The sequence below is a fragment of the Salvia miltiorrhiza genome, chromosome 2 (assembly GCF_028751815.1).
Source record: "Salvia miltiorrhiza cultivar Shanhuang (shh) chromosome 2, IMPLAD_Smil_shh, whole genome shotgun sequence".
NCBI lineage: Eukaryota > Viridiplantae > Streptophyta > Magnoliopsida > Lamiales > Lamiaceae > Salvia > Salvia miltiorrhiza.
Window position 1 is genome coordinate 32569865 of NC_080388.1, and position 129789 is coordinate 32699653.

The 129789-nt window shown below is 36.0% G+C and overlaps 9 protein-coding genes, 4 long non-coding RNA genes, 1 other non-coding gene and 1 pseudogene across 20 annotated transcripts; 10 read left to right on the forward strand and 5 right to left on the reverse strand.

Moving 5' to 3' along the window:
- Positions 1-5463: 5463 nt before the first annotated feature.
- LOC131012028 (uncharacterized) lies at positions 5464-9705 on the forward strand. The gene is made up of 4 exons (XR_009097166.1): positions 5464-6243; positions 6324-6381; positions 8417-8479; positions 9063-9705. It is a non-coding gene; the product is annotated as an uncharacterized LOC131012028 (long non-coding RNA).
- Positions 9706-12382: 2677 nt separating this feature from the next.
- On the forward strand, positions 12383-15356 carry LOC131012029 (uncharacterized). Of its 2 annotated transcripts, XR_009097168.1 has the most exons (3): positions 12383-12442; positions 14478-14540; positions 15124-15356. It is a non-coding gene; the product is annotated as an uncharacterized LOC131012029 (long non-coding RNA). The 2 variants fall into 2 exon arrangements; XR_009097167.1 differs by having other exon boundaries at positions 12392-14540.
- Positions 15357-26564: 11208 nt separating this feature from the next.
- Positions 26565-35774, forward strand: LOC131012030 (apoptosis inhibitor 5-like protein API5). The gene is made up of 16 exons (XM_057939939.1): positions 26565-26931; positions 27046-27207; positions 27879-27978; positions 28072-28137; positions 31543-31655; positions 31745-31819; positions 31973-32122; positions 32872-32937; positions 33014-33079; positions 33584-33694; positions 34203-34289; positions 34378-34484; positions 34639-34753; positions 34859-34924; positions 35141-35247; positions 35316-35774. The coding sequence occupies exons 1-16, from the start codon at positions 26845-26847 to the stop codon at positions 35497-35499; spliced, it is 1662 nt and encodes a 553-aa protein (XP_057795922.1). The 5' UTR covers positions 26565-26844; the 3' UTR covers positions 35500-35774.
- A 669-nt stretch (positions 35775-36443) lies between these two features.
- Positions 36444-37893, reverse strand: LOC131012031 (uncharacterized). Its single transcript, XM_057939940.1, has one exon. The coding sequence runs from the start codon at positions 37715-37717 to the stop codon at positions 36518-36520; it is 1200 nt and encodes a 399-aa protein (XP_057795923.1). The 5' UTR covers positions 37718-37893; the 3' UTR covers positions 36444-36517.
- A 1337-nt stretch (positions 37894-39230) lies between these two features.
- On the forward strand, positions 39231-41659 carry LOC131012032 (uncharacterized). The gene is made up of 3 exons (XR_009097169.1): positions 39231-39328; positions 39430-39490; positions 40924-41659. It is a non-coding gene; the product is annotated as an uncharacterized LOC131012032 (long non-coding RNA).
- An 815-nt stretch (positions 41660-42474) lies between these two features.
- LOC131012034 (sodium/calcium exchanger NCL2-like) lies at positions 42475-49683 on the forward strand. The gene is made up of 5 exons (XM_057939941.1): positions 42475-43083; positions 47333-47715; positions 48055-48858; positions 48934-49221; positions 49314-49683. Exons 1-5 carry the CDS (start codon positions 42693-42695, stop codon positions 49569-49571), a joined length of 2124 nt encoding a protein of 707 aa, XP_057795924.1. The 5' UTR covers positions 42475-42692; the 3' UTR covers positions 49572-49683.
- A 9375-nt stretch (positions 49684-59058) lies between these two features.
- LOC131012035 (sodium/calcium exchanger NCL-like) lies at positions 59059-64323 on the forward strand. Its single transcript, XM_057939942.1, has 7 exons — positions 59059-59692; positions 61497-61682; positions 62239-62420; positions 63019-63164; positions 63249-63483; positions 63561-63863; positions 63945-64323. The coding sequence occupies exons 1-7, from the start codon at positions 59314-59316 to the stop codon at positions 64191-64193; spliced, it is 1680 nt and encodes a 559-aa protein (XP_057795925.1). The 5' UTR covers positions 59059-59313; the 3' UTR covers positions 64194-64323.
- A 656-nt stretch (positions 64324-64979) lies between these two features.
- LOC131012036 (arginine--tRNA ligase, cytoplasmic-like) lies at positions 64980-69749 on the reverse strand (annotated as a pseudogene).
- LOC131012038 (uncharacterized) lies at positions 66044-70083 on the forward strand. The gene is made up of 2 exons (XR_009097170.1): positions 66044-66296; positions 69743-70083. It is a non-coding gene; the product is annotated as an uncharacterized LOC131012038 (long non-coding RNA).
- Positions 70084-70473: 390 nt separating this feature from the next.
- Positions 70474-72719, reverse strand: LOC131012037 (30S ribosomal protein S6 alpha, chloroplastic-like). 2 transcript variants are annotated; one of them, XM_057939945.1, is made up of 3 exons: positions 72244-72719; positions 70897-71155; positions 70474-70813 (listed from the first exon to the last, which is right to left on the reverse strand). In XM_057939945.1, the coding sequence occupies exons 1-2, from the start codon at positions 72607-72609 to the stop codon at positions 70916-70918; spliced, it is 606 nt and encodes a 201-aa protein (XP_057795928.1). In that variant the 5' UTR covers positions 72610-72719; the 3' UTR covers positions 70474-70813; positions 70897-70915. The 2 variants fall into 2 exon arrangements, with proteins under 2 accessions (XP_057795928.1, XP_057795927.1); XM_057939944.1 differs by having other exon boundaries at positions 70891-71155.
- An 11151-nt stretch (positions 72720-83870) lies between these two features.
- Positions 83871-86121, reverse strand: LOC131012039 (uncharacterized). Of its 4 annotated transcripts, none has more exons than XM_057939949.1 (6): positions 85857-86121; positions 84811-85383; positions 84629-84736; positions 84381-84517; positions 84182-84278; positions 83871-84087 (listed from the first exon to the last, which is right to left on the reverse strand). In XM_057939949.1, exons 2-6 carry the CDS (start codon positions 85372-85374, stop codon positions 83968-83970), a joined length of 1026 nt encoding a protein of 341 aa, XP_057795932.1. In that variant the 5' UTR covers positions 85375-85383; positions 85857-86121; the 3' UTR covers positions 83871-83967. The 4 variants fall into 4 exon arrangements, with proteins under 4 accessions (XP_057795932.1, XP_057795931.1, XP_057795929.1 ...); XM_057939948.1 differs by having other exon boundaries at positions 84811-85494; XM_057939946.1 differs by having other exon boundaries at positions 83871-84090; positions 85857-86119.
- A 3275-nt stretch (positions 86122-89396) lies between these two features.
- On the forward strand, positions 89397-89470 carry TRNAI-UAU (transfer RNA isoleucine (anticodon UAU)). The gene has a single exon. It is a non-coding gene; the product is annotated as a tRNA-Ile (tRNA).
- Positions 89471-89638: 168 nt separating this feature from the next.
- LOC131012041 (protein IQ-DOMAIN 10-like) lies at positions 89639-91561 on the forward strand. Its single transcript, XM_057939951.1, has 6 exons — positions 89639-89790; positions 90099-90174; positions 90256-90396; positions 90469-90699; positions 90846-90959; positions 91039-91561. Exons 2-6 carry the CDS (start codon positions 90103-90105, stop codon positions 91279-91281), a joined length of 801 nt encoding a protein of 266 aa, XP_057795934.1. The 5' UTR covers positions 89639-89790; positions 90099-90102; the 3' UTR covers positions 91282-91561.
- Positions 91562-92657: 1096 nt separating this feature from the next.
- Positions 92658-95245, reverse strand: LOC131012040 (transcription factor TCP4-like). Its single transcript, XM_057939950.1, has 2 exons — positions 92947-95245; positions 92658-92876 (listed from the first exon to the last, which is right to left on the reverse strand). Exon 1 carries the CDS (start codon positions 93987-93989, stop codon positions 92964-92966), a length of 1026 nt encoding a protein of 341 aa, XP_057795933.1. The 5' UTR covers positions 93990-95245; the 3' UTR covers positions 92658-92876; positions 92947-92963.
- Positions 95246-110301: 15056 nt separating this feature from the next.
- LOC131012043 (uncharacterized) lies at positions 110302-112450 on the forward strand. Of its 2 annotated transcripts, none has more exons than XM_057939952.1 (3): positions 110302-111619; positions 111713-111875; positions 111937-112450. In XM_057939952.1, exons 1-3 carry the CDS (start codon positions 110867-110869, stop codon positions 112353-112355), a joined length of 1335 nt encoding a protein of 444 aa, XP_057795935.1. In that variant the 5' UTR covers positions 110302-110866; the 3' UTR covers positions 112356-112450. The 2 variants fall into 2 exon arrangements, with proteins under 2 accessions (XP_057795935.1, XP_057795936.1); XM_057939953.1 differs by having other exon boundaries at positions 112188-112450.
- Positions 112451-129789: the final 17339 nt, after the last annotated feature.

A 129789-nucleotide genomic window follows, 5' to 3' on the forward strand; every position in this document is an offset into this window, starting at 1 on the left:
ATATATATATATATACATACATATATATATATATATGTATATTCATAAAATTGAGCTCTAATATTTGATGTGTTCGTTAATCGTGTTTTATAGCTTAAGGTAGGATGTTTCACCCGTGGTGTGATGATCGTTGATAGTTTTAAGCAAAACCGTAAAGAAAGAGAGAAAATACTTTGTATTCCGTGTTCCATGACCTTACAATGAGAGATGAGATTACTATTTATAGAGAGATACAAGAGGGGTAAAGAAGTCATTCTAGATTCTTGTATGATTACTAGGTTAGTTAGAGAGAGAGAGCCTCGCATAGATAGCCGGATGTGTTAGTAGTTTGTTGGCTTTTGTTTGTTGTGCAGCCCTAATATACTCCAGCACAGTCAGGTCCGGCAACACTGCCCGCTCACTTAGTAGAAACACCATTGAAAGGCTATAGATGCCTTCACGGGACGACAACTCTTCAGGAAATGCTAATTGAGGCGATTCTCTTCTGCTCGGCTCCAGCTCTGCTCCTTGACCTCTGCTGCATTCCGGATGCATGCATACTTTACTCCTCATCAATATTTATTTTCTTCATCTTGTTAGGAGGATGAAGAACCTTTCTATGTCATGTTGAACACCACTTAAGTTACAAGCTTGGTGGAAGATTGGATGCTTGACATTTGTTCTAGTATCATGTTATTTTGATGAATTTGAAATTTTCGTAATGTATGTTCTAGATGGATATTGTGTATTTTACAAACTTTTGAATTTATGGCTTATATTGAGGATTCAAACAATGAAATCATCACTTGACCGTTTATTATTGTCCATTTATTGTTGTGTGTTTATTAGGTAAATATTTTCAATATATACATATATTATTTAACATTTTTTTCCGTCAGAATTTCGAATCGAATATTTTCGAATCGAATAACATAGAATACTAGTCGAATACTCGAACTGAATACTCAAATCGAATATTCATAAAAAAAAATTAATGTACTTTCATAAAACGAATCAAATACTCTAATTGAATCGAATAATTCAAAAATAGCAATGAATCGAATATCGAATCGAATTTAATATTTGAATTCGAATCGAATCACAAAGCGAATATTAATATCATTTCACGAATACGAATCGAATATGGTGATATTCGCTTCTATTCGATTCGATTACAACCCTATTTCAACGGTCCTTATATATTGTAGGCTGGCCCGACCCGGCCCAAAAATATGTATTTGTCCCGCTGGGTAGGGTCGAGCTGGCCCGGCCCGGAGGTTTTGACAGCCCTAATTAAACCTCATGACTTTTTGTTTTTGAATCTGGCGGTGCTATACATGTTATTTCTATAACTTTTATATGTGTTTGTGCGTGTTTAATTTGTTTTCGTTTTGCTGACTCTAGAGAACAACGTAAATAACCCACTCTTGAAATTTCGAATTCATTTTTATTTCTTTAAGGAGCATGTTTACTTAGGAGGATTAGCCTTGGTAGATAAAACAGTAAGGCTAATCTCTTGTTTATTTCGATGGATTGAAACTTTGGGATATTCCAAGGCCCTTGATTATTTATCATTTAAACTAATTTTGATATTTTCTTATCCCATTGTGTTGGGAACTTTATTGAAATATCCTAATCCTTGGTTTGATGATACCAAAGTCCATATGACCTTATTGTAATAGACTAGAACCTTTTGAACTCAAGTGTTAGAGTTCGTTTCTAGTTTAGTTAGCAGTTCCTGAAGACTGAAGGACGAAGGATTGAAGACTGAAGATACCAACTGAAGTATCAGTTGAAGAATCAGTTCGGAACTGATAACTTAATGTGTGCCGCGTGGATTCAGCGGACTGATACTAAAGTCAAGTATCAGTTAAACATTCTTCCTCGGACTGAACCTCCAACGTTCAAAGGAAGCCACTATTCAAAAAGCACAGCCGCATTAAATGCAGAGATCTCAGGATCATCCCTCTCTGCAGAGGTCATTCCTATTTGGTGGCTACTTTATCAGAGACGTCACATCTCCTGCTCTTCAACATAGTCGTTCTCACCAAACAAGGAACCTCGAAGATTGAAGCCTCAGCCCAAATTCGAAAAGCTCTCCAACGGAAGAAATCTTGAAGACGTTCTCCGCCAATGGATCTATTCAAGACCTCTCCTATAAATAGCGCTCGAGGATCACTTCAATCTTCACCGATTCAACAACATAAGCTAAAACTCTGCCAAAATAGTTTATCAGCCAAAAGCTTAACCTCCCCAAAGCTTGAATCGAATAAGAGAATTCCAAAGCCAAAAATCACTCACTGCTGATTACACACATTCTCTTATACCTTAGGCAAACCTCTGTTCACCCAGAAGCCTAGGTCAAACTAGCTCCAAAGAACTTGTTCTTTGAAGTTTAGTTGGCAGGATTTCAAACCTCCCTTCAAGATAGAATCGAGTGTTTGAGTGAAAAGGAATTCGGGAAGGTACTCTGACTCCGTTAGATCCTAGTGCAAGGTCGTGCTAGGAGTGAGAAATCCAACGCGAGTGAAGTGTTGGTACTGAAGAGTGGAATCTTCAGTGGTACGGTTGTGTGCACCCGGCAAGCACACGGTTCAGTTTGCAGTGCACCAGTTAAGCACTTGCGGAGTAGATTGTTGGTCTGATCAACCGACCGTGGATGTAGGAAGTGTTTTCCGAATCACGTAAAAGTCTCTATGTTATTTACAGCTTTCAGTTTTACATTCTTACTTGTGTTCTTACTTTTGATAAACTGAATTCTGATTAACTGCAAAGAGAAACCTAAGACTAACAACGTGCTCAACCGAGGCTATTACGAAACAAAGTTATTTCCGCTGCGTATGTTATCAGTCTGACTGATCAATCCTTTGATAGTCAGGAAGACTTGTAACATCTCTGTCTTAGCAAACTCGACTGAAGCCTTAACGTGCATCAGTTAAGTTCCAGTGACTTAACTGATAACTCCTTACTGAGTATTTCAGTATCAGTCGTCAACCCTGTTTGGTCAAAACTCCTTTCTGTTAACAGGTGTCTTGTTTGCTTGTAAAGTTTTGTTTTGATCTCTATCTTGAGATCCCTCTGTTTTAGAGGAGAAAAATAGCCCATAGGTGTATCCCCCCCCCATACACCTATTCGAGACCCTCCGGACCTAACACATTGAAATGGTGGAATTGAATAAATCCTACCATTGAAGATAAAAAATACTCAATCATGCAAAGTAAACGGCCCCTTTGACTATTTGGTAGGTAATGTATGACACAAGGTTAAATGTAGCTGCTGGAAAATGAGACTGTTTATAATGAATGTTAGAGTTCAGTTTTTGTAGAGTGTAAACAAGAATGGTTATTAGTTTCTGCAATAACTGCATATGGCCTAAGAGCAATTTATTAGCGAGCCAAGTGATGGACCCAAATCGAGCCTAATATTTCCGTGTTCAAATTTGGTTAATTTGTTATCGAGCTAAGTCTTAAGGTTTATTTATCAAATACTTTAATGGTTACACACTTGTCTATACTATATTAAAAAAGGAAACTTTCAATTGAAATAAGTTTCAAATCAATTTTAAAATTGAGTGGCAATTGTGTAGTTATAATCTATATATATATATGAAAATGCAGTTTTTAACGGTAAAAAATTACCGCCATAATTTAAAAACATCAACTACTCTGATATTTCCGCTAATTCACGGTTATGCAACTCAAATTATTACTTTCGGAATATTAAAGATTAAGTCATTATTCAATTATTAGTTATTACTTCCGCTTATGCAACTCAGTTTTCCCACATTTCCACTAATTCACGGTTTCCTTCCAATTTGTTTTTTTCATTCCTTTTATCTTTTCAATTTTTTTCTTTCTTTCTTCATAAAATCGTACAATTTAACTAATTAAAAATATATCAATATGCATATCAATTTAAAGATAATTAAAAAAAGTTTTAATTTGATATATAATATATAAAAAATGGATTTAAGATAATAAAGTTATCACAAGTCAAAAGTTTTAAACAAAATTGTTTTCTCTCTCATGTCTTATTTTATTTAAATTTCTTCAATTATCTATTTTTGTTTGATTTTATTTTACTTTTATAAATAATTTGTTTATTCTTTTTTTTTGCTTCATTCATTTTGCTTTTTGATTCTTTATTTGCGCATAACTTTTTTGTGTGTGTGATTACTATGGAAATATAATTATGTAATTTTAATTATTAAAGTATCTGTACTATTTTTATTATAAATTTTTGAATATTTTTCCACTTTAATATTAATAGTTTCCCCCCGTTTTATAGCATTTATAATTATTTAATTAGTAGAGATGTAAGAATCATAGAGTACTTGATTGTTTTCATATATTTTGTTATGTGTTTGGATTGTTCTAATAATTTATTTCAATTACTTATACTATTAATTTTACTTAAAAATTAAAATTTAAATAAGTAACTTTTAAAGATTACGTGACTAAACTTGAGTTTGAGATATTTAGTGTCGGCCATTAACCACTCTATTATTAAACCAACACACATCTATTTTTCTACTTTATATAATCTTAATTATATATAATATATTTATTAATATTATAATTGTAATTACACTTTATACAAAATTGAAAATTTAAGTATTTTCAGATTTAGGTTATTTTTTCGGTTATTGATGTGGATTATTATTATTATTATTATTTTAAATAATTTCATTTGCTTATATTTTAATTATGTTTAATACTTATATTTATTTAACATATCATTTTTGTCGGTTCCACGTAGGTCTGGATTTGACCCCCTTATTATTCCCTCTAGTCTTGAGTATGGGGATAGGGTTGGAAGATCACCCCACTCCTTACTCTATCTCCACGCAAGAGCCCTTGTGTATGGAGAAGGCAGGGGGAGAGGGGAGTTCTAACCCGGGGGAAAAGGAGATTTGAGCGATGTGATTTGGTCCTATGTTCCTGCGTCGGGTGGTGGATCAGGTGAGGGCGGGGGACTTGGGGGGCCTCAAGCTGATCCTGGTAACCGTAACCATGCACATGGTTTAATACTTATATTTATTTAACATGTTGTTTATTCCGATGCTCGTCGTGCATCGCACGGGTACGTGTACTAGTAAAATTGAAGGTTTACATGTAAACGATAATTTTCTTTTTATTTCCTTTTACTTTACTTTTTGTTTTATTTCTCTCTAAAATTGTGAAATTCGAATAATTATAAAATATTTAATATGCATATCAAATTAAATATCACAATAAGAGCTTTAATTTGATACAATTTAGAGTTATTATATGAAATTACCCACTTTTATTGTAGTAGCCCGCTCTTTTATTTATAATTAAAACTAGTAAATGCAATTATTATATATAAATCCAGTTTATGGTCCTGATATTTTTTTTTAGAGACGGAGATATTATTTTAGCTTTATATTTTTTTTTACGTATGAGAAAAACGCGACGAGGATTATTGAGCCATTCAATAATTATTATTTCCAAGTTATAACTGACTTAACAAAGTCATGTTATTTATTAATCGAGAAACAGAAGCAGTTATATTTTACTAGTACTATTAGAAGTCGAGGAATTATTCCGACTGCAACGCAGATTAAATCTACGGATTTAATTTAAGTTATATTACAGTTTATCAAGTTAGCAGGTAAGGAAAAAGATATCAAGCAGATACAGAAATACGATGATTTAAAATCGAAGCCAGTATTTATTTACAGTTCACAGATTACAGTCTAGTTCCCAGCTTGGGGAAAATCGTCTAATATATTACAAAGGATTGGACTCTACGTGGCTCACTTAATGCCTTCACTCAAGTGTAGGCACATTAGTCAATAAGAGATAAAATTCAAAAGTAGAGAATGGAGAGGAAAGAGCCGACCACCAACTCCATTCCACCACCATTTGCTTCCCCACCACTACACCTACTCTTCCACTTCACTACCAACTATCCCCATTATGTAATCACCACCAACTCCACTCAATTGGCACCAACGTTCCACCACGAAAGAGAGAGTTTAAAAAAAAACAAAATGTTGCAAAGCAAGATAAAAGAAAAGGAAAAGTGTGCACTACAATCCTTTGCCCACCACCTTTTGCTTTCCTCCACTACATTCTCCCCACCATCTTCGATTCTTGAAGGCTACTAGCCAACACTTCTTCAAGCAAACAATTCAGCAGCAACCTTCCTCCATTCACCTCCATTCATTCCTTCTCTCATACACTAAGCACCAGAAAGGGAGATGAAGAGAAGTTAATTCCTGCTGCCAAGTATCGAGAGGTAAGTCTTGGCCTAAGTTTTCTTCATTCCATACTTGGTTCTTTCTGCATTTGTTGAGGAAACAATAATTGCAATTTCAGTTCCTTCCCCATTGAATTCATTATCAACAACAGCAGCTACCAACACAAAATACTCAAGGTAATTTGATATCCCAAATATTCAATTCAGTTTGCATCCATATCTAGCATATCACAGTTCATCTACATCAAATAGCCTAGATATTTCGTACAATAGAAAGTATAAACTTCACAAACAGGCTGCACTCTAGAACAACAAACTATGAGAGTTTTTCCCAGACCATTACCAACTGAACATGAACCGAGATAATTGAGTAAGAAAAAGACTTAGCTTTGAGAGAAAGGGCTGACAGCCCGACGGGGACGACGACGATGGTCGGGACAGGGCTGAACTCACACGGCCTCATCAAGACCCAAGAACAGCGGTTGCGGAGTTACCAAACTGGAATAGAACGAAGCCAATCGGCACTGAACCCCGATCAGCAGCTGCTCGGCGGCGGCGATTCTTACTTTTCTGGAACGGCGACCAGCCGTCAGTTTCCGACGGAGACGCGGAACAGCGGCGGCCTGGAAATCGAAAGATAGGGCTCGATCTGGGTCCTGCGGTCGGATTTGAGATGAAGGTCGGAGTTTGAAACCTCAGGGGAGGAGAAAGAGAGGAGGCCGACGGGCTCCAGGCCGGAGCAACGCCGCTCCCAGACGGCGACCGATCGCCCAATTTCGAAAGGGCAGCAGCAGCAGCAGCGCTGATTCCTTGAGAATCAGGGCTCGATGTTAGGGGAGGAAAGAGGACGGCGCCGGGGCTGAGGCGCGTCGACAGATGACGCCGGCTGAAGTCGCGGCGGCGGACGCCTCGTGTGAAGGCGAGTCGAGAGTGAGAGGGAGAAGAGACGTGCGGCTGGTTTGAGAGAGAAGGAGAGTGTCGGCTGGTTTGAGAGTTGAGAGAGAGATAACCGAGCGAGGGGGAGGAGAAGTAAAGGTTTGGGCCTTTTGTTAAGTTGGGCTATGTCTTGGGCTTCAACTTTAATTCGAATTGGGCCTCTATTTCTTTATTTTGGGCCGAGTCTTGGGCCGATTTTTAATAAGTGATGGGCCGATTTTTAAATGGTTTTGGGCTTCCATATAATAATTTCGAACTGGGTCGAATTATTTAAGAAAAAGTTTGGGCTTCACTTATAAATTCGAAATGGGCCAGTCTTTAATTTAATTGGTCCTTCTCATTATTTTTATTGGGCTTGAATTAATTTAAGGAGTTGGGCTGATGCATATATTTATGATGGGTTATTATTCTAATCCCATTTATATTTTATTGGGTCAGTTTAATTCATCACTTGGGCCGAGTTTTATTTAATTTTAAGCTCAGAATAATTCATTCTATTCTTGGGCTAATTTTAAATTATGGACTGAAATTTTATTTAGTTGGGCCTTACATGATTTATTTATTTGAGCCCAACAGACCTTATTTTAATATCGGCCTTATTATTTTATTTCTTTGGGCCGAGGCTTATTTAATTGCAGCTGGGCCTTGCGTACTTATTTAACTTAGCCCAGCTATTCATTATTTATTCATTGGGCCAAGATTTATTTAATTACTTAAGCCAATGAATTATTTCGATTGGGCTTTCGTACTATTTATTCAGGCCCACTTCTACTTAATTAATTATCAGGCTGCCTTGTTGAGCCTCTTAATTATTGAGCTTATATTATTGTTTCCTTAAGGCCAAATTATTATTTTGAGCTGCCATTATTTATTTGAGTTAAGCTACTCGTTTTATTTAATTAATTGGCTACTCTCTTTTGAGCCTATTAATTATTTGAGATTATATTAGTAATTATGTTTCTATCGAAAAGCCCGATAGTTTCTACAAGGTCACACCTCGTTTAAAGCCGAGTTAGTCATTTTTCAATCAAGTACAAATGCGAGATTTATTTTACAATTAGAATATTCCGATGGGAAAGGAAGAATCACAGCTTTATTCGACCGCGTTAGATGAGAATTAGTTAAATCTATTAACGAGGATTAATAGTAGAATTTCCGATTATCGCTCAGAATATTAGTTCATGCATACCAGATTCATGCATAGTTAAATTACGCTTTCTCATTAATTAAGAATTTTCCTCGAGGCAATGTCTTATTTTATATTCTCGTGATTAAGGTCAAGCGCGAGAGTAAGAACTACACAAGGAGTTAGAGTACCTTAGCAAAACTTTGCTATCAGGTGGGCAATTCCTTACGCGTAAATAAAATGCTATGCAAGTGTTATGCTTTAAAATGCAAATTGGATCTTCAAGTGTGGTATGCTTTATTACGCTTGAATGCTTTACACTGATAAGTTTATGCTTATGTTTGATGCTTGCGTCTGTTGGGGGAGGCCTCCCTCAACAGTACGATGCCGTGTCCGCTGAGGAGGGCCTTCCTCACGGCGCGATGCCCGTGTCCGCTGAGAGAGGCCTCTCTCGCGGCGCGATGCCAGTATGCCAGTGTTACAGCGTCTATTGGGGGAGGCCTCCCTCAATAGTACGATGCCGTGACCGCTGAGGGAGGCTCCCCTTCACGGCGCGATGCCCGTGTTCGTTGGGGAAGGCCTTCTCCACGACACGATGCTTGTTTATGATTGTTGATGATGAAGAATGCGCTCATGCTATTTAAGAATTTGGAAATGTTTAATGAGAAAAGGATATGAAAGAAACTCATGCCTCTTATGCGATATTGTGAAATTGTTAATGATGTTATGTTATATGCTTGGCAACTGCCCACTAAGTACTCTTGTACTTAGCCCTTCGATGTTTATGTTTGTACAGGTTGAGCTGTGATGGGCGATGAAGTGTTGTTGCTGAGTGGAGTTTTTGTCGAACTTAAAGTAGGCTCAGAAAGGATACATGTCTTCATACATGTATCACAGTTATGCTTTCCGCTGTAAACACTGATTATTTCAGTTACGCCTTCCGTTGCAAACTCTGATAATGTTTTAGCCAAGCCCCTAATGATGCCTTTTTCCTTTTTAAGGAATATAACGCGTATACAAGTTCTTTGAGTACCCTTTTTATGCGAACTATGCCTTTTTCCTTTTTAAGGAATATTTCACGCGTATTCAAGCTCTTTGAGTATTCTTTTATGCACCCCTTTCTAAACCCGCTTCTTAATTTCCCTTCCCCAGTCATGGTTTTCCCGGATTAATTATCCTTAATTAAGGCCGGTCGTGACAGAGTGGTATCAGAGCAGTTCGTTTGCTCTGAGCCTAAGAGTTTATTTAAGCCAAACTTAGAATGGATCACTAAAGTGTCTAGAGTTCAATCGACAAAGCTCAGCACTTCATCGCATCACACTCAACGAAGCAGAATGGTAAGCTATTTCAAGTTTTGAGATAATGTTTACAAAAAGTGACAAAGTGTGTAACTGTTAATAGCTATGTTATGTTGTTGAATGAAATGATTTATGCAAACACGATTAAGTATGCCTATGGAATGAATTCCTACGAACATAGAGCTATTAAGATATGAGATCACCACTACGACAGAACATAGAAGCAAACATAGAAGAAATTAGATTGTATCTTTTGGTGGCTATAGTGAAGGCAGCAAGATAAGTGATACGTATAGAATAATTCTTAAGCTCATGATTTTATAGCCGCTATGAATCTCCATGACTTATGCTTAAGTATCCAATTTAGATGATGAGATATTATATGCTTAAGAATTGATATAACTCATGGATATGAGATGCTAAGGACCCTTAAAGCTTACTACATCAATGTTGTCATTGGAGTTATGACTTGTTTACAAGTTATAATAAGTTGACCTTTACAAGAATTCTTTTGAGGTTTGTATTAGATTATGCTAGAGTGTACTAATTGGCACATCTTTGCTACTAGAATGCCGCCTAAGAGAGGACGCCCTGTGAGAAACAATAACAATCGCAGAAACCATAACACTGTACCAGAAGAACCACAAGATGCTGAAGGACATAACCCATCCCCTCCGCCCTCGACTAGGAGAGTCGAAGAACTCTTTTTAAGGCAAAACCCACCTACGTTTGACGAAACGAGTGAACCGGCTGAAGCTGAGATTTGGATGCGTGCAATGGAACGCATTTTCAACTTTCTACGTTGTACTGATGAGGAGCGCCTATCTTGCATCTCTTTCCAACTAACAGGATCGGCTGACTGCTGGTGGGAAGCACGACGAAAAATTCTGACACCTGAACAATGGGCAAGTTATACTTGGGAAGATTTTAAGACATGATTATATGATAAATATATTCCGAAAAGCTATAGGAAGAAGAAAGAAGCTGAGTTCTACGAGTTGAAGCAAGGAAAGAAATCTGTGGTTGAATACGACAAGGAATTCTGCAACCTGTCGAGGTTTGCTCCATAACAAGTGGACACAGAGGAGAAGATGGCAGAGAAATTTTGTGCCGGACTGCGGTACGAAATTAAGATGGCTCTAGCAAGCCACGGAGGACTCTCATACACGGAATCTCTGAACAGGGCACTTGACATTGAAGCTGCAATGTCGTCGGACAAGTCAGCCCCATTGTTGATCTCAACGCCAAATGATCCACCAGTAGCCTCACATACTCTCAAAGGGAAGCGCAAGTGGGACAACAATGAAGACAATATCAATCCGATTAATAAGCGAGTATGGCAAGAATATGAACGGGCCGAACAGTTTAATCAACCAAGGTACGAGGCACAGACTAACCTCGAGCCAACTGGAGGTAACCAAGGTCAGAAAGGAATTTCACCTTGCCCAAATTGCGGTAAGATGCATAGGGGTGTTTGTCGAGCTGGGACTAACGGTTGTTACAATTGTGGCCAAAAGGGTCACTACTCCACGCAATGCCCCAACAGATAACGAGGTTCAGCAATTGAGAACACCCGCACCCCCTTGCCAGCAATACGTGGACACTTGCGAAATCAGCCTCAATCACAGCAGTGAAAATCTTATGGAGACACCGCAGACAAGAGAAGCTACGTGGGAACTTGAAGACAAGATGAAGGAAAAATACCCCGAACTGTTTTAGCAGAGATATGCAAATTTCGGGACGAAATTTTTGTTAAGAGGGGTAGTATGTAGTAGCCCGCTCTTTTATTTATAATTAAAACTAGTAAATGCAATTATTATATATAAATCCAGTTTATGGTCCTGATATTTTTTTTTAGAGACGGAGATATTATTTTAGCTTTATATTTTTTTTTACGTTTGAGAAAAACGCGACGAGGATTATTGAGCCATTCAATAATTATTATTTCCAAGTTATAACTGACTTAACAAAGTCATGTTATTTATTAATCGAGAAACAGAAGCAGTTATATTTTACTAGTACTATTAGAAGTCGAGGAATTATTCCGACTGCAACGCAGATTAAATCTACGGATTTAATTTAAGTTATATTACAATTTATCAAGTTAGCAGGTAAGGAAAAAGATATCAAGCAGATACAGAAATACGATGATTTAAAATCGAAGCCAGTATTTATTTACAGTTCACAGATTACAGTCTAGTTCCCAGCTTGGGGAAAATCGTCTAATATATTACAAAGGATTGGACTCTACGTGGCTCACTTAATGCCTTCACTCAAGTGTAGGCACATTAGTCAATAAGAGATAAAATTCAAAAGTAGAGAATGGAGAGGAAAGAGCCGACCACCAACTCCATTCCACCACCATTTGCTTCCCCACCACTACACCTACTCTTCCACTTCACTACCAACTATCCCCATTATGTAATCACCACCAACTCCACTCAATTGGCACCAACGTTCCACCACGAAAGAGAGAGTTTAAAAAAAAACAAAATGTTGCAAAGCAAGATAAAAGAAAAGGAAAAGTGTGCACTACAATCCTTTGCCCACCACCTTTTGCTTTCCTCCACTACATTCTCCCCACCATCTTCGATTCTTGAGGCTACTAGCCAACACTTCTTCAAGCAAACAATTCAGCAGCAACCTTCCTCCATTCACCTCCATTCATTCCTTCTCTCATACACTAAGCACCAGAAAGGGAGATGAAGAGAAGTTAATTCCTGCTGCCAAGTATCGAGAGGTAAGTCTTGGCCTAAGTTTTCTTCATTCCATACTTGGTTCTTTCTGCATTTGTTGAGGAAACAATAATTGCAATTTCAGTTCCTTCCCCATTGAATTCATTATCAACAACAGCAGCTACCAACACAAAATACTCAAGGTAATTTGATATCCCAAATATTCAATTCAGTTTGCATCCATATCTAGCATATCACAGTTCATCTACATCAAATAGCCTAGATATTTCGTACAATAGAAAGTATAAACTTCACAAACAGGCTGCACTCTAGAACAACAAACTATGAGAGTTTTTCCCAGACCATTACCAACTGAACATGAACCGAGATAATTGAGTAAGAAAAAGACTTAGCTTTGAGAGAAAGGGCTGACAGCCCGACGGGGACGACGACGATGGTCGGGACAGGGCTGAACTCACACGGCCTCATCAAGACCCAAGAACAGCGGTTGCGGAGTTACCAAACTGGAATAGAACGAAGCCAATCGGCACTGAACCCCGATCAGCAGCTGCTCGGCGGCGGCGATTCTTACTTTTCTGGAACGGCGACCAGCCGTCAGTTTCCGACGGAGACGCGGAACAGCGGCGGCCTGGAAATCGAAAGATAGGGCTCGATCTGGGTCCTGCGGTCGGATTTGAGATGAAGGTCGGAGTTTGAAACCTCAGGGGAGGAGAAAGAGAGGAGGCCGACGGGCTCCAGGCCGGAGCAACGCCGCTCCCAGACGGCGACCGATCGCCCAATTTCGAAAGGGCAGCAGCAGCAGCAGCGCTGATTCCTTGAGAATCAGGGCTCGATGTTAGGGGAGGAAAGAGGACGGCGCCGGGGCTGAGGCGCGTCGACAGATGACGCCGGCTGAAGTCGCGGCGGCGGACGCCTCGTGTGAAGGCGAGTCGAGAGTGAGAGGGAGAAGAGGCGTGCGGCTGGTTTGAGAGAGAAGGAGAGTGTCGGCTGGTTTGAGAGTTGAGAGAGAGATAACCGAGCGAGGGGGAGGAGAAGTAAAGGTTTGGGCCTTTTGTTAAGTTGGGCTATGTCTTGGGCTTCAACTTTAATTCGAATTGGGCCTCTATTTCTTTATTTTGGGCCGAGTCTTGGGCCGATTTTTAATAAGTGATGGGCCGATTTTTAAATGGTTTTGGGCTTCCATATAATAATTTCGAACTGGGTCGAATTATTTAAGAAAAAGTTTGGGCTTCACTTATAAATTCGAAATGGGCCAGTCTTTAATTTAATTGGTCCTTCTCATTATTTTTATTGGGCTTGAATTAATTTAAGGAGTTGGGCTGATGCATATATTTATGATGGGTTATTATTCTAATCCCATTTATATTTTATTGGGCCAGTTTAATTCATCACTTGGGCCGAGTTTTATTTAATTTTAAGCTCAGAATAATTCATTCTATTCTTGGGCTAATTTTAAATTATGGACTGAAATTTTATTTAGTTGGGCCTTACATGATTTATTTATTTGAGCCCAACAGACCTTATTTTAATATCGGCCTTATTATTTTATTTCTTTGGGCCGAGGCTTATTTAATTGCAGCTGGGCCTTGCGTACTTATTTAACTTAGCCCAGCTATTCATTATTTATTCATTGGGCCAAGATTTATTTAATTACTTAAGCCAATGAATTATTTCGATTGGGCTTTCGTACTATTTATTCAGGCCCACTTCTACTTAATTAATTATCAGGCTGCCTTGTTGAGCCTCTTAATTATTGAGCTTATATTATTGTTTCCTTAAGGCCAAATTATTATTTTGAGCTGCCATTATTTATTTGAGTTAAGCTACTCGTTTTATTTAATTAATTGGCTACTCTCTTTTGAGCCTATTAATTATTTGAGATTATATTAGTAATTATGTTTCTATCGAAAAGCCCGATAGTTTCTACAAGGTCACACCTCGTTTAAAGCCGAGTTAGTCATTTTTCAATCAAGTACAAATGCGAGATTTATTTTACAATTAGAATATTCCGATGGGAAAGGAAGAATCACAGCTTTATTCGACCGCGTTAGATGAGAATTAGTTAAATCTATTAACGAGGATTAATAGTAGAATTTCCGATTATCGCTCAGAATATTAGTTCATGCATACCAGATTCATGCATAGTTAAATTACGCTTTCTCATTAATTAAGAATTTTCCTCGAGGCAATGTCTTATTTTATATTCTCGTGATTAAGGTCAAGCGCGAGAGTAAGAACTACACAAGGAGTTAGAGTACCTTAGCAAAACTTTGCTATCAGGTGGGCAATTCCTTACGCGTAAATAAAATGCTATGCAAGTGTTATGCTTTAAAATGCAAATTGGATCTTCAAGTGTGGTATGCTTTATTACGCTTGAATGCTTTACACTGATAAGTTTATGCTTATGTTTGATGCTTGCGTCTGTTGGGGGAGGCCTCCCTCAACAGTACGATGCCGTGTCCGCTGAGGAGGGCCTTCCTCACGGCGCGATGCCCGTGTCCGCTGAGAGAGGCCTCTCTCGCGGCGCGATGCCAGTATGCCAGTGTTACAGCGTCTATTGGGGGAGGCCTCCCTCAATAGTACGATGCCGTGACCGCTGAGGGAGGCTCCCCTTCACGGCGCGATGCCCGTGTTCGTTGGGGAAGGCCTTCTCCACGACACGATGCTTGTTTATGATTGTTGATGATGAAGAATGCGCTCATGCTATTTAAGAATTTGGAAATGTTTAATGAGAAAAGGATATGAAAGAAACTCATGCCTCTTATGCGATATTGTGAAATTGTTAATGATGTTATGTTATATGCTTGGCAACTGCCCACTAAGTACTCTTGTACTTAGCCCTTCGATGTTTATGTTTGTACAGGTTGAGCTGTGATGGGCGATGAAGTGTTGTTGCTGAGTGGAGTTTTTGTCGAACTTAAAGTAGGCTCAGAAAGGATACATGTCTTCATACATGTATCACAGTTATGCTTTCCGCTGTAAACACTGATTATTTCAGTTACGCCTTCCGTTGCAAACTCTGATAATGTTTTAGCCAAGCCCCTAATGATGCCTTTTTCCTTTTTAAGGAATATAACGCGTATACAAGTTCTTTGAGTACCCTTTTTATGCGAACTATGCCTTTTTCCTTTTTAAGGAATATTTCACGCGTATTCAAGCTCTTTGAGTATTCTTTTATGCACCCCTTTCTAAACCCGCTTCTTAATTTCCCTTCCCCAGTCATGGTTTTCCCGGATTAATTATCCTTAATTAAGGCCGGTCGTGACATTTATATAGTAAGTTTAAAAATTAGCCTGTCATGTGTAAAAGTACAAAACTAACCCTAGCATTAAAATTAATTAAAATAAAATTTTATAGAAAAGAAGAAAAGGAACCTAAACCCTTGAAAGCACAGAAAAGCAGACTAAGGGCCGAGCCTCGTTAAAACCTCAAGAAGAGGAAAAAGAGTACTCGTCTAAAAAGGAAGAAAAGCATGGAGAGCTGAGTTAGGATTATTTCAGAAGCTCCGGCCGGACCATTGCTCCTAAACAATCCCGGCTCTCCAATGCAAAACAAAAACAAGCAACAACATAAAAACCAAAGAACAAGAAAGAGAAACAAAATCCAGGTGACAAAAGGATTGGAACCAAAGAAAGGAAGATCCCTGCAAACAAGGTCCCTGCAAGCCAGACCCTTCTCAGCCGGTATGTTGTCGTCGCAGAGAAAGTCGCACTCACACATGCCGTGCCTACCCGTGGGAAACAAAATGACCCTCTCAGCCGGAATGACGCCGTCGCTGAGAGAGTCACAACCAGTAGAATGCGTCCAAGAGCTGTCGAACCAGGACCAAGAAACGCAATAATCGCCATCCTTCGAAGGAGCAAAAGAGGTTGCCCCCACCAAATGTTCGATAAACAACCCGCCCCAACGCCATAAAGAAGGGAAGATGTTGGAATGCCTCCTCGCAGCCGGAGTAACGTCGTCGCTGGGAGAGGCATAATCACACCTGTACTGACGTCCCCTGTGTGCTAAGCTCTTCTCAGCCGGTATGTTGCCGTCGCTGAGAGGGCCACACAAGCATACGTCGTGCCAATTATTGGGGGCAAGAAAAAGGTGAAACAAGTAGCTTTTCTCAGCCGGAGTGATGCCGTCGCTGGGAGAAGCACGATCTCTAAGCTGCTTCCAATCACCATCAAGCCAAATCCAGTAGCAGTAACAACCACCATCAACCGAAGAGGAGAAAGAGGAAACCCCCACCAACTGTTCGATTAAAAAACCAAACAAACACCAAAAGTAAAAGAAGACGCGAAAGTGATTCATCGCAGTCGGAGTGTCGCCGTCGCTGGTAGAATCACAATCGTGACTACCCTGACAACCCAAAACAACATTATAACTCCAAAAACCCGCAAAAAAGCGGCGAAGCACACCACCAACCAGAAAAGAAAGGCCCTCCAACTGTTCGAAGAAACTACAAGCTGAGAACCCAAAATCCCAGGGGCATCTGAACTTAACCAACCACACCGAGATGAATAAAGACCAAACCATCAACTGCACCATTATCTAATCATACGAAGAAAACTATGATTCGTCATGTCCTGACGAACCGCAAGTTTGATGGCATCAATTTCTGTCGACCACCAGCCTTCCTCCATATTAGGCGCAGCAAGGATATCAGCGACCTTGTTCCCTTCTCTGTAAATATGCGTAATATGGAGATGAAAAACACTCAGAGTAGAGAGCACCTTCTTCCAAGCCGCTAAAAACCTCCAAGGAACAGATAACGAACGCGAGTGAAGAAGCTGAACGATATAAGTGGAATCCGATTCAATCCACAGATAGTGCCAATTACGATCATGAGCAAGACGAAGAGCGGTAATGACGGCAAGAAGTTCTGCTTCAAAAGCATAACCAATCCCACCATTAATGTGAAAGCAACCACAAACCATATTAAATTTATCCCGGAACACACCACCTGCAGCAATCTTTCCCAGAGTTCCAAGAGCCGAACCATCAGTATTAACCTTAATCCAATCTCCAGACGGCGGTCACCAGTATACGTTGATAAAATCCGGCGGAGGTGCCGCCCGCCCCTTGATGCCAATGTTTCTCAAAATACGAAGATCAGCCCAGGTGTTCTTCATATGCCCAATCTTAGTGAAGTTCTGCTCTATCTCAAGGAAAGACACTCTAATGAACTTGATGGCCTGCCTGTAATCCCAACTGTCATCTTCAAAGATACAAAGATTTCTTTGTCTCCAAATAAACCAAATGAGATTCATGACCCCAGCCTTCCAATAAGCTTCCACTTGCGAACTGAAATCACTTTGCCAGGCGTCCACCAGGACACTACAATATCTGGATCATGCAACATATGGGACATATTAAACCATTGAAGCAACTCCTGCCAGATTGGTCGAACACGAGCACATGTCCAAAAAATATGAGAGATAGTCTCCTCATCAGAGAGACAAAAAGGACAAGCATTCGGCGTGATCATGCCCTGTTTAATAAGTCTATCAACAGTTGGGAGTCTATTATGTAAAATACGCCAAACAACCAACGAACGCCTGGTAGGAATAAAGTTTTCCCAAAGCCAAGAACCCCATCTCACCTTAGGAAAACGATGACAGTGATGAGCAAAGGCCAAAGCAGCAGTGACTTTCCCATGGAGGGACGGCTTCCACAGCCTAATATCATCATCATCACCAATGGGAATCAACAAAATATCACAAACCACGTTCGGAAAATTCTCCACAAAACTGCTAGTGAAATGCCAAATACCGTCATAAAAATAATCCGCCACAGAGTAATTCAAAAACTCCATAGCATAATGTGGCACTCCACACTTCCGAGCGATCTGATAACCAATCCAATCATCTGTCCAGAAGTTGGTATCAGCCCCGTTCCCGAGACAGCAATAAGAATCATTAATCAACGGGGAAATCTCCTGACGCAAACCAATCCAAACCGAGGATGGCGCAGTTAGCAGCTTCACCTGCCCAAACTTCGTGAGATAGCGTCTTCTCATGATTTCCATCCCAAAATCCTGACCCCCAATAATATTCCAAGCTCGTTTCATGAGGAAGCATGTATTCATCAAAGAGAACGAACGGATACCCAAACCGCCTTCTTCTTTAATAGCGCAAACTCTAGCCCAAGCCACCGGGCACGAAGGCGCTTTTTTAGTGTCTCCAGTCCAAATAAAGTTGCGACAACAACTATCCAACTCCTTGATTAAAGATTTAGGCCATCTGTAAACCATCATTGAGTGCGTAAGAGAACTCTGAATCACAGATTTAACAAGACAAATCCTACCAGCCATGGAGAGGTGCCGACCCCTCCAATTCGAGAATTTATTTATAATACGATCATGGATGCTTCTCAAATAGGAGGCTCTAACCTTTCCCACGAACAGCGGCATACCAAGATAAACAAAAGAGAAGCTGCCAATCGGGAAGTGTATAATATGCCCAATAGCACGACGAAGAGGAGTGGTAACCCTATTCGAAAAATAAAGATAGGATTTCTGAGTGCTACATATCTGGCCAGATAAAGAACCGTAAAACTCCAACAAGTGTTTGATTGTCTCAGCATTACGAACCGATGCCTTGCAAAACACTAAAATATCATTTGCGTAAAACAAATGAGTCGGAAAAGGATTTTCCCTGCTCATGACCATAGGGGAGAGATGACCAGAGGTGACACAATTTTTGAAAAGCACACTGAGGAAATCCTCGGCAATCCCAAAAAGAATAGGAGATAAGGGATCTCCCTGCCTTACATCACGAGAGCAGGAAAAATACCCATGTAGGCGGCCATTATAAAGAATAGAAAGGCGAGCAGAATGCAAAATGATCTCAATCCAGCGAATAAAAGTGCCATCATAACCGCTCACCTTAAGCACCGAAAGCAAGAAATCCCATCTCAAAGTGTCAAACGCCTTTTTGATGTCGATTTTACAAGCCATGTTCACACCTCCACTAGTTCTCTTCATACAGTTAACACCTACCACTGATAAAACCAAATTGATTACGGCTGACCGAAGCAGAGGCAACCTCCCCTAACCGACTAGCCAAGATCTTAGAGATAATTTTGAAGAAGAAGTTGGAGAGAACAATAGGCCGAAGATCTGCCACAGTGCTCACAACATTCTTTTTTGGCAGCAAAACCATAGTGCTAGAGTTGCAACCTGTCGGCAAATAAGATTTTCTGAAAAAAGTACTCACAGCCTCCCAGATATCTCCTTTGATAATCGCCCAACAGTTCTGAAAAAATTTCCCAGGAAAACCATCGGGCCCTGAAGAGCTATTCGAATCCAGACCAAACACCGCCGCCGTGATCTCTTCTTCAGTGGGAATACGTATCAGCATCTGATTCTGGTCATTGGTGATGACAGGATCCAGGACCGCCTCGATCAAACCAATATCCAGTTGATCGTGTGACTCATCTTCAAACAGCGTGGAAAAGTACTCAACAATATGCTGACTGATACGATTCTGGTCATATTCCGGGTCTCCCTGAATAGACAAATGAGAGATGATATGAGGTTTCTTCTTATACTTTAACATAGCATGAAAGAAAGCAGAATTACGATCCCCTTCGTTGAGCTAGGCGACTCTGCATTTTTGTTGAAGCAAGGCATGCAAGGCATTTTTTCTGGCCAGCGCCGAACCAACTTTAGCCTGCAGCTTAACTTCTTGATCAAAAAGCGGCGAAGTATAACCAGAAGTAGCAATCTGATTCTGAATTTCCAGCAGCTCCTGTTGGGCGTCCGAGATCAAGCTATGAACGTTACCAAAAACCATCTTATTCCAGGTTTTTAGCTCCTCTCTCAAACGTTTAAGCTTAACCATTACCCGATAGATGGGACATCGAGTATGAACCTCCTTCATCCAAGATTGACTCACCAAGTCCTGGAAAGAGCTGTGCATAGTCCACATATGTTGGAATTTAAAGAATCTTGGGCCACCTTGCTGAGTAGTAATGCATCGTAAGACAATCGGAGAATGGTCCGAAGTAATGCGAGGAAGGTTTTGAGTAAAACAAGAGCTCCAAAAAGCAGCAAAGTTGTCTGAATAAAGCACCCTATCCAGAAGAGACTCCACATGAGAAGGCATGAATTTCCGACCCGACCACGTAAACTTGAGACCCACCGTAGGAGATTCAATCAATCTAGAACTCGAGATAAAATCACGAAAATCCTGACAAGAAGCCGCGTTCGGACGACAGTCACTGCTACGCTCATGAGCGCTCTTAACAGCATTAAAATCACCAACAACGATAATAGGATCCGTATTCAAGCTAAGAATGTCACTCCAAAGTTGACGCCGTTGTAAATAATCATTTGAACTATGAACAATCGCCACCGAAAACCTGTAACGCGTCCAACGACAATTCACAACCACCATCTACTCAGAAGAAAAAACAAAACTAGTAGAAACATCAGGGTGTACAAAAAGCCAAATATTCGAACGCTTTTGATTTCTAATATTCTGGTGACACGGAACTAAGTTTAACGAGCGCCAGAAAGAATCTTCACACAAAATCTCTCTTTCCTCTTTCTATCTGTATGATCTCTCTCTCTACTCTCTCTTTCTCTCTCTCAATAGTTAGGAAACTATAGCATTTATGTTATTTGTGAATGGTGGGGAAGGTGATGCATGCGGTTCAATCCGAAAGCTATGGTGGTGGGGCAGCAGGTTTAAAGGTGAATTTCATCTACTGCTATTTTTTTTAGTTTTATGGTGATTTAGATTCAAACCCCAACCTTGTAGTTTAGTGTATTGGTTGGCATTTATCACTTATGTGAGAGTAGGAAATTGGGGTTCGATCCTCATTTCCTTTCACAAACTAACTAAAAGATATTATGTAAGACGGTTGAGTTGAAATGGTGATTTGGATTCATAATCATGCAATTGGAATTCGAATTTCGAGAAATGAGCTTTTACCTTGATTTAATTGGCAATCTCGAGTTCTTCTTCATCTCTCTCTCTCTCTCTCTCTCTATATATATATATATATATATATATATATATATATATATATATAGGGGAGGGCTAGAATAAAAACACTCTTAAGTGTATAAAATATAAATGATTTTCAGCCCTTAGATCATCAAGATCTACGGTTGATTCGTAACCCTGTTGGATGAATTCGTGGTCCTGGGTTCGAATCCCAAAGGTAGCAAAGAATTATTTTTCACAATTCGTAACCATGTTTGATGAATTCGTAACCATGTTGGATAAAATTCGTACATTAAAAAACGTTTATATTTATATTTTAAGAAGTGTTTTTACCGTAGCCCTCCCCTATATATATATATATATATATATATATATATATGGCAAAGTTTTATGGAAACATGGCGGAGAAATGAGACATGATCTCGTTCGTTGGATATAGGAAATCTGATGGTTGTGATTTAATATAACGACATGCGGTATTATATAGGCAAAAGGATATGTTGGTATTTTCCTAATTATAATAACCGTAGTTTACGTTAATTACACACAATAAAATCTTTTGTTATTATGGAAGATTTGGTCGATATGAACCGTTAGATACATTATTATATTCTTTTACAAATTCGAACATAACCAATTATTTGAAGGAACATGAACGAAAAATGTATCGAACTTGATTTTTGTATCAAATGAACATGTACACAGTGATAGAGCATAACTACTTATTTCATTGAACAAGATCGGCAAATGTATCAAACTCATTATGTCAATTAAAATAAACTCTTACGGCTGAATGAACTTTAAAACTAGCAAGTTCTTAAATAGATTTAAGAACATATCTACTAATTCCAACGAACATGAACCAAAATGTTTCGAACGGAATTTTTATATAAAGTGAAAATATTCAAATTGTTCGAACATAACTACTTACTTGTATAAACATGGTCAGGAAATATATCAAACCATTATGATAAATACAATAAACTCTTACTGTTGGATGAACAAAATAATACGAGACATATGCTGATATTCAATGTATTACAATAATGTTCAATGGTCTGTAACTACAAAGTTCAGCAACATAAAACCTTTATGATATGTTCATAGTCAAGTATGTTCACATTGTTCGAACATATCATATACAATAATCAATTCAATGCATAATCTGATCAGCGACGATTCATACGAACAAGCTCTTGATAAACAATAAATTACTGGCCTTCACTAATCGGCGACTGCCGATAATGGACCACAATTCGTCGACGGCGGGAACAACACAAATACTCAATAACCTATGATTATCTGTGACAATATACAAAATAAACAGATACCTATAATCATATCCCATTGAAACGAACCAAGATTTGCTACAGATTCGGAACATGAGTAATTTTAGGGATATTATGAATCTGACCAATTTTCGTTCATTGTATTTTTACCTAATTAACCTTACGAACGAAATATATGTAAACTTAATGCCAGAAATGATTATATTAATTATATTAACTTCTAATATGAACCCTTGATCAAGACTAATCTAACGAACTAGAATCTGTCTTCTTTCTCTATATAGGGGGCTGTTTTTATTGAAGCCAACCCTATACATATATATATATATATATATATATATGTGTGTGTGTGTGTGTGTGTGTGTAATAATAACCTTTTGGATGACTTTTTGTGGCTGAAGGATTTATTGAATTCACAACCAGATCTATGAATTCACAATTTAGTGTTATTGAATTTACGACCAGATCTATGAATTCACAATTTAATGTTCTTGAATTCACAACTAAAACTATGAATTCATAATTAAAACTAGAATTCAGAACCAGCTCGATGGATTCACAACTTAATCGTTAATGTTGGTTGTGAATTCGAGTTTTAAATTTCGAATTTACAACTAATTATTTTTGTTGTGAATAAGTTTTAAAATTAGAATTCACAATCAGTTTGATGAATTCACAACTGAATGACTTGTGTTATTTGAATTCGAGTTTTAAATCTATAATTTACAACCAACTCTATTGATAGTTATGAATTCAAGTAGTCGTGAATTTGAATTTTAAAACTTGAATTCACGACAAATAATAATTCTTAGGGGTGGAAATCGGGTCGAGTTCGGGTACCCTACCTGAAGAAATTGGGTACCCGAACCCAAAAATCGATAAAAAATAGTACCCGATCCCGAATCGGGTTCCTTAATACCCGATTCAGGTACCCGAATCGGGTATTCGGGTACCCTAAATTACCCGAGCTGTTTGAATTGGAATTCAGCTGCCAGATTAATCGGGTATTCAAGCTAATAGCTTTCCCGAATTACCCGAAAATGTTTGTCCAATATTATTAGGTTCGGAGGGTCTCGAATAGGTGTATGGGGGGAGGGGAATACACCTATAGGCTATTTTTGACTTTCACAGGAGTCAAAACGAAACGTCAAACACAAACTCACACAACCTGTTTTACTAAAAAGAGTTTTGACCAAAACAGAGTTGACGACTGATACTGAATACTCTTCAGTAAGGAGTTATCAGTTAAGTCAAAGACCTTAACTGATACACATAAGACTTCAGTCGAGTTTGATAAACAGAGATGTTATGAATCTTGCTGACTATCAGAAGATAGATCAGTTAGACTGATAACACACACAGCAGAAAACTTTTGTTTCGCAATAGCCTGTGAGTTAAGCACATTGTCAGTCTTTAGGTTTCTCTTTGCTATTAATCAGTTTTCAGTTTTCGAAGGGAAGAACACAAGTAAGAAAGTAAATACTGAAAGCTGTAAATAACACAGAGATTTTTACGTGGTTCGGAAAACACTTCCTATATCCACGGTCGGTTGATCAGACCAACAACTTCACTGGCAAGTACTTATGGGTGCACTGCAAACCGATGCTCGTGCTTACGGGTGCACAACAAACCTGAACGTGTGCTTGCGGGTGCACACAATCGAAACAACTGAAGATCCAATCTTCAGTACCAACACACCTTGTTGGATTTCTCACTCCTAGCACTCACACTGGGTACTAGGACCTCATGGAGAAAGAACACCTGTCTGAACTCTTTTTTCACGCAAACACTCAATTCGGTCGGTTGAAGAGAGGTTTGAAAACTTGCCAACTAAACTTCAAAGAACAAGTTCTTTGTAGTTAGTTTGACCTAGGCTTTGGGTAAACAAGGTTTGCCTAAGGTCTAAGAGAATATGTGTAATCAACAGTGACTAATATTTGGCTTTGGGATTCTCTTCTTCGATTCAAACTTTGGAGAGATTAGGCTCTGAGCTGAGTAAAGATTTTGACAGTGTTTCAGCTTATGTTGTTGAATCGGTGAAGATTAAAGTGATCCTCGAGCGCTATTTATAAGAGAAGTCTTGAATAGATCCGTTGGCGGAGAATGTCTTCAAGATTTCTTCCGTTAGAGAGTAATTCGAACTTGGGCTGAGGCTTCAATCTTCGAGGTTCCTTGTTTGGTGAGAACGACTACTTTGAAGAGCAGGAGATGCGACATCTCTAAAAAGTCAATCACCAAAAAGGAATGGCCTCTGCAGAGAAAGGACGATCCTGAGATCTCTGCATTTAATGCGACTGTACTTCTGGAGAACGTTGGAGGTTCAGTCCGAGGAAGAATGTTTAGCTGATACTTGACTTTAGTATCAGTTTGCTGATTCCACGTGGCTCGCATTAAGTAATCAGTCAAAACTGATTCTTCGACTGATGCTTCAGTCTTCAGTCCTTCGTTCTTCAGCCTTCAGTCTTCAGAACCGCAACTAAACTAGAAAAAGAACTCTAACACTTGAGTTTAAACAGTTCTAGTATATTACAAAAGAAACCTATTGATTTTGGTATCATCAAAACAAGGATTATGATATTTCATTAAGTTCCCAACAAATATAGATGCCCAAAAATCAAAATGCTTGTCCAGAAATGCCGGTGGTCAGAGCTCGGAGGCGGCACGGCGCTACTGCTGTGGGAGAAGAAGCAGATGACGAAAAGAACATGCCGGAGGGCGGCACGACAACTTCTCGATGGCGTCGTGGTGGAAGGGAGGGCAGCGGAACACTGGGGGTTTATTCTGGTGGTGGCCGTCGATGGGTGCAGAGGGGCAAATCGAACAGGACTCCTACTGTCGGAGCTAGGAGGCGGCGCTGGCGATTAGAGACTGCTGTTGCGCGGTGGACCGGTGGAGGCGACTCGAGACTGCTGCTGCGCGGCTGCGCAGTGGTAAGTGGTCCCGTGGGGGAGATCGGCGATGGGGTCGCCGCTCAGGTGCGGAGGCGTGCGTGGCCGCGTGAAGGTTGGAGCAGTGCGACCGCGGCGGGAGGGAGTGAAGGAACGACGACGGGAGTGAGAGACTGAGAATGACGAGTGAGTAGGGCTGAAATGAACCAGAACAGAACTACTGAACTAGGGGCCCTAAAAATAAAAATTAAAATTTCAAATTCTCCCTTATTTTTAATCGGATTGGGTATACCCGAATACCCGATTTTTTAGTACCCAGAATACCCGATACCGAACCCGACACCGAATTTTTCGAGTATAGGGTACCCGATACCCTATTTTTTCGGGTCGGGTAATCAGGTACCCTATACCCGAACCCTATCTTCCCAGCCCTAATAATTCTAGTTGTGAATTCACGCTTTTAAACTTGAATTAAGGACTAACAATATTTTTTTATAGGAGTGAATTCACGCTTTAAAACTTGAATTCACAACTAACACTATTTTTAGTTGTGAATTCAAACTTTAAAACTCAAATTCACGACTACTTGAATTCACAACCAAAATGAATGTTGGTTGTGAATTCGACTAGGTGTGAATGCGCGGATAATTTATAAAATTTTTTATATGCAAGGGTAAAATGATAGGTATGACCATTTTTTTTTTAGTGGCCAATTTTTAAATTTACTATTTCGAAGTGGCTATTTTCAAAATCTACTCTTTTTGTTAATCCCATTTATACTTTAAACCTAATTCACACTTAATATTTACAAAATACACCATTTACTTTTACAATTTTGTGGACCCAACCATTTTAACACTATTATCATATCTTTAACTATTTTATTAAAATTCATGCCCTCCACTCCACCACACATTCTTTGTGGACGGAGGGAGTATTTTCTTATACTAATATTTTAATCAATTAAAGAATATGAATTTAAAACTCATTTATATTTATATAAATTTGATAAAGTAGTTTTAAATATTTTTTTAACTTAAAAATTATCCCATAGAATATATATATTTATATAATATGATAATAATTAAACAAAAAAAAAATTAAAAATCAAATCATGATGGATTTACCCAAAATTTTCGATCTTATGCAAATATCACTCCACCGCTAGCCCTACAATCCCATACAATTATGAAACATATATTGATGCAATATAAAAGTATTTTTTTGTTACATATCTTAAATTCGTCAAAATTTTAAAAAAATTAAAAAATAGTCCTTCTAAATTTTTGATGAGTTTAAAATAGGTGAGGGTATAAAAGATGGAGTAAATTTCGAGCGTTTTCCATCTTCTTCAAAACTAAAATCACACTCAGACGTTCCCTCCTTCAACTTCAAAACCCTAATCCCATTTTCCGCAAACAACACACGCACAAATTCTTGGTTTTGCAACCTTCGAATTAAAGTCATGGCTGAAGCGACCGAAGATATCGGAGACATCGAGAAGCTCTACGAGTACGGTGAAAGACTGAATGAAGCCAAAGACAAGTCCCAGGTTAGTCGGCGTATTTCGAGTTTTCCGTGGGTTCGAGCTTTTGGTTGGTCGTTCTGGAGGTAGAGATGGGGAGATTCTCAATTTGTTGTGTTTATGTTTCGATTTTGGGAGCAGAATCGGAAGGATTACGAGGGGATACTTGCTGCTGCGAATGGCAGTGTGAAGGCGAAGCAGTTGTCGGCACAAATGATACCTAAGTTTTTCAAGTATTTCCCTGAGCTCGCCGAGCAAGCTCTGGACCAGCATCTGTATTTGTGCGAGGATGAGGAGCTTGGTGTAAGTGATTTACGTTTTTTTCTGTAGAATTTTGCAAGTATAGTGGCTCGTACTTCCATTTGTGGCACATATTGGAATTCACGCGACACAATATAGTTACTTCAATACATGGATTCAGATGCATTTCCTCAGATATGAAATATGAAGGCCTTGAATTGTATTTTTATGTTGAAGTTCGGAGAAAAAGCATCACTTTGCCGGTATTTTATGAATTGCTTATCTAATGTTTTAAAGTTGCTCAAGAAATGCATATTTTCTCTTCATTTCATATTTCATTCCCCAATTCCCGATGCTTTCTCTGGAGGGTTTCATGGAGGGAATGGAAAGAGGTACTAGTTCTTCAAGAAATGCTGTCATAAGATGTCTTTCTGTGCTAAATAGCCTAAATTTGCTCCATCAAAGAGAATTCTTGATTTGTAATTGATATAATAAATACTTGAGATTAGAATGGAAATTCATGTATTTGATTTCTTTATTTCCTTTCATTTTCCCATGTGTCTTGCCACTATCATGTTTGAAACATCAATTTTTCATATGTCAACGGCATTTTAGTCTTGTGCTTTCTACACCTTACGTATGCTGAATTTGAGTAGGCAGATGTCTTACATCTTCAAGACATCAGACATGCATTTAAGAGATATTGACTTTTTTCTTTTGCTTACTTGCTGAAGGTGCGTGTACAAGCTATTCGTGGGCTTCCTCTATTCTGCAAGGATACACCCGAACATCTGGCAAAAATTGTTGACATCCTTGCCCAACTTCTTGTTGCTGGTAATTTAGGTCTTTGATGCCTTATTGTGGTTCTTTAGCAAAGTTATGTTGGCTCTTTAATTTTAATGAAGTATCGTTGTTGGTTATGACTAGGGGATAACGTGGAGCGTGATGCAGTGCACAAAGCAATTATGTCTCTGTTGCGACAGGATGTTAAGAGTAAGCTGATAAATCGCTTATTAGTTTTAAATAAATTGCACTTTCAGTTCTTCCTTAATTTTTTGGCTGAATCATCTAAAGCTTGACGACATCTGTTGGAAGTATACTTGGACTTGGAAAGCCTAAATTTTTGTACTTTTAACTATTCGATTGTTCAAACATTTTTACTTTGTGGATTTGTTTGTTCTTAGAAGTACATATTTTCCTTTTCAGATAAGATAGACCCCTACAGGATTTTCATATAAGGAAAAGTATGTGAATTATTCATTTTCATCATCTTTTTCCCTTCAGTTCATTTTTAGAGCTGTGATTAAAAAAGCGGCTGAAACTAAGGCATGCATTTTATTTACGGCATCTTCCTTGGCTAAGAAAAGCACCTGGCTTGCTCTCTCTGTGCAAGTGAAGCATATGCCGAGTGCCGACACCTTGTGTGCCTTCATCTCTAATATTAACAGTGGTTAATCTTGTATGATAAACGTTCTTACGTTTTAACCCAAATAACTTAGCATTTAAAGAAATTTGCTGTCTGTACTTGGCGCTTTCATAATCTTACATATATGATCAGTTCCCAGAACTATAATCTGTCACAGCTGCTTTCTAGACATATTCCAAAAAGTTATAATATCATGGAAAAGGCTTTAGTTGTATCTGGATTGGTGGTCTACCCTTGCCATTACATTTACACAAAAATTGCTTCTTTCACTTCGTCCTCTAGTTTCTTGAGTTTAGAAGTCTAATAGGGTGTGGTGTAACTTCTTGGGACATGGACCATTGATAGTTTCTGGTGAAACTGGTGAGTTTGTCGCGGAGGGTCATTGCCAGCACACTTGTTGCTGTGTTAGAGTCAATTATGAAATCTCGTTTGTTAATCAAATGTGTTTGCCACTGGAAAGGCACTGGAGCCGAACTTTATTAGACAAGCTAGCTATTAGGTGGCAAGTAGTTGGAAAATCTTCTCAAATTGCTGTAGATGGCTCAAAGATTGTCGAGTACAGTAGTATTGAATTCTAGGGGTGTTAAATCCTGAAGCAGGCATCGGGTATCTGCTACCTGGTAAAATTGGGATGTGGGTCGGGATCTGGTATAATATCTGCCATGCTATGTAGCTCGGACTCTCCAAAAATGAGAGTATCCGTGTCCGTCGGGTACGACATGGATCCGGGTGCGGGATATGCACCGGGTTCTTCATACTTCGTGCAGACTCGGCAGTGGAAAGAAGGAGACGATGAAGTTTTTTCCTCTGCAACATAGATTGTGGGGAAGAAAAAGAAGACTTGTAGCGAAGAAGATGAATAAGGGAAATGAATGTGGACTGTGGAGCTGATTACAGCTGGATACTAATTGATTATTTTAATTTCCCATGCATTATGAGGCAAATTAGTGTGGAGTACTGCTGTAAATAGTAATTCAAATTAATTTGAATATTTGGTTTTTCATGCTTTTTAAAGTTTTCGACTTTCCCCACCACAATTAATATTAAAATTTTAATCTATATATATATATATATATATATATATATTTATGCATCAAATATTCTATTAAATATTAAGATATTCTAGTATAATTTTATATATATTTTATCAAACGTATCCCCGCACCCGTGTACTATTTTCAGATCCTTTTTAGCCGTGTCCACGTATCCTAAATTTAGAAAAATTAAGAGTCTGACACATATCCCCGCACCCGTGTCCGACACCAGTCCGAGCAACATAGCTGCCATGTTCTCGGGTCCACTCGATGAGTAGTCGGGTTTACCCATACCCGAATTGTTTTGGGTTTTTTGTTTATTTTAATTAATTCATACTCCCGTTGTCTATGAAAGAACTTCCTACTTTTCCTTTTTGGGACATCCACCTTCCTACCCATTTTTGGACTATACCCACCACTTATAATACTCCCTCCGTCCCATTTGTATTGCCCCCTTGCCATTTTGGGCTGTCCCAATTGTATTGGCCCCTTTCTTAAAAAAGCAAAAATGGGCAAAAATAAAGCACTCCACATACTTAACTCATAAATAAAGGCTTTCTTAATCTCCGTGCCCAAAAGTAAGGGGCCAATACAAATGGGACGGAGGGAGTACTTCATTTACCCTTACTTTTCATCTTTTCACCACTCCCAATACTAATTACAATACATTTTCACCACTCCCAATATACTCAACAACTTTTTCTCCACACTCAACAACTTTTTCTTAAAATTCGTGTCATTCTTTCATAGGAAGTTCTTAATGGATGGAGTATTATATTAGTAATTGAAAACTTTTCAACCAAACATCCTAACCCGTCCCCCTCCCCATTCTGAACTTCTTCTGACGCCCTCCCTCAATTCTCACTCATGCTCCGGCGCTCTCCCTCCTCCGGTCACTCTCTTGCTGCCTCCACCGCCCGCTGCTTCCGGCCCAAAGCAGTAGCAGGCTGCACTGCAGCAGATTGAATACAGCACCGCGTGGCCGCGCCCAGCCTTCCTCTTCAACCAAGCCACCCCTAGCGTTGATTTAGTTACAGGTGGATAGTTGATTCAATTAAAAAGAATATTTTGTTTTATATAAATTGGTGAACAATGCAGTTATGTCAGTGTAGGGTTTAGGGCACAGTGATTAGAAATTTTCTTATAGAAGATTTGGTGAATAGTGCGTGAACAAGGAACAGTAGATTTTTTTAAGGAGGCAGGTATTTCAGCTACCCTGGCCTAATACCCGGGTTGGCTATCCTACATGAATTTATGGGTGAGTTTGGGTGGGATTTTGGGTGATTCTTGGGGATGGGTACCCGAAAAATTCGGGTAGGGTACCCAACCCGACCCGTGGACTGCCCTATTGAATTCCCTTTATCTGCTATGCTGAAAGTATGTGATTTCAGTAGCCAAACGCATGTAGTCACTTATTATTCTCATTTGGACCTCAAATGGAGTTGCAATGAAGAGGAATTTCAAATAGTAGGGCGGATTAACATGTGAAAGAGCTGATGCCAAGATGTGTCCTATGAGCTTAAGTTGCAGATAAGAATCATGTTTCTTTTATAATTCCTGTATTTGTGGGGAGGGCGGGCCTGGAGTCGGGACATGTCAATGTGGGTGCGTGCATGAAGTCAGTCTTCTTGAAACTTCTGTTATGTTGTATGCACAAATTTCAAAATGTTTTGGTAATGAATGGGAAAGAATTAGAAGGGTTTCAATCTGTCAGAAGGAGATAAATGTGTCAGCCGCCTTGTTAGGACTCCGTTAATCTACATGGACCTCTTATATTTTCCTTTCATCAGCATAAGTCCTCTAAAATATTCTCCTGATATGCTTATCTCTTGTGTGTATGTACTTTATAAACTAGACATCTAAACTATGGCTACATTTAGTGCACCTGTGTGCTCACAGACTGCAAATTCTGAAGCTGTTTGAGTTTATTTGTTGCAGCTTCTTTAACAGCTTTGTTTAAGCACATTGGTAGCACTGATGATCGAAGTGCGGAGGATATCACTGCTTGTGAGAGCATTCGTGAGAAGGTTCTTTGCTTTATTAGAGATAAGGTGAGGCATTTATAATTTTATGAATGATTCTTCATCTTAAATAATTTATGGACGGCTAGTCCTACATTATAGGAGTGTACATTTTTCAGGTGTTCTCTCTTAAAGAAGAGTTGTTGAAACCGAAAGATGAAATGGAGAGGCATATAACTAATTTGGTAAAGCAGGTATACATTCATATCATCTGATATCTGATCAAATTTATGACTTTCGAATGTCAATAGTGTGCAGACCATTTTTCTCTTCGTGGCGGCTATGCATATGGCTGAAATTCCATTTTACTTACACCTGAACATAATTCTGATGTCTTCCTGTGTCAGAATATGCAAGATGTAACAGCTGCTGAGTTTAAATTGTTCATTGACTTCTTGAAAAGCTTGACCATGTTCGGGAAGAATGCTCCTGTGGAGCGTGTTCAAGAGCTTGTTGAGATTATTGAAGGCCAGGCTGATCTTGATGCTCAGTTTAATGTATGTTGAGATCTGTTTTTGTGTTGATTCTTTCTGCCATATATATTGGTCTATTTGGTTGAAGAGGAATAGAAGAATCTTTGATGATATTGAGGAGCTTGGCATTGAATGTTGAGTATAATCAAAATAAACGTAGCTTTAGGATCCAAAAGTATAATGATTAGGCATTTGTTTGTATCAGATATTGATTGCGATTACTCTAGGCTCTAGCCTATGAATTCCTTTGTTTTGCTTTGGTGTTGATATCTAGGTCACTTTGTTAGGTTTTATTTAGTTGACAATTCCATAAAATATTTTGTTTTTATTATAAAAATAGAAAAATAAAAAGAAAAGAATAGTGTGACCTCCTCCATATTGCAGGATCATCATTATGTTAAAATAATAATTTTATTATTATTATTATTATTATTATTGTTGTTGTTGTTGTTGTTGTTTATTATTGCTTTATTTCTGTTTCTGTTCCCATTACCAAAGGGCACTATCAGAATCGCATTTTCCAGATACGCATCTAAAAAAATCCTGATGTTTACTGTTCCAAAAATTTATATAGTGTCAATATTATTTCTATAATGCAAATTGTGGTCTCTTATTGCTTTTCTAATTTGTTACCACATCCCATGCAGATACCTTCCTAGTTCCTAGTAATTATTTATGCCTTCACATAAAAATGGTGGTCCATATTGTTGTGGAAATAGTACTGGGAATGTATATTGTGATATTTGATTCCGCCTTTCCATGTTTGTTTGCAGGTATCAGACAGTGATCACATTGATCGATTCATATCCTGCCTACAGATGGCCCTTCCGTTTTTTATGGTACACACAAATCTAATTTTTGGAGAATTGTAGATTCTATCAACATATGTTGACATCAGCATATATATGATTTCAGAGGGGTGCTTCAAGTAGCAAGTTCTTCAATTATTTGACTAAGCAAATCATCCCTGTTTTTGACAAGGTAATGCTCAAACTAATTACTACCTACTATTCTTAATGTTGAGTCATATTCAAAATATTTCGCTAGCAGCGTCTGATCGGGTGTCTTTTGTTATCCTTGATGTTTCATGATGTCCATCCCTAGTCAAATTCACCTCGGCTTTGGAATCCCTGATTTTTTTGTATTAGATAGAATGCCCTGCCCTTTATTATTTCCATTTTTCGGAATCTTCTCTTTTTTTGGCTTTCTGGTTTGTGTACTACAGATATTATGATTTGTAAGATTTCTTAGTTCTATGAATATCTAGCCTTTTTGTGCCTTCAAATGTCATTCCATCTTTTTCTGTCTTTTTCAGCTTTGTTTAACTTGAAAATGACGTGGAGTAACTTTTACTAACAATAGGGCAGTTATTAAGTAGTTACATTTCTCAGTATTATGTTTCTCTATAATTTCCAATTTATCAATTTCTTATATTTGGAATTTGATTTAGGTTTCTCTTGTATCTTTTTACTTTTCCTCCATCAGCTTCCTGATGAAAGAAAATTGGACCTGCTCAAGAATCTTGCTGAATGTTCGTTGTATGCTCGACCACCAGAGGCAAGACAGCTTCTTCCATCAATAGTGCAACTTTTAAAGGTATATTTTCCATTTGAAGTAGGTGAAAAAGGTGCATATTCCTGTTTAGTCTGTTGTAGTTTTTGCTTATATCCTCTCCTGTTGTTCCTTGTTGATAGTCAGTTATATTGGTTTTTGTCTTCTTGGTTGCTGACTTGATGCCACATCTTTTTCTGTGGCATGATTCTTGCTATTGTTTGTATTGATTTTCATCTTATTATGTTCACTTTTCAGACTAATGGTGACTGTTAAGTGCCCGCTGTCATAGACTCCGTCTTCTATTAACATTACATACCAGCAGTTAATCCTGCTTTATAATTGACTATCAGTTTTCTGTATTGATTGTTAAATAAAGTTGGATGTTCCTGGTATTGCATCAACAAATATTTTCATAAAATGGAGGTAGTATGTCCACTGACAGATTCTGAACCTTGGATTTGGCAACTTGATCTATGATATTGTATTATGTGATCATACGCTGTCAGAACCTTTTTCACTGTACCTTATGAATGCTCTGTACATCTCACAGAAATACATGGTCCGGAGAAAGATTGAAGAGATAAATTTTACAAGCATTGAGTGCTTGTTGTATTCATTTCACCATTTAGCTCACAAGGTACAAATTGTAATCTCTGTTCAATTTTGATTGTATTTACATATTTGATATCATAGAACCAAGTACCTTATATTATTGGATTCTGTAGACTCCCAATACCACGAATAGCCTTTGTGGCTACAAGATTGTTACGGGACAACCTTCTGATAGGCTTGGGGAAGATTTTTCAGAACAATATAAAGATTTTACCGAGAGGTAATTCATGACTACAGAATGCATTTTTGAATTGCGAATTGGTATATTGTTCATGTTCACCCAAACATGGTTTTTTTTTTTTTTTTGAGGGAACACCCAAACATGGTTTTACTGTGGAATTTTAGAAAGTTGACTTGTTCTTTTGATGAAATAGGTTGGGCACTACTGAGGAATTAGCCAAGGCAATGAATAAGAAGCTGACACAGGGCATGGCGGAGCACAATAAAGCAATGGCAGCTGCAAAAACAGAAGAAGAAAAAGAAACAATTGTGTGTTTCTCCTTAGCCGCTTAAATTGTTTTAGGATTTAGCTGTGGCTCATAGAGTTCAGGTGGTTTAACTTCGTTCCTTTTTTCTTTTCTGGATATCCTACAGAAGAAACAAAAGCAGAATGCTACAGCTGGGCTTCGTACGTGCAACAATATACTAGCAATGACGCAGGTGAGTGACTTTCTCCGACACTTTTGACTTGATTATAGAACTCTAATAGTAACGACAAAAGAAAAATAGCATGAATGGATATAGTTATAACTGTTATGGGTTTTATAGATTTGTTTTCTTCTTTCCTATACGTAAACTGTGCTCTTGATAGAAGAACAATTTTCCCCGACCTACTCCTCTTAACTTGTTCTTGTAAACTATGGTGGTTGGATGTAGCCTTTGCATTCGAAAGCACCTTCATTTATTGGGGACCAGAAGATCAGCTTATCCTGGAAAGAAGCGACTAAAACTGCAACGGCAGCTGGTGGAGTAGCTGCTGCAGGGTATGGCGAGAAACATTCCTTTTCCACTTTTAATTTTGATGGTTTAAGCTAATCCTTTTGAATTGCAGTCAGAAAAGACCCGCTAATGCTGGTAACGGATCTGGCACGAATGCAATGAAGAAGGGTCGAGGAGCAGGAGGTATGCAAAACCAACTTGTTAACAGAGCTTTTAAGGGTTTAAACGAGGGGAGAGGTGGTGGAAGAGGTAGAGGAGGTTGGAGGGGACGCGGTCGAGGAAGGGGCTATTATTAACAAGCATCACATTGTTGTATACTGCGGATTTTAGCTAGGACAATGTAGTGCCTAATTATTACTCTTCTAGTTTTATAACATTTGCCAGAGCTTTTTGTTTTTATGATTAAGATTATGTTAGGCCTTAATTCTTCAAAAAAGTCGGTGCCATTAATTCCATGTGTGGAATTTCCGATTAATTCATAATGTTTCATTTGGTATAAATTAATGTAGTCAATCAAATGATGGTGCAGCATTTGAAACTCGATAAATTTCTTGGGAGTCATTTTGAATCATTTCTATATATGTATTGCTTGCTCGGACCATGTGAAGAGCTAACATTTGTATGACAAGTGCCAACATCCAAATCCGAACAAAAAAGCTAAATAGTCAAACTCTGTTTTAAACCATCGCTATTTTTTCAAATCTATTTCGAATTAAGGATTTTAACCAACTAATACTCAAATTTATAGAAACACATTGTTGTTAAGGAAAGTTAATTAGTGTAATAAACGTTTGTAAATGTGTGAAACCATATTATTTATAATGTAATTCTATTTCTTATGGACACGGTTATTAAAAAGAGTTAACTTAATATAGTAAAAGTGTCGGATCATATTGTTTGTAGGGGAGTTAAATTAATGTAGTAAAAGTGTAGGAGATCATATTATTTGTAGTGTAAAATCATTACAAAAAATAAGAATAAGACAATATTATTAAAACAATCCAAAAAGAAAAATAGGACAAGATTAATGGGACGAGTATCTTCGAACAATGTTTTTGTTATTTAAAAGCTAAATATCAACATAGAAAATTTTCTCTAATATCACAAAATTTCAATTTCAACAAATAGATTTGCACGGTTTCTAATAATTTGGGTATTAATTGTTTGAGGTAGATCTAAGTAATAGATATGGTATTGAATATGAGTTTGGATTTGATGATACACGAAATTACAAGTCAGATTCCATAAAAACGATTTGCATTAGACTAAATGAAGAATATATGAATGTTTAGTTGAAGTGAAGAGCAAAGTAAACTAATAAACAAAAGGAATCAACTTGTAAGGAACCTTACTCACATACTCTGTATACCTCTCTCCAAAGGCCTCCACCATCACCGCCTCCTCCGCCTCCGCCTTCCGCCCATAATACATCACGCACACCGCCACCACCAACAGAGCACTCACCGGAGCTCTCAACGCCGCAAAATATGTCACAAACAGCAGCATCGTGGACGCATAAATGGGGTGGCGAACCACCCTATAAGGCCCAAACTGCACCACCGCCGTCGGCACCACCACCTTCTCCGAATACTTTGCCAGATACAGCGTCGAATGATACTGCATAAACACACTCACACCAATCAACCCCCAAATCGCCGCATTGTTCCACCCACCGGGGATCAAATGCAGCTCCACCCCTTCAAACGCCGCCGCCCAATGCGCCGCCATCACTCCGCCGCAGAACAGAAGCCTCTGCCAATTCGGCAGCGCGATATCCCATTTAGCGTCGTGATCCCGCGCGTAGTAGTCGCCGTAGAGACGCTTGCGCACGCTCACGTTGAGGAAGAAGAAGTAGTGGTAGACGAAGAAGAAGACGAAAGGCCAGCCTTCCAGGAAGCCGTTGAAATGCGCCGGCGGCACCAGCGTCAGCCACGTGAATGCCGATGTAACCACGCCCAGCTGCTCCACCAACGTGGCTTCCCCCTTTAGGTGTCTGCCGAGGCTGTAGAGGCCGTAGGCGGCCATCGCGATCGCCGCCGCCCACGGCCAGAACAGCCACGTCCAGCTGAAGTACATCCAGAAAAACGGGCTGAGGAGCAGATTCACCGTCCATTTCAACGCCGCGATCGCCGCGGAGAGCCCTAAACACCATTTGCAGATGTCGAGGGGCGTCAATTGGGCGATGGATGATTTTAGGGATTCAAAGGAGAAATCCTTTAGTGGTTTCAGCCAATCTGAATCTGCCGGCGTCGGCGAAGTCGAATACGAGCACTTGAGCGAGCGGAGAGGGCGGATGAATTTGGAATTCCATGTGGGAAGTGATGAAAAAGTGGAATTGCAGGTCGATAGATTGAAGGAATTGGGAGGAGAGCAGGCGGATGAGGTTTTGAGAGAGAAATTCTTGCGCGCAACCTGTTTGTTGAAAGGTCTGAGAGAAATCAAATGGGTTTTCTGCGAGAAAGTGTAGCTGAAAGGGGTGACCTTGTAACAGAGCAATGAAGCGCCTGACTCCATACTAGATTTCTGGAATAACTTTGAGCGGCAATGCTAAAACCCTAACTCCGCCATTTAAGCAATGAGAAGAATCTTGAGAAACAGTTTTGGCGTTTTTAAGTATAAAGAAGGAAGGAAGCGCTCTCAAGTTTCTGGTTTGCGTATTTTAATTTAGTTGGGGAGCAAAAATAAGTTACTTACGTATTTTATCTTTTATTAATAATTAAAATAATATGGACATCATTGATAATTTTGTTTCACTTATAAAGATAATTAATTGAATAAATATTGATTAGATACATGTATGCATTACTTTTTTCATCCCAACTTTTAGCATCCATTTGTGAGTGATACGAGTTTTAATAAAGTGGTTGAGTGTATTATGAGTGGAATAAAATATCATCTTTTATATGAGTGTTAAAATAATTAAACAAAAGCAAGGGTCACATCTACTTTTATTAAAAATAAAAATAAATACTAAAATGTGGGACGATTTAAAAGGAAGAGTTGAATACTAAAAACTGTGACGGATGAAGTATATAAATATAAGGGTGGGAATTTAAAGTATCCACTTTGATAATATGTCTTACAAAACTACCCATTCATACAATGTATCTTATAAAACTACTCAAAACACAATTGATGTTGATAGATTTGCATGATTTTTAGTAAAAAAAATTACACTTTTCTTACATAAGTACAATTGTGTAAGATAGGTAGTAAAAAAATGTACAAAATATGATAAATGTGTATTTATTGTAAAGTCATGTCACTTTGAAGCCCTAATAAAACTCTAAGTTTGAAAAAATGTGGGCACGTTTGTATGTTATAAAACATTTATACTCAGGTAAAAAAATTCATATGTATGTATATTGTGAACAATTTTTTTTTATTTTGAAGCCAACGGACAAACAAGCCGCCGAGAAACCCAAGGCGCCTACAGCGCGGCTTCTGCAGGCGCCTTGGGTTTCTCGGCGGCTTGTTTGTCCGTTGGCTTCAGAATTTTTTTTGTTCACAATATACCTAAATTTGAATTTTTTTTGTCTACGTATTAATGTTTTATAACACACAAACGTGCCGTAGAAACCTTTTTTTTTTTTGTTACACATTTGACTATAAAAATGTACTTCCAAACATAAATCATTGTAATATATTAACTTTTGAATTTAATTATGTAATACTATATCGCATCCTCATTTTTATTTAATTTCGGCTATTGTAATTAATACGCGGTTGTCACTAAGACCTAATGCATATATATATCTATAATAAAGGAGGAATAAATAACAATTTTCAAAAAGGAATCTCATGCCTTCTCAGGAAAACCAAAATCACGCCTAATATAAGGAATCTCACGACTTTTGCAGCCAAAATTGCAGCTGGTTTGACCAAAAGCCGTGTCCAGCTGCCTTCACGGGTTCCTACTACTATTGAGATCGATGTTAGTGGGTTGGGAAATAGGGAAGTTAGGGCCCACTACTTAAATTTAGGTTAAATAGCAGTGATACGAAACGACTACAATCACTTGCATTCTAAAAAAATTAGAAACCGTTTAGGCATGATAAAAAATCTCGTGAGTGGGGTGCCAGTAAAGAGAGTTGCAACAAACGGTAAAGAAGATTGGAGATCAAGGTAAATACATGCTACAAACTTCCATTTTCGATTTCCTTTCTATGTGTTTATCCGAGTTTTGAATGAGTACCAAACTAAGTAGAAACTTTTGGAGGTTGGAGGAACCCAAAGTAGCGAGTTAGAACACAACCATTCACGGCTATGGCTTCATCTTCAAACCAAGTAAGTATTCTAACCTCGTCAACGAAAATGCTATTTAAATAGTAGTTTGAGTGATATGTTAAATTTTGGGTTGGATTTAGGATTGTTATATTGACGAAAATGTTATTTGTGTGTGTAGAATTTAATATCGTGATAAATTTTGGGTTGGATTTAGGATTGATATTGATGTACGAAAGTTCTATCGTGATGATATATCCAAAAAGTTTAAATTATCGTGGGCTAAAAATTATGAATAACAATATTGTAGTTTTAATAAAATAAAAGGTTAAAAAAAATAATTTATCCACTATATATGACTACCTTTACAGAAACATAATTAAATTTGCCCAATATCAGCCTTACTGAGTTATCTTTTAGATTTTTTTTTTTTAAAAACGAAAGCTTATTCTATTTCATAATATTGAGGAATCTAAAATTATTTTTTAGATTGTGTAGGATTTGAAAATATTGAGGATTATCGTGGGCTAAAGATTATGGCAAGTTTTAATTATGCAATAGAATATGCTTTCTGTTGAATAATGAAAAATTGAGGATTGAAGATTGATTATATATTTTGTGATAAATTGAGCTTTATATTAGTTTGGTGGATTTATTTGTTTATATAGGTCTTTTATATATGTTAATTTGATAGGGATAATAATTCGAATTAATTGAAGTTTACATTAGTTTGGTTCCATTATTGTATTACACATAAAATAATAACGTTTTTTTTAGATTTTTCAGAATAATAAAATTACATAAATATTAATTAGAATTAAAAAAGCTTCATTAACCAACTAGCCGCCCAAAATTATTGTTTTAGAGCACGAGCTGCGGACCATGGAAAACCGGCGGCTAGTGCTCTAAAAAAATAAATTTTGACGGCTTATTGTTTATTTAGGATTTTGTTATTTTGAATAATTTTTCGTGTGCTTTATGATTTCATAATGCATTATTTGGTTATTATTTTATGTTTTTCAGAATTCATAACATTGAATAAATATTTTAAAACTATTAGACTTTGAAAAAAAAATTTGTTGTTATGTTCATGCATAAAATAGTGGGAGAATCCTGAAAGGTCACTCGCCGCCCAAAATTATTCATCTCACGCCACTAGTCGTCGACGAGCCATTGTCGACGGCTAGTTGTGAGATAATTAAGCTTAATTTTCCGCGGCTAGTTTGGTTTTCGGAATTCCCCCACTATTTTTAGGCTAGTTATTGTGAAATTATTAATATGGTATGTGTCTTTGGTTAATGAAATTGAGCTATTTTTTATTTTGGAACAAGAGATTATCCCTTATTGGAGGCCCAAGAAGATCAATATTAAGTCTCAGATTAGTATGTACTACAAGACCAAGTACCTAAAGACAGTAGCGCGGAAACTAAATGATATTAGGGGTGATGTATTGGAGAATATATTCTGACAGGATGCTTTGGTATGTTGTTGGATAGGGCGCCGAGCCCCAAGTGCAACACGACATTGCACCATGTTGTCTCTCGTCATATTAAGATGAGAGGCGACGGCAAGGAGGATGAGGACATCTGGTTCTACATCAATGAGAGGAGGATTTGCTTTTCACTGAGAGATTTTTCCCTCGTCACAAGATTGTCGCTCGGGGCATCGTATTTTGATCCTAAGGCAGAGCATGATCTGAAGAGGGCACAGACCTTCAGACGATTTTGCGGCGGGAAGCATATGTCAGCCGGGGCATCGAGCGATAAATTTTTGGCGACGGTCCAGCAGGTTGAGGACCCCGACGGCGGGATATACCTTCGTGTGGCCCACTTGTTGGTGCTACACGCATTCATTTTGAGATGATATTGAACTATTATATTGAATACCTAATAATGAAATGGAGAGTATGAAAAAAGTAACTAATCAATTACTAATAAATATGATATGATCTATATAATTTATATATGTATTATGTATACAACCTATATAACATAAATAACTTCTCCGGGCAGGGTGATATATTTTCTTTGGGCAGGGTGGAATATTTTTTTCGAGCAGCTCATTTTCTCTCTAATATTGGATAATATTATTTTTAGACTGTGGCGTAAAATTAAACATTTTCTAATATTTTAATCTCTAGTAAACATATGATAAAAATGGAGAAAATTATAACATTTTCTCATCTTTTATTATCTATCATTTTCCAATAAAATTTTTACAACCAAAGTAAACACACTCTATATGAAAAAACAATAATTTGTCAAAAATCATGGAGTATATATATAGACACATAGTCTTTTATTTAATTGAGAATTTAGAATTGTGTTATTAATAATAATTATAATATGTGTAAAATAAGAGCTTTCTCATAATAGAAATACAAGAAAAAAAATGAATTTACCATTACAAATAACCCGTAATTTGTAGGATGATATTGTACTATTATATTCAATACCTAATAATGAAATGGAGAGTATGAAAAAGGTAACTAATAAATTAATAATAGATTATGATATAAACTACATAATTTTTACATGTATTATGTATACAACCTATATAACATAAATAATTTTTTTTGGAAATTATATTAAAGCTGACATGCGTATATATTGTTAAAATTAATTTGATGTAGTGATTTATGTTATTCTAACTTATGTTATTAACGTTCCTCAAAAAACTTATGTTATTAACTACTACTGGATGTAAAAATACCAAAAAATATATTGTCGCATTACATATTTAATTTTCAAAAAAGGAATACCGGAAATTAGGAAAGTTATAGGTATTAATTTTTAGAAATTTGTCAATACTACCTAATTTTTAGAGACAATTAATAATATAGTTAATGATTGAGTATTTAATATATTATTTATTATAATTAATATCGGAAAGATGAAAAACAGTAAAATAAAGTTACTATTTTCGGCCATCCGTAAGCGTTAAATAGGTTTGATTGCTGCACGCAAGCTTTTGCATATATTCATCCCTTAAAAGTAAAGCAGCCAATCACTAGTATTTAATTCAAGTCGGAATTTTTGAATTATGTTAAGAATAGTATTATTAATGAACGTATCAAGTTGCAAACAGTCAACTTTGATGAATAAAAGCAAGATGTGTTAGTATAACAAGTCATCGCTGCTGAAAGTCGGCATGACACCTGGTCAGACGACGAAACTTCCATGGCTGCTAAATATATACATGTCTCTCTCTCTCTTGAAATTTCTGATTATATTTAAATCCACTCAAAATCCCTCATTTACTAATCATGACAACTAGTCTTCCATATATCATTCTTCTCCCACTATTAATCATATCGGCGGCCGGGGTCGGGGCAAGACCCCGGCCGCTGACGAGCACGTTGGTATCCGATGGATACCAGCTGTCGTCTTCGTCTTCGTCTTCTCCTCCGGTGATACGAATGAAAACGAGCGAAGAGGAAGAGACGATTTGCAGGCAATTGTATGGTTTCCTGCCTTGCTCGGAGAGCATGGGCGGGCATTTGTTCCTGATTTTGGTGTATGAATATCTGCTTTTTCATGGAGAATCATACGTTGGATGGGGCGGAGAGAGGATTTTTAAGATTTTGGGGCCTGGTGCGTTTGGTGCTTCTGCTTTTCAGCTCATTGGCTCTCTCCCTGAAGCCCTAATTCTTCTCGGTAATTAACACTACTCTCACTCTGTTTTCCTCCATCTATGCATCTTCTTTTCACTACACCCATTAATTACCCCTGTTGATTGATTATGTTTATGTTGAATTTTATACACATTAAATCAAATCAGATTATAATGTTTCGCTAACAACTTATTTAAAGATTATGTTAAATATTTGGATAATTGAGGTTAATTATAGGTTAGAGAGAGATTCTTTTGCTAGAAAGAGAAAATCGAAGAATGACAAACTTGAAAAGGATGAAAATAGTAAATTATAATTAGAGGGTGTTTTATTAAGCTTATTTTAAAGAGCGCTCCAACAGCTTATAAATTTTAATATGGATATATATTAGAGTTAATGGTTGTTTTTACCCATTCTCAAAGACAAAAATAAAAAAATGCTCATTATAAAAGAAAACTATAAAAACTATCCATTTTAAGCTTGAAATGACAAAATTATCCTTACTTAATTCATAAAAAATGCTGAAATCGCGAACTTTGCTCGACATGCTCAACTAATGCATGTCGAACATTAGCGTATTTGTGATAAATAAATATTAATGCTTGACATGCTAAACTTCTTCGAGTCGAATAATAGTGGTAAATACTCCAATGCTCGACATGTTCAACCATTGCGAGTCGAGCATTCTTAGAAAATCACTAATGCTCGACATTTATCGATTACAAGTTGAGCATCAGTGTAAAATATACTAATACTCGATATAAGGATAAAAATATCCTAAATAAGTATATTTATATGTTTTATATAAAGATGGGTATTTTTTAGATTTTGTCTTTAAATAATAGGTATATTTTGCCCATTATAGTGAAAATGTATCTTAATGCAATTCCAATTATAAAATTGAACTACTGTTTTGAAACATCCCAAAAAAAATTAAAAAATAATTTTGTGGAGCGAGTAACTAATTTGAGAAGTGGCGTAATTAAATAAGTTGGCGTAGTCATACGAGAAGCTATATACTAGTTTACAGTACACGCTATAAATATATGGTGGTAGCCAACTAGAATTGATAGCTAATTTAATTCAAAAAGAGAAAAGAATTGGTAGCTAATTTATTTGAATTTCGCGAAACAGACGTAGAATAATTTCGTGCATCCTACGTACTATGTAAAGAAGATAGTTATGATTTTTTTTAATGTTATTTTTCATTATTTAAACGAGTTTCTTGCAAAGGAATATTTGTGAATGCTCATTACCGAAGCCGTGTTGTGTAAGAATCTTTAAACCGAAAAAGTCAAGCGTAAATTATGTGTTATTATGATAAACTATTATTATAAATTTAATTGTTTGACTGTTCCAAAAGAAGAAAAGGAATACCAATGTACTCGTTTTGTAACAATGATTCAATATAATATTCTATTTTTGAGACACTGTTATAACTTATAATCATGCACGATTTGAAATTTTGTTATATTTATTATACTTATACAAGTGACGTGTTAAAAAATGTAACACAAACATTAAAAAACAGAAGGGGGTTGGGCATGTGTGGGTGTGGCGTCTTGATTTGTCGCATCACAAGTTGGCACCAACTTATTTCTTTTGTAATAACCTAATAATATAATTAAATTACTTAAATATTTTATTTTTCTTGTGGGCCATGGAATCTGATTTTTACCATGAAAAATAGATTGGTTCCGTTAAATAATTGAATCACAACTAAGATATTACAGAAGAAGAGTTTTTTTCTTCCATTTTTTTGCTTTCTTTTTCTCTTCCTTCTTCCTTCAATTTTTTATTATTTTTTATTTTTTATATTTTAATCCTTTTTAAATATCATTAAATTTAATCCATGAAAAAAATATTTAAATTCATCTTAAATTAAATATAATATAAAAATCATCAAAAAATTTATTATGACACGTACTACTTAATAATAATAATAATAATAATAATAATAATAATAATAATAATAATAATAATAATAATAATAATAATAATAATAATAATAATGCGTAATGCTAATTTTCATTATCGAATAATTTTTAAATTTATTTAATAACTATAATTATCATTACACATTATACAAAGTTGAAAATTTACATTTTTAAATTTTAGATTTTATTGAGTAATTAATATAGATTATTTTATTTTATTTCCTCCAGCCCAACTAACTTGATCAATATTCTTTTTTGGGTCGTCTCAACTAAGTTGATTAATTTTCTTATATGAAATAAAAATAAGCAAGGAAATCTAATCAATTATATTCAATTTATTACCAAACATTTAAAACACTAATTTATTAAATCTCGTGCCGAAAGAAGTTGATCAACTTAATTGGGACAGAGCGAGTATTTTATTTTTAAAAATATTTTGTATCTGTTTATATTTCAATTTTATTTAATATTTATATTAATTTGTTTAAATATATAGAATGAACGTATTAGTTACGAGGATATCACAGTTACGAGTAATGTGTTTTTATCTATTAATATAGATAGGCCATATGAAGATGGGCGGCCCAAGTAAGTGATTAAAACATTATTCGGCCCTCGCATACAGAAACACTATTTTAAACTAGATAGACAACTATTTCCAACTTCCAAGTTATTTTGAAGATAACCAATTGTCATATAGTGTTTGTGACATATTTTTGAGTGATGGATGTTAGTGATCATAATTGAAAAGCTAAAATTTGAAATCTTAGTACCATAGTTAGGGATGTCAATCTGGCCAGCCCACCGAGTTTTCGGGCTAGCCCTATCGGGTTCCGGGTTAGTCGGATGTGGGTTAATCGGATTGAAGATTTTTTCGGGTTGTAAATCTTCAACCTTAACCCTAAACTTTTGGGTTTCGGGCTAGCCCATCGGGCTAATCAGATAAAGGCGTAAAAATAAAATTATCATTTGTATTTTATTATTCCTAATGATCTAATGTATAGCAAAGCATGAAATGCAAAAATATAAGATATTCAAGATTACATAAACAAAATTATAATAAAATGAGCTAGTAAAATTTAACATGTATCAATGCACTAGAATCAATCTGGATTATTACTGAATAATTAGTGGATTTGCCATGCACGTCTCATTGACAGAAAAAAAAATAGTATCACTTTAAAATGAGATACTAATAATTAATTTCTAACTAATGAGATACTAATAATCAATTTCTACAAAAAAATCCGTAATTAATTTCACTTTTTTTAATGAGATTGCACACACACACACACACACATATATATTCTAACTAATTAATTTCACTTTTTTTAATGAGGCTACATATATATATATATTTAAGCAAATACCATAGATCTAAACATAGCAGAAGTTGTAACTGGATGCATCAGTCACAATTCCGTCAGCCCACCGGGTTTTCGGGCTAGCCCTATCGGGTTCCGGGTTAATCGGGTGCGGGCTAATCGGGCTAGAGGTTTTTTCGGGTTGTGATTTTTCAACCCTAACCCTCTAATTTTGTCGGGTTATTCGGGTCGGCCCACGGATTTCGGGCCGCATTGACATCCCTAACCATAGTTTTGATTAATTAATATAAAATGATCAATTGTTGAGTTCTCTTTCTATGTATCGATGATCACATAAAACCTTTTTCATGAGCTAATTAGAAATTAATCCGAATCTTTAGTCTTTGTATGAGTCATAAAAATAATTATCATTTCACTATATAAAAGCATTAACATAATACTCCCATGCGCCTTCAAATTATTTAATAATAGTATGATTTAATTTAATTCTAATTATGAATTAATCAATCCTAATTACTGATTAATAAACTCTAATCAAAATCTTAATTAATCATACACATAGTATTTTTGTGCCAAAAATAAAATAAAAATACAATGACATATTAACCAATAAACATGAAGTTGTAGCAACATATATATTTTAACGTTGAAATAATTGTGCAAGAAAAAAAAACGTTGAAATAATTATGACTTAATTACATGTAGATGAGTAGGTGTTTAGACATGTTATATACTCTCTCTGTCCATAAAATATCTCCTAATAGAAGGTAATACAAGTTTTAAGAAAAGTTAGTTGTATAAGGAGTTTCACAAATTAGTAAAAGTGGTGATAGTTAGTATAGTTACTTTGAAAATGGGTGAGTCCATTAGTTATAATGTATGTAAATATATGAACATTGTAAAGATTATAATTAGTTGCGTTATTTCCAAAAATAAAGTAAGAAGACATTTCGTGGACAGATGAAAATAGAAAAATAGGCAGATATTTTGTGGAGGAGGAGAGTTATAAGTATGTGCATGTGCATGGCAGGTTCGGGGCTGTGGAGCAACGACGAAACTGCTCAAGAATGCATGGTGACCGGAATTGGGCTGCTGGCCGGTTCAACAATCTTGCTCCTCACACTCCTCTGGGGCACTTGCGTTCTCCTCGCCGCCCATACTTTCCGCCCCGACTCCCTCTCCCACTCTCACAGCCGCCTCCAAACATTCTTCTTTTCCCTTTGGCCTGGCTATGGCGTCTTAACAGATAGTGACACCACTTATACTGCCAGGATCATGCTGCTCTCCGTGGTACCACTTGCATTCGTTCAAGTACCAGGAATTTTTGGATTTTCTTCTTCAGCAAAACGCCATTTTTTGCTAGCTCTTCTTCTCGTCTCTATCATTTTCCTGCTCTCTTACTTCTTTTATCAGGTACTCCAAATTCATTTTTTAGAGCATCCGCATTGGTGTTATATGATAGCTTACTTTATGAGGGGGGACCACATGGTGTAAAGAGGCTGCATTGGGGTTACACGATAGCTTACATGATATTTGTTATGTTAATGGCGCGTGTGAAACACGCGCCTTTTATAAATGAACAAATGGGCTACAAGATAGAATTTGTAGCCCTCGTGTAAGTTGCGCCCGCAACGCTTACACGATAGCGAACTTACTCGAGTAAGCTGCTATCGTGTAGGCGTTGTGGATGCTCGAATCACCAATCACCAAATTGAAGTTCTTGAATTTGATTTATCTTTGTTATGGTTGCAGTTCTTTCAACCTTGGATTCAGAAGCGCCGCTTGCTCTACATAAAACACGACCATTTAGTTGTGGACATTCTAAAACACGTGCAAAATCAGACGCAGGGAAGCCTCCTAACCGACAATGGCTCGCCAAACGTATCCACAATCAGAAGGCTATTCGACGAGAGAGACGCAGACAGAGACAAGGTGATCTCCTTGGACGAGCTCAAGGAGTTTCTGAAAGAAATCAAGTTGAGAAACGCCAAGTTGGACGAGGAGTCGACGACGGCGGAGATGATGGCGGAGTTCGACATCGACAAGGACGAGAAGATCACGATGGATGAGTTCGTGAACGGCATGACCAAATGGCTGGACGACACCAAGGACGCAATGAGCAAGCGATACCACTCCGTCAAATCCCTCAAGGACATGTACGAGGTTCTCAGACCGTGGATCCAAAAGAAGAGAGAGGAGAGAGAAATGATGAGGCATCTCATCCCAGATATGTTGGAACACCTCCAGAATTCCGTCTATGGATCCCTTCTGACGCAGGATGGAACTCCTCATCTCCCCGCCATCAAAAGCTTGTTCAACGACATCGATCTCGATAAGGACAACTGCATATCATACTCGGAGCTGGAGGAGCTCATATCCAGCATCAAGTCCGGCATCATCCCCTACGACCCTAGCACCGCCGCCGCCAAAATTATGGAAGAACTCGACCTCAACGCCGATCACCTCATCAGCGAGGACGAGTTCGTCGCCGGATTGTCCAAATGGATCAACACAATCTACAACAAATCAGAACAAACTGAAGCCCAAGACTATCAGGTACTGTTCAATATTTACTCTTCCCATGCACCCTTGAGACAGATGGAAATTAATTCTAATTAATTTTATGAGCAGCAAACATGGGAGCAGACAGACAAGCTGATCGAGGACAAGTTCATCGACAAGTCGGCGCTGGCATGGGGCAAAGCGATAGCTCTACTGCTTCTCGGGATAGTGATGCTAGGCCTTCTAGCCGAGCCGCTCATACGCAGCGTTCGCGATTTCTCCGCGGCTGCAAACCTTCCCTCCTTCTTCGTCGCCTTCGTCTTCGTGCCTTTGGCAACGAATGCAAGGCTAGCAGTGTCTGCTATCAGCGAAGCGCGCAAGAAGAAACTTCACACTACTTCTCTAACACTGTCGGAGGTTAGTTGCTTTCTTTCTTTCTTATAGTTGGGGGTGCTGGAGCTCCCCCTGGCTCCGCAGCAAGTAACTTATGGGAGATTAATTTACTGCAGATATATGGAACGGTGTTCATGAACAACGTTCTGGGACTGGTAGTTCTTCTCTCCCTGATCTATTTTCGCGGCATAACGTGGGATTTTTCAACGGAGATTGCGATGGTTTTAGGCGTATCTGCCATAATGGGATGCCTTGCAAGCTTCAGCATTGTTTTCCCAGTTTGGACAGCCTTCTTGGCTTATCTGCTCTATCCATTGTCCTTCATTCTTGTCTACGTTCTTGGAAAATTTGATTGGTTGTCCTACTCATCTTAGCCCACAAACACAAATTTGTGTTCATTTTTATTCTTTTATTTGTAAACTCAAGGTTAAAGAGGATAGAGAATTCCCTATATATAAAGAATAAAGAAACAATCATGTTCGTCCATTTATTCCAAATCAACGGCTAGATATCCTCAATCAATTGGTAAATTAACGGCTGAAAAATTAATAAAAAAATATAGAAAAGTTACGGAAGGTTATTATTGTACATTGCCTGTTTGATATGAGTTTATAGATAGGATAAATTAAATTAATACAGATTAGTGTGATGTTTGATATCATGTGCAGTTAATATGGTCAACTCCTACTTAATCCTATTTCTCCATGCTATTTTGTGGGATTAACTCATACTAATAATCCGCCCACCCCCCTCGGATAAATTTAATACTGAGAAGTTGGATAAAAATTCTGTTACCATTCCTCACGCATATCAATGCAAATGCCCAAGTAATGGTGGACATACATGATATTTTTAAAATTATGTGAGGATAGTTTTGGTATTAGATAATATAATCCAACATAATCCTATGGATATCAAACATAATATAGGATTAAGTAGCCATGATATCAAACACCCATGAAATAATATAAATCCACACTAATCCACACTAATTTTTCAAGATAATTTTAATCCTAATCAATCCTAAACTGCAAATCAAACGGCCCCGAGTAGAAAATTAATCCTTCCTTTTCGAATCCCCCATTTCTCGTCAGATTAGTGCATATAAAAAAGGTGCAAGATTTTCTTTATTCCCCTCTCTATTTTTTTTTTTAATTCTGAAGTTCTAATATTTTTTTTAAACTCAAACTCATTATTTGTTTATTTATAAATTGTGTTCGTTGGAAAATTATATTTCGTTCATTGAAAAATTGTGGTTTCATAATAGAATAATATTACTGAAATTTGACTGAAAATTGTAAATTTTTTATTATTAATATTTTATGAGTAAATATTGTGTTCTCTTCAATGAAAATTACGTTATGTTCATCAAAAAATTGAGATTATTCATTACATATTATATTTCTGAATAATATAATTGATATTTGATTGAGAATCATAAAAATATTTAACATCAAAAAATTTCGAATAAGCTTAATAAACTTACGAACATCCAAATAAAATATTAGAATGAATAATATGATTGATATTTGATTGAGAATCATAAAAATATTTAACATCAAAATTTTTCGAATAAGCTTAATAAACTCACGAACATCAAAATAAAATATTAGAATTTTTTTACTGCTATAACCTAAAATAATTATCATGAAATTTTTTGAATAAAGGTACAAAAAATAAGATATGTTAATTCTGTTAAATTTATTACGAAAAAATTAATAGAATATATACAAATTAATTAAGTGAAATCTATGCAGATTTATTTAATATTCGTTAATTCAATGTGAAGTAGTTTAATGAAAATAATATAATATATATGTAAATATGGATATGAAACATATCTTTCAATTCTATAATCTTCCAAATTAAAAAAGGCAAATGCCAATCACCTTAACTGTCTGATCTGCTAGATCCAAGGGCCCTTGTTAATTCTTCATTCTCAAATTACTTATCATTCTTCATGGATCTTCTCCCTATATATAATACTAGTGTATTACCCGTCGAAATTCGACGGGTACATGTTTTTTGTAATTTATATATTTTATGTTATTCTTATGATAATTATATAAAATAATTTTTTTATGTAAATTATTTATATAATTAATTAAATTAAATTAAATTAAATTAGTAATACATTTTAAATTATATTAACCTCAACAACTTTTAGCAATTAAATTATTAATTTTGTTGAGATCATAAAAATACCCATTAGTTTTCATATGAAATTTTATAAAAAGTTAACGCATAAGAAAAAAAAGAGTAGAAATACATATAAATTTGACATAGGTATGATGACGGATTGATTTGTTGCATTTGTTGTTACAAGATTTATTAATTTTGTTCAATTTTTTTTTATTTTGCCTTTTGACCATAATTTTATATGGAGTTTGAAAAATCATAATTGAATTGTGAGTATCATATAATTACGAACTTCTAAAAGCATAATTAATTATAAAAATAATCTCGCATGATATTTAAAATACCATAATTGATTTATCGAACATCGTATCATTTGGAATTTTAAGACCAACCAAGTTGTAGGCATCATCTTGTCGCAAACTTGACAGATCATCTCTAACTTCTGAGCATTATCTTGTCTGAAACTTGAAAGACAATCATCTCGTCTAAAACTTGAAAGAGCATCATCTCGTCCGGAGTTTTTGAGCATCATCTCATCTAGAGTTTGAGAGAGCATCATCAAATATGAAATTATATTCAACCATGACTCCAATTGTCAACTATCTAACAAACATAACTCTAACAATTTAGATATTTTATTTATATATGTAATTTTATTAGTTCAAACTCTAGAGAGAAAGGAAAGAGAAGAGATCTTAAAGCAGTAAAAGAGAGAGTGTGTGCTTTATTTCATCATTGTAGGTATTTATAGGCATTACATTCGGGGTAAAGTAGTAGTAAATTCGTTTGGTCATCTATTCCGCATGCTCGCCATTAAACTAATTGAGGCTATTATTAGATTATAACTTGTCAGGTCGTTGTCCCCTAATTACAGAGCTGGATTCTGTCCTCATCATCCCGCTCTGTCTAGTAGCTCTGGATTTCCTTCCTTGGGGCAGACTTTTACTCTTTGGCTCCGCTCTGCTAAATAGCTCCGCCTTCTGGCGAATTGTCTCTGACGTGTGGCTCCGCGCTCTGGCTCCAATAGCTTAGCTCTGACTCTGGATCTGGCGATTTGGCTCTGGCTCTGACTCTAACGACTTAGCTCTGACTCTGGATCTGGCGACTTGGCTTTGGCTCTGACTTTAATGACTTAGCTCTAGCATCTCTGCTCTGGCAACTTAGCTCTGGCCCTCTGGAAGCTCTGCTCTGGTTAGCTCTGGCTTTGGCAGCTCTGCTCTGGAAGCTTTGCTCTGGCATCTCTGCTCTGGTTAGCTCTGGCTCTGGCTAGCTCTGGCTCTGGCAGCTCAACTCAGCGGTGACTCGGCAGCGGACGAACCGCAAGTTCAACGGCGACTATTTTGCCGGAGTTTAGAAGAAGGAACGGCAACGGGTTATAGGAAAAAGAAATCTTATGGCTCTTGTATTAATTGCTTCGAATGGAGAATTCTCATGGGTTTAAGAAGTGGAATCAGAATCGAACTAATTAAGGAATGGAAGAGGGAGTCAGAGATGAGGCGGAGCAACGCCGCCCTTAGGACGGCGGCGACGCCTGAATTTAGAGGGAGAGAGAGGCGGGTAGTTTAAGGGGGGGAATTAGGGCTCAATTTGAGTGTGCAATCAACTTTAGAGAGAGAAAATGATTGAGAGAAGAGAGAGACAATGAAGGGGGAGACGACGCCGACCTGATTCAGGGACATCGGCGATGGGGTGAGGAAAATGGAGGCGTGAGGAAGAGGGAGGCCTGACTTTTGTTTTAAAAGTGAGAATTAGAATATATAAATTGGATTCTCAAATGCCACGTTGCAGATTGAGATTGAAAATAAATAATTTGAGGCCTGCCACGTAGGCTAAGGCCTAATCGTATTATAGAATAGATATTATTATTATTATTATTATTATTATTATTATTATTATTATTATTATTATTATTATTATTATTATTATTATTATTATTATTATTGTTGTTGTTGTTGTTGTTGTTGTTGTTGTTGTTGTTGTTGTTGTTATAGTAATGGACGAACAGAAGCAAATAAAGTTTGCAGAAATGAAAAATATATTTTTCTTCCCTATATAAATAAAATGTATGGATTTATTTTATAAAAAATAAAAATAAAATTTTAATTATTTTGATAGACATATAATAAGATTTTATTTTAAAGTAATCAGTTTATAGAATTTGTGCCTTATTATGCAAACATGTAAATCAATGACCGGACCCGTTTATAATTTACATATATGTGAATGTCTCAATTCAAACTTAATTCAAAATTAATTTTATTGAAAATTAAGAATATAAATATTATATATATATATATATATATATATATATACAATATAATATATTGCAACATATACATATAATATGTACGCTATTGAGAAATATAAAATTAATAACAAATATACATCTAATCACTAACATTCAATTAAAATAATTTATCGTATATAGATTATAATTTTTTTCTTATCAGACATGTAAATCTAATTTTTATCTAGAAAAAATAAATAATAAAATTTATTAATTTAGATTATATGTAATGTTAATATTATATAAATATTTTATTAATTATATTTATTATGATTAATGAATCTTTATATAGAATGTAATAGTTAATTAATTAATAAATGATGAAGATTATATATGGTAAATTTTGAAATGGTGAGATTTTAGATATGCCACATAGGTTAAGGCTTAATCCTATTATATAATAGATGTAGCTTTTTTTATGAGGAACATTTGATAAGAAAAAGATGTGGATATATATATTTTTTTAAAAGTTGAAAATATCTTTGTTATTCTTTTGCAACCAAACTCCTTTGATTTGGTATATTTTTATAAAGTATTGACGAGTCGAGTAGATAAAATAATACTCTCTCCGTCCCATTTTAATAGGCTCATTTTCCTTTTTGAGTAAAAAAAATTGTATTTAATTGGTGTGGACCACACCACTTTATTACCACTTTCCTACTAATTAAAAAGTAAGTTTTCTTAATCTCCGTGCTCAAAAGAAGTGAGCCTATTGGAATGAGACGGAGAAAGTACATTTTTTCGATCTATATTCTATAGCATAATAGGACCACCTAAATTCTTCCACAAACACACGTGTGAGCGCCTCACATTTTGGGAGCGCACGGTGAGCGCGCCCGACCCAATGCAGAACTGGGTGTTTTTGACCCATTTTATTAAATTATATACTGTTACAATTTTTCTATGTCTCCCCCCTCTCTCTCTATATCGCCGACTCTCTCTCTCTCCTTCTCCATCCAAAATATGCTTTTTAAGGATTAAATTTTTTTATTTATAAAATAAATTATTTATAATGGGACGATCAAAAATAAGATATTTCCTCCGTCCCTCTATAAATGACATGTATTCAATTTTGGGACGTTCCACTATACTGTTTCCACAAAATGAAAAAATTTAACCCTTAAAAAAGTGTAGGCCCTATCACTTTTAACCAATTTACATATTTTATTCGTGTCGAAAATTTTTGAACCACTTAAATTGGATAGGAGGGAGTAGAAGTTATTTTTAATAGGACTGTGGGAGTATTAAAATATAAAAACCAAACATGATACTAGCAAAAAGAAAAATTTATGCAAAAACTCGGATTTCACTCCTGAACAAGATAAGATAGGATATGGTCCTCCTCTTTGATGGTTTTATTGCCACGGCCCACGTACGCTGAAATATGGCTCATTTTCTCATTTAGATTTATCTTAATTTTCTTCTTTAATTAAATGTGCATTGAAAAATAGAAACAATAAAGGTTTTCATTGTCGGAATAGTTGGACGTCGTTACGTCATAAATGAAAACAAGAAAATAAAGAATGGTAGTGATAAAGAAAAAAAAAAAGCAGGCCAACTCATTCACTTGGAAAAATACAAAAATGAAAACATGTACGAGAAAACTGATAAAGTTTTTGGTTCTTAACGAATTAAGAATCTAATAAAAAGTACTCAAATACAAAAGTTAAACAAAACAATTTAAAATTATGAATTCCTTTCTCTGAAAGGACTTAAATTTGTAACTTTTTTAAGAAAAAGTTTACTTTTTTTTTCCCCCTCTTTTTTTTAAACACCCATAAAGTGAAATAGATATCAACCAAAGATAAAGATTAAAAAAAACTTAGTCCACAAGTAACTAAGGTCTAAAAAAAAACTGAGAATGTATCTACTTAATTATCATCGTAAAAAAAATATTACGAGTGACTCAAACTAAGAAGCTTAAAAATCAAATAGACATTAATTTATTAGGAATGATCCACAAGTGGCAATCTCAAAGAAAAAATAGAAAGAGCTAAACATGAAGCACAAAATGAATCTACGTCTATCTAAATCTAATGGACATGAAGCTCAAAAATCAAATGGACATCAACTTCGAATATTTCTAGAACTTATTCCGAAGAATAGATAACCTCGCCGACAAAAGGAATAATATGCTAAGAAACTTCAACTTATTAATTATTTCTTTTTGAGCATATCAATTTCAAAATCATGCAAAAAAGAAAAAAGGTAAAAGCAAAATTGAAAGCATCCACATCAGCATTTTCTGATTTGAGGCATTTAAGTTCCTCAGAAAAAACCACCATTTTCAGTCGAACACAATTAATATTTCATTAAAGTAGGATGTTGAAAGTAATTTTTAATGGAGTAGTGCTATTTGAATAAAATTTGTCCGGATAAAAGTAAGATTAATTTTTTTTAAAATTAATTTATTTATAACTTTTTATTCAAGTTTAAAAGGATTTGGTTAGTTTTATTGTTTTCTCCATATTGTAGTTTTTTGGTAATTTTAAAACAATTTTTTTAATTTTTTGTTATTTTATTTGTAGTTTGTGTATTTTAAAAATAATAATAATTAAAAAGGTTATAAAAAAATTACAATATATAGAAAACAATAAAACTCGCTAAATTCTATTTTATTTTGAACCAAAATTTTTAAATGAATTTATTTTATAAAGTATTTCATCATATTTTGTCCGAACAAATTTTGTCCAAATAGCCATATTATTTTTAATAACGGAGTTTTAGAGCATTCACAGCAGATCTCTCAAAATTTTACTCCTAAAAATACTCCTAAAGTCTTCCCTAAATTATTTTTAACCCATATTTTACAATTGTACACAGCAACTCTCCTATTTTTCATTATCTATTTTATGAATTTAGGATTAGATTTAAGGGGGTGTAAATTTAGGATTAAATTTGAGGGGTGTAAATTTTTTTGTGGGCCCAACTTAATATAGGTGATCTATTGGATGATCATTTTATCTCACTTTTTATTATTTTCGCTCAAATTTAAAGTTAGGATTACTTTTGAGAGATCTGCTATGGATGTTTTTAAGTTACCTTTTTACCTTTTACTATTTTTGGGGGGTGGTAATGGGGAGGGTTGGGGGGTGGTGTGGGCTGGATTGGGGGTGGTATGGGGTGGGGTGGTGAAAATACCAAAACTGGAAAAATTAAATGCATTTTTCTGTTCAAAGTTATGCATTTCATGTGAAAACTTTATGCATCTTTGTGTGAAACTATATGCATCTAAAATATATCTATTTTGAGAAAATTTAAAAAAAAATATTTTTTTAATAATTAAATCCGAAAATTACATTCCAATTTTACCCCTCCAGATTTTGCCTTTGAATGCTTGGAAGTTCCTTGCCACGTGTCACCATCTTGATGCGCCACATGTCATAAATGTGTGGTCAAGATTTGGATCTAGGGATCTATTATAAGCATTGGATCTATATGATCCCATTCCTATATATATATATATATATATATATATATATCTATATTAAAATTATGTAATGACAAATGTATAAAGAGTAATAATATCTTTTTATGTTGAAAATTGAATATTTATTACATTTGATCCGAAATTTTGCTTGAATTCCCAATTTAATGAGTAACATATATATGTACCCTCCGTTTTTATTAAGTGTTCTATTTTAATATTTTCTTTGTTCTCTAATAAGTGTATCATTTCAAAATTTGAGAGTATAATTATGCGTTTCTTTCTATTTTATTCTTATTTAATATTTGATAGAATATAGTAATTAATTGTATATATGTATTTATTATGATAATTAATAAAATTCTAAATATAAATTTTTTATTTTATTGGTATGTGTGATTTGACGGCTGAGATACTTAATACTTCCTCCGTCCTATTTCAAATGTCTCATAATTATAGGACAACCCTATAATTTTGAGACATTTAAAGTTGGACGGATGAAGTACAAAAATACAAAAGAGGAAGTAAACTAATTTTTTATCCTAGAAAATCAAATAATTTATTTAATGATTACATTGTCCAATTTAATTAGGATTTTTTTTAAAATATATATTGTCCAATTCAACTAGGGAGTTGATTGTTCCATGATACTTAGTGGGCGAAAAAGGAAGCGCACATCGAATACCGCAGTTTTAGGGCGATTTTAGGAAGATGCTAAAGGTTTTTTTTTGTGGGTTAAGTACCAAATTCTTCCGTTGGCATTTCTATAGCTCATAGGACCCTACACTCAGGGTCAGCGCTGTCTACTACCTCAACGTGGTAAAACGGGGCTAAATACCCCCGTTACTTAATGGAGCTTAACACTGTTATATTCTTCTTTCATCTTTTTCCCGGAGGCGAGTAGGAAGTCGCCGCCGAAGCAGCCTTCCACCAAGGACAGGCACACCAAGATCGACGGCTGCGGCCGGAGGATCCGAATGTTGGCGACCTGCGCCGCCCACATCGAGCGGGCTGCTGCAGCAGGCGGGGCCGGCTGTGGTCGCCGCCACCGGCACCATCCCCGCGAATTTCACCTTTCTCAACATCTCTGTCCGAAGCTCCAACTCGTCGTTCTCCGCATCGTCGCATTTCAGGAGCCTCGGCTACTTCTTCCAAGATTTTGCGGAGGTGCGATGCATCATGCCAAGCAAGAGCTCCGCGAGTCGAAGGTGGCGGCGGAGAGGCGGCGGGTGGAAGGAGATCTGGCCATAAACTACACGTTGCAGTCGAGTTTGGGTTCGATTCCGGCGTCGCAGGGGGTTGGTCCCATTTAAGTAGTTCGATTTCCACCTTAACCAAAAACAAAAAATAAAATAAAATATATTTCAGACGGTGTTAAGCACCGTTAAGTAGCGAGGGGTATTTGGTCGCCACATTGAGATAATAAACAACGCTGACCCTGAGTATAAGGTTTTATAGGCGATAGGGATGCCAACGACGCGGAAATTTGATACTTTAACTTTTTTTTTTTTTTTTTTGAATAAAGATGCCAAGAGTTTTTAAAGTATCAACGCTTACACAATCTGCTTTTTTCTTTTTAATTTTGTTATTAATGATGAAATTGACATTTTTTAAAGCAAAATTGACATTCGTTTTAAAAATGAATACTCCCTCCGTCCCACTAAAGTTGGCTACATTTCCATTTTGGGCGTCCCACTAAAGTTGGCCACTTTCCTAAAATGGAAATATTTATCACATTCTATCTCCTACTTTATCACATTCTCTCTCCTACTTTATCACTTTATTACCTTCTCTCTCATACTTTATCACATCCTCTCTCCTACTTTATCACTTTATTACCTTTTCTCTCTCACTTTATCACATTCTATTTCTTACTTTATTACTTTTATACTTTATTAACTACACACTTAAAATACTAATCTACAACTCCTTAATTCCCGTGCCGAAATGAATGTAGCCAACTTTAGTGGGAAGGAGGGAGTACTACAAATTTTAAGTCGGCAGATAATTTTTTTAATATTTTGGAAGCTGAAGAAGTAAGGGTACCCATGTGGCATGTGAAGAGTGGGATGGGGCAAGTTGATTTGGAATTTGTTGGATAGTTTACGCGCGTCCAACACTTTGATTTGTTTTAAGTCAAAAGGCTTCAAAGCCCTTTTAACAACACGGTTACACGGCCAAGACGCTGCGCTACATCATCATTATATATCTATCAGCTACACCAACACACACACTCGCACTCACACACTGCGATCCAACCGCCATGGCTGCTCCCCTCAAGCTCAAGCCCAAGCCCAATCTCCTCATCACCTTCCTCGTCTTCCTCATCCTCTGCGGCTGCGCCTACGCTCGCCTCATCTCCGATCCAGCGGATCTCATCTCGGACGGCGTCTCCGCTGCCCCCTTCCTGCGCCTCTACGCCGCAGATGAGGCCTGCGAGCAGACCTACGGCTTCATGCCGTGCACCAGCTCCGGGATCGGAAGCCTCTTCCTGATTCTGTTGTATGGATACCTCATGTTCCTCGCCGCGACGTATCTCTCCGCCGGCAGTGAGCTGTTGCTCGAGATGCTCGGCCCTGGACTCGTCGGCGGCCTCTTCCTTCCGATTCTCGGAGCGCTTCCAGATGCACTGCTTATTCTCGGTGATTATTTCCCTTTTTACTGTTTATTAAAGTTCTTTAATCCTTTATTCTGCTCTACCTGTGTGCTTTATTCGAGTAAAGTAGCTTGAATTTCACAAAGCCCGATTCATGAAATTTGATTTGGTGAGTGTAAAATTCTTACTCAACTAATCGTTTTTGTACAAACAGTTATCTCCAACTATTTCCACCAAATCCAAACTCATTTTACAGTATATGCCTATCCGTAATTCTTCTCCAACCATTTACGCAAACTCAAACCCAAAAAAATGTTTTTTAAATATTTCTCTTTCCACTTACTTCAATCATAACTATATGTATTTCTTTCAAATTATACATTTGCCCCATTTTTTTATTTCATAATTTAATAATTAAAATAAATACTATACAGAAATTATATTTATTATTATTAGTAGTATTAAATAAGCAAAAAAATACTAAACTTTATTGATATTATTTTAAATATTCTTATATTATACATTTTAATATGTCATGTAATTAAAATTAATCTATTTTATTGTTGCAAATTAAAACTCTATCTTCAACCAAATTATTCTCAACTAAATTATTATTATTATTGTTATTATTATTATTATTATTAAATAAGAAAAAGATACTTACAATTTATAGAACTCAATATTCATCCAGAATAGAGTTTAGTTTGCAATTTATAGAACTCAATAAAGTGATTTGGTGTAGTGAATAGTGCAACATTAAATTTGGTGTAATACTATTGATAATTTGATATGGTGGCCCCAAATCCATTTTGAGTTTGAATTTAAAGTTAAAGTACATTCGAGAGGTTTTGGTACACTGGTGTACGATTGGAGATGCTCTCCATATGCGTTCTAATCGGTTTATGGTTTAAATTCTAATAACTTTCTCAAATTTAATTGACCGCTGGCCTACAAATGTGTCCACAAATTAAGGACCTGTCTGCTTCTGCTAGGTGGGGGGCCAGTTTTCTCTGACGCGAAAACTGCAGCCACTTGTAAAAAAGCAAATCAGAGCACACCTACTTCTCAAATATCTCATCTCAAATGCGGAAACATAAATACAAACACACACTGTGTGTGTGTGAGTCTACTTTTTCTATCATACCACTTGCGATCGTGTTGTTATAATCCTATCCATGTGGATAATGCTTAGTAAATAAGTTATTTAAACTTTTTTCCTACTTATAATCTAGCTGAGATATTTGTTGCAATCGGAGAAGACGAATAATCTCCAATAACGCGACAAGAATGATGACTTGAAATAAACTATCAAGATAACAACGAAGACACATACTATAATTGAAAGGTTCAACACATGCTAGATAGGACAGTATTTTAGCATTCTGGAGAAGCTTGGATGTGTAGATAATCTTGCTCTACCGTTTCTTGGATATGTAAAATTCTTTTGGATGATGCTGCTCAAGAAAACATTTCAAGAGAAAGTAACCCATACTTCGAAAAAATCGAACATGTGAGGGGCAAACCCGGTATCAACTTCTAGTATTAGCTTCTTTTGAGGACAATAACTTAAGAGAGAGCATGTGCCTGCAAGTACTTGTGAGTGTGTTTGTTTTCCCTTTGTTTCAGGAACAGGAACTCAGCTTTAGCCACACTGATACCTGTTTTAGATGATCATCTTATCCTCATTAAGATTTATAAACTTTGTTTCATATCACTTATTAGCATAGAATGTGAAAAATCTATGCTACTGAAATTTCAGCTTAATCCAAATTTTACACTTTAACAGATCAGTTAACATACACGACTGGTTTAGTTGCATTTTCTGATTCCTCGTACTGTTGCTTATCCAGTCTCTGGGCTTTCTGGAACCCCTGAAACCGCTCAAAGCCAGGTATCAGTTGGAATGGGATTGCTAGCTGGCTCAACCGTCATGCTTCTTACTACAGCTTGGGGTACCTGTATTATTGTTGGAAAGTGTGATTTAGAGAATTCTGTTGCCGTTGACTCCACAGACACAAAAGGCTTCAGCTTAACTGGTTTGTCTCTGTCTTTCTTTTTTAGCTCTCATATATCACAATAGTCAGTAGTGTGCTTGCCCTGCCCTTAAACGTAAAGCATAAACTTCAATCGGAAATCAACCATTATGCTCATGCAGCACTTTCATGTCATGTTTGTTTTATGTGTCTGTTGCAAGAGAGGTCTGTTTTCAGCTCTTGTTCTTTTGGCCGTACGTGGCTCTGTGTGTGTGTGTGTTTCTTCTTCTCTTCTGATAAGAAGAATCAATTAGCAGATTTCATGTCTTGCACACCATTCAGGTACTTTAGGATCCACCATCGTCCATCCATAAGGACATTCCAGCGACTTTTTCAACCAAGAAATTTACATTTCTTAAACTGAACTGTGAAACAGAAGTCAAGGATAAGGAGAATTCTTTGACTAGAAAGAAAATGGAGTTGTACTTTCAATTCAATAGTAATAATAAAAAAAAAAGTAATGCTGGCCAACACTAAAAGTTGTGAGTTAAGCATTTGTTTCATAAGTGGGCAATTTCTTGAACGCACGAATCTTACAATAATGTATGGGTCCATACAGGATCTGGTGTTAGCACGGATATATGGACAAGCTATGCAGGGATTATCATGGCTATATCCGTTATTCCCTTCGTAGTTGTCCAACTGCCACAAGTTTTGAACATAGACTCCGGAAGGCACTTGGTTGTTTTGATTGCCCTTATTGTTTCTGTTGGGCTGCTAATTTCCTATTGCCTTTACCAGGTATTTTCCTTATTGTGTCTTCATAGCATGTTATACTACTAGTTTACAATTTGGCAGTCATTGGCTTAATCTAGGTTCATGGGCTAAGCTCCAAAATCCTAGGGTACCCTTTCAAAATCCATGTTCTTTTCCAATGATAGATTGGCTTCTCCTATTGCATCGAACTGCTTAACGAATTCTGATCGATAAATTTCCAAGAACAAATTTGATTTGGAGATCATCTTGTCCTATATTTTCCTTCAGCTTAACGTGAGATGAATAGGCTTCTTGTTACATCTACAGGATTGTCATCTTACTGTAATTGAAATTGTTGCAAATTCAGTTGATGTCTTTTCAATTAGGGAAGTCAAGTAATTAAAATATTTAGAAATGTTTGTGAGAGTTCAATCTATCAGTTCTTTTGTGAATTTCTACCTCTGTATGCTGTAACGCCTTAAGCCGTAATGGTGAGCTGCAAACTGCATGACTTGGCAACTAACTGTTGAAACTTATAACGGTTAATGTTTCTATGCAGTTAATAATGGTACTTTGACTAAATGTTTTAGATTGAATGCTTGTTTTAAACAATAGCTAACGTTCCTTGGAACTTGTTTTGCAGGTATTCCAGCCCTGGATTCAGAAGCGGCGGCTTGATTTTGTAAAGCATAAACATGTCATGGCAGGAATCCTAAAGCATTTTGATTCAAGTCCTTTAGGGAAGCTTAGCACAGAAGATGGAGAACCTAATGTTGATGTATTAAAGAAGTAAGTTTGGTGCTGTCACTTGTCACTATCTTTGCTTGCTATCTCTTTCAGCACTTTATTGATACCTAAAATCTGGTATTGTAGGATCTTTAAAAGGATTGATGATGACAATGATGGAATCCTTTCACGCTTAGAAATAAAGGCTCTAATTGTTGGAATCCATTTTAATGAGATAACTTTAGATCATGATGAAGCAGTGGAGAAAGTGCTTAAGGAATTCGATACTTCTCTTGACTCGAAAATTGATTGCGATGAGTTCATTGCTGGAGTCGGGAGATGGCTAAAAGAGGCCAGAAATTCAGTAGACGATTTTCACGCGGTATGGTGTCATTTAACCTAGATTCTTCTCTCGTTGGATTGTTGTCATCTCATGGTGTGCTTTTTCCTCTTTGGCAGGAAACAAAGAGAGAACATGATCTTTTGGGAAACCAACACGACGAGAGTGGTGAAGCTGTTGAGGATGCTCGATGGATCTCGATCAAAGCTGCACTTCTGTTGCTTCTGGGAACAGTTATTGCAGCTTCATTTGCTGATCCTCTGGTGGACGCTGTCAACAGTTTTTCTGCAGCGACAAGCATTCCTACCTTTTTCATCTCGTTTATTGCGCTGCCGTTGGCTACCAACTCAAGCGAGGCGGTGTCTGCAATTATATTTGCTAGCAGAAAGAAGCTAAGATCTGCCTCTTTGACATTCTCAGAGGTATGCTGCTCTGTCATTCTGTTATAGCATTGTGCATCAAAATCCTTGATAAAGAAAGAGTCTGATACATGGGTGTTTCAGCTGTACGGAGCAGTGACGATGAACAACGTGCTGTGCCTGTCGGTGTTCTTGGCCCTTGTATACGCGAGAGGGTTGGAGTGGAACTTCTCGTCGGAGGTACTGGTGATCTTGATGGTGTGCATCGTGATGGGGGTGTTTGCGAGCACCCGCACCACGTTCCCGCTGTGGACGTCTCTCGTAGCCTTCCTGCTCTATCCCATTTCCCTCGCACTTGTATATGTACTCGACTACGTCTTTGGCTGGTCGTAAATCCACATAATTGCATACATCTGCAATGCTTTCTGCTACACTTTTTTATTTACAAGAGGATCTCTGTGTATCAATGGAGTGTTTTCTCACCGGAATACATTCATATTTGCTTTCTTTCAGACCTAACAAATTCTCGCCACGTTAACCCAAAAACTTGTACTATAATTTATTAATCCTCCATTTGAGTTTGCTTCATTTGAACACCCCACCTATCGGTTGAAAGGAAAACGTCTTATGAAATAAGCTGTGATTCGTTGTCATCACTAATTGAAGATTTTTTTTATTGCAATTAAAATTTATTAATCTCAATTAGAATTATTAATTCTCACCATCACAATCACAGGATGTTGCTCCTCGTCGATTTTGAACATATTCTATTATCAATCATAAATATCCAAGTTCAGTATGGGGGAGTCTTGTGCCTATACATACATCTAATGCTGGCATATATCTATATGCAAATAGTCATGTTTTAATACATAGATAAGATATAATGCTAACATATACTCTCTCCGTCCCATCTTTTTGTATCCACTTTTAGTAGTAAATACAACTAAAAGTGGATACAAAAAGCTGAGACGGAGGGAGTATTACTGTTTTTTGAAGAGAAAAGCATCTCATCATGATACATGTTGAAGAGAAAGCGTTTTACTAAAAATATTTCGTCGTGATATATGTTGAAGAGAAAGCATCTTACTAAAATTAATTTTGTCATTAATAGTAAGTGTGTATAATGCAATTTACAGATGTAAATTTTAAATGGAACTATGTAACGGGGAGGGGTAGTAAAACGAAATAAATGCATTACATCATTGTGATTCCACTATTGAAAAAATAATAAACGTAGGTGAACACAACCAAATTACCACTCGAGTTAAAATACAGGATTAACAGTTGGAAGAAAGTACAAAATCTTGCATCTCCAATTAAGGTTAATTCACAAGAATAGGTATGCCTTAAATTTTGTAAAGAGGAGTAATTCCGAGCAAATGGAAACACTTTGTCATAACAACCGCCGTTCCTCTACTGATCCCACCACCTGCAGATTAGACAATTTGGATTAATAATAGAGTATACAAATTTAGAAATCTCATTCATACCTGGCAGTTGGTGTAAAGTCTTGTGATAAATTGTATAAATATTCACACAACCCATTTGGGAGAAGATTTGTACATGCTTCTTCCACAATCTAAACAGAAACACAAGAATATCCATAACATAATTACGAAGCCCTAAAACACGTTCATCGGGATGACCCAAGACAATCTGTTTCAAAGATTATTATAAGCTGTGAATAACAAGTTAATTATCTTCAAGTTCACCAAAAATTTCTCGACTTTTCAAAGATGATTTCTTTGCGCCTCTATGGAATTATGCATACTAATCCCTAGTAAGAACATGAGCATCTATGAAAGAAGAGAAAAGCTTGAAATATATTATTACCACATAAGAAAGCATTGTGAAATCAATAAAAGCTCATAGCCAAGAAGGGAGCTGTAGTACCTTTTTTAGTTCTTCGACGATGCAGATGCGAGCATGTGCATATAACAGGTACACAGCAGTATTGCCCTGCAAATCATACAAGCGAAGATGCAGGATACTCACTTAACAGCTCCATATCCAACTGCTTGGGCAGTTTTATCGAGCTCCTCTTCGGTCCATTCTTTATCTTTGCCGGGCATGCATTTGAAGCACTTGTTGGATCCAGTTTTCTCATTTCAGAGCATAAGTCGAGCAATATGAATCAATTCAGGCTCAGTTCACGTTTATGCAGGAAAGCCGGTAGTCCCAATGAATACAGCAACTCACCTCTTTCAATTAGAGCTGTTTTGCACCTACTTTTGGCTTCATCCAATAATTGACAGTTTTCCATCTTCTCCAAGAACAAGCCCAAACCCAACATGGCTAGTTTTTGGATACTTACTATCATCAGCTGGAAGCCAACCGGCTCGTTTGGCAGCCTGAAAAACATCCCTAAGCTCTCAGCATCAACTCCGGCAGGCAAGGTATCTAATACAAAGATACGATGAACCATGAGTGTAAGACATTCAGACTTACAGCAAAAAGCATTTCAAAGTGCTCTCTTTGGCCAACATCAGTGAGGTATATAATCCAGTCAACCTCCTCCTCATTTAGTCGATACCTACTTGTTGTACATGTAAGTCTTAAAACAAGCACACTTTCCACAGATACAAGTTTCTATCAGTTAAATGATTAGCGTATCAGCACTTGTACTGCAAATTTGCAATGATAGTCTAATAGGCACCATTATCCTGACCCTATTCCAGATAGTCTGATCTTGTAGTATATATGCTACGATAAAGTAAGAAAAACGATCCCAAAGAACCTTTCGTAACAGAAGATAAATTAGCGGACCTAGAAACATGGAAACTCACCACAGGGCAGCAAGATCTGTTGATGCATAATTGTAGCCACCATCCCTTTTTACAACAATAAGGGGTATGTTTTTTACAACATGGAAACTCACCACAGGGCACCTTCGCTTTCTTCAATTAATCCCTCTTTTTTCAGCAACTCCAGAGCACCAGCAATGTAGGGATTATAAAAGCTCTCTTCCTGGGAAAAGGAAAATAGATGATATGTAATGCAAGGGGCATAGAAGCCAAAAATTGGTCAATGGGAATGATTTTTACAATACACTAGTAAAGATCTTCTAGGAAATAATACTAAGAGATATTACAAAGACCTTGTCGAGTATTCATCAAAAGCTTCAAATAGACCAGCCTGAGAAACTTAAAAAACATAGAAACCTCCATACCTTCTCCTCCAACTCAACTCCAAGACGCTGATACACCTTTTCAAATCCACCCCTACTGATTTTACAAATTTGAGCCCAAGCCTTCCGGTACTTCTCCTCCCCAGCCTGTAGATTTGATACATAGATATATATAGCACCGCACATAGAAAGTATAAACAGGCGCTCCCGTTTTATATAAAGTCAAAATGGGAATGAAACAATTCTTCAGGATCATCAGGGAAGACAAACCATTCTACCTGAAGACTGACAACTGCCCGCTGGGCTCTTTCCTTGAAAGCAGGGTCACTATCAAATCTTAGCTTTGATGCCTTGTAAAACGCCTGAGAAACCAGCAATTGGGAAATTGATGAATCCCAAGTAGCAAAACCCATAAACCTTTTAACAAAAATGAGCATTTGTATTTAATTCTGAAGATAGAGATGTGTTATAAGTTATTCAAAGTTAAATGAGTTATAAGAGAAAAAATCTTATACGGTATTTTGTTTGTTGATGGTTAACCAACACAATGAATCAAGAAAAAACCCAATAGGTTAACATCATCAAGTAGAATTGCATGCTCAACACAGAGCTGGAGAATATAACTACACAGGATCTATAAAGACAGAAGGATATTCAAATTCAGCTCTCACCTCCAAGTCTCCTATGGCTTGATCATTGACAACTTCTATGCTTGGAAACTTTTCGAATAGGAACTCGATTAACATACCAAACTGGAAGCCAATCAAACAGCATTAGTATATAAAAGAATTTATAATGAACAATACAGCTGCCATTAAGATCAGCATCGGAGCACCATGAGGAGGTCCCTCATCTTCAACCAAATGGAAATTTGTACACAACTTATAGATAAAATCCAACAAGACATCTTATGACATTGTTGCATTCACTTCATAAATAAACAAAAAGCTGAAATCTCTAATCAGGATACTAAAATAAAAACCTAAATTTTTGAAAGTTTGCAAAAAAAAAACAGAAAGTAAAATAAAAACCTAAATCTGCAGTTTCCCCAGAAAGTAAAAGATATTTTACCAACTAAAGGTAAATGTTCAAAATTTGGTTTCTCTTTGACAACTTCACAAATACAAGTTTCAAAATAATAAACTAAAACAACAATAATTCATAACTACAAATTAATCTCTTCTTGAGAAATGGCACTGCTACTCATAATCACCAACAAAGATAGGTACATAGCTGCGTCCCCCAGTCCCCAACATGGTTTCTTCAAAAAACCTCCATATTGAATACTCCAGCATATGGGCATTTCTTTTGCTATATTAGGTGAGGAGAAATCAACCACAGCCCTTTTAACCGAAAGCTTAGGAGCCCACATTTCAATACCATCTACTAGCATGTTATGAATGCTCTGCAACAATTTCGGTAAGATCCATATAAGCCCATAAAGAGTATCTAACTAAAGCATTGTTACTGAAATTACCTTGGCTATCCATTGGCTTGACAATACAACATTTACAAAGCCATGCCCCGCAATTGAGGTTTCATGTATCATTTCTGATGGAGGAAGATTTGCTTTAATGGCCAAGAAAATAAACAAACAACAGATCATCTCATATAACCAAGTTCCAAACCAACATAACATATCATTTATATAATCATACTTTTGCCATACTATATAGTAAAAAAGTAAACACATTCATCAAAACCTGTCCTATTTGTTGGGGATTTTAAAACTGGGTACTCCTTCCTTTAACTTTTGACCACAAGCCCATCGCATTGTTGCTGTCGAACGAGAGAATTTAAAATTTGTAATGAAAGGTGGTGCAATACTGAATGATGATTACGCATTACAAATACATAATGCTTTCAAAAATATAATCCAAAAGTTTTAAGAGCAGATCAAATACCCTACTAAAAAATATGAGAAAAAATTGTACTACTACAACATAAAAAGGGAAATGCAATACCATTGGTAATCACCAAATTTTGGATTTTGACAAGGAGCAATAGCAGCCTCGATATCCACCTCCGGGACTGTTACTCTCAAAGATTCTTCAAATAGCTTTGCTAGCTGTTTCTTAAGACTACTGGCAGTTCCGCGATCCTGCTAATGATACATTAAACAAGAATTCACAACCGGCAAACCACACTAATTTGCAGCCTGTTTCAGCTTATTCAACTGAGCAACAGAAATAGGGTTTACACATAGATAAACTGTGATTGGATGTACAAGCACCAACCTGTGTTTCCTTACCAAGAATTTAAGCTTATGTAATAAGACAGTAATACGAACTTACACTCAACGATGATGCCTTGGCTCTGAGGACTATTCTTTGAGAAGTTCTAAGAATACCTGTCTAATTTTATGAGAATCACAACAAGATTTACAAACGATCCAGCAATCATTTGTTCTGATCACAAGAAGATTAACAAACAATTCACATTTTGCTACCACTAAAATTTAATTGCAAATTACAAAGTTACATATATATTTCAGAACGGTGATCTACCTACTATCGATTAATTTATGAAAACACCGTTTTTGACACTTTCTTTTTGGCGCCAAATTTAGAATATATTTTTTTTTCCTTCTGTCTTTTATACTTGCATACAATAATTTCTCTGTATTCTTGTATTTGCATCAGGTAGTTTTTTTTTTTTTTTTGATAGAATTGGGTAACAAAAACAGATGCAATCCATGAAGCATTCATTCATTATTGACAACTAAGTTGGTGTCAATAATCAGTTGTGGCAGTTATTGTTACAAAATTAATAAATTAAAAAAATTCTTATTGAAATTTGAATTTTTGTGCAGATATTCAGAGAATTGCAGTTTGCAGGGCAGAGAGGGCACAACGAAGATGAGCAGACCACAATTAATTCATAGGAGTATCTGCGATTGAGAAGCAGCAGCATGCATCAACGCCACTACGAATTTCTTCAGATTTTTAATTTCATGTCTGAGAAAGACACTGTTGCTGTTGGAGAGATGAATGATTAAAGTTTGTGTGGTGCTGCTGGAGTCCAAAATCCGACAAAAAGCTAATTTTACATACTCCACTTTTTTGCTGAAACTCTAATAATTTTGCACTCAAATATTCAAATATTATAGTATGCCATTTATTTTTCAATTATATCATGAAAATTTGACTTTCACCATTTAATATTCAGCTACTGATTGTATGCAAATATATATTGGGACAATTTTTTCGATACTTGAGAACTGAGTATGAATGTTGCGACGTGGAAATATTGTGTAAGAATGAAAATTAACACCACATAAGCTCAATTTTTCAATTTTTACTAGTAAAATAGAAAATTAGTCTCAGAATAATGTTGTTTTGAACTTATATGACATTTTTAAACACATCATTGTTACATCAAGTCACACCAAATTCGTGACGATCATATTAAGCTTTTATATGCAAAAAATTGTCTAGTTTTATGTAACTTCAGTATCAATTGGTCAAAATTGATAATTGATGATAGAATTGAAAAAAATATGATAGTTTATGATATACCCATTGACATTGTGCAATATAATAATGATTGCGATCTAAATGACATATTTAGGCATTTGAGTTCTTTTTTATTACAATATGCAACTACATAATTGTAATCAAAACTAAACTTAGAAACCCTGCATTACACAACTATACATCACAATTCACATGGATTGATGAGTAAATTGGTAATATTGATAACGATGGTTCCCTCCATCTCCCCAATCAGTATACAATTGTTTATGTATAGTTTTAGCAATACTGCATAAGATGAATCAGTATAGCAAACCTTGTGCCATCCTAGATATATATTTCTTCAAAATTGTGATTCCATTGCACCTTCATCCTGAGATTCAACGATGCGTAAACCCACCCCATATTTTCTGCATTCAACAAAAATAAACTCATTCTCTATCCAACCAAAATCAAACTGGTGGGTTTAGGGATTAGGGCTCACAACCTTTACCATACTTAATGAAAGGTCACTAATACTTCCTCTTCCTTATCTTGAAAGTGGATGAGCGGATAACATCATCGTCTCTTTGTAGGGTTTCCCCAATAATCGAGATTGACTCTGGCTTGGTGAAGAAAGTGAAGAGAATCTGGATACTGTCCAAGTAAGTGTTGGTCTCTCCAGCTTTGTTTCTCTTCCTGATGCTGTAAGCAAGCGGGCGCACCCCTTTGTTCAACACCTCCACATACATAGCCCCCCCGGCACAGAGCAACTGCGTAGAAACAGAGTTTCATCACACGACTTCTCAAACATCCTAGAGAATTACAAACAAGCGCACTTCCCTTCTAACAAAATCAGTTACTTGATCTGGACATGGAGATGATACGGAAGAAAAGCATTTTCTTGTAAGTTGCACTTTCAACAACGCCAACTCACATGAGTAGATTCATTATTTCGTCAGCAAAATGTAGAACGATTACCTCTATTTCACATACTTAGAAGCTGCCATTTGATTTTCTGTCCTATCCGTCAAGAGTCATATTTCAGTAACAGCAAATCATGACATAGATTCATTATTTCATCACAGTTTCAGCTAAATGAAATACTTCACTTAGACTTAGCAACCTCAACTTAATTGGTACAATTTTCTCTATTTCCTTTGAAGAAGCTGCAATTGGATTTTCTTCCTATCCATCAAGAGGCGTATTGAACCTCTATGGTGGTGTTCACTTAAGGCGATATAGCTTGGATAGATAACATTATAGGCTAGTCTAAAGCATAGTTTGGTGTATTGAACTTTGAACAACGTCGAGAATGTTGGATCATGTAATCATTCACATACTCAATCCTATATAATGTAAATTCAATCTATCATCCAAAGTAAACGCCTCCTAAGATTATACGTTGCATAACTCGGAAACTGCCTACCACGAACACAATCCATCTTCTTCCTCACAACACCTTTCTACAGTAGAACACATTCAATTGAAGATCCTATATTTCAGCATAATCCAAGAGGAGGCACACTCCGATTCATCTACCCTAATTAAAAATTCTAATTGTGATTAATAAACTCTAACTAGGGAGTAATGAACTGTAATTGGGAATTGGTGAACCCTAACGGGGGGTACGCAAGTTTTTGCATAATCTAGCTTATGATCATCAACATTGAACAAGAATAATATTGCATTCCTCTCCAAAATCCAAACTAGCACACAATATGTTCATTTCTAGCAAAGTATAAGCAGTTAAGCTGCTAGAGACGATTTAAAAATCTTGACGCAACACCACAAATATACACATTCCCAACAAGAAAGCTTAAAAAAATAAAAAATAAAAAATAAAAAGAAGAAGAATTACCTGTTCGTACTTGTGAATAAAGGCGAGGCGCTCGTCCTCGGAAATGTTGGGGCGTAAGATGGCCATGGTCTCGTACTGGCGGAGGCCCGGCGGGCACTCAGGCTCCTCCTTGGGCTCCAGATCGCTGAACCCCTCGATCGGTGGCGGTCCGCCGAAATCGTTGGCGAAAATGGACGTGTCGAATTCTTCTTTCATGGCTGCCGCCGGCAGCAGGGGTTTTAGGCTGCTTACCAGAAGCGGGATTTTAATGGAGTTTTTGGATTTAAAGGATGTGCGGAGAGGAAGGAAGGAAGATGGTGAGTGAGGGTGAGAGGTGCTGGATTTGAAGAGAGTGGAGGAAGAGAGAGAAGCTGATGCCATTGCCATTGTTGGCTTCTCAGAAGCGAGAGAGAGAGAGAGAGAGAGGGAAGTGGGTTTAGTTAGCGAATCTATTTGTTGTCTGCGTTTGATTTGTTAAACGCGATTTTGGGAAAAAGCGACTGAAACTAGAAACCTGAAAGTGACTAGTTTTTTGTCTTTGGATTTTGACATATCAACCTCTCTTGCATAATTTACATTAGTTTTTGTTTATTTTATTGTAATGCAAGTCACAAATTCAACTTTGGAATGATATTAGTTCAAATTCATCCAAAAAAGAAATATTAGTACAAATACGATCACGCAAATTTTAGTTGTCATCAAACTTCGACAAAATATATTTGGTGGCATGCAACAGAAGAAATTTGTGTGGATTTATCCAAATTTTTTTAAGTTAAAGCTTTTAATATTGGCCGTTTTCTTTTCTTACTCTATCCATCAATAATATCGTTTTCATACTGTGGACGATATGAATTTTAAAAAAAATAGTGAATAATAATGGATATTGATGTGAGTGAAGTTTGAGTCTCATTATAAAGGGTTGGTATTGGCTGCGGCCGGGTGGCCCTGCGCCCCAAATTATTACATTTATTTATAGTAATTGTTACTTTTAATAAACATAAAATATACATTTGTTCGCACAAATGTATATTTATGTAAATATAAGTATTTACCTTCATTCAATATAAAGTATTATAGTATTTTCTAAACCCTAAACCCTAAAATCTGAACACTAAACTCTAATATGAGTATTTACTTTTAATAAGCATAAGCTATACATTTGGTCGCACAAATGTATGCTTATGTTAATATAAATATTTACGTTCATTCAATATAAAGCATTATACATATATCAATAATTATTTTTCCTTACGATAATAATTATTTGATCATATAATATTTATGTTTATTAAAAGTAATCATTGTTATAATAAAAAGTAATAACTGATATGGAGAAAAGTAATGTTTCAAAAATATTACTCCCTTCGTCCCATATATATAAACTGATTGGTATTTACAAAAAGATTAAGAAAAATAATTGGAAATGAAAAAATATAAGTAAATTTTCTAATATGCCCATATTTATTATGTAATGATGAATTAAAGTTAGAGTAAATTAAAGAATTAAATAGTGATATAATAGTAAATGAGTAAAAAAATAGTACTATTACTTTTATGGAAACAAGCCTATATATTTGGGACATACATTGAGGGAAAATAAGCCTATATAATTGGGACGGAGGGAGTATATTTATTGTAATTATTGTTATAATAAAAAGTACTAATTATTATTATAAAGAAAGATAATGTTTTTTACACTACAAAAAAACACCGTTTTAGCGGCGAAAATTACTGGCGGCATCATCTCCGGCCACCGCAAATAAATTATCAAATTAAAATACTTATGTTTTATAAACTAGATTGATAATAATAATAATAATAATAATAATAATAATAATAATAATAATAATAATAATAATAATAATAATAATAATAATAATAAATAATAATAAAAAAATAAATATTTTTTCGACATAAAAATAAAGGTGGAAACGAGACCGATCCGTAATTAACAACATCACTTGGATATCATCTCGTCATATTCTAATGTTATGAATATATGATATATATTGTATATTGAAATAGACTTTAAATGAATTAATAGGTAATAGATATATCAATAATACGAGTGTTCTCTACTGGTGATCACTCGAAAGAAACTTCAAGGTTAAGCGTGCTTGACTTAGAGCACAACTAAGATGGGTGACTGACTGGAAAGTTCGTCTAAGGTTTGAAATACTGTATAAATACGAAAATACTTGTGGGTATAAATAAAATAATTAAATAATTAAAAATAAAATTATATAATCACCGACTGCTAACGGCGAGCCACCTCCGGCCATTGGCGAGCCATCGCTGGCCAGTCACATTACCGGCGACATCATTGCCGCCGCTAAGTACTGGCGGCACCTCCGCCGCCACTTTTTGTCGTCGGTGATCAAATTTCCGATGCGTGGATCGCCGGCGGCACCTTGCCGTCGGTAATCCGATCATCGGCGTCGCCTTATTTTTACCGGCGGGAATTATCGTCGGTAATCCTATTTTTTTCTTTGTAGTGTGAAACATTACATTTCTTCACAATATTAATGTTAACTACTTATTTTAACATAAGAATACATTTATGCGAACAAATATATATCTTATGCTTATTAAAAATAACAATTATTATAAACAAATGTAATAATTGTTATGGAGAAATGTAATATTTCAAAAATATTATATTTATTGTAATTATGCTTATTATAAAGAAAGGTAATGTTTTTGAAACATTACATTTCTTCACAATATTGATGTTAACTACTTATATTAACATAAGTATACATTTGTGCAAACAAATGTATATCTTATGCTTATTAAAAATAACAATGATTATAAACAAATGTAATAATTTGGGGCGCAGGGAAAAGAGGTGCGGGTTTGGGGCGCGGGCGACCCGGCCGCATGCTATGCGGCCGGCCGCACCTAATAATTAGTGCATTATAAATGTGTGGAGGGAAATAAAGTGTTATGTGGACCTTAATGCTATAAATAGAAGTGGAAATTATATTGTGGACACACCTGAATGACAAAATTTTAATGATATTGTAGACGGATCAAAGTGACAAAAGTGAAAACGATATCGTGGACGGAGGGAGTATAAATCCAAATAATAACACTTTGTTAATATTATTTGATTTATTTCCTAACTTTCATATTAACACATATTTTTAAAAATCTTTATACTAAACATATTTTTAAAATTGTCATTGATTCAATTCGAAATCGATTTGACTTTTAAGACAAAGTTGTTAATTGTATTGGAAGTGGTGAAAAAAAATGTTATAATTAGTATTGAAAGTGGTGAAAATGTGTTATATTAGTATTGAGAGTGCTAAAAAGATAGAAAGTAAGAATAAATGATGTATTACTAGTGGTGGGTAATGTCGCAAAATGGATAAGAAGTTATTTGAGGCGAAATTTAAAGTGCATTTTCTCTTATGAATAATTTGAAAAATGCCCTCTCTTACTATGTAAAGCACTACATGCCCTAAATAAGTGAAGAACCGAAAATGCCCTTTGAATGTGATGGATGTGCATTGTTTTCCGCAAAAGTTCTTATTGTTTTCCGCAAAAGTTCTTACACATCTATGACAAAAGTTGTTAAAGTGTAAGAAAAACATCAATTCATCAATTTAAAGATTGAAATCGGTCAAATAAGTGTTGGAACATGTGAAAGACTGACAGAAAAAATAATATTTATTTATTTTTGAATTAAAATCGAAGGTTTTACAAGTAAATCGTAGGCTAATTAATCAATGGAATATAAATACTAAAAATTAACACAATCGATATTAGCACTCAAAACACACATTGGAAAAAAAAAGACTGTCCGACCGGAAAAACAAAGTGTCCGACCGGACATAAGGTTTCATCGGTCGGACGCATATAAGTTCCGGTCGGATAGATGTTTTTTTGGTTCCGATGTGTGTTTTGAGTGCTAATATGGATTGTGTTAATTTTTTGTATTTATATTTCATCGATTAATTAGCCTTCAATTAAGGGACATATTTGTTTTTTTAAATTGATGATAAACGACAAATATGATGTGAAATAGCCTTGTCAGTAAAGTATTCATGTCAAACACTCTAATTTCATTGAAATTCACGTGAAATGAAGGAATCTTTGTTTATATATGAGTGAATTCTCTCATCCTCTCATCCGAGCACTCAAAGTGAAAAAACATTCAAACTCATTAGAAATTCTAATATTTTTCAAGTGGTGAAGCTATTATTTGTGAATTCTCTCATCCGAACGTTTAAAGGTATGTCATTTTACGTTTGAAATGTAATTTAAGTTGGTTATTGTTTATTTTCAATGTTTTGTTTGATCCTATATGCTTATGTGAATTATTAGCATATTATAGCATACTATGATTTAAAGCCACGTTAGAAGGAAATACATGTGAATTAGAGCACATTCTATCATGTTTTAAAGTATTAATTAGTAATTATTAGTTGCATTTTAGTTCTATACATATATATTGCTACATAACTCATGTTAATATGCTCGAAAATCATGTATCCGCCCGGACAAGTGTCCTTGAAAATGTGTCCGGCCGTGTGTAATTATATATCATGTAATACACGGCCGGACACATTTCCTCGGAAACTTTCCCGGGCGGATAGATATTTTTCGAGTGTATTAACATGTTATATGTTGTATTTTAACATTTTATTCCCTTTACATCATATATTTATTTATTTATTATTTTTTCTGTAGATGAATGAATATGAGAGATACTTTGTGGTTAATTATGGAGGTGCCTTCAATGGTTATGAGTACATCGGCGGCTCTTCTAAGAATTTGCATATTTTCGGAGACACAATGGCCAGTACGGTGTACATGATAAATCACCTGATGTTGGAGAATTCATTGAGCACTAATTACAACTTGTATTATTTGACGAAGAGATTAAATGGCAGGGTATACAGTAAAAATCTTCTTGCCGATGACAATGATTTGCTTCAGTTGCTGGCGTCCCAGCCACATTTTCCTGAGATTTATGTTGTCGAAGACGATTATAGTGGAGGAGTGTATGTTCCTTCGTTCGATCTCCCAATAAATCTGAATTGCACTGTTCGCCGACCACATTTAAAGTTTCAACCAGCTCCGGAAAATGTGAATCCCTATAGTAGGTGCTGATAGCAACCTCCATCTGGTCTATAGTGTCGCGACGAAGATATGGGACATTCGCCTATTCATTTACAAAATGAAAACATATAAAATTCAGTAAAATATTAAAAAATAATACAAATAGGCATAATTAAAAAAGAGGCGAAATTAATTAATACCAAGCAATTTAATTAAATAATATTAAAATTCAGTAATTCAGTAAAATAGTAAAATTCAGTAAAATATTAAAACAGTAATTTGAGTAATATTAAAATATTAAAATTCAGTAAAATTCAGTAATATTAAACTGCAATTAAATTCATATTAAATACTGAATTTAATATTAAATTCAGTAAAATTCGAGTAATTCAGCAATTTAATATTAAATTCAGTAAAAATTCAGTAAATTATTAAACTGCAATTAATACCAAGCAATTTAATTAAATTCAGTAAAATATTAAAAAACTGCAATTTAATATTTTACCAAGCAATAATAGTTTCAATAATTAATAATTAAGCAATTATAATTAAATTAAATTCAGTAAAATAGTAATAATTAACGTAAACATACAGATATATTTAATAAAGTATTTTATGCCTAAAGAGAAACTATCCGGCCGGTGAAGTGTCCGGTAAAATGTATCCGGCCGGGAACATTTCAGATTGAAATTGTTCCGGCCGGACGCATTATTCCGGGCATAGTGCCGGCCGGATAGTTGCTCTATAGGCATAAAATACTTTATTTTATTAAATTGCACAAAAACCACATAAACAATGCAATGTAATACCCAGCAAAACTCGCAATAATAATTCAATAATGATTACTTAAACAAATATAATTAAATTAAATTCAGTAAATTACTAATAATTAATATAAACATACAACTAATTAAAATGGAATAATTTATGCTAAAACACGATCGGTCCGGCTGGTGAAGTGGCCGGATAAATCGATTCGGCCGTATGTTTCATTTAAATAATGTACTCGGCCGGATCGATTTATCAGGCCACTTCACCGGCCGGACCGATCGTGTTTTAGCATAAATTATTCTATTCTATTCAATTTCATGAAAATTAAAAATAAATACATGTGAAGAAGATGCCATGGATGAGTCGTGCTTCAATATTTTGAACTCTCTCTCTCGGTGGGTAAAAAAAAGTGAAGAAGCCGATAGAGGTGTGTGGTGAGTAAAAAACCCTAGTATTTTAAAGTAAATATAGTGTTAAATAGAGAGAAGTGAATGGACCGATTGTATCGGTTTTATGTCTATCAAAAGGGAATCAAATTTTTTAGAAAGATATTTTTGACCTTTATGTATCGGTTCTTGCAAAATTCACTTGGTAACATGCATGATTTTTTTGGGTAACAAGCATGCATTTATTTGGGACATATTTTGAGTATATATATATATATATATATATATATATATATATATATATATTAAATTTAAAGATATCGATTGATTAACACGATATATATAGTGTTATATAGTACTATATATCAACATTCAAGAATAACACAATATATATATATATATATATATATATATATATATATATATATATATATATATATATAGGAAGAGGTTCTAATAAAAACCTCTGTTAAAATGAGAACTAGGAACCTAATCTTGATCTTTTAAATATTAGATCTAATGGTTAGGATTTAGTCAACAAAAGAAACTGTGCATCTATTATATTTTGCTGTGCACTTAAAAAATATGCAATTTATGCAATTGAAACCAACAATGCAAAATACTCAAGTAAATCGAAATTGTGCATCTATGCAATTGAAACTGTGCATCTATGCAATCGAAATTGTGCATCTGTAGTTTAATCTCAGCCCTCTATTTTATTTAAATCAATGGCTTTAAATTGATTCCTAGTTTTCATCTTAAGAGGAGTTTTTATATTAACCCTACCCTATATATATATATATATATATATATACACAAATAATTTCAAAGAATATATGTATTGAAATTAAGATATTAAAGGGAAAAAAAAAAAAATTTAAGATAGATACGCATGGATATATTAAATTAAATTCAGCAAAATAGTAAAAATTAATATAAAGATGCAAATAGATAGAATACAAACTTTTATTTCGATATATCATCGATCCGGCCGGTAATTGTCAAGGAAAAATGTATCCGGCTGGGTCATTTTTTACCTGAAATGTACCCGGTCGGATACATTGCTCTGGCCATTTCACCGGCCGGATCGATGATATATCGAAATAAAAGTTTGTATTCTATCTATTTGTATCTTTATATTAATTTTTACTATTTTGCTGAATTTAATTTAATATATTGTTTAAGTGTTAATTAGTGTCCGGTTGATATATTTACAATTTAAAGATATGAACACTATATATATATATATATATATATATATATATATATACAGTGACTTACAAAATCATTGCATGCATCATTTCGGTCATTATTGTAAAGAAATGCATTGAAACTCAAAAATGTGTAAGATTGTGTAAGAGAACCGAAATCATTATATTTGATGTTGACCCACTTAAGGGTTAATTAGTAATTTAGGGCATGGATAACTTTGCATGATAAGGGTGGGCATTTTTCAAAATATGAATAAGGAATGAGGCACTTTTGCCTATTAACACAAGTTATTTGAGGGACAACCCCAAAAAAAACATATGAAGTTATTTGAGGGATGAAGGGAATATAAAATACAAATACTATAGCTAATATTATGAATTACAAATGTTATTCAGATTATTATTTCATACTTTTCACCATAAACAAAACAATGCAATGAAAATTTTAAAAGTTCATTAACTTTACACTAAAAGATCTTAAGTAAAATTAACAGTTCATTTTCTATGTTTAAATTCATAGAACTTTCTATACTAATAGATCTCATTATTATTATTATTATTATTATAGGGGCAAATCTATATCATGCACATTATGAGATGATTATGCTAATCAATTTTCTGATTTCCTACAATGAACTAAAAAATACTAATGATACAATTCTGTAAAGAAACTTTTTACAAGGGTATTTTTCTATTATATGAAATACTCTCATTTTCTATATATTAATACATTTATTTCTCACATAAAGTTAAAAGGTTACCAATTCGTACAGAGTTACAATAACAGAGTTTTGATATGCTGGGCGAATAAGGTGAGAGACTCCGTGAGCGCTGATCCTAACCAGCTTTTTTATTAATTTTTTCCATTCTCTTATCTTTCTCCTCTCTCTCTCTCTCTTTCTTTCTTTCTTTTTTTTATTATTTTTTTCCATTCTCATATCTTTCTCCTCTCTCTCTCCTTCTCCTTTCTCTGCAACTTACCTAATTGTTTTTCCCAACTCTCGCGTCTACTATCATTTCTCCATGTCTTTGCAAATCTCCTTTTTTTCTTCTTCTTGATTTTTGTTTCCTTGCTCCCAATTGTCTCTCCATCGGACCTCTATACGTGAAGTCAGATCCTTCCATTTTTTTTAATTTGGATTTCAAATTAAACATGAATTAACATCAACGAAAATAAATAATGAGATGATTGAATTCTTTGTGTGCTCTCTTCTCTCATACTTTCGAAACAGTTGAAATTATCCAAATTTGCAAAGTAAGAGAATCAAGCAACCATTGTTGTTTAATTTATGCATCAATTTAACGCCAAAAAAACAAATGATTTTTTTTTATTTCATTTTATCCATCATTTTTTCTTGTAAACAAAAGGAGTACAGGTTCTTAAATCTTGAATCATTAACACTCTGTGAGACCAATAAATTTAATTTTAAGCTAGTATGAATTTTGAGATCTCCATTTTGATATGGTGAAACTCGTTGGGAACAGCAATCGGGTAAGTTGCAGGGAAAGGAGAAAAAGAGAGAGAGGAGAGAGATAAGAGAATGAAAAAAAAATATTAATAAAAAAAGGATGATTAAGATTAGCGCTCAGGGAGGAGCTCACTTTATTCGCCCAGCATATCAAAACTCTACAATAACAATCCAAGAATTAAAAACTTCAAGAAAAAGTCGCTAATATTTATATTAAAAACTCATACAATAACAATCCAAAGTGAGATTCTTTAATCGAAATTGATCGGCAAGATCTTCTTACGGGTCGTGTGAAAGGATAGAAACTATTGGTGATTGGTCATACATATCATGCAACAAGTGTTTTACTAAGCTACTTTTTAGTGGAGATAAGTTTTACTATAAGACATGCAACACAAATGATGTTGGAGGAAGGTTGAGGTAAGAAGATTTATAAATTATTATAATACATTTAATAATTTCTTATTTATTGATTGTTAATTGTTTCTATCATGTGATACAAAAGGTATAAATTAGCACTTCAAATAGCATGCGACAACAGAATGACAACATTTCATCTATGTGAACGTGGACGTCTGCGTATAATTGGAATGCCAACAGAATTTAACAAAATAAAAACTTTCAAAATTTTCAAATACATTTGAGATGTTCATTTTTGAATAGATGTATTTATTATACTTTGTTTCATATTTCAAGTTCGGAGATCTTGATGAATCACCCATGGACTGAATCAGTGGTCGACAAAGAAGACTTTGTTTAAAGTTATTGTGAAAGATGGACAAACAAATAAATTCACTAGAGCATATATGAATTAAATCCCTCAATTTAGTTTTTTTTTTTTTTTTTTCATTTTTACATCTGTAAATTTTAGGGTTACATGAATTATGGCGATTTTCGGTATGTTGTTGTTAAGGCTTGTCCTTGTCACTGGTCTGTTGTGGGTGGCGATCCTCCCGTCGAAGGGGACAACAACGATAGTTTCGCAAAGGGGAAGGACGGTGCCGATTTCAACGAGAAAATGGGGGATTAGGTAGCGGCTTCTGTAGAGAAAGGGGAGGGTGGAACGACGATCTGTTGGAGGAAAGCTGACTACTCGTCGGAAATTGCAAGGCGACGGCGGCGATTTCTATTGATTCTTTGAGTGTGCAATCTGGATTTCAAAAAGAGAGAGACATAGGCGAATTGTCGGGAACGAAAAGCAACAACCATACCTCGCCGGAGATGAAGGGATGACGGCGACTGCTCGCCGTCCCTCAGTGGCAGCGGCGGCGGCGATTTTGATAATCTAAGCTAGGGCCCAGTTTGTGAATGTGTGCTTCCTGAATTTCATGGCAGTGGCGACGCAAATGAGAGAAGAAAGAAAATGGATAGTCAAAGAAACCCTAGAAATATTCGAAATGGGAAATCAAGCAAAGGTTTGAAATTTAAATATAATTTCGTGATTTCAAACAAAACGACGTTGTTTACAGCTAAAAAAATAACGTTGTTCCATGTATCGGACGGTGAAATAAGTGGCACACTTCCGACTGCTACATAGGATCCACATCAACATCAAATTGGAGGAAATTCAATTTTAAGGAAAAAATGAAATACTTGCAAAGTTTATGATTAAAAATGTAAATTTCAAAGTTCATGTGCAGAATGGAAAAGTGACTAAAGTTGGTGTATTTTGTGCAATTAACCCTTTTAAATAAGGGTTCTCATTTTGTGCAATTAACTCTAGCGCAAGGTTGGAGAGTCAGATCAGGCCGAGCAATTGGCGTGCCGCGCGCGCTGGATTGTCGTGCGAGCACGACCCGAGTCGTTAATTTCCATAGTGTCGGGCACTTTGGGGAAAAAATGGAGATGCGTGCGTTCAACGCGCACAATTTTTTTTTTAAAAAAAAGATAGTGTTTTGCAGGAGAAAGAGAGAGCAGATAGGAGCAGTTGCAAGAGAAAAATGGGGAAAGACAATGAGGAGAAATGGGGGAGTCAGTGGATTGGGGAAGAAAGAAGAAGAAAGGAAATAGCGGTTGAGTGGGGTGGGTAGGGTTTTAAAAATTTTGTTTTTTGATTTTATTTATTTTTTCTTTTAAAATCCTATTTTTTTTATTTTTTTTAATTTCACCTAATTTTTAATTATTGTAATGTTTTTAATTTTAAAATCCTATATTTTATTTTATTTTAGGTAATGAAATATTGAAATTTTAATGAAATGTTTAATTTTATAATAGTAGAATAAAAATAGAATTAAATGAAAATGAAGATTTTAGCGAGAGCCAACGCGCTGTGAATGAGAGGTGCTAAGGTGGAGACCACCTTATAGCGCCTCTCCTTAACACCTCCCACTGAAGATGGCTCTTATATATAAAGAAAAATTCAAGTAAGAAGTAGCAAATAAAATAAAAATAAAAAATCATTTTCAACCCTTCAATATTTTGCAATTGCAATATGAAATTGTACACAATCCCCCCCTCAACAAGTAATTTCGAAAAACTGCATAAGACGAAGGCAGTAATTTCGAATTCAATGCCCACGCAACAAGTAAACATATGTTCAAGAAACGATACCATTGCACGCCTACAAGTGCATTGGACACATCCAATTAAAACCCAAGCAAACACCAAAAACTAGTGCAACAAATAGGCCAACCAAAGCATCTTGCCTTTTGTCCTATAATACTCATTTCAATTTGGTTTTACAATTTAAACAGAGGCCAATTTTTTGTTTGGACCAAAGAGGATGATGATGATAACCACAATGCAGAGAATTGACATTGAAAATATATATATATATATATATGTTCAAAGTAAATAAAATACATTACACACAATATCAAGAATTCCTCTCTAAACCTTCTACAGCTTAAGACTGAGATCAACTGTATGATCACCCTCTTCACTGTTGCTCCTTTGATTCGCAAACAGCTTAACCGGGAAGAAGTTAAACGACTCTTTCACCGCTCCGCTCGATTCAGGCTGCTGGATTTCCAAAAACGCGAAAACTTTGAGTTAAGACCACCAAAATGCTAGAAAATGAGAATTAGTTGAAATTTGAACACATTGATTGCACCTGGCTTGGTTGAGTGTGGTTGAAGTTGGAGGACGGAGGAGCCAACGTTAGGAAATCTCCGTTTAGAGCCTCACCATCTCCGGCAACTTCACTTGGCCTACGCTCAAGCAATGAACTTCCTCAAACCACTCATCAAGAATAAGGAGTTTTGGCAATTTTCACAACATCAAAAAGAGACTAATAGTGCTCTGATATGAACCTGATGCATTTGTTTCTTGGTTGTGCAATAGGTGAGTATCCACTGCTACATAAAGCTAAGTCGTGTTGTGGTGCAGAGGAAAGGGGTGGTGGACTTTCTTGAGAGAAGGGGTAAGACCTCTTCTTCACTCCAACCATCTACGATCCCATCAAAACAATGTATATAAGCCAAACTGAAAAGGTGCCTTATTTCCATAATCCAAACATCATTTTCTTGATGTAAAATAATAGTCTCAAAAGTAAAGATACCTTGTCTTCCTCTCTCCATTGAGGTGCATAGTTGTTAGGGAGTGAACTTTGGTTTGAAGGGGGCTCCAAATGAGAAGTTAGAACTGATGATGGTGAAATGGAATTCACCTGCAACAAATCACAACAAGTTAAACACACACACACACACTCATTATATCATCATGTGAGCAAACTTAACTAACCATTGAAGATGGAGGTGGCTGAAAATGGTGTGATCTCTGAGGCAAAACCGTGGGGGTGGGGGGCTCAAAGGGCAGATCAAATGCAAAGGGATGATGATGATGAAGATGATGATTGTAGTCACCACCCCACAACATAGGTCTTGAACCAATCTCCCCATTTGAATGCCTTGAAACAGAGCAACTTTCTTGAAGAATCTCAATGTTGGGGGCTGATTGGGAGTGCCTAAACAATGCATTTGGGGAAGAAAGATTTGATGAAGATGATGGTGGTGGTGAGTTGTGAAATGGGGCAAGATTTGGCCTAAATTTCTGAACACCCAAAAATGAAGTAGCACCACCACCACCATCACTAGGTGAAGAAGAAGCAATCACATTCTTTTGCTCTTCCTCTATTCTAATCTTTTCAAGCTGAGCCACACCTAATCCTCTCTGAGGCACTTTTTTGGGCTTAATTTTTTTAGACCTACAACTCCCACCACCACCACCGCCTCCGCCGCCACCGCCTCCTCCATTGCCGCCACCGCCACTATAGCTGCACCCAAAAACATTTTCCTCTTGAGCCATCCTCCCTCCCTTGTATCCATGAAAATCAAGAATAAATCTTGGGATTTAAAGGACAAGTGATGATCATAAATGGCAAGTCATCCTCCATATCCCCTATCAAATTCTTGAGATACCCAAAATCTGGAAAACACAAAATCTGAGGGGTTTGAGAAATAATAACCCCAAATGGAAAATCTGAAAGAATTTAAACAACCCAGATTTCCATCGTTTAGATTACGCAAAATCTCCACACTCATGAGGTCAAGATTGCACAACTTTTTTCATTTCATTAATTTGGAAACATATACAAACACCCCTCCCACATAAAGATTGCAACTTATAATTTTTAATTTTTTTGCTTCTTCACACACACAACTGAGAAATAAATGGGAGAGAGGAGAGTAAGCATGAGATTTTTGCTCAAGGGTGTCCGAGCGACACACAGATCAGATCACTTATATGACATAACCGAAACATAAGGAAACTAAAATTGCAATTTTTACCTTTAGTTTTTTCTCTCTTCTTTCTCAAAATTAAAACTTTTTAATGCAAATCTAACGCATGCTATTTGAATGCTTTGCCCCTCTATCTCAATCTAATTTATCGCCCAAATCCTCGCTCCACTCCTCTTTCCCATCCTGACCGGATCTCTCTCTCTCTCTCTTTAAATTTATTCAAAAATATTTAACTTTATTCACTTTATTTATACGAGCTTGATTTCTGTGACAGAGTAAAAATGGGATTTCTAAAAGGAGAAAAATGTCTGTGGAGTAAGGCAAGGTTTGATTGTGCATGTTTGTAGCTTTTAAGGATATAGTTTCTGGCTGCATTTGAGGTCCCCTCCCCTCACCGTGAATTGCATGTATCTTAATGTTCCTGCACACCATATTTCCATCTCGTATTTTTTACCATATTTACGTTATGCAAATATTCATTTCTGCCGTATTTACCATATATTTCAAACATCCTTCATTTTGGTTCCCGTCACCTACTATAATCACATAATTTTGTTACCGCTAATTACTAGGGGTATTGTAATCCAACTACCCCAATCGAATAGTAGTGTGTTGGAGTTTGATTTGTATACTATTGAGTTTGAATCCCGAACTTTGTTTATTGAATACTTAGAGGTTCACCAACTTTCTAAATTTATATTTATATTCAAAATATTGATTATTTTCTTTTGAAAACAAATTATTTAATTCAAAATAAAAAATACAGTATTAACTATTTTCTTATAACAAACATAATTAATTAGAGATTTAATATAGTTATTATTAATTTTAGTGGATAAATATAACCTGTACCTACTAATAATTTATATTTTTCAAGTTAAATTACTTAACGAACATGTTCACGAGCTAACGAATTGAATACTATCAAACTCAAGTTTGGTTTGTTTATTTATCGAATTTCTCTAATTGAACTTGAAAGAACTTTTTTTTAGCCGAGCTTCGAATAGTTTGCGAGCGCCTTGATTTATTTATAACCCTACTAATTACTAATCTATTTTGTATCACCGTGAATTTTTGGATTAATTATACTTTATAGCTTCAACTTTGAACCAAATTGGTGAATGGGTTTGAATGTAAGAAAATTTGACATTTCAAAAAACATTCAAATTTGGCCGGCAGAAAAATGAGCTGGATATATAGTCGGAGTCATACGTTCATATTTGATCATATTTTGTGAAATTGTATGAAATTAGTCCATTACACTTTTATTCACGACATATTTACAATATTTGTAAAATTTTGCGTGTCGTGATTAACGTGACATACTGCAATAAGAAATGGTAAATTTGTTTCTACAAACTAAATAATAGACAACGATTTAACAAAATTTGAAGAGAAATAACTTGTGAGGAAAGCTTTGTAAAGTTACCTTGTTTAGGGGTTTTAGATGATTCTAAAATGCACAATGACAAACAAATAATCAAAATAATCGTGCTTCCACTTCTGGTTAATGCGGTCAAATAAATTATACAAGTACTCTAAAATTAAAAGATTGAGAAAATTTGATTAAATTGGGTTCCTGCTATATTAGCAATTCGCAAAAATAAATTGTTCAACAATAAAACAAAAGAAATATCCACCTAATATAGGTGCCATCAATTTGTGGTGGTCCGGTAAATTGGAATTGTAGCTCAATTTGGTCATGTAACATTACATTTTTTTTTAATCTCTGAGTCATTTTAATGGTTTGTATTATCAAAATGCTTCACGTGGTCCATTTATTAAAATTTTGCAATATTGCTGCATAAAATAAAATCTACTATTGTAAAATCCCAATATTTATTTATGTGTGAGTTTATTTTTTTTAAAAGAGTATAATATATTGTAAACATTACGTACGGATGTAACTAATATCAAACGAATTTTAATGTCGCTGTGAGCTAATTAGCAACTGCTACATTACCATTATTGCTCCAAAATGATATGTCTATTAATTATTTTACATAGAAATAATATTGCAAAGTAGTAAAAGCCATTGATCTTCAAAGATTATTGTAAAAGATATAGTACCATAAAAGATGTTCAAAAATCTATATCTAAAAACATCGCAGGCAACCGAATCTGATATGTAATAATGGTGTGAACGGAATAAAAATAGCAAATAGAATTTCTCTATTAAATTCTCAAATCTTTGGAAAATATTGCATGGACCACACCAGAATTTGTTCGAAAAAACATTTAAAAGCCGAAAATGGAAAGGTTTGATCCAACTAACCCAGATAAAACCGAAAGGCAATAAGAAAATTGAAAGAGGGGGTGAAAAAAGATTAAACGATATATTTATCATGAAAAAAATAAAAATCAAATCTTTCAAATGTTATGGCAATGGATTTGGCTTTCAAGATTGGGTCCACTTTTGCCCTAACAAACCCATCTCACAAACCCACAACTTTTGTCTTGAAGAGGAGCTCCACCGCAAGGACGGTGGAGCCACCGTGACGCCATCCATTTTTTTCACCCATTTAGCATGATGACATTGTTGGACAACCAAATTCACCTACCGAGCTATGTGAATGTGTTCAATTGCTCCATGCTCCATTCACTATTATTTATGTATAACATTATTAAAATAGATTTTATTAGACCAAAAGAAATTAAATAAAAAAACTTTAGAAGGACCGAACCTCATCAAAAAAATTTCAGAGAAAATCCAGTAAAAAAAACTCCGTAACAAAAAAAGAGTACTCGTTTATTACAACAAAAGAGAAAAACAAGTAGCGAAACCACACAAACACATCAAAGAAAAACCAAACCGCATAAAAAAAGAAACCAACAAGGCCCGGCTAAAATGGATCCAAACCCAACGCACCATGAATATATAACATTTATATACACAAATATATATTTGTAGGGAGAAGAAACTAATATGGATGTACGTACCAATTAGAAATGTGCTTTTGACAAATTTCAATATTTTCTTAGGTGGTAAATTCCACTCTTATAACATGAATACATTATAGCTTAGTTGGTAAGATGCTCCCTTCAACCAATAAATTAGGAGTTCGAGTCACAACAAGACAGAAATAAGAATTTATTATTAATCCTATTAAAAAACATAAAAGAAAAATTACGTAAATAACATTATACTACATCATTAGTTAGGGTTTGTTGATTTTAACACAATCTTTCACCGTATTTGTAATTACAAAAGCAACTTTTTATGTGTTGCAATTACAACACAACCCTTCTTGAGTTTGCAATGACAATGCCACCATTTTTTTTTTGCGTTGAGTGACATCCGACGACGTATCTGAATAAAGTCCACGAGAATGCCGTATCTCAATGTTCACAAAAATATTAGGCTGTTATAACTTATATAATTGAATAAAATTGAAATATTATGTTGCAGTTGCAACATTTTAAAAGTCTTGTCGTAACTAAATATTCGGGAAAGTATGGTGTTCAACTTCAATCTGAAAATCAACCATATTATTCATGTACATGATACACACGAACACGATATATTTATTATCTTTCAACTTTAGTTACATAGTAAAACATCATTTTAATACAAATTTAAATCGAAATGGTCCCGTAGCTCAGTTGGTTAGAGCGTTGGTCTTATGAGCCGAAGGTCGCGGGTTCGAGCCCCGCCGGGACCAATATTTCAAGTCATTCAAGTTAAGTTTTATTTTTGGCCTTTTTTTTTGTTTGCTTTGGGTAATTCCTTATGTAAATAGAAAGAAAGTGAATTTGCTTAATTATAAAGTTATGATGAGTTGGAAAGGAATTGAGATGGATAGTTCTTTTGAATCTTGTGTTTGAATATACATCTTGTTTGATCAAATATCACACTCCCACCACCTTCTCTTCTGTTGCTTTGTCAATTGCACATTCCACACTCCTTTTTTTACATCTCTCTCTCTCTCTCTCATGAAGATTGGAAGGAGTCATGCATTATTGTCGTCCCTAGCCTCATCAGGTAAGCAACTTTCCCTCATTTTCATTTATAACTGTGACCATATATTGCATGTGTGATGAAGTGATTATGCCCCTTTTGTAATTCTTTCATATTTATCCTATTCCAATTTGGCCTCTCTCAAATCTTTTGTTTCTCTCTACATGCATTTTACACTTTCTTCTATATTTTACTCAAATCGTTGCATTTATGATGCGGGAACTGAAAAATTGGGTGTTCATTGGGCTTAATTACTTGGATACCAATATTTGATTGTAATTAAACTTTGCCATTATATGACATTCATTCACATCACTCCACAATTTGCATAGGTTAATGCCATCAAAAGCTACAGAGATGGGCTCAGGTGATTGCTTCAAGAACATACTCGGCCTAAAGAGATCGAAGGTAGGAAACCACAAACAAAGTTTAACTAATTCTCTAAACAGATATCTTAGCTACTAATCTTGTAATAATCTGATGCACAAGTCAAATGGGAGGAGAAGCAAGCATTCCACCAAGGAAAGCGGCATTCTCGCCAACGGCGGTTCAAGGAAAAAAGGCGAATTCCGGCAGCTAACGCAAGATTCTGCAGCTACAAGAATCCAGACTGCATTTCGAGCATACAAGGTTAGAGCTCAGAATCTTGATCACCAATTTGTGTATTTCACGGCACGCGTCGTTCAATCCGTTCTTGTGCAGGCGAGGAAGGCGCTGCGCGGCCTAAAAGGCGTTGATAGATTCCGAGGGGTTGTAGAAGGCCACTTTTCAGTGAGAAACCAAGCCATGTCTGCTCTGAATCACATCCATTTCTGGAGCAGGATCCAAGCGGAGATCCGAGCTCGATGGCTCAGCATGGTGGTCGATAGCCGGGCCCGTCAGAAAAAGCTCGAGAATCAGCTCAAACTCGACGCTAAGCTTAATGAACTAGAGGTAGACTTGCTGTCACAACAAGTTTAAATCGATTCCTATCTATTCTGCAAATGAGATCTCAGACTGGTCTGAATCTTGATATTGTATGTGAAACTGTGAGAGACGTTTACTTTGAGTGGTAGATTAGATTGATATCTTAACCACAGGTGGAATGGAGCAGCGGCCCAGAAACCATGGACGAGATTCTCAACAGAATACAACAGAGAGAGGCAGCAGCAGCTAAACGCGAACGAACAATGGCTTATGCTTTCTCCCACCAGGCATGGGGAAAGAAATTCTCAATTCTAAGCTCTAAGTCTTTTGTGTTTGTTTGTTGATCGGATTGGATTGTTTTTGCAGTGGAGGGCGAATTCGAACCAGTATTTCGGGCAGTCTTACTATGATCTCAGCAAAGAGAGCTGGGGCTGGAGCTGGAAGGAGAGGTGGGTGGCTGTCCGGCCATGGGAGAAGCCGTGCCCTATCAAGAAAGTAGAGACTAAAGTTGAAGCCACAACTAAACCTACAACACTTCCTGTTAAGCCAGCACTGTCTAATGGGAAAGAAAGCCGCCCCAAGAGGCGCATGAGTAGCAACTGCGAGTAGCTCAATGGAGGAAGAGACGGGCGCTACAACCTTATACCCTACTACTTCATCACCTAATAATACGACATCTTTTCATGGTTTGACAATACTGATTCTAGAGGGATTTTTGCACAACTTTTGATCTTGAGTGTAAAATTTCAAACTATTGCAATATGTTGTTTGGATTATTTAGTTTGTTGCTATGTTTGTGGCCTATGGTATCTATTAAAGGACATGTACATATGCTCTGTTACTGTATCTATTCTTCAGAAAAATCACAATCTCTACTTATTTTTCTAAACATCTGAAAACGAAAGTTTAATTAATCAATTCATTTCCTCACTAACTTACAACATCTAATAGACAAGAAGCTGACATTCCCTCTTCCAACTGATACTTAAACAATAATAACAACAAAAAAGTACTATTAATCAACTTATTTATTTTTACTTATCTTAATCTTTAAGTTGTTGGCTTGGGATCTGAACTTTGGCCAAATTCTAGTTTTGCACATTACAAAAAGATTTTGCGTAAATTACTATACTCTTAATTGATAGTATCATTTTTGCAAGTCAAGGCGTCGCACGTACACATAATTACGTCACATTAGCAACACCTCGATTCTAATATAGGGGTAAACTGATCTCGATCACAAAATCAGAGTGAAGTACTAGTATAATAATGTTCAGGCGGAATGTGTTGTGATGTGCAAAACCAGAATTTGGGCAATGTTGGGTAATTTAGGGGCTATAATTAATCCGAATTTCAAATTATGAGTGATGATTAAGTGGTAAGAAGGTAGAATTATGAGAGATGTTTTACAGTGTTGTTGAAGTGTAGTAATCGGTAATCAGCCATAAATAAGAGGCAACAACCGTCAAGCAGTTGTCAACATCTTGGGTAGAAAGGCAATTAAATGTTTTGCTTGTTTATTTCCTTTTATTGCATCTGTGCCTAATGTAGAAGAATATTTTCCAGCTAGACTTAGGAATTGTTAAGAAGCAGAGGCATTTGTAGGAGGGTGGTGGGGGACCAACAAAAATTGATGATGCCTAAGTGCCCAATTTTTGGTAGATCCAAAGGCTGTTTCTCCTTTCCATAGTTCGGGTTATTTCATTGTCACCAACCCTCTGAATCTCGGCCTCGGGTCTCACTTCACCACTACACGTCATGCTGCACCCCACGGGGCGTGTCCGGACACTAATACTACGAGTTCAAACCTCCCCCTTCCCGGTCTCTAGGGCTACGACTCTTAAGAATGCCGAGGAGATGATGAACCACAATAGACACTGATTTTCCAGGCATGAACAAGTATATAACATGCAAAATGGATCAAGGTGGGATTACTAAACATCTAAACACAGTGATAAGAGAAAGCATAAGATAAGGAAATGGGCTGAAACAAGGTGGAGCTGATAGTGTCTGCTCATTTAAGCATAGGATCAAACACAATGGAAAGAGCAAGCAAAGTGAAACGATAATGTAGTGAGCTCAAGTGGCTCATTAAGCAACTAAACATAGAGTAGCGAACCAGAGACGAGACGAGAAACCTGCTGATTGTTCGCTCGCCTCACCGCCGCTGCCAACGAGCATAAACTCAATCAAACTCTCATGTCCTGCAACAATCCAAATTCACCATTTATTTTTATTTCAGAAAACTAACTGTTTAGTGAAAATCAAACTCACTGTTTGGCGAGTGGAGCTCAATGGCGGGAATCGGAGGAAGCGGATGACGGCTTGTCGGAGTAGCCGTCGTGCTCCTCTTCATCACCTTGAATTCGTGCAGGAATGTGGAAGCCGGGGAATCCGCCGTATCCGGAGGCGAAGCCAATGCCGGAAAATGAGGAAGGGTAGAAAGGCTGATGATCGGCGGCGGGGGCGTCGATCCAAGCACGAACTGAAGGTGTGTTACTGGACTGAAGGGGTCCCCTCTGTGAAACCATCTGGTTGTGGCCGAGCAGCTGCTGGAGCAGCGGCGGAGGCGGAGGCGGCGGCGGCGGGTTGAAGAAGTATCCCGCTGGGGCGTCGGCGAACCTCTGCAGGCGGCTGAGCTCGGCGGCCTGCTGGTGGTGGTCGAGCCAGCCGCCGTCGAACCCCAATGGGGTGCCGCTCAGCAGGACCTGGCGCGGGGGCGCCGCCGCCTGGGCGTGCAAGATGGGATCTTGCAATGACTGCAGCGAGAGACGTAAATCCTGGGTGTGGCTGCTGCTTCTTGAAATCATATCGGAGGAGGTGAAGCTGTGGAACTGCATAGCGGAGGAGCTGGCCTCGCCGGCCACCGGAAAGAAGGATTTGATAGTGTCTGCGATTACATCGGAATCTAGAGATGGAGGGAGGAAGCTGGAGATTTGGGAATTTGGATTTTGGGCGGGCATTGGTTTAGTGGAGGAGGCGGGAGTGTCTTGGGCGGCGGAGGAGGGGGTGGTGGCGGTGGGGTGCCAGGCGGGGAGGTGGTCGAGCTCGTCAATGGAGGATTTGGCCTTCTTGATGAGCCAATCGACGGCCTTGCTGGGGCGGTCGTAGCCGAGGCGGTCTTGGACGTCGTAGAATTGGATGGCGGTGTGGGCGGCGAGGCGGACGCGCCGGTCTCTGGGGCCCTTGGCGGTGCACACTTTGCTGTGGCGGTCTTTCCGGCCGGTGGCGCGGACAATGTGGCCGCCTTGCACCTCCACCACCTCCCCCACGGTGGCCCTCGCCCCTATTCTCTGCTGCTGGCTGCTCTCCCCCATCTTCTCCCGCAATCTCGCATGCTCGCCGCCTGCCTCCGGCGGCGCCCGCTTCTTCACCTGCGGCGGACGCGGCGGCGGCGCTGGATTCTCGGAATCTAGTCGATTGGCGCCGTAGAGGAGCTGGTTTTGGTGGAAAAGCTGGTGAAATTGAACATTTGGGGATTGCTCTGCTACATAATTCTGATTTTCTTGATTTTGATCTTGGTTTTGATTTTGATAGAGATGAAGATGATGATTCCTCTGAGGATCCAGACTCAGAGCCTTGTGATTTCCCTCTTCCAGCTTTTGAATTGCACACCTTTTTCAACCTTAGCTTTTTTGCCATTCAATCTTGAACAATTCCATCAAATTCATTGAGCCAAACAAAAATTGGAGCCTAACCCATCTTCAAAAATCACAGCTTTTGATGATAGCTATGTTGTATACCACTGCAAACCTCTGTACTATACAAGAAAATCTGCAGCAACACCGTCAACACAACAAACTCTAAGCTTGCTTGTGGTGAAAAGTGAGGAAAATATACAGCTCTCTCTCTCTCTCTCTACTATAAGAGGGCTGGATGGCAGTGATGAGTGTGGCAGTGTTTGGGTCAGAAAGGAGATTAAAGATCTCTGTGATATCAACACTGCTGCTGCTGCTGTTTTTGTACAGCCTACACAAACACAAATACCAACTCAACCAAGAAAAAATTAAAAATTAAAAATACTACTAGTAATTTTTATTTCATTCATTCATGGCTACTTGTTTCAAAATTTCCCACTCAATTCCACTCTGTCCCATACCATTGGGTGGTTTCCAAGATTTTCCCCCCTTTTCCTTTTTCATTTTCTTTTCCCGTTTCTCCAGTTTTTACTTAATTAGGTCTTGTTACTTAGAACCCTAATTTTTATTTATTTTTTTATTTTTATTTTGTTTGTGGGAAGGGATAGATCCCTTCAAAATGGCACCACCACCCCCCTTTTGAAAGTGACCTCTTACAGCTTTACTGGTTTCTTTTTTTCTCTTCTTTCTCTCTCTTGCTTCACTTAAAAGAAACAACACAAATTTTCCCTCAAATATCTTTCTCCCAAACTACTTTTTCTGGTGTGTTGAATTATCTCTACATGGCATATTGGCATCCCTCTTTAATTTCATCTCACTTTTTCCTTTTTCCCTTTCTATAATTGATCAAGAAAAAAGATAATATCAAAGGGGGAAAAAAAAGTATTGACTCCCAGTTTGTAAATTTCAATTTATTAATTACATGCCGCTTTGTCATTTATTTATAAATGGAGTATTTCAGCCAATTTTGCGAGATTTCTTAATTTTGATGTTATATATTGATTTATTTATAGAGTGCGTGGATTGAAGAAAAATTAATTTGGTAGTATGAAATTATGGAATTTGTGGATCTATGTTGTGTAGCATCTTGACTTTATCGTTGGCATCTTGGACAGGTCTAGGCATGTCTGCTTCTTTTCAGTCGCAGTACAATCATTTTCAGTAAAACCAGTGTACTTATGATCGTTAAATTTCTTTCAACTTTTCAACCTAAAACAAATATATATATATATATATTTTTTAAATGTACAGCTTTCCAAATTTCTAGTTGTATTTTAAGCCCTCTATCTTTTTTTTTTGAGAAAACGTCACTTTATATCCAAACCGGTAAGCTTTTTTATATTTATATCCTAAGATATGCGAAATTATAAATTAATACTTAGATTATCGATATTTTTAAATAATTTTTGATGTGTTGAGTGTTGTGTCATGGTGTACATAACTGCACTATCGAATAAATTTTATTAAAATATGTATCGTTTCTTTTAGGATAAATTTTCGAAGGCATGGAGGAATAATATTAATAATATATTACGAGGATATTTTTTTAGAAGTGTATGGTTGACCTACAGAATCAACGTTGCTTAGGCAAATGAGGAGAAAACGATTAGGATTGATTATAATAAGAAGTTAGCATTAGCCCTAAACATGTCAAATAAGAATCAAATATGAAGAAAAATGGTGTGTGTTGGCCTATTGGTAGGTGGTTAATGGCCAAGGCTCGAGGTGCTGAGTTTGAGTCCACCGTCATACGATTTTTAAATTTCTTTATATACTTGTATAATTTATAAATATAAAAGATGAAAACAAATGCTCAGCGACCGGAGATAATCTGGGTTGAAGAGTCAACCCTAGTTGTGATAAAGGAAATAATCACACTACAAAAGAAGTCAAAATAGTAGGATCAAACTTTATCGAGACTCGGCGATACTAGTTCTAAAAGGCGATACTATTTCTAAAAAAAGATAGACGGTCTTGATAATGCACAATATTGATGCAAATGATCATCGAGATGCAAACTTAGTTGTCATAATTGTTCAATGCTTTACACATGAACCAAGAAAAGAGAGATTAGTCCTTGAAGAGATAATGTATGATATACTTGAAGAGATAATTATAACCTTAATTATCTTATATTTGTCTATAAGGGTGTGTTCTCTTTGGTTGATAATAGTATCATGAGAAAAAGAGGGATAACTAAAAAAATTTCCTTTAAATTCCCTCTCTTTTTCTCTTATTTTCTATAAAAGAGAATTTCCGCATTTCTCATTCATCATTTTCACTTGAATGAGAGATATAATATTATCACACTAAAAATGGAGGGATAATAGTATCCCTTCTTGGAGTGAAAAAAATGAATGAGAAATAATGAAATTCTATTTTGTAGAAAATGAGGGAAAAGAAAGAGGGAATTTAAAGGGAGAAATTTTTGTTATCCCTAATTTCCCATGATAAATTCATCAACCAAAGAGAATACACCTTGAATAGATAGCCTTCTCATTCTTCATGTACAAATTACTACTAAAAATCATGTCAACACTCTAGCAATACAAGTTTCTCTCATTCCTTAAATATTATAAACCTTTTGTCTTATTTTCTCTATACAATCGTCGAACTTGCTCATATTCACAGTTGAAATTATTATTTTTGTTCACCATCTCTGTCTATCTCGCAAATTCAACCTAAAAGCTTGGACTTTAAGGATTATTCTTGAATCTTCATTAGTCTTTGGCTAGATTTCATATTTTACCAGATTTATATTATTTATCCTTTAATTTATTAATTTAATTTGTTGTAGTCAAAACTCTTCTGTTGGTCTCAAGGGAGGGCGTATTGGTGTATGCGGGAAGAAAAAAAATACACCAATTACATTTTTTCGTTGCTATTCAGAGTTGTGTCTAAACAATAGGTTCAGCTGATAATGAGTCAATTGATGTTGATTCTAATCAGCTAGCTAAGTAGAATGACTAGTTTTCAGACAAGCGTGTAAAAATCGTATTGATTGCTTGCAAGCTAATAAATTGGACTAGTAACTGATCTGTGTGGAATGTGGTGGTAAAAACTCGCTTTATGAAAATGAATACGAGTTGTAACATAAACTAACTTAGTTAGATAAGATGAATGTAGAATGATTTTTGTTTAACTGTGACATATATATAATGGAATAAGTAAAGTGTAAAGTAAAACACACAAAGGTTTAACGTGGTTAAGAGCCAACTGCTCCTACATTTACGGCCCTGTTGAATAGGGGAATCCACTTCACTTTAGGATTATTTGTTTTTAGGTTGCAAGTCAACCGACGAACTAGTTCCGTTAAGCTGATCCACGGGTTACGCGGCCGTGACCGTTTCAAGCAATTTGCACGGTTTGCGTCTGTCTGTTCTATCGAGTTTTAGACTACTCATACGTAGCTCATTTTTCGAACTCCTAACTCTAACACCTATCTTTTACAAGGGGTGTGAGGTTTCGAGAGGGTCTCCAACTTATCTGAACACTCTATTATAATGAAGAACAAATGGGTACTTCAGTGTGTTCAGAATCTAGGCTGAAGATATTACAATGAATAACTGCCTAGCTAGGAACTAAATATTACTCCCTCCATCCCATCACAAATGTCCCACTTTTTCATAATGAGATGTCTCATTCCTTTTTGGCCAATAATTAAAAGACTAATTAACTAATGGGTCTACCACGTACTCTCTCTATATACTTACTTTTACAAATCCTAAGTCTTATTTCTCCTTGACTTAGATTACAGTTTATTATATATTAACTGGGAACTTTTTGATCCATCAACTAGTTTGGTCATCATCGGAGTTTTGGTATCATTCAAAACATAGAATTTTCCCAACACCATCACAATAAAGTCACTTTGATAGTGTTGATTGGAGAAATCAACTATCACAACTTGAACAAATATACGTGGTGAGGTCATAAAAAGTAATTCGCAATCGAGCTTACAAGATTAACAAAATAACTAGAGCTTGATGTTAATGAGGCACAAGCTCTTAAACTCCACAAGTGGCAGTGCTTTTGTCGATTTTATTCGGCGAACTAAAGAACACGACGACGATGAAGATGGTAAACGATGATTTTCAGTGAATAATGAATTAGCATTGTGTAAAAGAACACTCTCAAAACTAAGAATTTGATTTGTTTTGATTAAGTGAACCTCCTCTGTACAAAAAGCCATGGTTTCATATTTATACTAATTCTACATGACAAGGGCAATCTTGTAATTCTAAATGCTCACGTACACAACATGTACTCAAGACAGTTACAATGACAATCTAATTACATTCGACTAATAACTAATTATTTTGCTATAGGGCTATCTTTCGCAGATCACATGTTTTCCGTGAATGATTGCCAGTCGTGAATTATTTTGTGATGTCTGGCTAGTGAATTATTCAAGAATTAGACAGACATTACATGTTTTCGGCCTAGCCCTATCGGATTACGGGTTATTCGAGTACGGGCTAATCGGGTTGAAAAAAATTTTTGGGTTGAAAATTTTCAACCCTAACCCTAAATGTTCGGGTTTCGGGCTAGCCCATCGGGCTAATTTTTTTTTTTAAAGTAACTAACATATTTTCTCGTGACAATATTATATTTGTAATAAATAAATACACGCATAAATAAGTAATATTTCAACATCGACTTACATAATAACTAGTATGCAATTTTCGAGATATAAAAATGCAATATTTCTGTCAAACAAGTATCATTTTTTAAAAAAATTTTACATCTAAATATTTTATGGTAAGTATTGATTGGATTAAAAATACAGAGAAGTGAAATGATGAGTATAACTTCTAATATTGAATCAAAATATATTTCACAAACTTTTGGAAAAATGTATTATTATACTAATTTTCATAAGTAAAGTAATGAAGTTAAAAATCAAATAACGAGAATTTTTTTTATATAATCAAACGAACACATTATTTTCGGGTGAGTCCTATAGGGTTTTGGGTTAATTTCGGGCCGACCCTATCGGGTGTCGAGCTATTCGATTATGGGCTAATCAGGTTGTAATTTATATTGGGTTGAAAGTTTTCAGTCCTAACCCTCTCAGATTAGCAAGTTAATCGGGTTAGCCCATTGATTTCTGGCTGGATTGACATGCCTATCAAAAACCCAAATTTTTTTTACCGAACATATTATGCTGTATTGGATAAAGAAACTTTGAAGGTAATTTTTAAGTAAATATTTATTATATATATTGTTAAAATGTCGTATATCAATATGAATGGGCTTTAAACATTTTACAAAATGTTATATATATTTTCTTATATAAAACTACCATAAGTCCAAATACATCAATAATATTAAATATAGCTATTATTATTGTATACTCTATATATTTTTTTGGAATAGTATTATATACTCTAATTTATAGCCAACGATAATGTATTCGGCTCAATATTAATTAAATAGCAATCAAATTTGGAAATCAACAAATGCTAGAGCTGGAAAATATCAATACATTAATTGATGAAATAAATAGGGAGATAGGCAATCAGAACAATCTGCAGCTGCTGTGAATGCTCCTTTCTAACCCAATCAATGGCACTTTCTCCAAATTGCAATATCTTTGGCCATTTATTATAATATTAACTAGTACTTCCTTGTAGACCCTCTTTTTCTCCCAACTGTTTCTCGACTTTTATTATCTGAAGCACCAAAAGTATATTCATTTTTAGGGATGTCAATGCAGCCCGAAACTCGTGAGCCGACCCGAATAACCCGGCAAAATTAGAGGGTTAGGGTTGAAAAATCGCAACCCGAAAAAACCTCCAGCCCGATTAGCCCGCACCCGACTAACCCGGAACCCGATAGGGCTAGCCCGAAAACCCGATGGGCTGGCCCAGTGAGCTGACGGAATTGTGACTGATGCATCCAGATACAACTTCTACTATATTTAGATCTATGGTATTTGCTTAAATATATATATATATATATATATATATATATATATATATATAGCCTCATTAAAAAAAAGTGAAATTAATTAGTTAGAATATATGTGTGTGTGTGTGTGTGCAATCTCATTAAAAAAAAGTGAAATTAATTACGGATTTTTTGTAGAAATTGATTATTAGTATCTCACTAGTTAGAAATTAATTATTAGTATCTCATTTTAAAGTGATATCCAATGAGTCGTGCATGGCAAATCCACTAATTATTCAGTAATAATCCAGATTGATTCTAGTGCATTGATACATGTTAAATTTTATTACCTTATTTTAATATAATTTTGTTTATGTAATCTTGAATATCTTATATTTTTGCATTTCATGCTTTGCTATATAATTTATATCTTTAATATCTATGTATATTTTATACATTATACATTAGATCATTAGGAATAATAAAATACAAATGATAATTTTATTTTTACGCCTTTAACTTGATTAGCCCGATGGGCTAGCCCGAAACCCGAAAGTTTAGGGTTAGGGTTGAAGATTTTCAACCCGAAAAAATCTCCAATCCGATTAGCCCGCACCCGACTAACCCGGAACCCGATAGGGCTAGCCCGAAAACCCGATGGGTTGGCCCGATTGACATCCCTATTCATTTTAGAAAAAATAAAAAACTTTCTCAATTTTTGTCTACAAAACATATATAATACTAATAGTGTCAAAGTTATACTCATTTTTCTATAGAAGAGATAAATTTTACCCATTCTCATAAAAATATATAAAAACTTATCAATTGATACAAAATTATCTTTTCTATGCAAGAATGCACAGATTGAAAAGACTATAAAATTATCAGTAGTCACCCTAATCATCTAACTATTCAATATGTTCAAAATTTAATTAATTCATCTTTTTTCCATATCATTAGAATTGTCCACTGGACTAGGCTGGCCCAGTCTAGGCCTGAATGAGCCCGTACAAATTAGGCCTAGTTCGACCCAGAACCACACTTGGAATTAGTCGGTTTTGGGTCGAACTCTTAAAAAAATCTTTACCTCTACCCAGTTCAAGACCACAAGTTTGGTTGGGCTTGGGATGGAGAAGGGTCAGGCTTTAAATGGGCCTACGGTGGGTCAGAATGATGGGCTTCAAATGGACTTCAGTTCGGCTCAAATGAGCTTTCAATTTTAGATAATTTTAAATTTGTGATCTCTATATTTAGATTATTATAAGTTTATTATTCCATCTGTCCCAACTTTCAGCCTCCATTTTTCCTTTTTTGGCCGTCCCACATTTTGGTATCCATTTCTATTTTTAGTAAAAGTAGATTGAACACTTGCTTCACTTTAATTATTTTAACACTCACGTAAAAGATGAGACCCTTATTCCACTACAACACACCCAACCACTTTATTAAAATTTGTGTCACTCTCAAATGAACACTAAAAGTTGGGATGAATGGAATAATATATTTGACTAAAGTCTTTGCCAAAATCGAAGACTAATTATAATTATAATAAAACTTTGTTTTTGCAAAGTCTAGATATAAGATGATTAATCAAGTTCTTAGTTCTTACAAAGAATTTATGAAAATATATACATAACAACATATTAAGATACTAATATTTTACTTCAAGTTAAACACAAATATTCCCTTACAAAAAGGTTAAGCACAAATATAAAACTAATTATAAAGGAAATATATAAATAATATTTGACACTAAAAATATTGGCTTTCGGCCGAGCTTCAAGCTATCCTGGTCTTGGGTAGACTTGGTTTGATAAATGACCAAAGTGGAGACCATCTCAAAGAATTAGCCTCGCCCAACTAATCCATCCGCTCGAGCGAACCAGCCTATATCGAGCTTTGGCCGGGTCGGGCTGGCGGATTCGAGCCAGTTGAGAACTCTACACATCATCAATATTCATCCCAACCTAACCACATCTATTTTAAGGATGTGTTTGGTGCGTTGGTTGAAGCCGTATTAGCAAAGGTAAATGAGCTTAACTTTGTGTGTGGTAGCTTTATCCACAACACGCTGGGCCCGTGTATTAGGCGCGGCCCGGACCAAAATCACTGTTACACCATCTTCCCCATCCGGCAGCCCCTCTCGGTTGTGTATGCCAGAATGCTACAGTGTTCTTGATTAGAATTTAGGTTTACAAAATTACCCCTGAATTTCATTGTAAAGTCTGGAATTTTTAGATTCGGCGACTGACACGCACCCGTCGTGCGATGCGATCAAAATACCCGTGTTTGCCCTAGACGGACGGTGCACACTCTTATTTCTCACAACCAAGGATCAGTATTAGCAACAAGTATAGAGTCGAATCCCACAGGGAGTGAGGAACACTTTTGTTCTCCAATGACAAACTGAGGTGTCACTAGTTTCAATCTGTATAACCTGTACAAGAAACTAAACATAGATCAAATATAACAAGGGGTACGGTTTTCAGTTAGGTCATAACTGTTGTCGATATTTGCATTGGTCATAAACATACTGATGATCCACCCATGATCCATATAACCTCAAGGCGTGGCCCAAAGACATTGGGGTGTTTCAAGAGATCATACTTCACACTTAGGATAGTTGAGTCCATTGTAATCACTTGGTCCAAAGATCACGGTTTTTTCCCGATCACAAGGCTGTGCTTCACTCCTCCTTAGATAGTAGTCATACCCGTTATCCACCAAGTATGACCCTCACTAACTTTCTCTCTTGAGGTCCACGGTTCCGCACCTTCGGAAGGCGTACCCTCATGGGCTATTCATTCTGAAACTACGTCCAACCAATCATGTGCAAGAGTGAGCAAAAACCGAACCGACACTGAAAACCGAACCAAACCGAACTGGATTGGTGCGGTTCGATCCCAATTCTATTGGTTCGGTTTTGAAAAGTAAAAACAAAATTTTTTGGTTTGGTGTCAGTTTCGATTGTTTGGTTCGGTTTTAAACTGAACCAAACCGATACATATAATATTTTATTATATAGAATTATTTTATAATATATAATTATTTTTCTAATTTTTTAACCTAAAAGTAAAACCCTAATTCACAATTTACAATTTGATTTTATCTCACCCTACCCGCCGCTCTCTCTCTTCCATTCCATACTCCTCTCTTCTGCTCTTCACGCCAGTTCTGCCCTCTGTCTCCGGCAGTCCAGCGATCGTCGGCGCGCGTGCAGGCGCGAGGCCCATTGCCATCCTCGTCCCCTGCCCAAGCGCGACGCCCCCTACCCAGGCGAGTCTGATAGCCCCCTGCCCAGGCGCGACTGCCCGCTGCCGTTCTCGTCCACTGCAGCCTACCGTCCGCTACTCCTTCGCGTCGCCAACAGCCCAGACTCCCCTTCCGACGCGGCCTACCCTCATCGTAAGTTTCTCGGCTTCCCTTTTTTAGCTTCAAAATTGTTATTGCAAATCTATTAATTTAGCTTTGAAATATTGTTGATTTAGTGGTGTTATTGAAGATTTATATTGCTGAAAATGGATTATTTAGTGATGTTAGTGATGATTTATTGCTGAAAATAGATTATTTAGTGATGTTAGTGATGATTTATGGCTAAAAATGGATTATTTAGTTATTTTAATGATGATTTATGGCTGAAAATGGATTATTTAGTGATTTTATTGACGATTTATGGTTGAAAATGGATTATTTAGTGATTTTAGTGACGATTTATTGCTGAAAATGGATTATTTAGTGTTGTTAGTGAAGATTTATGGCTGAAAATTGATTATTTAGTGTTGTTAATGTAGATTTATGGCTGAAAAAGAAAAAGATGGATATACGGGGTAGTCTAGTGCACCGAGCACAAAAGACAGGTCCATGCCACCTCCCTCGATACAGGGCGAAGTATCATCAACACGGAAAGGCAAAAAGTAATCTGATGGGTTCATTTCACAAAGTTTGTTGATGAAAATGGGAAGAGCAAAGCGAGGTGCAACTATTGTGGTATTCCTTATGCCTGCGACTCTAAAAAAAATGGTACGACCTCGCTTAATAATCACATGGGTAGATGCAAGACGTTTCCTGGTATTATTGATTTGAAACAATCTCAGTTGTCTTTGCAAAAAATACATGAGGAAGGGGCTGATGAGTCTGTTGTTTCTGGTCATTTGAGTAGTTGGCGGTTTGATCAGGGTTTTTGTAGGTTGAAATTGGTTGAAATGATAATCAAAGATGAGCTTGCTTTTAAAATTATGGAGGGTGAAGGATTTAGGGAGTTTGTTGCTGCATTACAACCTAAGTTTAGAATACCTTCTCGATGGACTATTTCACATGATGTTTATAAGATGTTTTTGGATGAGAAAATAAAGTTGATGGATTATTTTAAAAAATATGAGTCAAGTGTTTGCATTACTACTGATACTTGGACATCTTTGCAAAGGGTGAATTATATGTGCATCACTGCTCATTGGATTGATGAGAATTGGGTTTTGCATTAAAAAAATCATCAACTTTTGCACTTTAGAGAGTCATAAGGGTGATAGCATTGGTAAGCAAATTGATGGTTGTTTGCGTGAGTGGGGAATTAAGAAAGTCTTCTCAGTCACCGTTGATAATGATTTTTCGAATGATACTTGTCTTGTGGCTTTGAAAAATAAATTGGTTGCTCGTAATTGTTGTGTGATGGGTGGTAAATTTCTTCATATGCGGTGTGTGGCTCATATTGTTAATTTGGTTGTGAAAGATGGGTTGCAAGAATTGGATGTGTCTGTGACAAGAATTAGGGAGGCGGTAAGATTTATTAGGCATTTTCCTGCTAGAATTGAAAGGTTTCAAAAATGTTGCAAAGAAGAAAACTTTGAATGCAAAAGTAGTTTGTGTTTGGATGTGCCTACTAGATGGAATGCTACTTACTTGATGCTAGATGTTGCTTGCAAATTTGAAAAGGCTTTTGAACTCTTTGAAGCATAAGATCCATTTTATAAGATTGATCTTGACAAAAGTGAAGGTGTGCCTGAAACTGTGGATTGGGAGAATGCAAAAAAGTTGAGTTTGGTATTGAAAACATTCTACGAGTTGACAATTAGGATTTCTGGTTCTTTATATGTCTCAAATACTTTTTTGCATGAGATTACCAACATGTATTGTTTGTTGAAGGAGTGGGTGATGCATTCATCTTTAGATGTGAGGGTTATGGGGGTGAAGATGAAGGAAAATTTTGACAAGTATTGGGGTGACCCCAAGAAGATGAACAAGCTTATCTTTTTTAGTGTGGTTGTTGATCCTAGATACAAGTTTGAGTTTCTTGAATTCTTACTTGTTGAAGTGTATGGAAATGATGTTGGGGGAGCAATTGCAAAGAGTGTGAAAGATGAACTTTATGAATTATTAGATGCTTACAAGTCTTTGCATATTAATCAAACTTCAACTCCTACAACAACACAAGAGAAAGATCAAGTTTCAAAGTTACAAGCCTTGGAAACTACTAGTTCATCTCATTATCTATTGGTTGACAAGTTCAAGAAATAAAAACGTGCCATAGATAATGAGTTGTCTAATGATTTGGATCTCTACCTAGCCGAGAAAGAAAGAGGGGTTGATGATTCAAAGGGCTTCAACATATTAGCTTGGTGGAAGGTTAACCAACATAGGTTGCCTATTCTTGCCCGTCTTGCTCGAGATATCCTTTTCGTGCCCATTTCAACCGTTGCATCCGAGTCGGCTTTTAGCACCGGAGGAAGGGTTCTTGATCCATTTAGGAGTTCACTAAGTGATAGGATTGTTGAAAGCCTCATTTGTACTCAAGATACTTTGATCGATAACCATGGCTTTATGCCTCGTCACAGTTGATGGATAGTCACTAGAGAAGCCCAAGATCGAGGAGGGACAATGTATCCCATCAATCATTTTCTCGCCTTTCGGATCTACAACATCTTCTGTTGATGCTGATCAGCTACTCGGTCGTGGGTATACCGGTTGTCACACCTTGGTATACCCTGGCCTTTGCTTGTCCATGGTTTCGCACAGATCCGTCTGTAACTACTAGACTCAACCGAAAGTACAAATGCCTCACAATAGTTTTTCATATCGACAACAATTACTTCCACCCCTTCACCTTACCAAAATGAACTACTCACACATATTGATAAACACAAATACGAAATAACTTAAACACATCATGAAGTAAAAGATAAATACTGAAGTAAAAGATAAATACTTGAATAGAAAAAGTATCTAAGGCAAACCGTCTTGATCTTGTTCCTTGCACACGAATTAAAATACGAGAAAATAGTAAATTGTTGAACAGAATTAAAATAACGAAAATGTAAATTGTTTCTGGATTGCCACACGTCGGCCAAAAGATAAAAGTTCTAAAGACTGCCTAGAATCAAAAGTTCTTAATAGTTAGGGCTGCTTCCTCTTTTATACTGACGTGTGGTGGAGGGCTAACCCTAGCTGCGCCGGCCTTCAAATCTTCAGCAGGATTTTCTTTCATTTTTTAGCTCCATCTTGATTGATATGATTGAAGATCCGATTGATTCTTTCATCCAGCTGCAAATTAGGTCAACTCTCCACCTTTCTGGATTCTTCTACTCTCTTCTCTTGCTTTCCTCGATCATCCTTCATCATCCTTGCAATTAATTTCGAACTCTGACAATGGCTGGCTTCTTCCGCTTGTAGTGGTCAGACGGATTGATGCTTTCAGTTTGACTCATACCAGGTGGGTTGCTTCGGGTTCTCATGCCCCAAGTTACACTTGAGAGGTACTATGTCTAGGCTCCATGCCGGTAAACATGACATTGCAATCTGGGCTGGTAATGCCCATTCCGACCATATTTCCTCCGTTTGCGTTCTACTGGACTGCTTCCCCATTATGACCTGAACTGACACAAACAAAGATGAAAAATAGGGCCAAATGACCCAAAAGTCGAAGACGCATCACACCTACACACTTAAACCATACTTGCCCTCAAGTATGTAGGTGGATTCACAGAAGACACGGACGAAAAGATATGAAAGGAAAAGAATAAAAACTTCAAGACACGAGACTTGCACAAATATCTGGTTCAGATCATACTAAAGGTGGACAGCGAGTGGGGGTCGGATTTATACTTAGAGATCATTGTGGCAAGGTGGTGGCAGCTGTTAGCCAAAGGATTGGAGCGATGGCCACAATTTTGATGGGAGAGCTTCACGCGATGATCCTCAGGATTGGTTTCTGTCTGGATAATGACTTTGGGCCGGTCGTCATTTATACTGACTCACTTCTCGATGTTCATGTCTTGCACGATGGGACAGACTCGCTAAGTGATGATTTATGGGAGGTTTTCGAGCATGCTCGCAAGCATTTGGTGCTATAGTTCTGCTTCGTTCGTAGGGTTGCAAATAAGGCGGCTCATGAGCTAGCCAACTTTGCTTTTCTTTCTCATGATGTAATTTGGAAGTCAGTGTTCCCACTTCCCACTGTGGCTCTTGATATTGTACATTCAGATTTGAAGTCGTATATCTTCATTTCCGCTTCAAAAAAAGAAGAAGATGATGTAAGTATATTATCTATTGAGAGTAATATGGTGAAATAACTTGATTGTAAAAAAGTAATTGGTACTTTTGTGATCCAAAAAGCTATAAAGATAAAATTAGTCTTTATAAAAATATTTTATACAACTAGATCTTTGTTTCGCCTCAAAGCCCCTAATTTGCTTGATTTGGCCATGAGTATATTTTAATAAGACTTGTTTGTTATAGAAAAATCGAGGTTTATCTCATCATTTAACTCATGTGAGAGGAAGACTAACGTATTACGTACATAATTTTTTTTCTTTTTTTCTTTTTATTACTACTATAATACTTATTATCACATTATAAAGTTAAAAAGTAATATACTGTGATGAAATTCAAAACACATCCAACAAACTTCATCCACTATGAATTTGGGGCCAACCTCGTACCAAAGCATCATAGAAGTTGTCACATTAAATGTTGAAAAGTGTGGCCTCAAAAAATGATATAAAGATAAAATCATATATTATACAAATGAAAAGACATTTCCCCATGACCAAATGTGTCCACCACTATAGCAGCCAGTTTTATTCAAAATTTGAGAACGAGGAGACAATCAACCTACACATTTACATACTCTATTTAATCAATATTTATATAAAATATTATTCGTACAATGTTTCACCCATCGAACTTAAAAATTGAGGATTTCCATGTTTTTTAGCATTGCACTAAAGTTGGATCCACAAACATTCTCTGAGTTTTATTTTATTATATTTTCCTTTTCGAAACATGGTTTGGATCGTACAAATCGTTACAGAAGAACTTTAAATTAAATTAGTATCGTCTCAAAAGAATTAATGAATGTACTATCTACTATATAGTATTTATTTTTAGGGTGAATCTACTATCTATTTATTAAACTGAAGGGAAAATGGAGTATGAAATTGAGAAATATCAAACTCTCGAGCATTTACTTTACATAATTGATAAGATTAATGATTAAATATTTTTATCTCGAAAAATAAGATTTCTTCAATTTTACCTCTTTGATGGGATAAGAATCAAGTAAAACTATCTTGATAGAAATAATCAAGAGTCTTGAGATATCCTAAAACCTCAATCCATCAAAGTAAACAAAAAATTAACCTTACTATATATTTTTATTTATGAAGACTAATTTTTCAAAGTAATGCCCTCTTAGTGACTGTGTTAACATGCAACATCATTTATCTCGAAACTCAAAAAGGATTTGACTTAGCTTATTTTAAGGGAGCTTACAAGTTGTCAATCTCCAAAAACTTTAAACTTTATATATATATATATATATATATATAGTGATTGAATCAAATAAAAACCTCTCTTAATATACATACTACAAACCATTTTCAGTTAACCTATAAAATATCTACAATATATATATATATATATATAGGAGAGCGTTCTAATGAGCTAATGAGATCTCCTATATGTGGTGAGATCTTAGATTGATTTGTAGATGTTGATTTAATGTATGATACTGCTGATATTTATCTAATATAGGAATAATTTTAGATATAACGTAGTTTAATTTGAAATGATGAGTTCAGGTATTTGTTGTATCAAATAGGAATTATTTTCAAAAGATTTACTATGTATTCATTACTTCGACCAATAAATTTATGGTTCAAGGTTCCAATTTCATAGATAATAAACATTAAATTTTTTTAATTCATAATTTTTAACAGTGAAGTCAGGACATTTTATCTGACCTCATTGTATATATTGTTGGGTCATTTCTAAGATCTTTTTATAGAAATCATTCGCAATTTCCTTGCAATTGTTAGGTCCTAAGATTTTACTTTAGAATAGAACACAATCATTTTTATACGGCTGCAAAATTTAAATAGTAATGCCTCGTTTGATACGGGTGATTAGGATATATAATATACCTATGACCAGGGGCGTAGCCAGGGGGGCTAGAGCCCCCCCCCCTAAATTTTGAATTTTTTTTTTTATAATATGTATATTATTTTTATTTTAATATATATATATATATATATATATATATATATATAAAAATAAATAACATAGGAAATTAAGGCTGAAATGAAAAGTGAAAACCCTTACAAGTGAAAACCCAAATTAAGAAGCTGCGCTGCGCCGCTGCTCCGCCTCGCTCGCACCACCACCGCCAGCCGCTGCTCCGCCTCGCACCACCACCGCCAGCCGCTGCTCCGCCTCGCACCACCACCGCCAGCCACTGCTCCCTGCCCGTCTCGCACCACCAGGTCCACCACCGTTGGAGAAAACATAGAGAGGTGAATTTCAGCCGCTGAATTTGTTGATTTTTTTTTTGGGAATGTGTTCTTGGAATGAGTTTTTTGAAGAAGACGATGGGTCGGCAGAATTTGTATGTTTTTGTATATGTTTTTGGGAATTTGTTGATGCAATTCAAAATATAGTTGGAATTTATTTAGTGGGAAGAATTAATGGAATTTGTATATGTTTTTGCAAATTTGTGGGTGGAATTAATGGAATTAATGGAATTTGTATAGTGGCCGAATTAATGGGCAGAATTAATTTAGTGGGCAGAATTAATTCCATTAATTTAGTGGCCAAATTTGTGGGCAGATCAAAGACATAGTGTGGCAAATATGTTTAGATCAAATGCTCGTGAGTTGGATGTTGCTTATCGCACTCGTTTGACGGCTTCATTGGATGTGACTCGTTTTCTATTGAAGCAAGGATTGCCTTTTCGTGGATATGATGAGTCGACTACTTCTTTAAATCGAGGTAATTTTCTTGAGTTGCTTCAATGGCATAGTGATCATAATGATGTTGTTTCCAAAGTTTTGGGTTCAAATGCTCCTGGTAATAATCAAATGAATTCCCCACAAATTCAAAAAGATTTAGCACGTGCTTGTGCTTCAGAGGTTACACTTGCTATAATCAATGATATTGGGGATAAAGTGTTTACCATGTTGGTTGATGAGGCTCGAGATGTTTCATTGAAAGAGCAAATGGGAGTTGTTTTAAGATATGTGAATGATAAATGATGTGTAGTTGAAAGATTTATTGGAATTGTGCATGTTGTTGACACTTGTTCACATTCTTTGAAAGATGCTCTTAGTGCTTTATTTGTGAAACATGGTTTATCACTATCAAAATTGAGGGGTCAAGGATATGATGGAGCTTCAAACATGAGAGGTGAGTTCAATGGGTTGAAAGCCTTAATATTGGAAGAAAATCCTTATGCTATGTACATTCATTGCTTTTCACATCAACTTCAGTTAATTGTTGTTGCTGTTGCTAAGAGTAACATGGCTGTGAAGGACTTTTTTAGCTATGTTTCCATGATAGTGAATACGACTGGAGCATCTTGCAAAAGAAAAGATCAACTTAGACAGTTAGAACATGAGAGATTGGTTAAAGAACTCAATGATGAAGTAAGGATGACTGGAAGAGGCCTAAATCAGGAAACTAGTTTGGCAAGACCTGGAGATACTCGATGGGGATCACATTATTTTACTTTGCTTCGTTTATGTGCTATGTGGCCTTCAGTTGAGAAAGTGTTGGAGAATATACGTGATGATACCACTAGCTCTGAGGTTAGAAGTACTACAAGAGGTTTGCTTGGAAAGATGAATAATTATGAGTTTGTCTTTGTGATGCACTTGATGAAATATTTGTTAGGAATGACAAATGAGTTGTCATTTGCCTTACAAATAAAGGATCAAAATATTGTGCAAGCCATGTCTCTGATTGATACAGTGAAAGCTCAATTACATGACTTTAGAAACACTGGTTGGGAGATAGTTTGTGATGAAGTAAATAGTTTTTGTGAGGTGAATGCCATTTCTTTGATTGATATGGAGGACACTATAACTCGACCTGGTTATAAGAGGCAGAGCATCACCAATGATCATTATTATCGTGTGGAGATTTTTACTGAGGTATTTGTTTTAATTTTCGATATTTAATTCATTTTATTTATATGAATTTTTCATATCTTAATAATAAGTTGTTATTTATTCTTGCAATGTTAGGTTGTTGATTTAATCATACAAGAGATGAATAATCGTTTTTCTGAAGCTAGCACCAATCTACTTAGGTGCATGGCATGTCTTGATCCGAGAAATTCTTTCTCTCAATTCGACATTAATCAACTCATGCGTTTCACTACTTGGTATCCTGAAGACTTCTCGACAGGTGATTATTTATATTTTTTACAATTATTTTGTAATGTCTTATTAATGTGCACTTTTAACAGGTGATTGTTTATGTCTTCAACAACAACTCCGTAATTTCTTAGCATCTGTGCGCCACAATCCTCGCTTTTCTACGACCACTGATTTGGAAAGTTTTGCTCAAGAAATGGTTCAAAGTGGCAATCATTTAATTTTTCAATTGGTTTATCGAATGATTGAGTTGACATTGGTTTTACCTGTTGCCACTGCTTCTGTTGAGAGAGCATTTTCTGCAATGAAAATTGTCAAAAGTGATTTGCGAAATCGTATGCAGGACGAGTGGATGAATGACAGTTTGATCGTGTACATTGAAAAGGATATTTTCTCAACGATTGATAACGAGAAGATATTGCAACGTTTTCAATCGATGAGTACTCGTCGCAATCAGTTGTCATCGCTTTCTCAAACAGAAACAAGTAGCTCACCAAGTATTTATTCTTAGGTTATTTGTAATGTATTGAAACTTTTTTAGTTATGTTATTTGAAATGTATTAGAACTATATTATCTATGAAAATGTCGTTATTATTATTATTATACTTGTATTTTAGTAAAAAATGTCTAAAATGTATTGAATGTCCCAAAAAAAAAAAAAAATTCGGGGGCGGCCCAAAAAAAATCCTGGCTCCGCCACTGCCTATGACACTCTATCTTGTTTGGTAAAAAGTACTAATACGGAACACACGGTTCTTTATGAATTAAAAATCCGAAAATATTTTATTGATTTGAGGGATTCTGTATACCACCTACGGAGGTGGTATACATAATACAAATCTTAATTATAACTATTATTAACGTTATTTAATCTTAATACATCGTACCAAACAACATATTATATTATATATATATATTAATACATTCTATCAAACATGATATTAATATGACATATAGTAAAAAATATTCCAATCAAACTTATTTCATACGGCGTACTGAATGAACCCTAAGTGAAAAAGAAGATATAATTAAGAGGAGCAAGATGCTGCACACTACTTGTGAGCTTCTATCATGCGCATCTATCTATATATATATAAAAGCTCATCCACCTTCACAAATTGTTTCCCGCCTAAAACTAGAGTGTAATTTCTATACCAATCACTATTTAATCCTATCTTAAATTTGGTAATTAATAATTAATTAAAGCATTTTTTTGAACTTGATTAATAAAGCATTAAATATGATACTCCATTCACATATTAATAGTCGGTTATATATATACACATGCATATAATGTAATACATAACATATGTATGTACATATCAATGTACTTATTTTTTGTGATTTATTACATATAATATATTAATATAGATAGTTTATAATTAATACATAACATATGTAAATTTATGATTTATGTATATATTTTGTTTATGGTAATTATTAGTTCACACCCACAAATATTATAGTATAGTAATTAATGATTCCTCCAAATATATTCATTGTCCATTATATATAATGTAAGAATAATGAATTACATTATACCATGAAATATGATAATTTCTCACATAATTTCAATTATTCCATTATTTAAGATTCTAAATTTTTTTTGAAATATTTATACCAATTATATTTGATCTATAGATGCTAAAAGAATAGTTTTCTTTCTCAAGCAATAATAACTTTTCTACTAATCTCTTTATCTTTATGTCAAAGCTAATCTTCTTATTTTTTTGTCAATTTTTCTACTAATATTCTTATTGTACGTAAAAGAAAACTATTCTCATAAATAATAATTTATATTTTTTCTACTAAAATTAACTTACTAATTTTAGAAATAATTTTTATTTTTTATTTTTTAGTTTGTCTTCATTTCGTCTACTCCAAATCATATTGGTATTTTTTTGTTATAAATTTTCTATTATTTTAATTAAAATATTAGTTAATTTTGTATCTCTAAAATAGTATTATACTATATGATAGTTATATAGATATAAACTATGAACCAAAGATTAACTAAAATAAATTAAAAGTCACTTTAAGATATAAACTATGAACCATTTTTTGTATTTAGATGGTAAAGATCTATAGAGAATTCATCATTCTATTGGATGGTCATGGGTTCCAAACCCCCTCCCTCCAATCACTTCTACTACAAATGAACTATCATTACACCCTGTGCATTACACATGAAATATTTTCGTATTTTCCTATATATGTATATATAGGATAGGGCTACGGTATAAACACATCTTAACATATAAATTATAAATTAGTTAAAACGCATGAATTCTATGTAGAACACGTATGAATTCCATGTGTAACTGTATGAATTGTGAAAATTAATTATTTTGCTACCTATTGGATTCAAACCCAGGACCATGAAATCATCCAACAAGGCGATGAATCAACCGTAGATCTTGATGATCTAAGGGTTGAAAATGGTTCCTATTTTATATGCTAAAAGGTATTTTTATTCTAGCCCTCTTAATATAGAAGCACAACCACTTTGAAAAATAGTAAATTATATTTTCTTGCCAAAAATCACTTTACTATTTTTATAAATAATTATATTTTTAAATTTTAAATGGCATATCATATTTATGTATTGATAATTTTGGATCAACAATTAATAATTAATGTTACAATGGCATAACTCATGACAACAAATTAATTTTAATATTTTAATTGAATGCTATTTCTGTAGTGGCATGTAATAAACTTAAGAATATTTACTTATATACAATTAATAATAAACATGGACATATTAGAAATATACTTGTATAATTTTCTTTTACAATAATTTTCTCAATCATTGTGTAGAATTCAATCAGCCTATATAACTGGGACGAATGAAGTATTTAGAAAAAATTCAGAGTTGTATATTATGCATCAAATATTAAAAATTCTAGAAAATCTTTTTTACTAATATACATAAATAAAGTTTTAGAAAATTTTCTTTCTTAATAGAAACCTAAAATAAAAACAGATGAATATTTTGATGGACATTTTAACTAGCTAATAATGATAGTTGATAAAAATATGTTGTTAATTGATATTGGTCATTGATTTAACTTACATACAACTATAAAAAGTCACCTTTATTTAAACAATTATAGTATTCATCTGTTTCTCTCTTATATAAGTTAAAAAAATTATCAATATTATCTCTTAAGATATAAAAATATTAGTATAATATAAAAAGACATTCAATATTCAAAAGTATCGATTACTTATACTTTTAAATAATTTAGTTAAATAACTATTACCGTGCATCGCACGGGAGCAAAACTAGTGAGTACATATGATGTATAGTTCACATTAGAATTTACTTTATAAAACTTAAAAAATTATGATTGTGATCATCAAATTTATAAATTATACTAAAGTTTTATTTACTTGTCTCCCAATAAATTAATGTTGAAAAAATAAAAAATAAGACTTTGATTTTTACATGATTTATAAATTTAGAGAGCATAATTTTAATTTATGAGATATAAGACAAACAATAAAATTAGAAAGAACTCTATTAATTTGAACTAAAGTACATAGTAAGTGCTCACAAATAATGTGTGACATATAGTTATTCGTATAAATACAATACACATTAAATATTACTCTCTCCGTTTCCAAAAAGTTTGCTCTTTTTTTTTAAAGATGTTCTCAAAAAATTTGTCCTAATCTTTTTATTTTTCACATGAGCCTATCATTAACATTATAATTATAATCCATTAAACATTAATTTTTTTTTTATTAATTTTTATTAAAACTTGTACTATGTTTTTTTTGGGGCAAATTTTGTAGGGAGAGAGGGATTAGTATACGTACATATCAAGATGTGACATCAGACTACTTTATGCCTCTCGTTTTGTATGCAAACTCATGTAGTGCGATCATGAGTCAAGTTAAGTGAAAGTTCAGTCCAAGTAAAATATGAATTTATTATGTTGTTATATTAGGTATTTTCTCAATTACACAATCTTAGTTTCATCTTTAACACGCATCGATTTGTAAAATAAGACGTAAGATTTGAACAGGGAATTCTAAATAATGAACATAATTTACTTGGCACAATATAAAACTAAGGATTAATTGTTTTATAAAAACACAATATTTAAATAATTTTATAAATTCGACATGACTACGAAAATCATTGCAATCATATCATCAAATTATCCAATTATTACAATTGCACAAATAATTCCGCAAGCTCCGTTAAATTTATCGACAGATGTGAAATGACTTATAATTTTCTTAGCAATTAGAACGACATAAAGATTGAGGGTCTTTGGTGCGACGAGTCCACCCGACCCGGCCCGCGCTCCAGACCCGAAACCCTGAATCCTAAATTATTACATTTGTTTATATTAATTGTTACTTTTAATAAACATGACATATACATTTGTTCGCACAAATGTATACTTATATAAATATAAATATTTACCTTCATTTAATATAAAGTATTATATTTTCTAAACCCTAAATTCTGTAAACTAAACCCTAAACCCTGTAAGCTAAACCCTAAATATGAACACTAAACCCTAATAGGAGTATTTACTTTTAATAATCATAAGATATACATTTGATCGCACAAATGTATACTTATGTTAATATAAATATTTACCTTCATTCAATATAAAACATTATACATATCAATAATTATTTTTCGTACGATAGTAATTATTTGATCAAATAATAATGTAATTATTTATGCTTATTAAAAGTAATTATTGTTATAATAAAAAGTAATATTTGATATGAAGAAATGTAATGTTCCAAAAATATTATATTAATTGTAATTATTATTGTAATAAAAATTAATTATTATTATAATAAAAATTATTATTATTATTATAAAGAAAGGTAATGTTTTTAAAATATTATATTTATTCACAATATTGATGTTAACTACTTATATTAACATAAATATGCATTTATGTGTACAAATGTATATATTATATTTATTAAAAGTAACAATTATTACAAATAAATGTAATAATTAGAAACATGGGTCAAATCCACGCGGGTCAGGGTTCTGGGTCAGGTCGCACCCAATAATCCGCAAAAGATTGAAAGTTGAAGCCTCATCCACCCATCTTCAAGTCCCGTCACTTAAATGTAATCATTTTCTTTTTCTGTCTTTTTACTTTTCATTTAAAGAAAAGAAGCAAATTGATACATGTAATTAAATAAATTGAAGCCATGTCCGGAAAATGACATTCTTGTTTTCTTATTTATGTATGATAACGAAATCTGAACTTACAAACATTAGACTCTTTGAAGGATGACAAGGAAAGATTTGATTGAAGATTATGTATAAACGTCCAGATCTGGTAGATTAATTAATAATTGCATATCATTAGATTACCAACAAAAGCAATTATTTATTGTGTAATGTACTTTAGGAAGCTAATAAAATATTATAGAGTACTTTTTATCAAGTCGTAACTTGATGGATACTAAAATTTCATAAAATATTTCCACCATTTTGCGGCTGCTGTCATCGTCAAACAGTGCATTTATATATGACATTGTCGGTTTATTGAATGGAATATTTCAAAAATAATTAAATTTGATTTGAGTATAATTGGTATTGTAACTGTAAGATCAAAACAGAGAATAACAGAATGCGACGAAGAAGAAGATGTACGTGGTTCGGCCACTAACGACCTACGTCCACGGAGGGTGAAGAGAAATTTTATTGACAGATTTGAGAGCTCGCCGGAGTTACAGAACTTGATCGGAAATCTTGAGAAACGCAACTCAAGAAGATTACACAGCACTCACACCAACTACACTCCTTTCTTTTCTTGTTACAGTACAAAACTCACAGTGAAAAGATCGAATTTAAAATCCTAACTAACTCACTTAATATTGAGCTAGAAACGACACCGCTTCAACAGAAACGTAATACATGAAGTAAATAAGAAACGCGACTTATAATACTTCATCTGCACAACTCATGCTATCCCTCTGACCAGCGTGGAAAAGTTTCCAGAGCAGAGAAATGACTCCAGAGGAATGACGCCAGAGAGATATCTTCCAGAGAAATCAATCGCCAGAGGAATCGTCCGCCAGAGGAATCGACCGCCAGAGGAATCGACCACCAGAGGAATCGAAAATGCAGCCAAATTCGAAGCCACCTTTCACAACAATCTCCACCTTGGCAAGAAATTGCTGCCAACAAAATATGTATCTCCTTCCCCTCAAAACCATGCCCCACTACAGGGCATCCCTTCCACTTCAGGGATCAAAGCATGACACCAAGTTGATCAATCTTCTACAGTGGTTAAATTTGGTAGAAGGAAGAACCTTGGTTAACATGTCAGCTGGATTATCTTCTGTTCCAATCTTAAAAACTTTGACCAACCCTTTAGCAACAATGTCTTTGACAAATTGATGTCGGACATCTATATGCTTTGATCTTTCATGGAATACACTATGTTTTGTCAAACATATGGCACTCTGACTGTCACAATAGACATTCACTGATTTCTGCTGAATCCCAAATTCCTTTAGTATTTCTTAAGCCATATTGACTCCTTTACTGCCTCTGTGAGAGCCATGTACTCAGATTCTGTTGTAGACAAAGATACTACACTTTGCAGACTGGATTTTCAAGATATTGCAGAACCATATAGCAAAAATATATAACCAGTCTGTGATCTCCTGTTGCAAATATTTGCAGCATAGTCAGAATCTACAAATCCTTCTAGAGCTTCCCCATTGAAGTCTTTTATCTTTTCAAACAGAATACCAGTTGATGCAGAACCTTTCAGAAATCTCATAATCCATTTCATGCCTTCCCAATGAGATAAATCTGGATCTGCCATGTATCTACTAAGAACACTGATAGCACGACCAAGATCAGGTCTTGTACAGACCATAGTATACATGATACTCCCCACTGCACTCGCATATGGAATTTTATCCATTTCATCTCTTTGATTATGATCTTTAGGCTTCTGCTTTTCAGTTAATCTGAACTGAGGCCCAAGAGGAATGTTGACCACTTTTGCTTCATGCATGTTGAATCTTTTCACAACTTTCTGAGCATAAGCTTCCTGCACCAGCCACATCTTCCCATTCTTTCTGTCTCTTTTGATATCCATCCCTAATATTCTCCTGGCATCACCAAGCTGCTTCATCTCAAATATAGATTCAAGATCTTTCTTCAAAATCTGAATTTCCCTTTTGCTCTTACTTGCTACAAGCATGTCATCAACATAAAGCAACAAGTAAGATACTGTATCTTCTCCAGCATTCTTTACATAGACACAGTTGTCATATTGAGATCTAGAATATCCAATTTTTCTCATATGGCTGTCAAACTTCAAGTACCATTGCCTACTACTTTGTTTCAGGCCATATAGACTCTTTTTCAGTAGACATACTTTGTCTTTGTTTTCAGGAAGAATGAAACCTTCAGGCTGCTCCATGTAGATGGTTTCTTCAAGGTCTCCATGAAGGAAAGCAGTTTTAACATCTAACTGTTCTAATTCCAGATCAAACTGAGCAACCAAAGCCAACAGTATTCTTATTGAGCTGTGCTTGACTACAGGTGAAAAAACTTCATTGTAGTCAATGCCTTCCTTCTGTGTGTATCCTTTTGCCACTAATCTGGCCTTGAATCTTAGTATTTCTTGTTTCAGCATCTCAATCTTTCTTTTGAATATCCACTTGCATCCTATTGTTTTCTGATCAAGTGGTCTGTTCACAAGAATCCATGTAAAGTTTTTCATCAAAGAATCTATCTCTTCTTTCATGGCCTTCAGCCACCTCTCTTTATCTGGACTCTTAATTGCTTCAGAATAATTGTTTGGTTCTGAATGCAAAGTATCAGATGCAACCAATAGTGCATATGCAGTAAGACTTTCATCTCTGAACCTGATAGGTGGTTGAGTTGTTCTTCTCACCCTGTCTCTGGCCAATTGGTATTGACCAAGATCCTGCTGCTCTTGATTTGTTGGGATATCTGACTCATATCTCTGATCTTCATCATCTGAGGAATGTTGGAGTTGAGGATCATCAGGCTGTGGATTCAGCTCCACCTCTACCTTTGCTTTACCTCTGTCTGCTTCTGTCTGTTTTTCAGGGAGAATACCAGTCAACTTTTGATAGGGCATCTTCCCTTCATCAAAAGTTACATCCCTGCTTATAATGATCTTTCCTTCCCCCTGCTCTAAACACCACAGTCTGTACCCTTTAGTACCTTCAGGATACCCTAGAAATAAGCACATTTTTGCTCTTGCTTCCAGCTTGTCTTGCTTAATGTGAGCATAGGCAAGACATCCAAAAGTTCTGAGGTAGCTGTAGCTTACTGATCTTCCTGACCATTTCTCTTCTGGTACTTCATGGTTGATGGCAGAGGAAGAACATCTATTTATTAGATAGGCCGCAGTAGATGCAGCTTCCCCCCAAAATGACTTTGGTAGTCCTGCTGACAGCAACATACATCTTACTCTCTCTAAGACTGTTCTGTTCATCCTTTCAATTACCCCGTTTTGTTGAGGGTTTCTTGGAACGGTGGTATGCCTTTTGATTCCTTTTGCATCACAGTAGGTCTTGAACTCATTTGATAAGAATTCAAGACCATTGTCTGTTCTCAGACATTTCAACTTCAACTCCTTTTCTATCTCAACAGATTGATTCCATGTCTTAAACTTCACAAAGGTCTCATCCGTTGACTTCATCACATACAACCACAGTTTTCTAGAGAAGTCATCTATTAAGGATAGGAAATACCTTCCTCCTCCAATCGTGGCAGTTCTGCTGGGGCCCCACAAGTCAGCATGAACATATTCAAGAGGTTTGTTTGAAATATGTCTGCCTTCAGGGTATGGGAGCTTCTTGCTCTTAGCCAGAGTGCAGTATTCACAGCTTTCAAGTTTGAATGCTCCACCTTCATTAAGAATCCCTTTCTTAGCCAGATGATTCATGCCACTCTCACTTAAATGCCCCAGCCTGCCATGCCATAGCTTCCCTTTGTCATGAGATGCTATTGCTGATTCTCCAACTATGGTGCTTCCATCCATATGATAAAGGCCATTTCTCCTTATGCCTTTCAGTATCACATTTGATCCCTTCAAAATAAGGATGGATCCAGCATGTGACTTGAAATCAAAACCTTTCTTTTCTAGAATTCCCAAAGATATCAGATTCCTTTTTATCTCAGGAATATATCTAACATCAGTTAAGGTTCTTATAGAATTGTTGTGAACTCTTATCTTGATACTCCCAATGCCTCTGACTTGACAAATCTGATCATTTCCCAAAATGACTGTTCCCATGATTTCTTCTTTCAAGTCGATGAACCATTCTTTGTTGGGTGACATGTGGAAGAAACATCCAGAATCCAGAATCCAAGAATCTCCCACAGTAGATTTCATCACATTTAGGGCTTCACTATTTTCTGTCTCCTCAGCCACATCTGCAGAATTCTGGTTCTGATTTGTGCCTTGTTGTTGCATTTTCCTTTTCCAAGAATAGCAATTCTTCTTGATGTGCCCCGATTTCTTGCAGTGAAAACATTTTTTCACATCTTCTCCATCATTTTTCTTGTGTTTCTGTTGAGCACCTTTCTTTCCCTGAGAATTTGCTTTCTTGAATTTAGAGGGCTTTCCCTTCTGAACGTTTAGGGTTTCATGCTGAGAAGATTATTTATCTACTGCATTCTTGTTCTTTTTCTTTCCTTTGAGAACCCCAAGAACATCTTCCAGTGTAATCAGATCCTCCTTGGCAATTAACAGAGCATCTTTCAGATGCTCATATGATTTAGGCAATGCGTTCAGTAATAACAATGTCTTATCCTCATCCTTCATCTCTCCATCAACACATTCAAAATCATCCAACAATTTTTGAAAATCATCAAGTTGTTTAGATAAATCCTTATCATCTAAGATTTTGAACTGAAATAGATGTTGTTTGACAAACAATCTATTCGCCATGGTTTTAGCCATACAGAGAGAATTGAGTTTCTTCCATACCTTGATTGCGGTATCCTCCCTTGACACCTCACGCAAAACTCGATCGCCAAGACATAGGAGGATCGCGCTGCGGGCTTTCTTGTCCATCTCTTGACGACTCATCCTGCCTCCCTTGTCATCTTCCTTAGAATCCACCAATTTAGCATTCAAAGCATCATCCAATCCCTGATGAATGAGCGTGGCTTCCATCTTGATCTTTCATATGGAAAAATCGTTTTTCCCATTGAACTTCTCGAAATCAAATTGAGCCGAAGTCATCGTTGTGGATTCGATTCCCACAGACGGCGCCAAATGTAAGATCAAAACAGAGAATAACAGAATGCGACGAAGAAGAAGATCTACGTGGTTCAGCCACTAACGACCTACGTCCACGGAGGGTGAAGAGAAATTTTATTGACAGATTTGAGAGCTCGCCGGAGTTACAGAACTTGATCGGAAATCTTGAGAAACGCAACTCAAGAAGATTACACAGCACTCACACCAACTACACTCCTTTCTTTTCTTGTTACAGTACAAAACTCACAGTGAAAAGATCGAATTTAAAACCCTAACTAACTCACTTAATATTGAGCTAGAAACGACACCGCTTCAACAGAAACGTAATACATGAAGTAAATAAGAAACGCGACTTATTATACTTCATCTGCACAACTCATGCTATCCCTCTGACCAGCGTGGAAAAGTTTCCAGAGCAGAGAAATGACTCCAGAGGAATGACGCCAGAGAGATCATCTTCCAGAGAAATCAACCGCCAGAGGAATCGTCCGCCAGAAGAATCGACCGCCAGAGGAATCGACTACCAGAGGAATCAACCGCCAGAGGAATCGACCGCCAGAGGAATCGACCACCAGAGGAATCGAAAATGCAGCCAAATTCGAAGCCACCTTTCACAACAGTAACATACAAATTTTAAGCTAATTCATGAATTACAGATCAACTTTATATTTAATATAATAATATATTATTAATTTGTTATGATTTTATCACGAAACTAAAATTCTCAAATTTAAACAATCAAACTATAAAATCCATGACTTACAAAAAAATTTGAAGAAACAAGCTAAAACACTAAGCTAAAATGATGCAAAAAAAAATGAAAATGTACGCATCGATCTTTTCAAAATTTTACGAAAATTTGAGGATTTTTGTTTCGTGGTAAAATCATAACAAATTGAAAGTTATACTGTCATATAAAAATTAAAGTTCATGTACAATTCTATGTAATCTAAGTATGTTTATGTTATGGAGTTGATACAGCCTTTTTGGCCGATGAGAATATATTTGAGTGGAATTGATTAGTTCTCCAAAGGAGTAGAGGTGACTTTGTTGCTACTTGCTGCTAAGACTATGAGGATGTCGGGAGTGTTGAAAGTGGAGGCGATGGTATACATGTGGGATAGTAAGAAGGTGGTGGATGCTATTGTGTCTCATGATGCAAATTAGGGCTGGGAATCGGGTCGGGTTCGGGTACCCTACCCGAAAAAATCGGGTACCCGAACCCGAAAATACCCTAAATTTGCTACCCGAACCCGAACCCGAAATTGAAATCGGGTACCCTAATACCCGACTCGGGTACCCGAGTCGGGTATTCGGGTACCCTAAATTACCCGAGTCGACTGAAATTTCACCAAAATTCAACCCAAAATTCCACCAAAATTCAACCCAAAATCGAGCCAATTCAAAGTAGATCAAGAAAGCTCAAATGAATTCAGTCGAAATTCCCCATTACCCGATAGTTTTTACGCCATTCCCCAAATGAATTCAGTCAAAATTCATACAAATCATACATAGAAAATCTGTATTTAAAAAAAAAAAGAAAAAAAAAGAAGAAGAAGATTCGAAGAAGAAGAAGAAGAGAAGGCGTAGAAGCTCGGCGGCAATGGCATGGCTGGTCTGGGCGACAAGCTCGGCGAACCGACGGCGGCGGAACGAAGGGGCGACTGGGCGAGGGTCGTGGCTGGGAGAGATTGGGAGCGAGCTGGGCGAAGCTCGGCGAAGCTCGGCGAACCGACTGGGCGAAGCTCGGCGAACCGATTGGGCGAGGGTCTGGGCGATGACGGGCGGCGAGGGGCGCCGAGTCATCGGAGACGGGAGTGGGGGCGGCGGCAGCAGGGGAGGGATTTAGGGCTGAGATTGAGACTTCAATTTCAAATGGGAAACAGGGAAAGGGCCGAAAGGGTATACCAGCTTTTAACTTTTAGTTTCATATAAATTTAATTATACAATTTAAAATTTATTAATTAAAAAATCGGGTAATTCGGGTATACCCGATACCCGATCGGGTATACCCGATACCCGATTCCGCAGACCCCTAAATACCCGAACCCGTACCCGATCCCGAAAAAATCGGGTATCGGGTACCCAATACCCGATTTTTTCGGGTCGGGTATCGGGTACCCGATTACCCGAACCCGGAATTCCCAGCCCTAATGCAAATTGGTCTAACTTTGAGGTTATCATTTTCTTCTTTGTATTTGTCCGAATTTTGTAATGTAGACGGTGTTGCTCATAGAATTGCTATTGCTAGAATGGCAAATAACTACTCTTGTAAGCATGTATGGCATCAACTTATGAGCTATGTGGAGGATCTTCTCAATACCTCATGTGTTTGTTGCTGATAAATAAAATTTTCTTGTTTTCGATAAAAAACTATGTTTACATCAAAGTGAGTGTAATACCCCATTCGTCTCAATATTCATGGCCTATTTTTTTTTTGGCACAAAGATAAAGAAGAGTTAAATTAATGAGATAAAGTTATGGCCCACATGTTTATAGATTTGATTAGTAAAAGTGAGATCATAGAGAAGAGGAGTAGCGCTGGATTCTGCTACCAAGATCTACAGCCATAGTAGTAGATCTAACATTTAATTAGGGTAGAATTATTCTGCTACCACGACCACCTATTTGGAAGAACATAAACTTACAATGTTTTCAAGAAAATCAAAAACATGGAAGAAGAAGAACAACCATAGTCGTAGATCTAACAATATTTAATTAGGGATTCTTTACCGTACTGTGGCTCCTCCTGTCTTCGACACCTTCTTCATCTAAATCATCTCCCACCACTGCCAAAAATCAAAGAAGATGAAAAGTGTTGCCTGGTGGGTTGGGAGAAAGGGGCAGTTGGGGAAATTTGGGAGAGGAGGGCGGCCTTGATATTTCTTGGGAAAGGGAGAGCCATTGTGGTGGCGGCACTGGGAAGAAGGGGCTGCTGGGGGAAACTACAAATCTTTGGGGGAGGGGGGGGAGGCGATGCCGTCAAAGGTGGAGGCAGCGCAATGGATGAGGCAGCACTACAGTGGAGGTGGCGTAGTGGAGACGGCTAGAGAGAGAGAGAGAGACGATGCAGTTGTGGAGAGAAATTTAGGGGAGATGAGTGAGAGAAATTTAGGGAAGAATTAGGGGTTTATTAGATTAATTAAATGTTAATTATAGGCCAAATGGGAAATTGGTCATGAATTTTGGGACAACCCAAAAAAGAAAATATGCCATGAATATTGGGGCGTAGGGAGTATATCCATATGATTTGGTTCCTAAAGCATGTACCCGTATTTTAAAAAATATGAGAAATCCAAGGGGTTTCAATTGGAAACTAACATTGTATGCGGTGAAGAATGGATATTTTAACGAATTCAAGGTTAAATTAATTTTCATCTATATTTGTTAATTTAAGTTTTACTTGTTTGTTGTCACTCACTTTAATTTTTTGTTCAATCAATCTGAAGCATTTCATATGGGATGAGGTGATCTAAAATTCGATGTACACTTTTTTTTTACGTAGTGCGGCTGATAGATACTAATTAAGACTTCGTGTACGACATCAAATCAAGAAGGAGTGATCTAGAAAAGGTTAGGCTGCTATATATTCACGAGGATGAGTGGCCTGACTAGGTTGCTTATTGGGAGTTTGATGTAGCAGTACAGAAATAAGAGAAAGTAAAGAAGTGTAGAATGTTTGAGCCTAGAGATCCGAGAATGAGACAAGTCAAGCACAAATGAGGCTCCAAATTTGTTATTTAGTACTGACGAGCCCAACTTTTGTGCTTTTTGTGTCATATTTTTTAGATTTAGATTGAGTCACTTTTCTTTATTTTTGTTTGTTTTGTGTGTGGGAGGACACACTGATGAGGCAGGGTACAAGGAAAATGTGAATGAGCACAAAGAAGCTGATTCATATGAGATATGATTGAACCCAAGGTCAAGATGAGACTAAGCTCACGACCCTAATGAGTAATGACATACAAATAAAGCTGCTTGAGTGAAGACATAAAGACCCATCTGAATACCGCACATAACTCATAACTTCACAAGACAACTTAGGCAAGAAGTGGAAGATGGTGGCCTGAAAAAGAAAAAGAAGGGAAACGATGAGAAGTTGGCATGAGCATGATGTCGATGTAGCCGATTTACCTTATCGCGGAACCTATAAGGAAGGATTATTCATCTCCCCAAAAACATGATAGGGATCAACACAAATCGTATTTGATAAAAGGTCTAGGCAAGATGATGGTGGTCGAGATCAAGACGAGAGAATGAAGAAGACAACAGAATGAGGGGGAATAAGATGGAGTTGTGGTCAAGATGATGATGTGGCGGATTTAGTCCGAATAGGGAATGGATAAGGATGAACACCCATTCTCCCTTAAAATCTAAAAGATAATATACTTGAAGCCTTTCTAGCAAGGAAAAATCCGAGCAAGATAAGTTTCAGGCAGGGTTCGTGTAACGCTGAAGTTTAGGCATGATGAACCTAGACAAGTTCACCAAGTGAAGGACTCTAAAGTCTAGCCACAAAATAGGCTTCGACCCACACACAAATCTCTACTATTAATACCAGTTGCACACACACGAATTGGACATTAGATTTTAGAGAAAAACCACCCAAAACCCTAGTAGTAATACGTTTTCCTTTTTGTTAAGCCCCTAAAGGGCAAGACATTATTCTAGTTTTTGTATGTTTGTTGTTACGACGTCGGTGCTTACTGTGTTTTTATTTTCGTTCAATAATAAGTTTTTGTTTTGTTTTACTTAATGTCTTCATTTACTTTTGTGTTTGTTATTTATTTTACGTCTAGTAAGGTTAATTAATCTAGGTTGGTTGTGATGATATGATTATAAATTCCTAAATCGTGATTTTATCTTGGACTTGAGAATCTGCATGTGTGTGTTCCCGAAGTGCTTGACTTGATTCAAATATGGTCTAATACATCTTGATTAGTCAACTGATCACTAATTAATAAGTAGATTTATATTACAAATAAATCAATATTATAAGGTGTGTACGATCACTGTGAGTCTTGAGAGTATTGTGGTCGTGGAAGGTTGAAGTAGACTATGGTCTGCCTGAGTCAATACCAAGTTTGTCTAAGATTTAATACTTCTTGATTTAATGCATGTATTGAGGTGTCCTTGTGAGTAGTTGGCAAAATGGTTAACTTGCCTACTAATACACCATAAGGATAGATTTGACTAGGAATGAAAGTGCACAGGACATGTGACAATAGAGAGCACAAACCATTCGTAGTTTATAAAACTGGTATATATACATTGTAGTGGATATCTTGACTGATGACTGAAACCCCAAGTAATCATATCTTTTTGTTCTCCTTCTTGCTCCGCTTAGCATCGCCTAGCCATATCTTCAAAGTTCCAAGGCCAATTGAATCTATGCATAACATCAATTTCTCTAAGGTCACCACCTTAGTAAACATGTCGGCTGGATTCTTACTTCCTAGTATCTTCTCACGCTGCAAGATATTTTTCTCCAAAAGGTGTCGAATGCAGTGATACTTCAACTCCACGTGCTTTGTTCTCGAGTGAAAAGCCAAATTCTTTGCCAAGAATATAGCACTTTGACTATCGTTGTAGAGAGTGCTACTCTTGTGCTCCTTCCCAGGTTCACTTAAGAAATTATGCAACCACACCATTGCTTTACTTGCCTCTGTCACGGCTACATACTCAGCTTCCGTAGTAGACAATGCAACGACCTTCTGTAGCTTGGAAGTCCAATTAAGAAACAGCAGTACCACCATAGGTAAATACGTACCCCGTTGTACTTCTTCTCCCATCGAGATCATTTGATGCCAAGTTCGCATTGACAAATCCAGCTAACTCAATACTCTTGCCATCAAAATATAAAGCTTTGTCCGAGGTACCTCTCAAGTAATGAAGAATCCACTTAACTGCTTCCCAATGTTGCTTGCCCGGATCACCCATGAATCAGCTCACTACTCCCACTGCATGCGCAATATTCGGCCTTGTACACACCATGTTATACATTATACTGCCAATTGCCGAAGCATAGGGAACATTCATCATATAGGCACATTCCTCATTTGTACTCGGTGACTCCTTCTTCGAAAGCAGTCCCTACGGCACACTCACCGGCTTCGAATTATCCATGTTGAATCTTTTCAGGACTTTCTGAATGTAAATAGCCTGCGAAAGATATAATTTCCTTGCCACCTTGTCTCGCTTGATTCTTATGCCCTAAATCTGTTTGGCCTGTCCAAGATCCTTCATTAAGAAACATTCAGACAATTGCTTCTTCAACTTATCCATCTCCTTTGCATCAGCTCCCGCGATCAACATGTCGTCAACGTATAACAAAATGATAAGATAGATTTTGTCGAACTTCTTGTAGTAGCAACAATGATCAGCGTGGCATCTCGTGTAGCCAATCTCCAACATAAAACTGTCAAACTTCTTGTTCCACTGCTTCGGAGCTTGCTTCAGGCCATACAAGCTTTTCTTCAACCTACACACAAGATTTTCTTTACCCTTCACCACGAATCCCTCAGGCTGTGTCATGTACAAGTTCTCCTCCAAATCACCTTGAAGGAACGTCGTCTTTACATCTATCTGATGTAACAACAGGTTTTCTGCAACTACCATGCTCAACACCAAACGAATAGTGGTAAGTTTCACGACAAGAGTAAACACATCAGTATAATCAATACCGTATCATTGCTCAAACCCTTTGACAACCAGCCTAGCCTTGTAGCACTTGCTACCATCGGCTTCAACCTTGATTCGATAGACCCACTTACAGTGCAATGCCTTCTTTCCCTTTGGGAGCTCCACAAGTTCCCAAGTGCTGTTTAGAAGAAGAGATGCAATCTCATCATCCATAGCAACTCTCCACCTCCGCTTGTTACTACCAGTACCTGCCTCTGCATAGCATTTAGGCTCACCACCGTCAATAAGTAGCAAATAAAAATTAGAGGGCGAGTACCTATCAGGTGCGCGTCGCTCTCTAGTCGGTCTTGGCTCCTCATCTGGAACCTCTTCAATATTCTTGCTCTCCTTGCTCCCACTCGAGTTTGAGATGTCTAACTCGACTACTTGGGAATCAGAATTGCTAGAGCTCGATGCCTTCAATCTGTCTTTGTACAACACCTGTTCATTGAAAACCACATCTCTACTTCGAATAACCTTTCGGTTCTGCTCATCCTAGAGCATATAACCGAACTCGTCTCCACCATAACCAATGAACGTGCACTTAACAGATTTAGCATCCAACTTGCTTCTACTAACAGGATCAATATGAGCATAAGCAACACAACCAAAGATGCGTAGGAAAGATAGATTCACCTCTTTTTCCTTCCACTCTTCCTCGGGTATCCTATTCTCCAACAGAACTTATGGACCTCTATTGATTAGGAATGCAGCTGTGTTGACTGCATCTGCCCAAAACGACTTAGGCAACCATTTTTCAGCCTCATGCATCTAGTTCGCTCATTCAACATCCTATTCATACGCTCTGCTACTCCATTTTGTTGGGGTGTTCCTTTCACAGTTTTCTCCATGTGAATCATATTCTCAACATAATATTCTTTGAACTCCTTAAGTTCATATTCTCCTCCATTGTCGGATCGTAGACACTTCACCTTCAGCCTTGTTTCAGTTTCTACAATGGCTTTCCACTTCCTGAAAATATCAAACGCATCAGATTTATTTTT

What these genes read in the sequence shown, in the direction of transcription:
- LOC131012030 (XM_057939939.1), top strand. Translation starts at nt 26,845, where the DNA reads ATGGCTGAAGCGACCGAAGATATCGGAGACATCGAGAAGCTCTACGAG. An exon ending in GTTGCGACAGGATGTTAAGA is followed by an intron (nt 28,138 to 31,542) that starts GTAAGCTGATAA and finishes TATTTGTTGCAG; the next exon opens with CTTCTTTAACAGCTTTGTTT. An exon ending in ATATACTAGCAATGACGCAG is followed by an intron (nt 34,925 to 35,140) that starts GTGAGTGACTTT and finishes GGTTGGATGTAG; the next exon opens with CCTTTGCATTCGAAAGCACC.
- LOC131012031 (XM_057939940.1), bottom strand. Translation starts at nt 37,717, where the DNA reads ATGGAGTCAGGCGCTTCATTGCTCTGTTACAAGGTCACCCCTTTCAGC.
- LOC131012034 (XM_057939941.1), top strand. Translation starts at nt 42,693, where the DNA reads ATGACAACTAGTCTTCCATATATCATTCTTCTCCCACTATTAATCATA. An exon ending in TCTCTTACTTCTTTTATCAG is followed by an intron (nt 47,716 to 48,054) that starts GTACTCCAAATT and finishes TTATGGTTGCAG; the next exon opens with TTCTTTCAACCTTGGATTCA. An exon ending in CTTCTCTAACACTGTCGGAG is followed by an intron (nt 49,222 to 49,313) that starts GTTAGTTGCTTT and finishes AATTTACTGCAG; the next exon opens with ATATATGGAACGGTGTTCAT.
- LOC131012035 (XM_057939942.1), top strand. Translation starts at nt 59,314, where the DNA reads ATGGCTGCTCCCCTCAAGCTCAAGCCCAAGCCCAATCTCCTCATCACC. An exon ending in TTTCCTATTGCCTTTACCAG is followed by an intron (nt 62,421 to 63,018) that starts GTATTTTCCTTA and finishes CTTGTTTTGCAG; the next exon opens with GTATTCCAGCCCTGGATTCA. An exon ending in CAGTAGACGATTTTCACGCG is followed by an intron (nt 63,484 to 63,560) that starts GTATGGTGTCAT and finishes CCTCTTTGGCAG; the next exon opens with GAAACAAAGAGAGAACATGA.
- LOC131012037 (XM_057939945.1), bottom strand. Translation starts at nt 72,609, where the DNA reads ATGGCAATGGCATCAGCTTCTCTCTCTTCCTCCACTCTCTTCAAATCC. An exon ending in TTATTCACAAGTACGAACAG is followed by an intron (nt 71,156 to 72,243) that starts GTAATTCTTCTT and finishes GTTTCTACGCAG; the next exon opens with TTGCTCTGTGCCGGGGGGGC.
- LOC131012039 (XM_057939946.1), bottom strand. Translation starts at nt 85,374, where the DNA reads ATGGCTCAAGAGGAAAATGTTTTTGGGTGCAGCTATAGTGGCGGTGGC. An exon ending in AGCCACCTCCATCTTCAATG is followed by an intron (nt 84,737 to 84,810) that starts GTTAGTTAAGTT and finishes GATTTGTTGCAG; the next exon opens with GTGAATTCCATTTCACCATC. An exon ending in AATGGAGAGAGGAAGACAAG is followed by an intron (nt 84,518 to 84,628) that starts GTATCTTTACTT and finishes ATGGGATCGTAG; the next exon opens with ATGGTTGGAGTGAAGAAGAG.
- LOC131012041 (XM_057939951.1), top strand. Translation starts at nt 90,103, where the DNA reads ATGCCATCAAAAGCTACAGAGATGGGCTCAGGTGATTGCTTCAAGAAC. An exon ending in CTGCATTTCGAGCATACAAG is followed by an intron (nt 90,397 to 90,468) that starts GTTAGAGCTCAG and finishes GTTCTTGTGCAG; the next exon opens with GCGAGGAAGGCGCTGCGCGG. An exon ending in CTTATGCTTTCTCCCACCAG is followed by an intron (nt 90,960 to 91,038) that starts GCATGGGGAAAG and finishes TTGTTTTTGCAG; the next exon opens with TGGAGGGCGAATTCGAACCA.
- LOC131012040 (XM_057939950.1), bottom strand. Translation starts at nt 93,989, where the DNA reads ATGGGGGAGAGCAGCCAGCAGCAGAGAATAGGGGCGAGGGCCACCGTG.
- LOC131012043 (XM_057939952.1), top strand. Translation starts at nt 110,867, where the DNA reads ATGAGAGGTGAGTTCAATGGGTTGAAAGCCTTAATATTGGAAGAAAAT. An exon ending in GTGTGGAGATTTTTACTGAG is followed by an intron (nt 111,620 to 111,712) that starts GTATTTGTTTTA and finishes TTGCAATGTTAG; the next exon opens with GTTGTTGATTTAATCATACA. An exon ending in TCCTGAAGACTTCTCGACAG is followed by an intron (nt 111,876 to 111,936) that starts GTGATTATTTAT and finishes CACTTTTAACAG; the next exon opens with GTGATTGTTTATGTCTTCAA.